Source organism: Artemia sp. Qi Xiang Cuo, chromosome 2, assembly GCF_049724085.1.
Source record: "Artemia sp. Qi Xiang Cuo chromosome 2, ASM4972408v1, whole genome shotgun sequence".
Lineage (NCBI taxonomy): Eukaryota > Metazoa > Arthropoda > Branchiopoda > Anostraca > Artemiidae > Artemia > Artemia sp. Qi Xiang Cuo.
This window is the reverse complement of record NC_142795.1, coordinates 11027185-11171363: the sequence shown is the minus strand read 5'-3', so window position 1 is coordinate 11171363 and position 144179 is coordinate 11027185. Positions and strand designations below refer to the sequence as shown.

The window sequence follows — 144179 nt, the reverse complement described above, 5'->3', positions numbered from 1 at the left end:
TTTGGGGAAAAGAGGGCGTGAAGGGGAGGGGAGCTTGGTGCACTCCGATTACATTTGAATCTTAAAAAGGGCACTATAAATTATTATTTCCAATTTTATGAACCCCTCTGAAGTTTAAACATCACCCTTTGCATATAAAGCACCTCTGGGGGGAAAATCATAAAAAAATATTGAAGGTATATAAGCTTTGTTCATTCATTTAGGTTTGCACCTGTTATCTTTATGTTTGTAAGATAGTTAATTTTAATTTCTGTTCGTTTGGGGTTTCGTTTATTCTTTAACAATAATTTCTGGTCTTTTTAAGTTTTAACTATAATAGGAATTAATTTCTGTTGGACTTGAGCTCATTACATCTCTTTAATTTTCTTAGAAAACTTCTTTTCATGCAAGGTTTTTTAAATTAATAATAATAATAAAATATTCAAGCCTTATGGCCTTTGCCCAAGGGCGGATCCAAGATTTTTTTTCGAGGGGGGGGGGGGTTACTAATTTTTGACTTTTTCGGGGCGGGGGTTACTAATTTTTGACTCAGTTTTCGACTAATTTTACTGATTTTTACCTAGGTTTTACTAATTTTTGACTTATTTTCGACTCGGTCAAAAATTTCGGGGGGGGGGGGGTTCAAACTGGGTAACCCCCCTGGATACGGCCTTGCCTTTGCCATAGACAATATATGACCTTTGTAGACAATAGACAATATAGACAATATGTGAATAAATCATACGTGATTTATTCACATAACAATGAATGGGTGAGAAAAAATAGCTTCAGTAAGGGTGGTTAGACCATTTCATTTGTTGACTCAGAGACATCAGGACTGTTTGGATTTGACCTTAATCGGATTTTGTCTGCCACAACAATTTTTTATCTATCGCAAAGCATGTATTTTAACCTTATTTTAAGTTTCGCAGTAATTTTAAGTATTTTAGAATTTTCAGTTTGAGAAGATTTCTGGGAGTAATTGGATAGCCAATTCGGTATCTAGTTCTAATTAGTGTATTTTGATGTTTCTTATCGTCCTCTCGAAATTTCTTGAAACTTTAAACTTTCTTCCCATACAAAACGTTACCTTATTAAAGTGTTTGAGGGGGGGAGGCAGCGTAGTTGGCATAAAGAAGAAAACTTTAGCGTAGACAGTAAGGGAGGGGGGAGGGCGGGGTTGGAGACTCATCCAGTGCTTAACTTCACTTATCCCCTCCGTTCCCGATTTAGGAGATTAGACAGACTCATCGGGCTGTAGAATTTTGGACCGCTTGAGTTCTGGAAGACGTTAAAATACTCAAAAATACTTTATATTTTTAATTATTACAGACTTACTTTCATAGATTGTGCAATGGTGAGCCCCCTGGCCCATGATTTGGGTGAGTCCCAACTCATAATATACAATTTTTATTAATTGTTCCGTGTTATGTGCATATATTATTCTATATATGTTATTTTGAGTTATACTTTTATCGGACGGGGCTGGCTGTGCAAAACCTTCCAGTTGATGACCCTGTTTTCACTGATCTTATTGCACAACTAAAAAACCAATAAAACATCGAAACCTTATTGCCTTTATGGCAATAAGGAAATCCTTTTATATGGAGGCAAAATCTACAAACAGAAAAAAATTCTTTTAGTATCTAGAAAAAATTATATAATCGTTGCAGTATATAGAGCTATCCTCCCATTTGTGCTGCAAATAGGAAGATATTAGGGGGTAGGATTTAATGCTAAGGGGTGGTGGGGTGGGACTGGATGTGCACAACAAAATGAGTTTTTAGAAAAAGACCCAATAAAACATTAAAGCCTTATGGTCTTTATGACCTTTGGTTTTCTTTTGTCTAAAACTTAGTAACAGAAAAAAAATCATTAAAAAACTAAAATAACTTTACAAAAGAGATAACCATTAACAAGCAGGATATAGAGCTATCCTCCCATTTGCGCTACAAATGGGAGGCTATTAGGGGGTCAGGTTTAGTTCTAAGGGGTGGGCGGATGGGGCTGGCTGTGCAAAACCTTCCAGTTGGTGGCCCTGTTTTCACTGATCTTATTGTACAACTAAAAAAACAATAAAACATCGAAAACTTATTGCCTCTATGGCAATAAGAAAATCCTTCTATATGGAAGCAAAATCTACAAACAGAAAAAATTCTTTTAGTATCCAGAAACAATTATATAATCGTTGCAGTATATAGAGCTATCCTCACATTTACGCTGCAAATGGGAGGATATTAGGGGGCCGAGTTTAATGCTAAGGGGTGGGCGGGAGGGGCTGGCTGTGCACAACCTTCTCGTTGGTGGCTCTGTTTTCACTAATCTTAGTGCACAACTAAAAAAACAATACAACATCGAAACCCTATTGCCTTTTATGACCTTTAGTTTTCTATTGTCTAAAACTTAGTAACATAAGAAAATTAATTTAAAAAACTAAAATAACTTTACACAAGAGATAACCATTCACAAACAGTATATAGAGATATCCTCCCATTTGCGCTGCAAATGCGAGGATATTAGGGGGTCGGAGTTAATACTAAAGGGTTTGTCATTTGAGTCCCCTCCAAAGTTTATGCCACCATCTCTCCCAGTTAAAACCCTATATGCCCCCGCAGCGTCAGTTAAAGCCCCTCCCCCAGGCTCTGGGGGGGGGTATGTTAACCCCAAAACTTTTGTTATCTGATCGTTGGACAACTTCAAACAAACTGGAAATCTCAAAATTTTGATCGGAGGCGTTTGGAAAAACTATTTGTGTGGGTGTGGGGGGGGGGAAGACGCCCTCCGACCATAAAAAAGAAACGAGAACTTTCAATTTTCAATCAAATGAGCCACTTCTGTAGTTTATACGACCTCTCCTTACATAAGAACCTTATATATCCTGGGACATAACCTAAAACACTGGCCCCCAGGCTCTGGGGGTTTGTGCCTACCTCGGAATTTTTAATATTTAATGTTTGAACTATTTTTAACAAAATGGCCATCTCAAATTTTTTATCGGATGGGTTTTGGGAAATGAGGACGTGGAGGGGGGGGGGCTAATTGCCCTTCATTCTCTTTTGACTCTATTAAAGTGAAAAAGAACTTTTAATTTTAAATCAAATTAGCCCTCTCTGAAGTTTATGCGAGCATCCCTTCTAGAAGAACCATCTATGCAACCAGAACATAACTTACAACGGGTGTCCCCGGGCCCTAGGGGATTATGTCGACCCAGAAGCTTTAATATCTGATGTTTGAACTATTTTTAACAAAATGGCAATCTCAAAATTTTTATTGGATGGGGTTGGGGAAAAAGGAGTGGAGGGTGAGAGGCTAGTTGCCTTCCGATCTCTTTTGACTCTGAAAAAGTGAACTGAAACTTTTAATTTCCAATCAAAGGAGCCCTCTCTGAAGTTTATACGCCTATACCTTTTATAAGAACCATATTTGTCCCCAGGGCATAACTTACAACGCTTGCCCCCGGGCCCTGGGGAGTTTTTTTGACACTAGAGTTTTGTTATCTAACCTTTTAACTATTTTTACTAAAATAGCTATCTCAAATTTTTTATTTGATGCATTTGGGGAAGAAAGGGCATGGAGGGGGCGGGGGCTAGTTGCCCTCCGATCTCTTTTGACTCTTAGAAAGTGAACTAGAACTTTGTTAGTTTTTGTTATCTAGCGATTTAACTATTTTTAACAAAATGGCTATCTCAAAATTTTTATTTGATGCATTTGGAGAAAAAGGACGTGGAGGGGGGGGGGGCTAGTTACCCTTCGATCTCTTATGACTCTTAATGAACTAGAACTTTCACTTTCCAAACAAATGAGCCCTCTCTCAAGTTTATACGAGCATCCCTTCCAATAGAACAATATATACCCCCAGGGTATTACTCAAAATGCCTGTCCCCGGACCATGGAGAGTTGTGTTGACACAGTAAATTTTTTATCTGACCCTTGAACTATTATTAATAAAATCTCAAAATTTTTATCCGATAGTTTGGAGGAAAAAGGACGTGGAAGGAACTAGCTACCCTCAGATCAATTTTGACTCTTGAAAAGTGAACTACAACTTTCATTTTCCAATCAAACGAGCCCTCTGTGAAGTTTATACGAGTATCCCTTCCATAACAACCATATAACCCCAAGGCATAACTTACAACGCCTGCTCTCAGGCCCTGTGGGGATGAGTCGATACCGGTGTTTTTTTTTAATCTGAGCTTTGAACAATTTCTAACAAAATTACTTACTTACTTAGACTTAGGTCCTCCTACACCTGGGGGCGCATAAGGCAGCAACAGTAGTTCGCCACGACGACCTGTCCTGAGCCTTCAACCATAGCTCCTCCAACGAGGACCTCGCCAGCTTCGGCTCCTTCATTAGTGACCTGCCAAGGGTCATTTTCGGTCTCCCTGATTTGCGGAGACCGGGGGTGTCCAACACCTTGCGTCGTGCGGCAGCCTTCCATCCCCCATTCGCACCATATGCCCCCAATACATCCATCGCCGCTTTCTAATGAGATCAAGGATGGGGGTATGATTTGTCATACGATAGATTTCATCATTTCGTATTCTTTCCGTCCAATGTATATTTAGGATAGACCTTAGCCAATTGTCGTCGAATACCTGGAATCATTGTTCTTGCTGAGGAGTGATGCTCCAAGTTTCGCAGCCATACGTAAGGACGGAGACCCCCTTGCTATTATAAATTTTAAGCTTCAACTTCCGGGAATATTTATTATTTCTCTAAATATTTCTAAGAAAATGTCCATCTAAAAATTTTTATCTGATGCATTTGGGGGAAAATGGGTGGGAGAGGAGGCTAGCTCCCCTCCGTTCATTTTTGACTTATAAAAAGTGAATTAGAGTTTTTAATCTCCAATCAAATGAATCCTCTTTGAAGTTTATACGAGCATCCCTTTCATAAGAACCATATACGCCCCCAGGACAATACTTACAATGCCTACTCCTCGGGCTCTTGGGGGTTCTGTTGACACCGGAGTTTTTGTTATCTAGTTTTTGAACAATTTTCAAAATATTGGCTATCTCAGATTTTGTAGTGGATGGGTTTGGGGAAAAAAAGGGCGTGGTGGTACTTGCCCTTAAATCTCCTGTCTCTTAAAAGTAAACTAGATCTTCCAATTTCCAATTAAATTAGCCCTCTTTGAAGTTTATACGAGCATTCCTTTCATAAGAACCATACATGCCTTTAGGACATAACTTAGAGTGCCTTTCCCCGGGTACTGGGGGGTTGTATTGACACCGGAGTTTTTTCTTATCCGACATTTGAATTAATTTTTTTTTAACAAAATGTATATCTCAAAATTTTCATCAGATGGGTTGGGAAAAAGAAAACGTGGGGGGGGGGGCTAGTTGTACTCGTATCCCTTTTGACTATTAAAAAGTCAACTCGGACTTTCAATTTCCAATCAAATGAGCCCTCTCTGAAGTTTATACGAGCATCCCTTTCATAAGAGCCATATATGTCCCAGGGCATAAATTACAACGCCTGTCCCTTGGCCCTGGGAGGGTTGTTGTTGACACCTGAATTTTGTTCTCTAACCTTTAAACAATTTTTAACTTAATGGCTATCTCATAAAGGAAGAAAAACGAGCTAAAATGGGGTTTTTAAAGGCCAAATATGAATAATGAAAAAACACAACAAAGTGAATTTTTTGAAAGGACAAAAGTCTTTCTTCTTTAGTGCGAAACTAAATAATGTATCCAAGAAAAGTGCCGAAGAAAAAAAACAACAAAAAACAAACGCGGAAAGTCAATGTGAAAAGAACCAAAAAACCAAAGAAAAAACCAAAAACTTAAAAGATGAATACAATCCAATAAAAGACAAAAATTAAAAGAATTAAAACCAAATACCTAACAACCATAAAAGCGAGTTATTCGCCAATATCCGCGATTTGCACAAAATCAAAAAAAATTATGAACTGCCATCGACGGATACTAGCGAACAACTGAGAAATAAAAGAAAAGAAAACAATTCATTCACTCAAAAACAAAACGAACCAGCAATTACATAAGTTGGAGAACTATGTTATCTGATTTCGGATTTTAATTATTGCATTTCTTGCAGACACCCTTTGGGACCTAAGGGTTTGTTCACGTGTTTGATTACGTGACTGGGAAAGTGGTTCAAGGTTTTTTTCAGGGATTACTAAAGTATCGGCTTCTCTTTTGAGAAAACCGAAATATGACTCGTTTATTCTTAAATCACCGGAATCTCTGTTTAAAGCTAGACCTATATGTTGGTATTTATAAATTTCAACAGCTTCTCTGTAGTGCTGGACAATACCTTTGTCATGCGAAATTAGGCTAGCTTGATTAAACAAAATAGTATGGTCTGGTTTTTCAAAAATGTTCTCTGCAAGGATCAGAATTTTCTGTTTTTTTCCGCTTTTTAAGTGTATTATTAATTAAACTAGAGTGCTGAGTTAATCTATCCGTGAGTCGCTGATCAGTTCTTCCGATATACCAAAGACCACACAAACAATGAATTCTGTAGACATCGGAGTTTTCGCCTATCGGTATAGGGTCTTTTCCTTGATAAATTTGGGACCTGATAGTTTTTCTGGGTCTATAATAAGTGTTAATGTTATTTTTTCTTAGATTTTTTGAAATGTGGGCTGAAACCCCTTTAACGTATGGGAGACCAAGATAAACTGAATTTTCCCTTTGATTTGTGTTTTCTCTGTAACTATATGATAATCTTTTAATGCGTTTTGCAATTACAGAATTTATTAAACTAATTGGATAACCATTCCCAAATAAAATATCTCTAAGGTGGTTGAGCTCTAAATCCAAGAAGCGTGTTGAACAAACTTTCAATGCTCTATCCACTAGAGAAGTGACAACTCCTCTTTTCACAGCAGGAGAATGATTAGAGGAATAATTTAAGTAACGGTCATTATGTGTGGGTTACCTATAGACACCAAACTCGAAGCATGTATCATTTCGGTGCACCAGAATATCTAAGAAAGGAAGACGCCTCTCTACCTCTGATTCCTGAGTAAATTTAAATTTTGGATCCAAGGAGTTGAGTAAGTGAAGAAAAGAACCCAAAGACTCGTCACCATGCCCCCACAAATAAAAAATATCGTCTTTAAAACGAACCCAAAATTCAGGTTTACAAAAACTTTGCAAAATAGCCCTTTCTTCAAGGTCTTCCATGAAGGTATCAGCCTGTATTGGAGAAAGAGGGGGCACCCATGGAAAGCCCGTATTTCCGTTTATAAAAAATGCCTCTATAATGGAAGTAAAAAGAAGCTCTATTACAAAGGGCTGTAAGTGAAAGATATGTCTGATTCGAAAAAGTCGACTTTTATAATATAAATGGGTTAGAATTAAGTTCATATCCCAAAATCATTTTAGTCTCTAGATGGTTACGATTCGTATGCATTGAATCTACATCAAAACTGACAAATTCTGTACATTGTTTAATCAAAACTTAATGCATATTGCAAATAAAATAAGCGAGATTTTTAATATAGGATTTTTGAGCCTGAATTAGTGGGCAAAATACAACTGATAGGAATTTCCCTATTTTTACTCTGGGAGAATTGAAAGAAAAAACAATGGGTCGAAGTGGATTACCGGGCTTATGAACTTTAGGAAGACCTTAACAGCGAGGGAACATGCACCAGCGTGGGTAAAACCTTTTGTACAAATGATCTGTAATTTCACCTTTTCCTTTTAGATAAGAAAGCTCTTTTCGGACTTACTTGACAAATTTTTCTGTGGGATCGGTAGCTAATTATTCATAAGTGTTTGAATCATTTAAAAACAACAAAAGTATTGCCTTTATCGGCTTTCGTAATAATCCTGGAATGATCTTTATGTAGTGCACGTAAGACCAAGTGTTCATTTTTACTACAAAAATTTTTTAATTTGGATTATTAACAGTAGGTGAATCCAACAAGGTTTCAACAAAATGTGCTCTAACCTCAGTAATCTCTCAAATCTCCGCACGAGAGTCCTGAAATGCCCACTCTCTGTTCGCGATAATTTCACTATAAGGTATTTTCGAAGGGGCTATCGAAAATTTCAATCCTTTCGACAGAACCTGATTTTGCTCTGTTGTAAGGGGCATGAAGCTGATATTTATCACAGCAGGACCAGGATACACTTTTGGGACAAAAGGTTTTTGCTCGAAAAAAAACCTTTGTCGCTGACAAAAGGTTGAAAACCCCATTTTTGCTCGTTTTTCTTTCTTTATGTTATGTCAGGCCAATGTGGTTTAAGATATTATCAATGGGTATTTCAAAATTTTTATTAGATGCATTCGGGGGAAAAAGGGCGTGGGGAGGGGCTAGTTTCCGATCAATCTTATCTCAATCTGAAAACCTGAGAATGAAATGTCAATGTCCAAAAACATTAGTCCTCACTGAAAATTTTTCGAGTATGCCGTCCAATGGCCCTATAAATGCCCTCAGTTCTTTGCTTACAATGTCTGCCCTCGGGCGCTGAGTTGACCTCGGAGTTTTCATTATATCATCTTTGAACTATTTTAAAAAAATGGCTATCTCAAAGTTCTTAAAAGATGCGTTTGAGAAAAAAGAACGTAGAAGGGGGGGGGGGGGCTACGTGCCCTCCAATCTCTTTTGACTCTTAAAAAGTGAACTAAAACTTTCAATTTCCAATCAAATGAGCCCCCTTTGAAGTATATACGAGCATCCCTTCCATAAGACCCATATATGCCCCCAGGGCATAAATTACAACGCCTGACCCCTGGGCTCGGGGGGGGGGGGGGTTGTGTCGACACCGGAATTTTTGTTATATGATCTTGAACTATTTTTAACAAAATAGCTACCAAAAAATTTTTATCGGATATATTTGGGAAAAAAGACGTGGGAGCGGGGGGCTGGTTACCCTCCGATCTCTTTTAACTCTAAAAAGTGACCTAGAACTTTCAATTTCCAATCAAATGAGCCCTCTCTGAAGTTTATACGAGCATTCCTTCCATAAGAACCATATATGCCCCTAGGGCTTAACTTATAACCCTTGCCCTGAAGACTGTGGGGGGAGTGTCCTGCTCAAAAATATAATTTCCAGAACTTACAGCAACATTGAACAAAATGGTTATCTCAAAATTTTGATCGGATGTCTTTGGAGAAATTGTTGTCATGGAAGGAGTGTTAGTTATCTCCTAATCACTTTTGACTTTTAAAAAGGACACTAGCCATTTGAATATCGAATAGAATGAGCCTTTTTTGAAGTTTCTACGACAACACTTTTTATAAAAACCTTAAATGCCCCCACTGCATAACTTACAACCCTTGCCCTGAGGGCTGTGTGGGGAGGGGGGTTGCCATCCACAAAGACCTAATTTCCAGAATGTTCAACTACGTTGAACAAAATAGCTATCCCAAAATTTTGATTGGATGTGTTTGGGGAAAAGGTGGGCGTGAGAGGGGGGGGGGTTAGGTGCCCTCCAATCCCTTTCGACTATTAAAAAGGACACTAGCCCTTTGAATTTCCAATTGAATGAGTCCTTTTCGAAGTTTCTACGACAACGCTTTCTATAATAACCTTATAAGCCCCCAGGGAATAACTTAAAACCCTTGCCCTGAGGACTGTGGGGGGAGTGTCCTCTTAAGAAACATAGTTTCCATCTAGCAAGCAACTACGTTGAACAAAAAGGCTGTCACTAAATTTTGAATGAATGTGTTTTGGGAAATGGTGGGCGTCGAAGGGGTGTTAGTTGCCTTCCAATCACTTTTGACCCTTAACAAGGGCACTAGAACTCTCAATTTCCAATCGAATGAGCCCCCTTTGAAGTTTATTCGGCGACCCCTTCCATATGAACTGTCTCTGGGAAAAAAATATTAAATGATAAAACATTGGAGCAGTATGGCCTTTACTATAGGCAACTCTATAGCGTTGCCTCTGATAAGGGCACTATCCTTCTCAATTCCCAATTGAATGAGTCCTTTTTGAAGTTTCTACGACAACGCTGGCAAAGACCTAATTTCCATAACTTTCAACTATGTTGAACAAAATGTCTATCACAAAATTTTGATTGGTTATGTTTTGGAAAATGGTGGGCGTGAGAGGGGCGTTAGTTGCCCTCCAATCACTTTGGACTATTAAAAAGGTTCGAACAGTGGAATGTTTTATTTTAGTTGTGCCTATAGCGTGTTTTATTTAAATTATATTAAAAAAAACATGCCCCTTATAGTTACTTCATATGGGAAAACTTGGGCTCTGGATCTTGGTCTATGTATATATATATATATATATATATATATATATATATATATATATATATATATATATATATATATATATATATATATATATATATATATATATATATATATATATATATATATATATATATATATATATATATATATATATATATATATATATATATATATATATATATATATATATATATATATATATATATATATATATATATATATATATATATATATATATATATATATATATATATATATATATATATATATATATATTGAACTTCAGTAAATATAATTGATAAAAATCAAGGAGAGGATTAGTGGCTACAATAGACAACTGGTACTAGTTTGCTACTAGTTTCTGGTACTGGTTGGCTACTAGTTTCTGACTTGCTTGTACAAATTACTAGTAATATTTTACTAATCTTAACGAAAAAAAGAAATTGCCAAAACCTCTAAAAAAAAAAGTACTAGGATCTTTACATCTTGGATGGTATGGAAAAGAGGTTTTTTTAAACCTCTTGAGATAGCCATAAATATATGGCTATCTCAGAATTTTTATTGGATGTGTTTTGGGAAATGGTGGGCGTGAGAGGGGGGGGTAATTGTCCTACAGTCACCTTCGACTATTAAAAAGGGCACTAGCCCTTTCAATTTCCAATCGTATGAGCCTTTTTTGAAATTTCTACGAGAATGGTTTCTGTGCAAAACTTATAAGTCCCCAGGGCATAACTTACAACCCTTGCACTAAGGGCTATGGGGGGATTTTCATCCTCAAAGATATAATTCCCGGACTTTTCAATTACGTTGAATAAAATAGGTATCTCAAAATTTTTATTAGATTTGTTTGGGGAAATGGTGGGCGTGGGAGGGGTGTTAGTTTTCCTAAAATCACTTTTGACTATTAAAAAGGGTACTAGCCCATTCAATTTCCAATTGAATGAGCCCTTTTCAAAGTTTCTAGGACAACCCTCTCTATAAAAGCCTTAGATGCCCCCAGGGCATAACTTACAACCCTCGCACTGAGGGGTGTGGGGGTTTATTATCCTCAAAGACATAATATCCAGAACTTTCAACTACGTTGAAAAAAATGGCTATCTCAAAATTTTGATTGGATGTGTTTGGGGAAATGGTAGGTGTATTTCAACTAGCCTATTAAAAAGGGCACTAGCCCTTTCAGTTTCGAATTGAATGAGATCTTTTTGAAGTTTCTATATGACAACCTTTTCTATAAAAAAAAACCTTATATGCCCTCAGGGCATAACTTACAACCAATGCCTTGAAGGCTGTGGGGGGGGGGGGAGGGCTGTCATTCTCAAAGACCAAATTTCCAGAACTTTCAAATACGTTGAACAAATGGCTATCTCAAAATTTTGATTGGATGTGTTTGGGGAAAAGGTGGGCTTGAGAGGGGGGTTAGTCACCCTCCAATCACTTTCGACTATTAAACAGGGCACTAGCCCTTTCAATTTCTAATCAAATGAGCCCTTTTTGACATTTCTACGAAAATACTTTCTATAAAAAACCTTATATGCCCCCAGGGCATAACTTACAACCCTTACCCTGAGTGGTCTGGGGGGTTTGTCATCCTCAAGGACATAATTTCCAGAACTTTCAACTACGTGAAAGAAAACACCTATCTCAAAATTTTCATTGGATGTGTTTTGGGAGATAGTGGGCGTGAGAGGGGGGTTAGTTGCTCTCCAATCACTTTCGACTGTTATAAAGGGCACTCGAAATTTCAATTTCCAATAGAATGAGCCCTTTTTTAAATTTCTACGGCAACGCTTTCTATAAGAACCATATATGCCCCCGGGGCATAACTTAGAACCTTTGCCCTGAGGGCTATGAGGGGGTGCTGTCATCCAAAAAGACCTAGTTTCCAGAACTTTCAACTACGTTGAACAAAATGGCTTTCTCAAAATTGTGATTGGATGTGTTTGGGGAAAAGGTGGGCGTGAGAGGGGGGTTAGTTTCCCTCCAATCACTTTCGACTATTAAAAAGGGCACTTGCCCTTTGAATTTCCAATCGAATGAGCCTTTTTTGAAGTTTCTACGACAACGCTTTCTATAAAACCCTTATATGCCCGCAGGGCATAACCTACAACCCTTGCCCTGAGGGCTGTAGGGGGAGTGTCATACTCAAAGCCATAATTTCCGGAAAATTCAGCTACGTTGAACAAAATGTCTATCTCAAAATTTTGATTCGATGTGATTTGGGAAATGGTGGGTGTGGGAGAGGGATTAGTTGTCCTCCAATCACTTTCAACTATTAAAAAGGCCACTAGCCCTTTGAATTTCCAATCAAATGAGCCCTTTTTGAAGTTTCTACGACAAAACTTTCTATAAAAACCTTATATGCCCCCAGGGCTTAACTTACAACCCTTGCCCTGAGGGGTTTGGGGGGTTTGTCATCCTCAAAGACATAATTTCTTGAATTTTTCACTACGTTGAACAAAATACCTATCTCAAAATTTTGATTGGACGTGCTTGGGGAAATGGTGGGCGTAAGAGGGGGGTTAGCTGCTCTCTAAACACTTTCGACTATTGAAAAGGTTACTAACCCTTTCAATTTCCAATCAAATGAGCTTTTGTTGATGTTTCTACGACAACGCTTTCTATAAAAAAACATTATATGCCCCCAGGGCATAACTTACAACCCTTGTCCTGAGGGCTCTGAAGGGGTTTTCATCCTCAGAGAGCTAATTTCCAAAACTTTCAGTTACGTTGAACAAAATCGATATTTCAAAATTTTCATTGCATGTATTTGGGGGAATGGTGGGCGTGAGAGGGGGGTTAGTTGCCCTCCAATTACTTTCAACTACTAAAAAGGGCACTAGCCCTTTGAATTTCCAGTCGAATGAACCCTTTTTTAAGTTTTTACGACAACACTTTCTATAAAAACCTTATATTCACCCAGGGCATAACTTACAACCCGTGCCCTGAACACTGTGGGGGGAGTGTCCTGCTCAAAAATATAATTTCTGGACTTAAAATTTTGACTGGATGTGTTTGGGAAAATGGTGGGCGTGAAAGGGGTGTTAGTTGCCCTCAAATCACTTTCGACTGTTAAAAAGGGCACTAACCATTTTAATTTCCAATCGAAAGAGCTATTTTTGAAGTTTCTACAACAACGCTTTCTACAAAAGCCTTATATGCCCCCATTGCATAACTTACTACCCTTGCCCTGAGGACTGTTGGGGGGGGGGGGTGTGTCACCCTCAAAGACCTTTTTTCCAGAGCTTTCAACACGTTGAACAAAATGGCTATCTCAAAATTTTGATTGGATGTGTTTGGGGAAAAGGTGGGCGTGAGAGGGGGGTTAGTTTCCCTCCAATCACTTTCGACTATTAAAAAGGGCAGTAGCCCTTTGAATTTCTAATTGAATGAGCCGTTTTTGAAGTTTCTACTACAACGCTCTCTATAAAACCCTTATATACCCCCAGGGCATAACCTACAACCCTTGCCGTGAGGCCTGTAGGGGGAGTGTCATCCATAAAGCTATAATTTCCGGAACTTCCAACCACGTTGAACAAAATGTGCATCTCAAAATTTTGATTGGATGTGTTTGGGGAAATGGTGGGTGTGGGAGAGAGGTTAGTTGTCCACTTTCAACTATTAAAAAGGCACTAGCCCTTTGAGTTTCCAATCAAATGAGCCTTTGTTGTAGTTTCTACGAAAACACTTTCTATAAAAACCTTATATGCCCCCAGGGCATAACTTACAACCCTCTGCCCTGAGGGGTTTGGGGGGTTTGTCATCCCTAAAGACATAATTTCTAGAATTTTCCACTACGTTGAACGAAATACCTATCTCAAAATTTTGATTGGACGTGCTTGGGGAAATGGTGGGCGTGAGAGGGGGGTTAGTTGCTCTCCAAACACTTTCGACTATTGAAAAGGTCACTAATCCATTCAATTTCCAATCAAATGAGCTTTTGTTGAAGTTTTTATGACAATACTTTCTATAAAAAACATTATATGCCCCAGGGCATAAATTACAACCCTTGCCCTGAGGGCTCTGAGGGGGGTTTTCATCCTCAAAGACCTAATTTCTAAAATTTTCAGCTACGTTGAACAAATTGGATGTTTCAAAATTTTGATTGCATGTGTTTGGGGGAATAGTGGGCGTAAGAGGGGGGTTAGTTGCCCTCCAATTACTTACAACTATAAAAATGGGCACTAGCCCTTTGAATTTCCAATCGAATAAGCCCCTTTTCAAGTTTTTACGACAACACTTCCTATAAAAACCTTATATTCCCCCAGGGCATAACTTACAACCCTGGCCCTGAAGACTGTGGGGGGGGGTGTCCTGCTCAAAGATATAATTTCCAGACCTTTCAACTGTGTTGAACAAAATGACCATCTCAAAATTTTGACTGGACGTGTTTGGGGAAATGGTGGGGGTGAAAGGGGTGTTAGTTGCCCTCCAGTCACTTTCGACTATTAAAAAGGGCACTAGCCATTTTAATTTCCAATCGAATGAGCTATTTTTGAAGTCTCTTCAACAACGCTTTCTAGAAAAAACCTTATATGCCCCCACGGCATAACTTAGTACCCTTGCCCTGAGGACTGTTGGGGGGGTGTCACCCTCAAAGACCTTTTTTCCAGAGCTTTCAACACGTTGAACAAAATGGCTATCTCAAAATTTTGTGTGGATGTGTTTAGGGAAAAGGTGGGCGTGAGAGGGGGTTAGTTTCCCTCCAAACACTTTCGAGTATTAAAAAGGTCACTAGCCTTTTGAATTTCCAATCGAATGAACTTTTTTTGAAGTTTCTACGACAACACTTTCTATAAAAGCCTGATATGCCCGCAGGGCATAACCTACAACCCTTGCCCTGAGGGCTGTAGGGGGATTGTCATCCTCAGAGCCATAATTTCTGGACCTTTCAACTACGTTGAACAAAATATCTATCTAAAAATTTTGATTGGATGTGTTTGGGGGAATGGTGGGTGTGGGAAAGGGGTTAGTTGCCCTCCAATCACTTTCAACTATTTAAAAGGCCACTAGCCCTTTGAGTTTCCATTCAAATGAGGCTTTTTTGAAGTTTCTACGAAAACACTTTCTATAAAAACATTATATGCCCCCAGGGCATAACTTACAACCCTTGCCCTGAGGGGTTTGGGGGTTTGTCATCCCCAAAGACATAATTTCTAGAATTTTAAACTACGTTGAACAAAATACCTATCTCAAAATTTTGATTGGACGTGTTTTGGGAAATGGTGGGTGTGAGACAACGCTTTCTATAAAAACATTACATGCCCTAGGGCATTACTTACAACCCTTGCCATGAGGGCCCTGAGGGGGTTTTCATCCTCAAAGACCTAATTTCCAAAACTTTCGGCTACGTTGAACAAATTGGATATTTCAAAATTTTGATTTCATGTGTTTGGGGGAATGGTGGGCATGAGAGGGGGGTTAGTTTCCCTCCAATTACTTTCAACTATTAAAAAGGGCACCAGCCCTTTGAATTTCCAATTGGATGAGCCCCTTTTCAAGTTTTTACGACAACGCTTTCTATAAAAACCTTATATGCCCCCAGGGCATAACTTACAAACCCTGCCCTGAAGACTGTGGGGGGGTGTCCTACTGAAAGATATATTTTCCGGACCTTTCAACTGCGTTGAACAAAATGACTATCTCAAAATTTTGACTGGATGTGTTTGGGGAAATGGTGGGCGTAAAAGGGGTGTTAGTTGCCCTCCAATCACTTTCGACTATTAAAAAGGGCACTAGCCATTTTAATTGCCAATCGAATGAGCTATTTTTGAAGTTTCTACAACAACGCTTTCTACAGAAACCTTATACGCTCCCATGGCATAACTTAGTACCCTTGCCCTGAGGACGGCGGGGGGGTGGGGGTTGGAGGGTTGTCATCCTCAATCCTCAAAGACTTTTTTTCCAGAACTTTCAACTACGTTGAACAAAATGGGTATCTCAAAATTTTGATTGAATGTATTTGGGAAAAAGGTAGGCGTGAGAAGAGGGTTAGTTGCCCTCCAATCACTTTCGACTTTTAAAAAGGGCACTAGCCCTTTGAATTTCCAATCGAATGTGCCTTTTTTGAAGTTTCTATGACAACACTTTCCATAAAACCCTTATATACCCCCAGGGAATAACTTACAACCCTTGCCCTAAGGGCTGTGGGGGACTGTTCTCCTTAAAAACATAATTTTTATTTAAAATCATCTACGATGAACAAAATGGCTATCTCAAAATTTTGATTGGTTGTGTTTTGGGAAATGGTGGGTGTGGAAGGGGTGTTAGCTGCCTTCCAATCACTTTCGACTATTAAAAAGGGCACTGGTCATTCCAATTTTCAATCGAACGAGCTCTTTTTGAATTTTCTACGACACCTCCTTCGATACGAAGTGCCCTGGTATGAAAAAAAATTCATTAAAAAAAGCATAAAGCATAGCATATAGTAAATATGTAACCTAGCCTAGCCTAACCTAGGTACCTTTTTTCCCCTAATCCCCGAAAAAAATAATTGTTTAAATATTGTAAACGCAATGAGAAACCACGCTTTGTGATCCATTTACCTATTGTAAATACCCGTTTGACTGGTTTCCTTTAGCATTTTCCTATACAGTATATAGCGTTGTGTACCAGATAATGCATAAGTACCCATACTGCTTCTATTCTACGTATTGTACCCTCTCCTGCTCCCCCCTCTTCCACCCCAAATCATTATTTTAGTACTACTTGTTCTGTAATTTCCACTTCTAAGCTTTTGAAACTTAAACCGGACAACTTTACTCGTAATTCCGAAATTAACATATTTGTTTTTTTACAATTTTATATACGAGCCTTATAATCAAAATATTATATTCTGTTGAGCCCCGTTTAATTTTCAAAAAAACTGAAACACAAGAACTTGTGAATCTCAACTAGGAGTAGTCAACCCCTCAATTAGCACATTAATTTATTGATTCTTTCTTTGGAAGTCCTGTACTTACTCTCTCTTCATCATCTTGATAAAATATTTTTGTGATAAAAAATTTACAAAAATAGAAAACAAATTAGATTTTAAACTGAGAATATTTTGTATTGTTTATGCTATATAACAAAAAAAAAATAAAAAATGCTATATTAAGTATTACAAAACAGTATAAACATAAAATCACCATTTCCAATCAGGAAAATCACCAAAAGGCAAATTGGGAGTGAAAACTTTACTGTACCAAATACGGATATTATCTGTTAAGTAATTTTTATAGCTAAGCGTTTTATTTAATATTGGTGCATTATAATACCTAGTCTTAGGTGAATTTATGCTTACTATTGGTATTTACATATTTATATGAATTTATGGATGTTATTGGTCTCTAGTAGTCACCAGAAAAAAGAAAACATTTTTCATACCAAACGATTTTAAAATCTCACATTCATACAGATTTTGTTCTCATAGCTAATTACAGTTTCTATTTAAAGTGTTCACTCCCAGAAATTGCAATTTTTTAGACTTCAAAGATAAAGAGGAAATTGGTTTAAAAAGCATTCCTTGACTAGAGTGGATTTTATGATTATTTTGCGCCAAAGCTCCAAAAAAGGGGTGGATTTCAGAAAAATGCTGCCTTAGGCATCAATTACGGTCCTAGTTTTTGGTATGTATTTTCCCTTGCTGCAGAGTAACGCTGATTCTGATGGTGTGATTTTCATTAAGATTCATTTACTTTTGGGGATTCTTTCCCGCTTTTTTTCCGAAAATCAGGCAAAGTTTCTCAGGCTTGTAGCCTTCGATGGGTAAAACAATGCATCTTATATATTTAGAATCAGCATAACAGGCCAATTCTTCTTATATTTCTATTTATATCAAAATTTCGTTTTTGGAATTTGATATCAAAATTCAAAAATTTTAGAGTTTCAGCTATTATTGAGCTGCAACCCTCCTTTTTTACAACTCGTTACCACAAACTGTTTTATTAAGAACAAACTGTTACAGTACAATTGAATGAATAATACAGGATAAGAAATGTTATTTTCTTCAGGGTTCCCTAGTCTGCACCTTTAACATAATGGAAAGGTAAAACTTCAACTCAATAGAGGGAAAAAGAATAGAAATTATGTTAAATAGGCTCTGTTAGTAGTTTTATCATCAACATTGAAAATTTAAAAAGTTCAGTTTTGCTTACATCTCCTATATACCAAACACAAGAGTAAAATGGGTGAATACACGGTAAAATTCTAGGTGGAAAGACTTTTGCTATCTTAGAAATAGTTAGGTTATGGGAATGAAACTTTCAGGGGTGCATCTTAACTTCGAAAAGAAAATCCTAAAATAACTTTAAATCCAATTCACGTCATTAGCGTTGTGTTTTAAAAACCTAAGTTTAAGGAAAGCAGACCAACGAAAATTATGGAAAAAATTCTATGCTATTTCTGAAGCCTTAGAAATAGTAAAACAGTTAAAATGGAAGCTAGAATGCACCTTCCTGGGGCATGATTTAGGGCTTGAATTCACTCCTGAAAATTTCACTCTCCTAGTGCAATTATTTTCCAAGATAGTCAAAAGCACCTCAGCTAGAACCATGCCTTATCTAGAGTTTAGCCCATCTCTGCTTATTATAGTTACTGATGACTAGAAATAAGTATATAGCCCCACCTACTTAGGCGTTCGGATGTGAATATAGGCTTAAATATAAACGATATAATATATTTTCTGGGCCTGCAACAAACTTCGTAGATCCAAAAAATCCAAACACTGCATGTCGTAGATCTTGCGATTGCCATCTATTACATTTTCTTCTGTATGATTATAGGTAGCACGACTTTTGGTCATCTCCCCTGACCGACTATTTTGATATCCAGTAAATTTGTCATCCACTGACAATTGAATCTATTTAATAGCATTTTTATGAGAATTTGCCTCATTGTTTTCAAAAGCTGTTACGTAAACATAGTAAAATCACCAAATTTAATAATAAAATCACCAAAATTAAGGTAAAATCACCAAAAAATCACCATATCACAAAAAAATCCCCAAACGAAAAAAAAAACACCAAATTTGGTGACGAATCAACAACGTTGGCAACCCTGGTTGCGACTTGCGAGACTAGGCCCAATTAGGGAATTTTAAGCATTCAAGTACTCTTAGGTGATAATATGATTAAATAATATTTCCAGGGCTTCCACTCTAGGGAGATTACCTTATTTTAGGGAGAAATCACTTCTTTTAGGGACACTTATTTTGAATCTAGGGACAAAAGAAAATGTGGGGTAAAGTAAGGATTTTTAGGGAAATCTGGGGTAAAGTGCGGATTTTAAGGGAAAATTTTATTTTTTCAAACAAAAGGCTGAAAAGTTCTCAAAGATTGCGTATGCTCGGTTTTTAAAATAGCGTATGTAGCAACACTGGCATACGGGGCTGTAATTTCTGAAATTTTAAGAAGCTGAACCCTAGAACATTATTTAGGTAGCCTAGTATCTATTTTATTTTTTATGCAATGGCTTTGAATGGTGTAAACTACCGACATAAGGGAATATTGGTTAGGCTATGCAGCAATTGTGGGCAAGGTTAATATTACCAGACTATTCAGGTAGCTAAGAAATAAACTTACCTCTATAGTCAGAATTGCATCCTGAATCAAAATTTAACATGCATTTGCGTAGGAAATGAACTTTACCCCCTCAACTTTAACATCACTAAAATGAATTTAGGGATGAATTGGCTGAGGGTCTTACTAACTGCATCAAACAAGTCATTGAAAAAAAAAACTCAATTCCCTAGCAAAATATTGTTGGATTTTTTACAAATACTACTAACGTCAGGTTTGGAGCCAATTGATCTGCTTCAACGCTAAAGAAAGCCATGGTGTCCCATATACTGAATGTGAAATGCTCATGCATCTTATTCACTTGCGTTCATCCTATGCATGCTTGTCACTTCCCAAGACAATAGAAGACATGGCGCGAGATATCTATGCCCACTTTTTCAGAAGCGCTTCCATGCGAGATAAGTATGCTGAATTTCAGGAGTTCTTTCAATCCAAAGCACTCTCATTTCTTGCACCAGGATAAACCCGTTGATTGTTCCTTCAGGTCTGCATAAAGAGGCTTATTGAACATTGGGTTGCTATCACTCAGTATTTCATAGAAACCGTGTTTGATGACCCAACTGCAACAAATGACCTTATCTTATCAACATAATATGACCTTATCAAGTTGACAAAGCCATACCTTGAATTCATGGACTACTCTCTTGGCCTCTCCAACGAATTCAACAAAGTTTTTCGATCTGAGCTTCCAGTTCTTCACTCCCTAAAGGCAAGTGTCAGCAAACTTCTGAATAATGTTGCGTCTAACTTCATGAAACTGGACTATATTCGCAGTGTTGCTTTGTTTACAGACCTGGATTCAAGTGAATCCAGGTGAATATCTGTTCAAGTGAATATCTGCCTTTAAACCAGACATATGTGGGAATAGCTGCAACCAATTCCATGCAAGGACTCGTAGATGCTCAAGGGCAAAATGATAATATTGATCTTTTTTACCAGTCTTGTTGAAAGTACTATATAGTCCTAACCAAGCATATCCAAGACCCTTCCAAGACGCTTTGGTTGAACCAAGGAATGCAAGAAGTTTGAAACCAAAATCTCTAGGGCCACTGTTTGTGAGATTTCCTGTTCCAAGGGAAAAGTGTTGCCTCAGAAAATGGACGTAGAATGGAGGTCGCAGGCAATGACTGATGTCACTGAGCTTCATTTGGGAGATGCTCAAGTTGAAGGCCTGTCAGTTGAGCAGTATTGGATAAAGAAATTTAGTCTGGAGACTCGCAGTGGCAAAATCAAGTATCCAGAATTGCGGAAGTGCATATCACTGATCTTATCCTTACCTTTTAGCAATGTACCAACTGAGCGTTTGTTTAGTCCCCTGAAATTAATCAAAACAGACATACGAAATAGTCTCAAGAATGTCACACTAGTCTGGTTGAAAAACGAAGATAAAACCTAATTAACTGTCAGCATACCAAAAGCTGTCACTGGCTTCAAGACGAAGGCAAACACCAAGTACGATGAAGAGCTGGAGATGACACTCAATTAAACTTTCTGATGTGTTCTACGTATTAAAAAAGATGTTATATTTATCATTATCTGAAGTAAAAATAACAATTTGATGCTGCGCTGTGCAGCATCAAATCATGTAATCATGTAGATTGTGCGGAAAAGTAAAGCAAAATATCCCTTATTTCTAGGGAGAAAAATAGGGAGAAATCACGTCTAAACATAGGGAATTTAAGGGAAATAGATATAAAAATAGGGAAAATTGAAATCGAAAAGTGAAGGGTTTTAGCAATTGTAAAATTGCTGAAGAAATGATACATTCGGTCAACCCGAAAGAACATTCACTATGTCTAATCGGGACACTTAGACAGTATCAATGGTGTGAGACTTAGCATAATTATGCGGAACTCAGCATAATTTGGAAACAAAAGCATCCAAGCTTACTCTAAGAAAATGTACAAGGAATTAAACATTGTATGTAAAAATAAAACGCACAGCAAAGATGTTTTTTTTTTTACTAAAGTAAATTTTTTAGAGTAGCAACAGTCTGACTTTTTATAGTTATGATCCTGAGTTATGTGTGAAAAGAAGCGTGCGCGTCATTTGAATTCAAAGGCATATGCTGAAGATGACCCATTTGAGATTTAAATTTAGGGATTTCATGCTGGTTTTGGTGAACAGTGAGACAGTATTGCTGTGCTACTTTTTATCGTTCTTTAATTAGGCAGCGCTATTGCGCTGCCTATGATTGTTTAATTGATGCTACATGGATTAAATGGTAAAATTAAAGAAAAAACAAGTTTTTATTTACTGAAAGTAAGCAGCAGCATTAAAGCTTAGAACGAACAGTAGTTATCTGTATATGAAGGGGCTGCCCCCTCCTCAATACCTGTGTGTCTGCGCTAAAGTTTGACTTTTTGCCCCAATTCCCTAAGAAAGATATATGAAACACAAAGGCCTTCTAATTAAAATCAGAACTTTTTTTTACAGTACTTAAAAAACTTTAGCGTAAAGAGAGGGGTAGAACGAAACGGCTCAATAGTAACTGAAACTCTAAAAACTGGAAATTTGATATCAATAAATACATCAAAAGAACTGACTTATTATGCTGATTCCAAATACTTAAGATTCATTAATCTTAGTGTTACCCATAAAAGGTTATGAGCCTGAGAAAATAAGCCTGCTTTTGGAAAATGGGGTGAAACACCATTCAGTCTTCAAAGTGAAAGCACCTGTTTTGGACTTACCAAATTTCAAAACTTACTTCGGATACTCATTATTTCACTGCCATAAACTTTAATTAATTCAGCAATTATAGAAGTTTCACAATAAGTGAAATAGTAAACTTCAACAGATTAGTGGAAGTGATAAACTCGCTGTGGGTGATAAAGAATTGATTAGTCTCTGTCGAAAGAAGTGCGCAAAAATGTGTGATTTATGGATATTTGGACAGTTATCCCACCCGAGAAACAGTAAACGTGCAAACAGGATTCGGAAATACACCACCCTTGCAAGTAGGTTTCTGTTTTTTGCTTATTTATTAGGCTACGAGATGAAGGAAGTTATTTTAGCATCGATTCAGGCATTATCCGAAAAGTTACGAGCGATGGATTCGAAGTTATATAGCTTACAAGAGGCTCAGCAAGCGAGGCAATACAACATTTGTCAAATGAATTAAGAGTTGAAATGACGGTAATAATATCGGAAATATCTGTAGTAAAACTAGAGTCCAAAACACAGAGAAACTAAGTACACTCCAGGACTCCCGTATACGAATTCTCGAGAAGGAAGAACTTAGTGATGTATGGGTTGCAGGAAAGCAAAGCCGATATTACTTTCAAAGAAAAGTTAGCGCAATATTTTGCAAGAAGGGTTCCCCAAAGTAATATCCAGCCTCACGATTTACAGGATGTTTTCAGATTGCCATAAAAATCCGGACCACGTCCTATACTTATTAGGTTTTCAAATGCGTATCAAAGAGACATTATTTTGCGCAGCGGTAGAGTTTTTGGACAGGAAAGAGTGTTTGTGACTCCCGATTATTCACCTTAAGAACGAGAGATTAGAAACAAATTAAAACCGATGCATCAAGAGGCACGCGCCAAGAACCTGAAACCTAAGTGGAAGGGAGTGAAGTTATTAGTTAATGAAACCACTTACGAGCATAATAGAAAAACTGGCACTGTACGATCATATAATCGACGTACCCAAGTTGAAGCCGCAAACAATACAGCGAAGGGAACGAGCTCCCAAACTTGCAAGGAAAGATCAAGCAGTCTCCGGTCTCAATCAGGAGATAAAAAAATAAGATCCTTGTCAATAGAGGCTGTTGTGTCAGAATCTGAATCAGCTTTTGGGAGCGAGAGCGAAGATAACGACTATCAGAACTTGAATAAATGAGATCTAAGCCTCAATAGTAGTGTAGAACAAGAGCCAAGTAAGGCAGAAGGAATGGAGAATGATAGAAAAAACAGTGAAAAATAGGAACTCGCGGGCCATGGGAAACAATTTGAACATTTATTGTTTGGTCATTGGAATAGTCAAGGTCTCACAAGTGTAAAGTATTAAACAAACAAACGATTTTGACGTGTTGGGTATTGTAGAGACGTGGAAAAGTGTAGAGGAAAGAGTGAATATTGAGGGATATGAAGAGTTTAAAGCATGCAGGAAAAAAAAAGCAGAAATAGTAGAACGTACGGGGGCCTATCTGTGTTCGTGAAAGAAAGAACGTTTGCTTCAGTTAAAAGGCTGTGTAGTAAATCTGAGAATGTTGTGTGGATTAGGCTTCGTTTAAAGTGCTCAGTAATGTATATTATGTTAGGTTTCATATATTTATCGCCTCAGTCTACCTCATATCCAAATGAAGATACTAGGAAACTTCTGTCTGAGGAAATGGCTGCTCTATGTTTGAACTACCCGCGCATGGGGTTTATATTGCTGGGGGATTATAGCGTGTACCACGGCCGATTTGTTAAAACAATGTGAAACTTGTGATGGGTTTAATTTTGCAGATCCTTCAATTCAAGAAGAAGAAAGTTTGGAGAATTTAAGGGGAAGGCGTACAAAGGACAAGAGAAGGAGAATGAACACTTGGGGAAGTAAGCTTTTACATTTTTGTGGGGAATATGGTTTGATTATGGTTAATGGGAGGGTAGGTAAGGATAAGGGGATAGGATAGTTTACATGTTTGTCGGGTAAGAACCCAAGTTAATTGATTATATTTTAGTTGATGGTTGTCTCTTGTCGTGCAGTGCGGATTTTGAGGTTCTGGAAATAGTTTGCTCCGACCGTTTGCTACTGCTGTTAGAGATCAGAGTGGAAGATCGTCGACGGAAAAATAAGACTCTAGAAAAGGTTTTGGAAAATAGTTTAGGCCTACTAGATTTAAGAAAAAATGTAAAAATAGAGAGAGTAGTAGATATTTATGATGAAGATTTATTTAAGGTTAATGTAGGAAAGGAAAATTTAGAGAAAGAAATGGAGAAGATTATTGAGTTAGTTGAAGTGGGAAAAGCAAGTGAAGCAGTATGTAATTTAGAAGAATCGCTGAGGCAGATATGCGAACTACGGAAAGAGAAGAAATCGACGAAAAAATTTTTGATTACGAGTGTGAGAGTCTTCAACTCATTGTACAAGAAAGCGTGAGGAAAATACGCTCATCCCAACCGCAAGGAATAGAGAATAATTTAAGAATTTACAGAGAGAATAGAAAGCGGTATAAGAAGATGGTAAGAGAGAAAAAACAGTGCAAAGCAGCTAAGAAAGAAAAAGAACTTATTAAACAATTCAGGGAAAAAGATACGGTAAAATTCTACTTTAGTTACTTTTGGCTATCTTGGAAAGGGGTTGGGTTAGGAAAATGAAACTTTCAGGGATGGATCTACATGCTAAGGTATGCCCTGGAAAGGTACTTTGAAGTACCTACCTCCACTCCTCCCCCCTCTATGTAATGGTAAATTACTGCACATTACTAGTTGTTTTAGCTCACATTTCCAATACATTTCAAATAGCTTAATCCTATAATGTTGAAAAATTTTGCTTTTCTTTTTACATCCACTATTTAAAATATGTAAAAAATGCTGGCACTTGTATAAAAAATTTTTTTAAGGGTGGAATAGTTAGCTGCACGGGGATTTGATACCAAGGGGAGGGGGGGTGTTAAGCAACCTGCTCGCAGTGCCCCTGCTTACACTAATCTAAGCTGACCATTTCGTTGCAACGTGTTGCACCGGAATCATACTCTAAAATCTGGTTGATAATTTGCCTGTCTAAAAAATTTGTCTGAGTTTTGTAAAAGGGGGAAACAACCCCTAAAAGTCAAAGATTTTAATAAAACTCATACCATCAAATTTGTGGTTCTTGGCGAATACCTGTCGGAAAATCCTCCCCGGAAAATACCTCCCCGTGGAAAATACCCCCCCCCCATGGGAAATACCCTCACGGAAAATCACCCCCCCCCCCCAAAAAAAAAAAATACCCCCGTGGAAAATAAGGCTTTTCAAATTTCAAATTATCAACCAGATTCTAGAGTATGAAGGGGGAATGGCATGAATAGTAAGGAGGATTTCAAAAACTTTGAATGACCTTTAAAGATCTGTGAGTTATAGCAATGGAACCTTGCAAAATAGATCTTCTGTTTAAATGAAGTAAAACAAAATTATTTCAGCTTCAAAACTTTGCTCAATCCTAAATTATAAGGTTCTAAATATATGCAAATAGATTTCATAAATTTTGGAAATAAAACATTGATATGGCTTTTTTTTTTATTCCAATATTCATGGCGCCAGGTACTTCAAAGTATCTGACATGCCGCTATTCATTTACCTCTTTCAATGGCCTCGAGGTTTTAAATGTCTATTGAACCTTCTTTTGAAGGTGTCAACAGAGGGATTTGCAGGGATAATATCCCCAGGAAGATCGTTCCAGATAGAAGTGCAACGCCGGATGAAGCTGTTCCTCAAGTACTCGGTTTTTGGCGTATCCTCCTTTAGATAATTGGACCGAGCTGTGCGCCTTCGTGTCTGCCTTGTCGGCTGGACAAAGGGGGGCACAATTCGAGAGAGCTCGTCTGAGGGAGGCGAATTCATGTACTTGTAGAAAACAGCTATCGACGCTACATCAAACCTTTCATTTAGAGGCTGGAGCAATTCTTGTGTAGAGCCCGCCCTATTTGCCCTATTCTGGATCTTCTGAAGTGGTGCCAACAGCGTTTTCGGAGCACCAGCAAATAGCGGGCATCCATATTCAGCTATGGGTCTGATGCAAGACTTGTTGAGTGGGATGATCGAGCTTGATGGAGGAAGGTTTTTGCAGCAAAGAGTGACTCCCAGCTTTCTTGCGCAGGAAGTTCTCACCCTATCAAGGTGGTTGTTCCAAGAGAGATCGGTGGAGAAATGAATCCCCAGTAGACGAAGCTCGTCGACCCACTTTATAGCTTCATTTTTAAAGATGAAACTGGGGTGTTCACGTGGCACCTTTAATCCGGTAATTAGAAGATCCTTTGTTTTCGATGCATTGAAGTTGATCATCTATGCATCAGACCACTTTTCAATTTTCAAAAAATCCATCTGCATGAAAAGGGAGGCTTGTGTTGGGTCTTCGTGTTTAGGGACGGCTGAGTGTGTCGTGGTATCGTCGGCAAAGTGATGCAGAGGGTTTGCGAGGTTGTCTCCCATGTCGTTTATGTAGATAAGGGAGAGCGTAGGTCCCAAGACACTGCCCTGGGGTATCCCTGCTTTCACTGGATATTCGTGGGAAATAAACCCGTCAAGAACAACCCGCAGTGAACGATCGGAAAGAAAGCTCTCAATCACTTTTAACAGACATCCACGAACACCATACACATAGAGTTTCTTTAGCAGGCCACGGTGCCATACTCTGTCAAAAGCTTTCGCAATGTCGAAGGATAGTAGCCTGATGTCGTATCCCATTGCCAGTAGTTCTATCTACTCTTGATACTGGGCCACTAGGCAGTCTAATGTTGAGCATTTCCGGTGGAATCCATATTGGCGATCGCCTAGAAGGTCATTTGATTCCAGGTACTGATGAAGTGTTTTATTGGAGACTCTCTTGTAGACTTTGCCAGCACAGGAGAGAAGGCTAATAGGCCTGTAGGAGCCCACGCTCGTTGGATCGCCTTCTGGCTTTAGAGTAGTTATAACATGGGCGGACTTCCATGCTCGTGGGAAGGTTCCGGAGCAAAAGCACAGCAGGTAAAGCAATGACAAGGGTCCAGCTAGTTCGGCACTGCAGGATTTGAGGACAACATTTCGTGTGTTGTCAGGACCCGTGGCTTTGGTCACATTCAGATGTTGCAGAATGCGAAGGATCTTGGGAGCAGAAAAATTCACGCGTTCCAGGACATTGTCGGTTTGGTCGGAGAATTTTGGCACTTCTCTACCGTCATCGTCTAGATTCGAGAATTCGGCAAAAGCCTTAGCAAGAGCTTCAGCCTTTGCCTGTGGATCTTGTACCACTGTCCCAGTTACTCTGGAGAGAAGGAATTGCGGTCCCCTTGGACGACGATAAAGCCTCCTTGACAATTTTCCAACAACTCTTTGCCGAAGCAAGTTGAAGTTTGGTGGCAAATTCCTCCTTATACTGAACCTGGGACTGCCCAATCACTCGAACTGCATCTTTGCGCGCATTTATGAATGCAATTCTGTCCTTTCCGCTCTTCGAAAGTAGCCATCGCTTGTGTGCCTTTTGCTTTGCTCGGATTGTCTTCTTACACTGGGCGTTGAACCAAGGTTTGTCCTTACTGGATACCTGGATCCGCTTTGAAGCGATATGCTTTTCGAAAGAGTCAACTGGCCCGCTGGTACTTATCTGCAGCTTTCTCTGGGCCTTCCAGGAGGAAGGCTTTCCAATGCTGAGAAAAAAGAGTGTTTCTCAAACCGTCCCAATCACCCCTTTTGCGTATCCAGATTGTTCGTTCATGCTTTACTGGAGGCGAAATGTGTACGTTTCCATGTGCAACGACGGCAACGTGGTCACTGGTGAAATCATGAGCGTCTACCTTAAAGGAATCAGGGTGATCTGTAAGGAATATGTCAAGACGAGACGGTCCGTTTGGGCCGTGATACGTGTCGAAATCTACAAGTTGTTCCAGCCCGTAAGAGAGAGATAGATAATACAAGTCCGACCCTTCCCTATCAGTATTTTTGCTGCGAAGCCACACGCTATGATGGACGTTGAAGTCTCCATGAAGGATACTTCATGGAGACTTCAACGTCCATCATAGTATGTGGCTTCGCAGCAAAAATACTGATAGGGAAGGGTCGGACTTGTATGATTTTCAGAACTAATGATTTTCAGAACTCAAATGATTTTCAGAACTAAAGCCAGAAAAAAAGAAACTGATAACTGAAAATTAAGGTAAAATGTTGTTTTGTCAAAATTTCAAAGGGTATTGGGTATTTCAAAAACATCTTCCCATGACATAACTTGTAACATTGATATGGCTGAAAATTCTGCTCAAATAACTGAAATTGCATTTTAAGAACTAAAGCCAGAGAAAAAGAAACTAATAACTGAAAGTTAAGGTAAAATCTTGTTTTGTCAAAATTTCAATGTGTAATAGGTATTACAAAAACATCTTCCCATGATATAAAATATCCTCTAAAGTTGATTTTGATGTTTTTAGCGCTCTATGTCTTAGCACTTTAGAAATATTTATAAAGGCTTCTAAAGTGAAATTTTGGAAAATTTTGAGTTTGGGGGGAGGGGGAATCATTGTAGAATTAATTTGGCCTCTAAAGTTGATTATGATGTTTTTAGCGCGCTATCTATTAGTGCTTTAGAAATATTTAAAAAAGCTTCTAAAGTAAAATTTTGGAAATTTTGAGTTTAGGGCAAAGGGGGATTTCAAAAACATCTTCCCATGACATAACTTGTCCTCCAAAGTCGATTCTGATGTTTGTAGCGCTCTATGTCTTAGTGCTTTAGAAATATTTAAAAATCTTCTAAAGTAGAATTTTGGAAATTTTTGAGTTTGGGGCAAAGGGGGATTTCAAAAACATCTTCCCATGACATAAATTGTCCTCTAAAGTCGATTCAGATGTTTGTAGCGCTTTATGTCTTAGCGCTTTAGAAATATTTGAAGAAGCTTCTAAAGTATAATTTTGGACAATTTTGAGTTCGGGGGGAAGGGGGATTTCAAAAACATCTTCCCATCACATAATTTGTCCTCTGAAGTCGATTCTGATATTTGTAGCGCTCTATCTATTAGTGCTTTGGAAATATTTAAAAGCTTGTAGAGTAGAATTTTAGAATATTTTGAGTTTGGGGGGAGGGGGGATTTCAAAAACCTCTTCCCGTGATATAACGCGTCCTCTGATGTCGATTCTGATGTTTTTAGCACTCTATCTATTAGTGCTTTAGAAATATTTAAAAAGCTTCTTAAGTAGAATTTTACACATTTTTGAGTTTTGGGGAGGGGGATTTCAAAAACATCTTCCCGTGACATAATTTGTCCTCTGAAGTCGATTCTGATATTTGTAGCGCTCTATCTATTAGTGGTTTAGAAATATTTAAAAAGCTTCTTAAGTAGAATTTTAGACATTTTTGAGTTTTGGGGAGGGGGGATTTCAAAACATCTTCCCATGACGTAACATGTCTTCTAAAGTCAATTTTGATGTTTGTAGCCCTCTATCAATTAGTGCTTTAGAAATATTTAAAAAGCTTCTAAAGTAGAATTTTAGAAAATTTTGAGTTTGGGGGATTTGAAAAACCTCTTCCCTTCATGAGCGCATAGACCTATAAAAATAAAAACATCTTCTCATAACATAATTTGTCCTCTAAAAACAATTTGGATTTTTTACTGGTCTATCTCTTGTCAAATCCTTTCCTTAATTAATGAATTTTAAATGGCTTATCAACACAGAGTTGTCTTCTGCCCCATGGCACCTGTATGCTACTGTTAAAGGGGCTATGATAAGCCAAGTTGTGACATCACAAACGGGTTCCATAACCAATGTCAGCTAGATAGTAAATAAGTTAAATGGATCGCTAAATGAAAATAGGATTTTGGAATATATTTTACTGAACAAGGTTAAAAGCTGAAGTTGTGTAAGGTAAGCAGTGATTTATAATTATGATAGTAATATAGGATGCAATGTGAGCTAAAACAACTAGTAATGTGCAGTAATTTACCATTATATAGAGGGATGGGGGAAGGAGTGAAGGTAGGTACTTCAAAGTACCTTCCCGGGACATACCTTAGCATGTAGATCCATCCCTGAAAGTTTCATTTTCCTAACCTAAAGTAGAATTTTACCAAAAGATACACATCAATTCTGGAAAGCTGTACATAGGTCGCTGAAGGGAGAGGCACACAAGACATGTTCTTTGGAACCTGAACAGTGGGAACAGCACCTCAGGACACAATCGGTAAACGGAAACCGAATGGAAGAAGATCTCCAAAACATTTTACTTGAAATTATACCTTTTGGACCCTTGACAGAAGGAGACACGAAATTGATAGCACCAATTTCGGAACAGGAGATATGGGAGGCTATGAAAGCAGCTAAAGAAAAAGCTACAAGTAGAGACGGAATTCCACTACGAGTATGGGAAAGGGCAAAAGAAGTATGCATACCAGTTTTAACTGTCGTTTTCAGCCACATATTTTTATTGTGCAGCTTGCCAATAGAATGGACAACACCTATAGCTGTACCATTATATAAAAAAGAAAACAACAAAGAATTCTCGAATTACCGACTGATCCAGATTTATCCCATAGTTAGCAATATTTTTTGTAAGATTAATATTTTTGTATTTTTTGCCACAAGAAATTAAGAAAATTTTAGATGAAGTAGGATATTCGTATTTTTGGAAAGAAAGTTAGGGATCAAATTTGGGTACAGTGGTTGATAAAGTAAAAGTAAGGTTACATGAGCAAGGAATACAGCAGTGGCAGGATCGGATGGAGGCCTCGGGATCTCTGAGTCTGTATAGTATGGTGAAGGACACGTGGGGGAAAAAAGTTTATTTGGAATTGGGGCTGAAAGGGCAAGAAATAAAAAGGATTTTGAATTTAAGGGGAGGGTCGATTAATATTGGGGACAGAGAGAGGAAATTTAGGGGTCATAGTGTTAACCCAGTCCCTTGTCCGATGTGTAGGGAAGGTGATGAGGATATTTTTCATTTTATAGGGAATTGTAAGGAATTGGCGGAGCTGAGAAACTGGTGTCTTTCATTGATATTGGCAGATAGAAGTTGTGTGGAAGGGATTGTAGGATTGCGAGTTAAAATGACTTTGAGGAAGTTGGCTAAGTATAGTGATGAAGGCCTGATACTTCGCGAAAGATGTATCTCTTTATAAATATTTTCGTGAAGATTCATATATAAGTTTTTTTTAATTTATTTGTGTTTTTTTGTTGGTTTTGTTGTGTTTATGTTCTGTTTTTTTTTTCTTTTTCCTATGGCCCGATGGCTTTTGTTTGGAAATACATACATACATACACCCCTTAAAAGTATAACAATCTTAATAAAAATCACATTGTTAGATTTAGCGTATCAGAGAAACTCACTGTAAAGGTTTCAAGCTCTTATCTGCAAAAATGTGGAATTTTGCATTTTTTTTTTTTAGAAGAAATGTCACGGATGGGTGTTAATTTATTTTTTCCCAGGGATGATTGTATTGAACTGATGGTATGAGAACGTCGGGAGAGAGCTCATTTGAACAGATATTAAAAGTTATAGTGCTTTTTTTATGTGACCAAAAAGATTGGATGCCAAATATCTTCCCTCTCATGCCACTTTTTCCCCAAAGTCTTCAGACCAAAATTTTGAGATTGTCATTTTGTTCAAAAGTTGAAAAATCCCAAAACTATGCCTTTGGAAATAACATGACCCCACCCCCAGCACCTGGGGGTAGGTATTTAAACTATGAAAGTTGCCTATTGTTTTCGTATAGTATTTCTTGTTGGGAAGCATACATACCATTTCCGAGGGGGGGGGGGATTTGTGCTTGGGTTGGGTTTCCATGGGGATGGTTTTCCGCGTGGTGGGAAATTTCGATGGTTAAATTTTCCAGGGGAAATTTTACACTAGGGGGATTTGACAGAATTCGTATACGAAATGCTTTTTATTTTGTCTTACTTTCTCTTTGTCTACTCAATTTTGCATTTGGAGATGTTCCGGGGTCATTGTCCAGGGGAAATTCTCACTGTGTTTGGATTTTCGAGAAATAATTTGCACTGAAAGGGGGGTTTCTGGAGTGAAGTCTTTTTCAAATGAAGGTATGCTAAAGAGATATTTTAGGCTGAATTTTCTGCAAGAAATTTTACAGGGGGGAGATTTTCAGCGAGGAGCCGAGGATGTAATTGTCCAGAAGGAATTTTAGAGAGGTGTATTTTACGTAAGAGGAACTTTTCAAAGAGAAGTTTCCTGTGACTGGAGGGAATTTTCCATGGAGGTGAGCCAGAATTGCCAGCATTAGTTGAAAAACAGTCAGAAAAATAAACCAAAAAAGTTCTTTTTACTAGCTGCATCTTTTTACTATCGTCTTACTAGCTGCATACTACTTCCAGTATTTTGCTAGTCTCGGCCTCAAGCAGCTCGGGGTTAAGTTTCCGTGCTACTGCATACCTATTCATACGGCAGCACAAAAACTAGGAGTAACATTTTGCAACGCCTTGCCGCTTGTCCACAGCTTGAGTGGATATGACACCACAAGCTTTCTGTATGGAATTGTAAAGGTCAACTGTTTTCAAGCTGCGAAATCTTCAGAACTTTGTTGGGGTCTTTAGGTGATCAAGTTCGAGCCCTTGCCGAGAAGCCATCATCTGCAAAAAGTAATGGTTTAGTCAACGTCTGTAAGCAGCTTGTGGTTACAGTGAATGACAGAAGTGCGACTAACTTCAATAGTCTGAATGATCTTCGAGCACTTTTGTACTCAAGATTGGAGGATTTGCGGCGTTTACCACAACTGATATCTCGTTTCTGCTTCATTTAAAAAGGTTCATTGTGTAGTCACTGATTTGGATCCTAAGCCACAAGCCCTGTATTAATTTACCTCAGGCTACAGATATAGGCTGAAGAATTGAAGATCATGAACTAAAGCCATACCAAGTTTCTGCGATACCGTATGGGCTAGCATCGTTTACTTATTGCAACAGTGACAAGACGAAGTGCAGCTTGCACTGCAAAGGCTCCAAAATAGGTTTTTGTGACAGCGCATGCAAGTGTGGAGCTGACCCCCAAAAATGCCTACTTTCCGAAGTGAATCAGAACAAGTCCGAAGACGAAGATGAAGAAGAAAAAGAGATTTGAGCCACCGTTTCATGTTCAGTTTTAAATATTAGATTTTTTGTTTATTTTGATATTAAACTGCTAATACAGTCGTCTAAACCTTACTTTCAGCTGATCATGAAATTTACCGTCTACTACATCAGTGGCCGTTGACCCAATCTAACCGATTGGATCATTGGCCCCTGCTATGCTGGTATTCAAAGAAAATAGTATCTTAAATCAGCCTTAGTCACCTCTGCACCACACGTTCACAGGGCTTCGCCACCTTGATGCTCGTATATGAGCCTACGTAAGCCAGGTTGTATCTACTGCTACAGAAAAAATAAATAGTTGCTCAAGAATTAAGATTTTTTAGAAAAGAGGCATATAGTTTGACTCGTAATGACAAGCAGAATTCAAATAAAGCATAAAAAATATATCACATTCACGCATGCGATCGCAGAACTAGGCATCTGTTTTTTTTTTTTTGTTTTTTTTTCCTGGTTTAAAATATTAGTTGTATAGAATGTAATTACATGATTTGATTAAAAAAAGATTGATCTATCTTTTGGTGAGATAACAATCATAGGTTGTCTTGAAAATATTTCGAGTAAAACATCCCTATTCAGAAATTTTTTTTTTTGGGGGGGGGGAGGGGGGATGGGATTCTCTTGTTCAAACGCTTGTATATTCATGCAGATTCAAGCCTCGACTTTGTTTTTATTAACAATGTGTAAACGACATTCTGATAGTTCGAATGATGTGCAGTTTGATTCGTTTTCATTTTTTATTTTTTTTACAGCTAAAAAAAATTAAAAAAAAAACTTGGTCATTGTAGGCTAATTTCTGAAAGCTATGACATTATTTAGAAAAAAAATAGTTGCTCGAGGATTAAGATATAAAAAAAAGAGGTACATGGTTTGACTCGTAAAAACGAGCAGAATTCAAATAAAGCATAAAAAAAATATACTTACGGAAGCAAAATTTCAGAAAAATCAAAAAACCTATGAAAAAGCTATTTAAAAACCTTGTTTTCAAAATTAAAAAAGAGTTTACAAAAAAATAAAGGTTGTAGAGAAAAACTAAAAGTACCAGGTTAAAGTACTTGTTCATAGGATTCAGAATATGTCAATTTTATAAAGTTTTCAGTTTATTTTACCGTGTAAATAAAATCAAGAGCGGTATGACGTCGTTATAGGCCAAATTTGACTAAATAGGCTAAAATGACCATGTTCTACACGCGTGCGAACTTGTGCACCCCAATATTCGCTATCAGCGCCCCCGATTACCCTAGAATACACCCTCAAACCAACTGCAGCGAATGTGAGCCACCCCTTGAAAGATAATGGTCCCTGGATCACTGACTAAATAGTTACCGAAACTCAAAAAAACGGAATTTTGATACCAATAGATATATCAAAAGAATTGGCTTACTGTGTTGATTTCAAATATATAAGTTTCATTAAGTTTAGTCTTGCCTATGAAAGGCTGTGAGCCTGAGAAAATTTGCCTGATTTTCAAAAAAAGGAAAAAACACCCTTTAAAAGTGGCAGAATCTTAATGAAAATCACACCATCAGATTTAGCGTATCAGAAAACCCTGCTGTAGAGGTTTCAAGCTCCTATATGCAAAAATGTGGATTTTCTTCCCAGGGGTGATCGTATCGACCCATTGGTCCTAGAACATCGTGAGAGGGCTCATTTGAACGGAAATTAAAAGTTCTAGCGCCACCTTTAAGCTACCGAAAAAGACTGAAGGGCGAATAGACGGGGGTCCTCCTCTATTTTTTTCCCAAAATTGTCGAATCAAAATTTTGAGATAGTCATTTTGTTGCTAATAGTTGAAAGGCCCAACAACTTTGCTTTTGGGTATATCATGACCCCCCCCCCTCACAGCCCCAGGGCAAAGGTCTTTAGGTTATACAATTTTCCCATTGTTTACGCATAGTATTTGTAATTGGGAAGTATGCATACATTTTCGGGTTGGGGAAGGGAGGGACGAATTTTCCAATATGGGTTTTTCCATGGGGGAATTTTCTGATGGGGTTTTTTCCATGGGGGAATTTTCCATGGGGAGGGAAGTTTTCAGGGGGTGAACTTGACGGGGGATATTAAACACAGGGGGAATTTGCCAGAATTCCTATACAAAATTCGTTTTATATGTTTTGCTTTCTCTTTTCGGTCTCAATTTTACGCGTGTAGTTGTTAAGGGTAATTGTCCGGCGTAAATTTTTACCGGGATCGAAATATCCAGAGGATATTTCCGTGGGGAGAAGGATTTCTCTGTGGAGGTAGGGCCAGATTTCCAGGCATTATTTACAAAACGGTCAGAAATTAAATAAAAAAAACAAGTTTTTTCGACTGGAAGCAAAGAGCAACAATAAAACTTAAAAAGGAAAGAAAGTATTACGTATATGAAGAGGGTTACCCCCCTCCTCAACACCTCGCTCTTTACGCTGAAGTTTGAATTTTGTCCCAATTCTTTAAGAACGACTCCTGAAACACAAGGGTCGTTTAACTACAACAATAAGAAGCTTTTTTAAAAGTACTTAAAAACTTTACCGTAAAGACCGAGGTGTTGAGGAGGGGGTGACCCCCTTCATGTACGTAATAATTTTTGTTCGTTTTAAGTTATAATGTTGCTTCTTTCTTTCAGGTGAAAAAGCTTGTTTTTTATTTAATAATTAACAAATACCCTTATTTTAATATATAGTTTTTAAAGATTCTAGTCTATACACAGATTAAAAATTTGTGTTACTGATGTTCGGAAAACAAAATCGGGTTTGATAACTGATCATTCCTTTGTGATAAATTTATGCCTTCATTTTCCAATTTAATAACAAAGTAAAAATATGGTTGTGTTTGACAATTGATTTCTCAAACACATCTGATAAGAACTTTGAGAGAGCCATTTTTTTCAAAATAGTTCAAAGATCATATTATGAAAACTCCGGGTTAACACAACCCCCCAGGGTCCGGAGGCATGCTTTGTAAGTAATTCTCTGGAGGCATATATAGTTCTTATGGAAGGGAAGCTCGCATAAACTTCAGAGAGGGTTAATATGATTGGAAATTGAAAAATCTCGTTCACTTTTTAAGAGTCAAAAGAAATCGGAGGGCAACTCCCCCTCCCCCTCTTCACGCCCTGTTTTCCTCGAATCCATCCGATAAGAACTTTGAGAGAGCCATTTTTTTTAAAATGGTTCAAAGATCATACAACGAAAATTCTGGGGTTAACACAGCCCTTCAGGGTCCGGGGTAGGCGTTGTAAGTTATTTCTGGGGGGGGGGGGATATATAGCTATTGTAAAAGGGATGCTCTTGTAAACTTCAGAGAGGGCTCATTTGATTGGAAATTAAAAGTTCTAGTTCAGTTATTAAGAGTCAAAAGAGACCAGAGGGCAACTATCTTCCCACGAACCCTTTCCCCCAAATGTATCCCATAAAAATTTTGAGATAAACATTTTATTATTATTATTATTATTTATTTATTACCTGTCAAAAAAGGTAAAAAAAAGACGGAGTATCACTAAAAAAGAAAAAACACAAGCAAAAAAAGAGAAAAAACACATAATCGAACAAATTACAAAGACGAGAAACAAAATATCAATTATACACTGCACTGCAGGTACGTAATATATTTTACTTTTTAAACTCCCAACCCAGGTACTGAACAAACATAAGCAATATGAGAATCGTTGCATCAAGCCTCAATTGGTAAACAATTAAACCAAATAATCATCAGTGAATTGAAAATATACATTATGTAATCATATCAACTAGTCTAGATATGACAAGAGACGGTAAAACAATAAAACGACACTTTCGTCCGCTGGTCTTGGATTCAGATCACTCTCCACAAATAATTCATTTACTCCGATATGCATGAATATCAGAAACAAGGAAACTTTTTACTTGAGACAATATGCTTAAAAAATGGATAATTAATAAACAATTGAATTGTTAGTAATATACGCAATGTATTATCAGAGAAAAATTGACACCATGATTGAGAATAACCAGCATCATATAATTTGTACTCTTACGAAAAAAGACTAAATCAAAATCCAATTTAAAATTCCAACAATTACAATGTTAACGCAATTACAGCTGACTTAATTAAATAAGCAGCCGACGATAAGATTATAAACTCACACTTCATAAATTTGAAGCAGGAAAGGCTTTCCCTATTTTTAATTAATTCTTTATTTATTTGTAACCCGTCTACAACAAAAGGAAAACACAGCCGGAGTATAAACAAAAGAAAAAAGAAAGGACGAGGCACTATGGCCAACAAAATTAAATGGACAGTGATTCACTGCCATAGCAAACGGTACCAAGGGTGGGAAGAAACTTTCTCGTTGTACCGTTTAATTTGTTAAATTATAGCTGGCGTCGGGTCCGCAATTAAAATTTTTTAGCAAGGTGCGAATTTCCTGTCCACGGTGGGAGCCACAACAAGAACTTCGCATACTTAAAAAACGCGGATCTCAGCTTTCTTTTCTCTGGCTCGGGAAAAATTCTCCAAAATGGGTTTAGATACAGGAAATGGAAAAGGATTCTGCATTAGGAAGTCGAGTCAGAATTAAACGGTTGAAACGGATTTTAGATGGAACTGCTCTATTGTAAACAAAAGCCAGGCGTTTACAGAGATGATCAATAATAAGGGCGCGGGTATTTTTGAGATCCTTTCTAATTTGTAAGCCAAGATAAATAATTTTCGGGAAAGGGGCTACAGACAGTTCTCCCAGCTTCACAGGCGAGAGCTCTTCTTGGTGCCAGTTGAACAGAAGAATCTCCGACTTCTGTGGGTTGAATTTAAGGCCAATGCGACTGTAATTTGATCATAGTGTGGAGAAGGTGGTCTCTGTACCTGCGACTATGCAGCTGGGGTCCAGAATGTCATCGGCGTAGGCTATCATTGTAACGTCTATGCAATGAGCTATGCATGTTATCTCGGCTGTGGCTCAATGATACAGTTGTTAAAGGCACAAGGAGATGCGACTGATCCTTGTCGAGCATCCTTTTTTACTGGGACAACAGGATTACCTCGGTAGGACAGCATCATGTCTGGCGTATATTCAGTGAGGGATCGACCATGGCCCGGAAGTAGGAGTTCATCCTGTAGGTGGTCATGCGTGTCTTTAATGGGTAGTAAAATGTCCTTTTGTACAACTTTGTTTTCTATTCCCAGAATGATTTGTTCAGGAACGAGTAAGTCATAGCCACGGCAGAAGTCACGTAAACTTACAACAATGGACTCCTTCGATTCATCAGCGTCAATCAAGACTGAAGCAAAATCAGAAATGGCTTGGCCGCAACCAAGACCCTTCTGTAACCCAAACTGGGAAGGGGGAGTCCAGCATTTTTCCTGTATTTCATCAATGACCAAAAATTCGAAGACTTTGCAAAGCATTGGTGCCACAGTGATCGATCTGAACGAAGCACATTCCAAAGTATTTTTTCCTTTCTTCGGGACTGGCCTAAGTGACCCAGTACTGAATGCCGACAGTACGAGTCCAATGGCGAAGATCATCTGAAAGAGAAGATTTAGGTGTCACATTAAAGTCGGGCTGCAATGGCTAAGGTGAGGGGCAGATACACGGTCAATGCCAGCTGACTTCTCCTTTTTCAACCGTTGGATCGTGGAAGCCACCTGTGATTGGGTAACTAGGAAATCTGTATTTGGAATTGATGAGAGGAGGGATGAAAGCTTTTCTTGAACAGAAATGTTAAGATCCTGTTTTGGGGCTGAAAACTCATCAAGGTACTAATTTATCCATGTTAAAGATGGGATACCTGACTCGGGGCTCTCTGACGATTTTGTTAAAAATAGTTCAAAGGTCAGATAAAAAAAAATATCTGGTGTCGATATAACCACCCTGGGCTTGGATACAGGCGTTGCAAGTTCTACCTTGGGGGCACATATAGCTTGAACAGAATGGATGCTGTTTCGTACTTCAGAGAGGGGTGATTCGAATTGAAATTGAAATTTCGGGTTCAATTTTTAAGAGTGAAAAGAGGTCGGATGGCCCCCAGCCCACCCCCATCCCACACGCTATTTTTTCCCAGACCCATGCGATACAAATTTTGAGATGGCTATTTTTTTTAAATACTTCAAAGGTCAGATAGCAAAAACTCCGGTGTCGACACAACCCCCCAGGGGTCGGTGGGCAGGCATTGTCAGCTATGTCCTGGGGCTCTATATGGTTCTTATGAAAGGGATGCTCGTAGAAACTTCAGAGAGAGCTCATTTGAATGAAAATTAAAAGTTCTAGTTCACTCTCTCAGATTAACAAAAATCGGAGGGCAACTAGCCATTCCCACCCTCCTCGCCCTTGAGTTTATCGGATACCCATCCGATAAAATTTGAGGTGACCATTTTGTTAAAAATAGTTCAAACATCAGATATTAGAGCTTCGGGGTCAACACCCCCCAGGCCCAGGGAGAGGTGTTGTAAGTTATACTCTGGGGGTATATATGGTTCTTATAGAAGGGATGCTCGTATAAACTTCAGAGAGGGCTTATTTGATTTAAAATAGTAAGTTCTAGTTCACAATTAAAGAGTCAAAAGAGATCGAAGAGCAATAAACCCCCCAAAGCCCTTTTTCCCTAAACAATCCGATAAAAATTTTGAGATAGCGATTTTGTTAAAAATAGTTAAAAATATCAGCTAATAAAAACTCAGAGATGGACACAAACTCATTTATTTACGTTAATATTGTTGCTTCGATACTAGTTTTGATACTTTGATGAACAGTTGATTTTGAAAAAAATAGTTGATATTTAAATAAGGTATTTTGAAAAACTTGAAACTTTTTGCAATCAAAAACGAACAAAAATTGATTTAAAAAAAAATCTCTCCGAAAAAGAAGTTTTTCAAAGAAAAGTAAAGGTCTTTTTAAACTTAAGATCATTAGATACAAATACCTGTTAAAATTCAAACTCAAAACGACCAGAAATTACTATTAAAGAATAAATTAAACCCAAAACGAACAGAAATTAAGTAAACAATCATCGCAAAAAAACATACAACAAGTAATAATATAAATGAATAAATAAATCTTAAGGTGAGTAATGCTTAAATTGAACATGCAAATCTAGCTTAAAACGAAAAAAATTATTTTGCTATTGAAGTATAAAAAAAACTCAAAACCAACAGAATCAAACAGTTCGTGGTACCGAACTGTATCAAACAGTTCGTGGTAACGAACTGTAATTAAGGAGCGACCCGGCTCAATGGTAACCGAAACTCTAAAATAAGAATTTTGATACCAATAGATACATCAAAAGAATCAAATTTTTTGCTGATTTCAAATATATAATTTTCATCAAGTTTAGTCTTACCCATCAAAAGTTACGAGCTCGAGAAAATTTGCCTTATTTTTGAAAAAAGGTGGAAAGACCCCCTAAAAGTTATAGAACCTTAATGAAAATCACACCATCATATTCAGCGTATCAGAGAACCCTACTGTAGAGGTTTCAAGCACCTATCTACAAAAATGTGGAACTTTGCAGTTTTTGCCAGAAGAAATATCACGGATGCGTGTTTATTTGTTTGTTGTTTTTTTTCCAGGGATGATCGTATCGACCCAGTGGTCCTCGAATGTCGTGAGAGGGCTCATTGGAACGCACCTTAAAAGTTCTAGTGCCCTTTTTAAGTGACCAAAAAAAATGGAGGGCAACTAGGTCCCCTCCCACGCTCATTTTTTTCCCAAAGTCACCCGATCAAAACTTTGAGATAGCCATTTTGTTCAGCATGGTCGAAAATATGATAAATATACCTTTTAGAATGACTTAATCCCTCGAAGTCTTCGGGGGGAGGGCTGAAAGTTATGAACTTTACCCAATGTTAACATATAGTATTGGTTATTGGGAAGTATACAGACGTTTTCAGGGGGGATTTTTTCTGGTAGGTGTCGGGGGGGGGGGGGTTATATGGGAGGATCTTTCCATGAAGGAAGTTTTCATGGGGGAAGCGACATTGCTATGAAGGGGGCGCCGGATTTCCCAGCATTATTAAAGAAAAAGATCAGAAATTGAATAATAAAAATTAACAAGTTTTTCAACTGAAAGCAAGGAGCAATATCAAAATTTAAAACGAACAGAAAATATTATGCATATGATTGGGTTCACCCCCTAGTCAATATCTCGCTCTTAAAGCTAAAGATTTTTTTAATGCTTTCATAAGAGCTATTTATTCTAATTAACGTCCTTTGTGATTAAGGGGTCATTTTTAAAGAATTGGAACAAAATTCGAACTTTAGCTTAAAGAGCCAGGTATTGACTAGGGGGCGAACACCCTAACATACGTAATAAAAATCTATGAATATAGAAGTTCTTTACGTAAGTTACGTATATTTATTACTAATAAAAACATTCGTAAATAAAATTAAACAAGTTTAGAGAAAGCCATTTAACCAAATAAAAGTAAAATTAATATGTAAATTTTGTTTTAATTATTCATGTACAATGAGCCAAAATCAAAACCTGCGTTAATTCAAAAACGTTCAAAAATTAAATAAAAAAAACCAATTTTTTTAACTGCAAGTAAGGAATGACGTTAAAACTTAAAACGAACAGAAATTATTCCGTATATGAAAGGGGCTTTCCTTCCTCAACGCCTCGCTCTTTACGCTAAAGTTTGACTTTCTCACAACTCTATTTTTTTTTTTAAATAAAAAACTTTAGCGTAAAGAGCGAGGCGTTGAGTAGGGGACAGCCCCCTCCATATACGGAATAATTTCTGTTCGTTTTAAGTTTTAACGTCGTTCCTTACTTTCAGTTAAAAAAACGTGTTTTTTTTATTTCATTAAATAAAGAATCAATGCAAACAAACATACCATAGATACTAATGTAAATGAATAAATAAATCTTAAAACGGTTGTAACTTAAATTAAATATGAAAATCAAGCTTGAAACGAAAAAAAAAACACTATAAACAAGGGTTTGGGTATTGCCTCCTTCTCTCACTGTAATAGTCTAAAACCTACTGCGTCATGGCGCTTTACTGAAAACTATATATGTCTTGAACAGTTTTGGAAAGTATAAACAAAATCAAATTGAATATTTAATGCTTAATGATATTGATTGTATAAAGAACCATCAGTTCAAGATTTTATTTCATTCTAATTTTATTTTCATTTTCAATGCTGTAAGAACTGGAAAAGAAAATATCTGTAATAAAATTGGTTTTCAGTGAAGCTCATTGATGCAGTAGGTCTTAAACTTTTACAGTGAGAGAAGGAGGCGATACCCAAACTCTTGTTTGTAGTGTTTTTGTTCGTATCAAACTTGATTTGCATATTCAATTTAAGTTTCATTCGTTTTAAGATTTATTTATTCATTCACATTAATATATATTGTATGTTTGTTTGCATTTATTTTTTATTTAATTTCTGTTAGTTTTGAGTTTCATTTATACTTCAATAGCAAAATATTTATTTTTGTTTTAAGCTTGATTTTCATATTCAAACTAAGTATTACTCGCTTTAAGATCTGTTTATTTATTTATGTTATTACTTATTGTATGTTTTTTGCTATGATTGTCGATTTAATTTCTGTTTGTTTTGGGTTTCATTTATTCTTTAATAGTAATTTTTGGTCATTTTGAGCTTGAATTTTAACCGGTTTTTGTATCTGCTGAGCTTAAGTTTAAAATGATCTTTACTTTTCTTTGAAAATCTCATTTTTCGGAGAGTTATTTTTAAGTAAATTTTTAATTTTTTAATTAAAAAAGTTATTTTTAATTAATTTCCTAAAAATAAGTAGAAGTGGAAACACTTGGAGTGGGTTTTCAAATGCGTAATGAAATTATTTAACTGATAAATTTGCTCTTCAAAAGCTATTTAGAAATGGTAATTATGATTCTGGTTATTCTTTTTTTTTTAAACTTGGCTATTCCAAAGGACTTCCCTTTAAATGTTGAAAGGTCGATGGAGAAATTTCAGGCAATTTCAACAAGAGTCAGGGAACGCAGTCTAATTCTTGCTCCTCACCAAATACAAAACTAAAATGATTAAACCAAAGATTATAAATAATAATTTTGCATGATTTGCATTCTAATATTCAATAAATATATTGACAATCATTTTCTACAGTTTTACGTTGCTCATGACCAAGTCATCCATAATCAACCTCTTTGATAAACCTAAATTTTGTTTCACTTTAGTGCTAGACGATCAGCAATGTATCCTATTCGTAACTTGGTCTAAGTAACCAAGGCCACATCTACCTTCGAGCTCTCTGGAAAAACACACAAGCTAGGCATTATAGAATCGTATTCATGTCTAAGTTTTCCTTTTTTTGGTATGGCCAGACAAGGTACCAAACTAGGGGTCAGCATGCCAATAAAAAAGGTAAAACTGCATTTTAAGTCGTTTGGGGGCTTTGTACAGGAAGAGATCTAAGAAATAAAACTCTTGAAGCACATTGAATGAGCTTTATAATTGAAGCAAGAGGTCAATGAAAATAAAAATGTTTGAACTAAATTTTGAATTCATAAGGAAATGGCAAAACTGTTTAAAGATTTAATTCTCTCCTCGCAAAGTAACAACACGAGTTGTTACTGGCTGCAGTTTCTGAGGGACGATTACTCTAAGCATAATTTCATTTTATTATTTTTCTAAATATAAATGACCTATTTATTTTTATATTTGGCAGTAATTTTAGTCTTGTCGTGCCTTATTTAAGCTGGTGTCCTGTTCTTAAATGTTTATTTTTGCTTCTTCTGTGACCCAAAAATGGAATTCAAGCCCGGTAGGACTTCTGGTATTTCATTCTTTTGCAATCTCAACTTAAAATCACACCAAAGAGAATTGACTAAGGAAGAGGAATTAAAAAGACTACAGAGGCAAACCTTGACAAAGGAATAAAGAAAATATTGCCTGAGTCTCACTTTGACAATTGTTTTTCGTTAGGCTAGCCTGAAATGCTTAGCCTTTAAAATTAATTTGTTTGATTGTTTTTCGTTTTTTTGCTCACATTGGGTTTACGCAGTGTAATTTCTAGTCGTTTTTATTATTAAATTGGGTAAGTTTTTAACTTTTGTAACTATCACAATTTTAAGTTGAATAGATGACGCACAGGTCTCACTTTCACAGAAAACACCGAATGCACACGAAGTCGTATATTTAACGTTAAGACCCAATTTTTATTATTGACAAATTAAAATAAGGATTGAAGGCACATATTTGGTATCAGTAAAAATCGAAATAGAAGAAAGAAGAGAAACGCTGAAATAAAAACAATCTGATATTAAATGGCAATTGAAGCAAAGTTTCAAGTGTATCAAAACATGAACATGACGTTTTGACGCATCTTTCCGTTTCTAGCAAAATAAGAAGACTCTTGAAAAAACTGCAGACTGAAGTTTTCTAGGTCAATTTGCATCCGTACCACAAGCAGGATTTCACAGTGATGATCTGACATTCGAAAGATATTTTAATTTGTCGTAAATACCATTTATTTTAGAAAGAAAAGTGAAATAAAGTAAAAACGGTACTGTTCTAAAATCTGGAAAATACGCGAGGATACGACTCGAGAAAAGCAGTGATCAGATAGCCTTTACCCCGTAATTACCTATCTGACGTTGTAAAAGCAAGGGTTTCTCACTCCAAGAACTATATTGAAACTTTAGTTTTTTGGGTTTTAGGGGGAAAAAATGTACCTAGGTTAGGTAAGGTTACGTATTTAATATATGCTTTGCTTTAACACCTGACGCTGATTAATACAAAAAAGTCAATCGACCAATCAAAGGTTTTTTATCCATTCAAGGGATTGATACAAAATACATGATATTAGATCAATAAAATTTAAGGTATGAAAAATTTCCAAGGTAAATTTTTTTTAACTTTTCCCAGATTCTTTCGAAGGTTTCCGAAAGAATTTTTCAGGTTTTTCGGAAAAACTTTCCAGATTTTTCTGAGGGTTTTCAGACGACCTTTCCAGAGGACAAATCATTGCCCTGGGGAAAAGATATTCAGTTTTTAACAGATCCTTATCTTTCAAACCAACATTTTTTGGGGACTTTTCGTCCGTCGTACCGACTAAGGCCCCATTCAGTTGGTAATCATCGATTCTCATGACTAGCTGTATATTGTCAAGTTGCTCATATATCACGGATCTTATGAATAAACGAAGCTACCATAAATGTTAGCAGTAGTTAAATAATCAAATACATTTTCGAAAAATCATGGCAGAATATGTCAATTTTCAGAAATAAAATTGTAATTCAGACATTCATGTATAAAAATAGATAATATTTATCAAACATAACACAGGTAGTTAAACTTCAAAGCATTAGTCAAATAGCGTTATCTGAATTGCAAAGTAGGTTGAACATTTTGTTCAAGAAAATATTGCTTAGGAGTTATGATATCTGATAAAGTTGGTGTATTCGTCGTATCAGCAATAAGTGCACCCACTGGCATTCCTTGTGGAGCTCCATATGACATGTTTGGCACTGGAGGTGCACCCACTGGTATTCCTTGTGGAACCCCATACGACGTTTTTGGCGCTGAATATCTAAAAAAAGAGTAAAACTTATAGACGACACCGAGTTAAATCCTACTTCTTGGAATCCTTAACTGGGCCATTTTTTTTAAGTTCAAGAATAAAGTAGAGAACCTTAGTAGCGTGTAACTTGTGCATGGGGCATCGTCAGCATCTTGTCTAGGGGGGGGGGTCTTAATTTATATAGCAGTTCACAAAATCTTACATTACCAGTAAGTTGTATCTTACCTTTTGAAATCTTTATTCATCAGTAATCACCAAAAATTTATAAATCATCAATTAGCTTCAACATTAACCTAACTTGGATTACTATACTCTTATTACCTTCATACAATACTATAATATGGTAAAACAAACTATCCTACTTCCAATCTCCAGAAAACATAAACACCATAAAAGTGATTTGACACAAATCACTTTACGGTTTCCGTATGTGATAACAGCCTCTTGTTCTAAGAATTCAATTCAAAAGTTTAAATTTGGTCAATATAAAATATCAAAATAGATGTATCTATAAATTGGACCGAAAATCAATATCGACTGTCGAAACGCAAATATCGATATCAGAAACGATATTTTGAAATTTCTGTTTATTTTCAACCTTTTTAACCATCTATTAGTGAAAGCTCAAATGAAAAATTCCAACATACAAAAGTTCTCGTTAATACATAGTGTAAATTTGAAGTTCTAGGTTGGCAGATGCCCCTCTGCCTCCTTTTCCAACCTCCATGAACATATATTTAAGGTTTTAGTAAAAATACAATTAAGTATTTTGCATTTTTCATGCCTTCAGGTTATCAATCTATGCTCTCTAAAGACTTGCTTTATCTTCCACTGTACTGACGGTAAAAATAACATACGAAACAAGCTCAAAATATAGTATAACAAGCATAAATTGTATGTTTCCCCTTTGCCTTATACAGCCAACAAAGTCTTAACTGAGAGGATATAGCAGATCGAGGGTATACGGACTGATCTTGAATGATACGGTAGGCTATAGTACAGAATAAAAATGAAAACAATTTAGAACCACCCTTCTCCCCCACAAAATGCTATATCAGGCCTGAGCTCCACAACTAGGCAGAAATTAGGAAACTACCTGTTATCCAAGGCCGTATCCAGGGAGGGGGGTTACCCGGTTTGAACCCTCCCCCCCCCCCGAAATTTTTGACCGAGTCGAAAATAAGTCGAAAATTAGTAAAACCTAGGTAAAGATCAGTATAATTAGTCAAAAACTGAGTCAAAAATTAATAAATCCCCCCCCCCCGAAAAAGTCAAAAATTAGTAACCCCCCCCGAAAAAAATCCTGGATCCGCCCTTGATGTTATCTCTAAGTGAAAATAGTTTATAAACAAGATCTTTGTTCTCACTAAATGTCAATGATTGGTATTGTACAGAGGGTATTGGTAAAAGAAGAAAAGAACTTCATTAGCTAGATGGTTCTTAGAAAGAACAAAACTCTACAAAGTATTCAGTAGATTCAGCTCAAAGAATGAATTGTATGTTTTCTCTTCTCCTAATTTAGCCTGTAAAATCTTAACAGAGAGCGGCAAAGTATTCCAAAGACTTATGTATATTGATTGGGTATAGAGCGGAGGAAATGAACGAAGAAAATCACTGACCTCTTTCCCTCAGTTATATTATAGCAGTTATATTATAATTACTTTAATTTAGGAGCAATTTTTTCGTTCTCACGAGACGTGCTGCAGCTCGTGACCCACAGAGGATATGAATAAGAGGTGAAAAGAACTCTATTTGCCCAAAACCCTTAGTTATCAGGAAACTATGAAATATTTGTTAGTTCAAATTATAAGCATAAATGACACATTTCTTCCCCTCAATGTGGATAGCAGCTAAATCATAATTGAAAAGGTACTACAGACTATATCTATTTACTTTATATTACATTATGTTGCATTTCAAATCTTGATTGAGAAGGCTCAGGGCGGAGCAAAAAAGGAACATAATCAGAAACTATCCTTATTTTTCTCTACACGACTTAAATTAGGTCTGAAATCTGGAAAATTATAACTAGGATAATAACTTTGGCTTCTGATTGCATTAAGTTGTGACCACCCCTTTATATATGCCCGAGTGACAAGAATTTAAACCGCCTGTTATGTTGGTCCTGAACAGCAAAGCCATAACTTGAACACAAGCTGGTAGCTATAATTGAGGTTGGTTGATTCACAACAACCTTGAAAAGATGTCCTGATGACAAGAGCCTTGTGACCCCACTCCCGTATGCCCCATTTTATTGTTGAAACTGTATGTGAAACTCAGAGGTATGATCACGTTCAGACTTCGAAAGGGCACAAGAAAGACGAGAGTTTTCACCTCCTAATAAATTTGATTCAGACCTGAAAACCTGTTCTTTTCGCTGGTGAATTTTGTTCCACTAAGGTGGTGGTCGACTAAAATGTTTGTAATCTATGTTTTGTATCTTTTAGGGGTGATCGCACATTAGACTACCCTAGGGAAGGGCGGGCGACATCTAATCTTCGAAAAATTACATTACTTTGTCCAAAGATGGTCAGCTTTGCGTATTTACCATTTCCCCAAAACCTTAAATAAGATGAGGGTCATTGAATTAAGGTTTAGATGGTGTTTCTTTCTATCTCCTCTTTGTGGATTATTAAAAACCTTAAATAAGATGAGGGTCATTGAATTAAGGTTTAGATGGTGTTTCTTTCTATCTCCTCTTTGTGGATGATTAAATACCTTAAATAAGATGAGGGTCATTGAATTAAGGTTTAGATGGTGTTTCTTTCTATCTCCTCTTTGTGGATGATTAAAAACATTAAATAAGATTATGGTAATTGAATAAAGGTTTAGATGGTGTTTCTTTCTATCTCCTCTTTGTGGATGATTAAAAACCTTAAATAAGATGAGGGTCATTGAATTAAGGTTTAGATGGTGTTTCTTTCTATCTCCTCTTTGTGGATGATTAAAAACCTTAAATAAGATGAGGGTCATTGAATTAAGGTTTAGATGGTGTTTCTTTCTATCTCCTCTTTGTGGATGATTAAATTAAATAATATTCGATGTATGTCTGGCTACATATATCATTGAGGTTTCAGTTTTTGATATTTTATGCTATATTTTTTAGATTAGATAGTGAAATACTCTGTACGGGTTTAATCATTGAATAAAATCATTCATTCATTCATATCATTGAGACTTTATACTGGTTAGGGAGTTCTCTTTTCATTTAGTTTTCTTAAAGAAAAATAACAAATTAACTAGCCATTGGGGATAAACTTATCTCTATGAAATATAATAAACTTACTTAAGAGGATTCCCTTTAGGTACACCGTATCCCTGTTTAGGCGCTGGTAGCCCTTGTGAAGAAATAAGCTGACTGCCCACTGGCGACGGTCTCTGGAAGCTTTCTGGTTGATCCCAGACGAAGCTACTGGCATGATGGTCAGCCATAAATCGATTAAATTGATCTAAAACCAAACTTCTAGCTTTTTCAGGTCCACGAAATGGCTTTGTATGATCTATGGTATTGTCATTGCGGAAGTAGCTAAAGTAGCTAATCTTTCCAACATCTACAATAAAATAAATATGAGTGAATTTATAAAAGAATTATAATTTCATTACTAGCACGAAACATTACATCATGCTCATTGAAACAACTACTGCATTCAAGCATCCCAGACTTACTTATCCAATAAGCCCAATTTTTTCCCTTAGCGTTTCACGTGAAGTAATTGACGTCACAGTTTAGGAAGATTACTAATTGAAATGGTCTAGGTTAGCTATCCGATAGGTTAAGTGGGTCCAGGTGTTTCCTGCACTTCCCTTCCCCCAGAAAATCTCACTTACGCAAAATCCCCTCGTAAAACCCCCCTGGAAAATTCCCTCCCCCAAGAATAATTCCCCCCGGATAATCTCCCCCATATTCCCCCTGGATAATTTTGGATGTTCAATAGAAGTGAAATTGAAAATTCTACTCTCCTGTTTAAGTCAGAGGCAATGCTATAGCGTTGCCGATAGAAAAGAGCCATAATGATTCAATGCAATACTTATTTATTTATTTTTTCCCAGACGCAATTCATATGAAAGGGGGTGGTCGTTTGAACGTCGAATAGTTCCTACAAGGGATTTTTAAATAGTTAAGAGATTTGTAAATAAGCCTTATTTACTGTGGAAATACGTGATTAATGTTGTTATTCACCTTGCCCTCAATTGCATTTCATTTAACAAGTTGCCGAATAAGTATTCGTTGTTATTTTTTACAGTTTGCATGATTCGAGGAAGTCAGTAATAAACCGATACGCAATAAATATGCCAAGATAGTTTTTTTTTTAGCCTATTTACTGTTTCAAACATTTTTAACACAATATAAATACAAATATTAAAACAATAACAACATTTCTAACTTGCTCATTAAACTGAAGGGACATGCTTAGATTTTAATTTTACTTTTATGAAGTTTGATGACTGTATTTTATCAAATAAATGTGCCACCACTTGAAATAACTGAAGAACAGCAAAAACTGTCTGGGGTAATGGTAACTACTACTTATCACTGTAATTAACATTAGCGTATGACTCGATCTTTGCTGAGAACACAAGATAATTGGCATAGATGAAATAGTTTCCCGAGTTTTGGATTAAATTTACTTATTTTGTTTAGAAAATTTGTGGTGTAATGAAAGATAAGATATATCGCAGCATTTAAATCCTGTAAACCCTGCGGAAAAACATCCTGTTTCTTCTACGACGTGCTTTCCAATGGTTTAATTTAATATTAGTTTAATAAGATAGTAAACCTAAAGTAGAGTCGTAAAAGAATATTTTTCCATATAGCATCAGTAGAATAAACATAAAGTTTCCTCTACAAATAAGTGTCCTTAAAATAATATTTGTGACTACGTTTATTTAATATTCTTCTTGGTTACACTTTTTCCGTGTCAATCCTTATTAAAATCAAATAAAAAAAACACATTTTACAACTGAAAGAAAGGGGCAACATTAAACTTACAACGAACAGAAATTATTATGTATGTGAGGGGGGTTCTCCCCCTAGTCAATATCTCGCTCTTTACGCTAAAGTTCGAATTTTGTTCGAATCACAAATCCCTGAATTACAAAGGCTATTTAATTAAACTAGATAGCTCTTTTGAAAGTACTAAAACAAAAATTAGCGCAAAAGGCGAGGTATTGACTAGGGGGCAAACCCCCTCATATTCGTAATAATTTCTGTTCGTTTTAAGTTTTAATGTTGCTCCTTACTTTCAGTTGAAAAAACTTGTTGTTTTATTTAATTTCCGATCGTTTTTTAAATAATGCTTGGAAATCCGGCGCCCCCTTCAAATAAATGTTCCTTCCTCCAATGAAATATCCTCCATGGAAAAATCATCCCACGTAAACCCCTCCTTCGACCCCCCCCCCACCCGAAAAAATCCCTCCTGAAAATGTGTGTATACTTCTCAATAATCACTACCATATTTAAATAAAGCGCAAAGTTCATAACTTGCAGCCCTTCCCCGGGAAACTGGGGGAATTAAGTCATCCTCAAAGACATATTCATAGAAGTGGTCTTTTCTGATACACTGAATCTGATGGTGTTATTTTCATTAATATAGCTTGACATTTTGGGGTTGTCCCCCTTTCAAAAATCATGCGAATTCCGTCAAGGTTGCAGCTTTTGATGGATAAAATTAGACTCGATGATTTTATATATTTGGAAACAGCATAAAAAGAAAATTCTTTGATGCATAAACTGTTATCAAAATTCTTTTTTTTAAGTTTAGGTTGCTATTGAGCCGACTAACTCCTTTTTTTACAGATCTTTACAATTAACTGTTGGAGTTTAGTTTTGTTCATATTAAGTTTATGTGGATATATTTGGAGAATATGTAAATGGACTTTTAATAGAAACTCTTTCACATTTGATCTGAGCTTGAATTTTCATTTATCTTTCGCATTTCTAATTTCAGAACGCTTGATTTATCGTTATTCTAACAATTTCAGATGATGATTGCAATTTTATTGTAGATTTTGACGGTAGATTAATGTGAAAAGATTTGTTTAGGCGACAGAGTTATGCTTAACTAGGAGTAGCTTAGCCACTTAGCATAGACAATTACGTACGAATTGTTTCGTTTTTTTTTTATTTCTTACTTTTTCATATTTTTTTTTATTTCTCACTTTATCGTAATCTTCGTTTAGCTAAAGTTTGTTGGAGCATCTTCATTTTACATCAAGCACATCCTATATAATAATAAGTGAGAAATAAAATAGAATAATAATGTTAACAAATATGATAATAATAAACATAACAATGATAATAGAAATTAATAATAGATATATATCACTGGTTTCTGTGAATCAAGAGCTTTTTATTATTTTTTTTAAGGCATCATTACCTCAAACCACACATGTAGACATTAGTTTATATGCTAACTGACATCCGAATATAGAATATTACCAATATAGACGGTAAGAAAAAAACAAATATAACGTACTAAAAAAATATTAGAAATGTTTTCTATACAAATTTTGTGTTGGTTGCTTTTTTCTAGTCTTAATAATTCAAGGAATTAATTGTCCAAAAAATTATTTGAATTAAAAGTAAGAACAGTACGACTCACGATCAAATCCACTGTCTCCACCGGTGGCTACCATATCCATAACGCTCTGTGGGAAAACATCGTTTTGGGCAAAATTATAATGGCTGTCTTTCTCTGAATGGTATTGAGCAACCTCTGGTGATATCACAGTGGTATTTTCTGTTGTCTCTGTTATGAATATTTCCTGAGAAAAAGAAGAACCATAAAACAAAACTTATCAACTTTCTCTCTTTCTCTGTATCGTATTGAGCATCAAACACTAGATGACAATGGTTATTTTGTTTTTCTTGACTCTAGTGTCAGTTAATCTTCTTAGTTCCCCATACAGGGCTTAATTTGCTATGGGGCAGGGAGAGGGGCAACTGCCCCTCCCAGAAATCAGTTTGCCCCCTCCCCCCTAGACCAGAGTTCCCCCCCCCCCCAGCTGAAATTTAGTTTCTTCTAAAATCTTGTCATAACTAAGATAAACCTGCATAATTCAAGCATCAACAGAAACAGATCGGTTTTTTAGTGCACATTTGCCTTTATAGTACTATAAGTTACCTTTATATAGTACTATAAAGTACCTTTATAGTACTTTTGAAGTGCTAAATAGTACCTTTATGGTAGCAAATGGCTTAAATTTTAGTGTTTACAGTCATTTTCACTTGACTTGGGAAAATTGGCTCCAACTTTGTCCCCCCCCCAGGATTTTGACGAAATTACGCCCCTGTCCTCATGCTCTTTTCTCTAAAGTATGTTTATATTTGTTCTTTTCTGGAAAGCTGGTCCGGCAATGAGGGAGCCTCCAACGCTAGGAAAAAACACAACAAATTAAGAAGACCAAATTCAGCTGTGTGATGTACATCTGATGGCCCTGGCTGAATGAAGATTCATTCTTGCTACTGCTTTTATTTTGAGCTCTGTAGTCTAAGCTAACAAAAAAAAGGGGAAAGCTGTATTAAGAAACTGTTATACTGCATACTTTACAAATGAGCTATTGAGACATCAACAGTATATTCAGAAGAGTCCTGATGAAGGTAAATTTGGATCTTCTTCCTGTCTCATGACTGTTGGAAAAGTAACTTCTGAAAAGAGTTAAATAAAAAAACAATTTTTTTCAACTGTAAGCAATGAGAAAAATAAAAACGTAAAACAAATAGAAATTATTACGCATATGAAGGGGCAAGGCCATACCCAGAGGGGGAGTTAGGGGGTTTGAACCCCCCCCCCCCGGAAGGTTTGATTGACTCGTAAAAACGCAACAAAAATGGATATAAATAAATTTTGTATGCGTTTTTTGAGTTTTTTTGTGTAACTCCCCTCCCCCCGAAAAAAAATCTTTGAGTAAAACCCCCTCCGAAAAAAATCCTGGGTACGGCTTTGTGAGGGGGGCTCCCCCTCCTCAATACCTTGCTCTTCATGCTAAAGTTAATTTGGAACTTTTAAAAAGGTTTTTTATTATTCTAATTAACAAATACTATACGTAAAAAATGGGCAAATTTTATAACTTAAAGACCTTTCCCCAAGGGCTGTGTGAAGCCAAGTTATCTCCAAAGGCCTAGTTATTAGACCTTTCCACTATGCTCAACAAAATGACTATCTCAAAATTTGATCTGTGACTTTGGGGAGAAAAGGGTATGAAGGTGAAATTTTCAGGAAATTTTTGGGGGAAGGTAAACTGAATCACAACACGCCTTTCATATGCAGGTTGTCCAAAGGGCATATCAGCAATATCTTAGGAACAATTTTGTGTGTCAAGCTAAAACTTAGATGGCTTGTTGTGGGGGATGTTGAACTAACCAAAAGACAATATTTGTATCATAATACTACTGTTTCTACTCGAACAACTACTACTACTGCTACTATTATTATTATTGTTGCTACTGCTACTACTGATACTAAAGGTAAGAGCAAAGGTAAGTAGCAGTAAACATAATTTATACCAGCTTCTTCTACTGCTTTCTTATAATTTGGAAAATGATCGATGTGAATATATTCTTGAGGTGAGGAATCTATTTCAAAAGTAGATTTTGACTGATCCAGATGGATGGTGAAACCCCACCTGGTGAGTTTGCCGGAGCACCATTTAGCATGTGAGGCTGAACAATTTTCCTTGGAAATGTAAAGTAAGGTAGCAAAAACTGACTGCTTGCATAAACAGTCCCGACCATGGTCACAAGGACAGCTCTCTCTGATGATTTTGCCTTGCACTATATCATCTTACCCCTCCCCCTAAACACTTTAGGAGGAATATGAACTGTGGTCACAGAGTTTTTGTCACAGTTGTATATGTCACTTGTATTAAAAGGAAGCTATTCTAGAACTGACTTTCGGTTTGAAGAGAACTGTTCAATGTTGACTCTGTTAAAGCTTGTTGCGTGACCTAAACTTATAGGTCCAGGCTTTCGTAGTAACAGTTGTGTATTTTAAGCTCGAAAACCTACCAGCCAGTCCATCCCTGTCTTTTTGGCATTGATCCAGTTTTGAGGGATTGTCTTGTTGTTTGCTATAGCAAAGCGGTTGATGCAGTCAAAGTCATATGCACTGGCGATTGTAGTTATATTTAGTTGGGGACGCAGTCGCAATCAGTCACATTCACAAATATTTGCAGTTGCAAGTACCCAAAAATTCAAACAATTAAAAACAGTCACAGCTTGAAAAAGTCACAATGGAATTAGTGCTAATTGTATAATCATTAGTTGTAGTAGCCCTCAAACGCTCAAATTAATGCTTTCAGCTGTTATTCAAATATTGTTGGTATGCCCTTTTGACAACCTACATGCATAGAGTACATGTTGATTTTGTTCAATAAAGTTGCAATATTCCTCGATAGTTTCGCCATAATGTCGATAGTTAAGCCATCCCATATAATATTGCAGATAGACCATTTCAACATCCATATTTAGTTATAAATCCCCTCAAGAGGTCTATAAGTTTCAACTTAATACCTTTATCTGTCCCTAAGATACCACAATATGCCCTTATGACAAACTTTGATGGACAAAGAGTCTTTTAATTTAGTTCAACATTCCCAATAACGTACTCTGAAAGTTCCAATGTACACCCCTGTTTTCCGAGGATATTGCACACACACCCTTTTGATAATCTGGATATGTATTGTACCTTTTGATCTAATTTTACTCCCCTCTAGTTTCCCTGAAAGTGGAAACTTAATACCTATTCTACTACTACTACTACTACTAACAACTCACCTCAAAACCAAGCCGCCTGAGGCCAACACAGCTACGCACGCTCCTCCTCCACTCCAATCTATTCAAAGCCTCCCTTTTTACACCCGCCCACGAAGTTCCCATTTCCTTTAAATCTTTCTTTATGACGTCCTCCCAACCCAGACGGAGGCGACCTGCTTTCCGTTTAGCCCTAGAGGGTTGGCCGAAAAGAACAATTTTCGGCAATCTGTCATCCTGCATCCGCACAACGTGACCTAACCACCTCAACCTTTCTTTCATTATAGACCTAGAGAGCGGTATTGAACCAAATTTTTTGTATAGCCTATTGTTTGAAATACGGTCAGTCAGCCGGGTACCCAGAACAATCCTTAAGCAATTTCTCTGGAAAACATCTAGCAAATCTTCATCCGCTTTTCGGAGCGTCCATGCTTCAGAGCCATATTTGACCACTGTCATCACTGTAGCTTCTAATATTCTAGTCTTGACTTATCTTCCTATTCTTCCAGACTTTTTTTTAACTGTGAAAAAACACCCTGAGCCTTCGCTATTCTACATTTAACATCTTCACTGCTCCCACCATCTTTACTAACAATACTACCAAGGTAAGTGAAGCTGCCCACCTGATCAATCTTTTCATTACCCAATGTCATCTTTTTATCTTCACTTATCCTTAGCATTAGTGACTTAGTCTTCCTAACATTAAATTTCAAACCAATACTAGCACCCTGAACTCGCAAAAACTCTAAAACTTCATTCATTTTGCTCACACTTTCATCTAGGATACTTAAATCATCAGCATAATCTAAGTCCAGGAGACTTTGTCCTCCTCATTTAATTCCGTAGTGTCCCATTGCCTTCCCTGTGCTCCTTAAAACAAAGTCCATCAAAATAGTCCATATCAAGGGGGACAGAAGAAAACCCAGTTTAACTCCTGCTTTAATACAAAACCAGCTGCTAAGCTCATTTCTTACCTTACCCGCAGCAGGGTTATTCTCGTACATAGCACTAATCACTTTAATGTATTTGTCTGGTATACCATACAAGGATAAAACCTTTACTAAAGCTCCTCTATCAACAGAATCGAACGCTTGCTTATAATGTATAAAACTGAGGACCAAAGGTGTTTGAAAACTCAGGCCCTTCTCAATTATTAGCCTAAGAGTGAAAATTTGGTCGACACATCCTCTACCTTTTCTAAAACCGCACTGCTCTTCTCTTAAAACTTTGTCTACGGCATCTCTCAGTCTAAAAAGTATCATATTACTAAGTAATTTGTTACCTACAAAGACTAGTCTAATTCCTCGATAGTTACCACACTCATTCTTATCAAGTGGCTTAATTAAGGTTTTCCTAAAATCGTTAGGTACTTCCCCTTTTTCAAAAATCATATTCATAATCTTCAATAACTTATTTTTAACCTCAGAGCCACTATATTTAAGAAACTCATTTACCACCCTATCAGCACCTGGAGCCTTATTATTCTTTATTCCTTTTAGTACTGTTGCTAATTCCTCCTCACAAAACAAATCTTCCTTCACATCCAAGGTATCACAAACTTTTTCATTTTCCTCTATATTTTTTCCTGCAACTCTATCTCGGTTAAGCAAGTTTTCAAAATGTTCGATCCATCTCGCTTTAGTTTTTTCCTTATCGCTAATTGCCACCCCATTCCTATCTTTAACTGGGACAAGTCCGGATTGACTACTACCTCTCAATTTGTTAACGTGCCAGTACATTATTTTACTATTATGCCGTCTAGCTGCATCTTCCAGATCCTCGGCAATTTTATCCATGGCCTCCACTTCACACCTCCTTAGTTCATATTTCAATGCTTTCTTCTGTTTCTTCTTACATATTCTGTTCCTGAGATACTGTATTTATGCTCCTTTGACAACCTGGTTGTACTTAAACCCTTTTGAAAAAAAAAATACCCTCGATTTTGTAGATGGGTTTCACATGGTACACGCTGGGAAATGTCCCAGTGTTTACCGTATTTTCCCGTCCCACTATATACCAGATGACACCCATATGCAAAATCAAGGGTTGTTTTTTCTTCTGAAGGTTTCGCCCCAAGATGACCACCTAACATGACCAGATGATGTCCCCTTCATTTGGTACCCCAAGCGCTAAATTTTACTGAACTAAAAAGAATAAACAAAGAAAATCCAAAGACAAAGTATTTTTTGGCGGTTATTTCCCAAACTTTGAGAAGGGTTTGCTCAAAAAAAAAATTGTAACATACCAAAACAATTGGTCTGAACTTGGTTGAAAACCAAACTAACTCTGCTAGACGAAGCTTACGAATTTTTTCGAGAATGCTATATGGCAGAATACTAGATGGTACCCCCTTTCACTTCGTTATGTATTGTTATGGGGAGTAATATGGTCTGTCAGGTGCATTGAGGCAAGGGTCTTATGGGCCACACCTATACGCCTCGAGGGCCGTATACGGCCCGCGGGCCGGGGGTTGCCGACCCATAGCTTATACAGTTACTTTAACTAATGACGCCAAGGGCATTAAGTTGAAAAACTTTTAGAGAACGTTTAGGGGGAGTTAAGATCAAACGAAAAAAACTACATGCATGCAGGTATTAAAAGAGCATATAAGCAATATCATAGGCAGCGCTGCATTATCATAGATAGTAATTTCATTGAAATTTTTAACGGGGCTAGTTCGATTGGAAATTAAAAGTTCTAGTGGCTTTTTAAGAGTCTAAAGTGACTGGAGAGTAATCAGTAATTGTGTTCAGCATAGCTGAACAGTTCATTAACTATGTCTCTAGGGTTATTCGGTAGGTTAACCCCCGCAGTTATGCAATTTGCCCATTATGTTTAAAACCCAAATGTTGCTTTAAAATTAAATCAAAACGCACAGTGTGTATGCTGGTTGCCAGTAAGACATATCAGCAATATCCCAAGAAAGAATGAGGGTTTTGAGTTCAAACTTTCGGGGCGACTTCTATTACTACTTCTACTCTTACATATTAATTGAATCGAAAGAGTGTAAGTGAATCCAGGCTGTTAAAGAGCATAGATAGAATTTTTTGGGAATGGTTGTAAATTTTATTTTTCAGGTCAACTAGAGGAGGTATAAACTAAATTAAACAATACTATTTGTTTCAAGATTTTCAAAAGGATGTATGTTGTCGAAAAATATTGAAAAAGTTTCTCTAGCAATCTATAAATTTTTACAGAAAAACTGAAAAGACTTAAAGTATTATTTTGTTTTGCCCTGAAAAAAACTATGTCACTATACAACAACAAAAATTAAAAAAATAACTTTTTCCAAAAAACGTTTTTCAAAGAAAAGTAAAGAACTCCATTAAACCGAAAATTAGATGAAATAAAATAAAATAATATACCAAGCGTAAAACAACCACAAATCAGCATCAATAAATAAATAAAGATACTTATGTGTTTTATAATACACACTCGAAAAGTGAAGTTTAGTGAATGCAAATGAAATAAAACAAAATAAGATGAAAATATGATACTCTGTTAACAAAATTGTGAAAACTGCTACAAAGAATTATGGATGGGGCGCCACCCAGAGCGTATTATATTAAATACGGAACCTAAACTAACCTAACCTAACCTGACCTAACCAAAATATCACCTAAATATTTAATTAAAATATAGCAACAATGTGTTTTCCAAGCGAGCCGAAGCTAATTGTCTGGTATTACCACCGTGAAAAGCGGGTAATATCTCATATTTTCGAAACAAGCTCTTGAGTGTGTATTATATAACACATAAGTACCTAAATGAAACTCAAAGCGAACACAAATTACAATAAATAAAAGATTCAAACTCAAAACGAGCAGAAATTGACATAAGTAGGACTCACAACCCCTATACCTTTGCAAGGCCAGTACATAATTTGTAATTTACTGACAAAAATACAAATGAATGTGCATTGTCAGTTTAATATGCATAGGCTGATATTTATTTCTGAAAGTCTTTATGATATTTTATTTATTAAAGTTAAAAAAGGGAAAACATTTAAAATTTTTTGCCAAGAATAAAAATATGGTGACATAAACACTTCATAGAGAGTGCGTGTATTGAAGATTTTTTTTTCATGGCTCCGGATACTTTACCCTAGAAGTGAAGGTAGTTGCCCCAAAAGCACGCGTTTCATGCATTTTAGTATATAAAAGAGCCGTTTTGAATTTTAGCACCACGACATGTTAACCACGCCGAGACTCCCAGCCAAAAACAGAAAAGATGAGGCTTAGAAACCCTACAATAACTTCCGAATTATAATAGGGCACTAGAATTTGCAATTTTCTTTCGAGTCTGCCACCTTCTGCAAGACCGTACCCAGGATTTTTTTCGGAGGGGGTTTCACTCAAAGAAAAAAATTCGGGTGGGGGGGGGTGGGTACATAAAAAAACTCAAAAACGCATACAAAATTTGTTTATATCCCTTTTTGTTACGTCTTTACGAGTCAGAAACACATTTCGGGAGGGAGATTCAAACCGGGTAGTTCCCTCCCCCCCTGGATACGGCCCTGATCTTCTGAAATTCTATACTCCTGTTTCAATACAATCCACCTTGTGATTGTATAGTCATACCGTACTGCGTTATACTCTTAGTGTTAACTTCAAAATATTGTGATATGTTTAATTCTCTCTTACATTTTATCAATTAAGTTCTTCACTTAGAGTCTGCCTTCATTTTTTCATTTGGGTAATAAAGGGAATTTCCTTGGGATCTTACAATCATTATTTATTTTTTTTTTAATCCCACCTCCTCTCCTCTCGGTGCCCTTCAAAAATTCTTTAAAATTATCTCATAATTTATCTAATGTCACCTACTCTTTTCTTAATAAAAAAAAACTTCTTCAAAAAATTCAATTTATTCAAATTTTATATAAAAATTGAGCATTCCAACATATGCCAGGGTATAAAAATAGAGGTATACTACATTTCAATTTTCTTATACCTTTTAGGTTCATCCGATATCTCAGGCTGCCCTTCCCCCTTAGGGTACCCCTTCTATCGTGACCTTAAATTACACTTTTTAAATCCATTTCGCCAACCTTTATTTCCCCCAATATATAATTCACTTTTATTCCCGTCCTCCAAAATAAGAATATAAAAAACAAAAATAAAAAATAAAAATAAATAAATGAAAAAAAAGTAAGAAAGAAATGAAATACTCCACCTTTAAAAATAAATACCAATAGGTAGAATCTTTCAGTATCTTCCTGCTTCATTTCCTTTACCCTTATTACTCATCTTTCATTTCCCCTTTGGCTGCTCAATCCTGATTTAAACATTATCATTACCTTACTTTCAATACTTCTCAAATCTCTTTAAAACTTTATCTTCATCCTACTTTTAATACTTCTTTCTTTATCAATTTTTTATTCCATTTTTAAATAACAAAATTTCAAATTCTAATTATGATTCATAACAAAACTTTTTCTTTTTTAACTCTCTTCTAAAAAAAAAAAAAAAAAAAAAAAAAAAAAAAAAAAAAAAAAAATTATTATGGATAAAATTTCTTGGTAAATTACCTACCCGTGAAATAGAAAATATGAAGTTATTATTTTCGTGTTTAGGAGCTTGGGCATAGAAAGGTTCTTGGGCATCAAACATTTAAAGATACAAGTTTTATCGAAATTGAATCACTTATGGGGATCTTCCCCTTTTCCAAAATTGTGCAGATTTACTAATGCTAATAACTTTTAAAGGGTAAAGAGTTTTAGACATTTAATTACCATAAAATTATAATTTTATGCATATTTTGTTTCCAGACTTTCGATTTTAAACTTTGGTCGCTATTGGCACGGGTTGCACTTTACTTATACTTCGTTTTTACTAACTATAGGAGAAAGAATGAAAAAGGAGAGAATATGAGAAATTTATATTCAGATACAACGTACCAAAAAATCACTCACAAGAGCTCTTAACTATGTGGTATAAGATTTCCGTTTGGTACGAATCATCCATAGAACTTGTTTAGCCTGGAAATGTATGTTGAGGAAAAATCAAATAGTTCGTGGTAACGAATCAAACAGTTTGTAATGCAAACTGTAAGTGTAAGCGACTCGGCTCAATAGTAACCGAAACTTTAAAAAACAAAATTTTGATAAGACCGACACATCAGAACTGAATTCATGCTGATTCCAAAATAATAAAATTCATTATTAAAAAAAATTAAGGAAATGAATTTTTATATTGATTCCAAATATATAACGTTCATTAAATCTAATGTTGCCCATCAAAAGTTACGGGACTGAGAAAAATTTCCCAATTTTCGAAAAAGGGGGTAAACCAGACCCAAAAAATCAAGCAACCTTAATGAAAATCCCAGATTCAACATGATTCAACATGTCCGAAAACACTAATTAGAGGTTTTAAGCTCCTATAGACAAGAATGTGGAATTTTGCATTTATTGCCAGATGAAAAATCACGGATGTGTGTTTATTTTAATTTATTTTCATTTGTTTTTCGTTTGGGAGAGGGCTCATTTGATCGGAAATCAAAAGTTATAGTGCCATATTTAAGTGACTAGAAAGATTGGAGAGCAGCTAGCCACCCCCCTCCCCATGCCGTTTTCTCCCAAAGAGATCCGGTCAAAATTTGGAAATTGTCATTTGATTCAACATAATTGAAAGACCCAATAACTCTAATTTTGGGTACGAAATGACGCAGGGGAAACTTTCCACGGGGATAATTTTCTCCGGGGAGGAAAGTCTCTGGGGAGATTTTCCCAGGAGAAATTTTACAACAAGGGGGGTGGGGGAGGGAAGATGATATCCTGGCATTATTTGAAAATGGTCAGGAATTAAATAAAAAAACAAGTTTTTTCAACTGAAAGTAAGGAGCAACATTGAAACTTTAGACGAACAGAAATTATTCAGTATTTGAGGGAGGGGGCTGTCTCTTCGTCAACCCTCACTATTTACACTGAAGTGTGACATTTTGTTTCAATCCTGTAAGAAAAAGACTGATGAAACACTAGGCCCGTTAAATTTGATTGAGAAGTATATTCAAAGAACTTTAAGCCTTCAGCATAAATAGAAAGGGTTGAGGAAGGGCCAGGCCCCGTAATAAACAGGGTAGTTTTTGTTCAGTTTAAATTTAAATGTTGCTCCTTACTTGTGGAGAAAACATTTCTTTCATTCAATTTTTAAAGGGCTTCAGTAATCAACAGTCTAATATTGACCAAGTGCTTATAAATTCAAATGCTCAAGAGTCAAAACATGGACCATTAATAACCAATAGAGATTGAGCAAAAGGCAAGATAAAACCGAGTCAAACGGTCCTTTCATATGACCTTATCTAAATATCGTAGCAACTACCAGAAGGCATACGCCATAAAATTGAACCCGACCCTTGCAGGTGAACCTTCAGCAGACTCGTTGATTACGGAGCTGAAATATAAAAAGGAGGAAAGCTAGTGGGAGCTACACCACGAACAGGGGAGCAGGGAAATGGAGAGAAAGAAGTAAGAGAGAAAAAAGAAATGGGAAGATACGAACTTGTGGTGGTAATAATGGTGCAGCGTTTTCCAGTAGGAATGGCTGAGCCTCTTCTTCTACTTCTTCTTCTCCAGTCTCGGGTGAGATCTCACGGATGTCTATGTCTTCCAATTGGCTTGGAGTGGTTTCAATAATTATAAATGGGGCAGTGGTCACACCTTCTGTTGGGATTTCGACTTTAAAAAGTGATAAAATCAGTTATTATAAGAAAATCTTTTACCAGTTATATATTTTTCCAAAAGTAAAACAATCTTTAAAACAGTAGCGCCTTGCCATACGTGATAGTTATAATACTCTTTTAAGCAAAACGGATGGCTCGTTGGGAAATCATCATTTAACTAAGCATGGCACATATTTTATTTCAGTTGGTACACATTTACAATTTTATACAGCTTCATGCCTTTTATACGGAGTGGTATTATATGAGGAGGTAAAACCACTTATGGTTATGATAGATAGACAAGAGGTGACCTCTGTCAATAGAAACTGAAACTCTAACAAAGGAAGGAATCAAAAGAGGAATCAAAAGAATCTGATTTTAATGCTGATTCGAAACTTACAAATTCGGTAAGCAAAAAGATGCTCATGATAGTTAAGTATAAATAAAATAGGGTAATTTCAGAAAGAGGGCCAAAACCCTCACAGTGAGAAGTGATTTTAATGAAAGTTCAATCTTCCTACCAAACATGCCCAAAAGCTATAGGACTGAGGTTTTTCTAGCCTATATACAGACAATTAATTTTTTTTTTGTATTTGTGCCGAGAAAGACAGTCTTGCATCCGTGCTAATTCGTATTTTTTCACCATGGATGATTGCTTTGAAGCAATAGCCGTAGGATATCCTAATCAGAAGTGGGAGCAATTGAAACGAAAGAAGTTTTAGTGATTTTTTAAGTGATTAATTTAAAAAAAAAATTCCACAAAAAATGTTTTTCAAAGAAAAGTAAAGAGCTATATTAACCCAAAAATAAGCAGAAATAAAGTCAAGTAATCTTCCATGGGTAAAACTACCACAAATCAATATAAATGAATAAATGGAACTAAAAAAAAAACAAAAACAGAAATTACAATAGATAGCAGATAGCAGAGTACAACTCAAAACAAGCAAAAATTAACACGAGTAGTGCCAATAACCCCAATACCTTCTCAGGACCAGAAAATAATTTGCCCTTTACAGAAAATAAACAAATGACTGTGGACTGTCAGTTTAATTTACATATACTGATAGTTTTTCCTTGAAATTTTTATAATTTTTATTTATTAAAGAAAAAAAGTAAAAACATTTAAAATGTATTTCGTTTTCAGTAAAGTGGAGTGAAAAGGGCATTAAAACTTCCGATTCCCAGTCCAATGAACCCTCTCCAAAGTTTATACGACCACCCTTTCCATAAAAACATTATATGCCCTCGGGGCATAACTTAAAACTCTTGCCTCGTGGGCTGGGGGGGGGGGGTACTATCCTCAGAGACATTATTTTCTGACCTTTCAACTACGCCAAACAAAATGTCTGTCTCTAAATTTTGATTGGAAGTGGTCGAGGAAATACTAAGCGGGGGAGGGGTACCCTCCAATCACATTTGACTATTAAAGAGGGCACTAGCCCTTTCAGTTTCCAATCGAATCAGCGGTTTTTAAAGTTTTTACGACAACAAAAGGCAATCTCAAAATTTCTATCAGATACATTTTGGGAAAATACGACACGTATTTGTGTGTGTGGGAGGAGTGTATCTGCCCTCTGATCACTTTAACTCTTAAAAATGGCACTAGAAATTCTGATTATCAATTGAATGAGCCCCCTCTGAATTTTAAGCGACCACCTTTTCTGTAAGAATCTTATATGCCCCCAGGGCATAACTTACAACCCCTCCACTGAAGGCCATGGGAGGGGGGTTTTCATCCTCAAGGACATAATTTCCAGGCCTTTCAATTGCGCTGACAAAAATCTTATCTCAAAATTTTAATTGAATGTGTTTAGGGGAACGATTGGCATGTGGGGGGGGGCTGGTTGCCCTCCAATCACTTTTGACTATTAAAAAGACACTAGAACATCTGACTACCAATCTAATGAGCCCTCTTCGAAGTCTATACGACCACCCTTTCTATAAAAACCTTATATGCCCCCCAGGGAATTACTTACAACCCTTGGCCCGAGGGCTGTCGGGGATGTGCCTTCCTCAAAGACATAGTTTCCAGAACTTTCAACTACGCTGAACAAAATTGCTAACTCAAAATTTTGATTAGATGTGTTTGGGGAAATGAATGGCTCAGGGAGGGCTGGTTGCCCTCCAATGACTTCCGACTAATAAAAAGGGCACTGCACCTCTCAATTTCCGATCGAATGAGCTCTTTTTGACGTTTCTACTACGACTCCTTCTATACGAAAGTAGAGTGGTAACTTATACTTTGCTGACTCTATGTTCCTTCCTGTGCTATTTGGGTGGATTATGTTCCTTCCTATGATATTCTGGGCAACACTCACGGATACAAGAATATACAGTGCAGTTTGACGTGGAAATTGAAAAAAGCGACCAATCCTTTTATATTATATACCTATAAAGTGAACAAACACGTTTTGAAAGTATAATTGAGACTGTATAACGCAACCAGACGGGTTTTTGAGGAACTTTCATCATAACGTGTTTTTTTTTAACCAAAAACTAGAAATTGTCAACCTTTTCAAAGAGAGTGAGTAGAACCTGTCAAAGAGTTTTATAACCTCTAGCTTAAAGGCATCTCATCGAGTTTGATTAAGAATGCAACATGTCTAGAATTGATGCCATATGCTGTTGAATCATTTACCAAAAAAATAACTATTTGCAAAAAAAAGGGTTTAGCATTTGCGAATTGGACTCTATGAACGATATTAATTAATGTTTGAATAATAGGAGCATGAATGATTCTAATTAGTGATTGGATCGTATGAAGATGGAGAAAAACGGTTAAACTGATTAGCAGTTAAGGTAACCCCGAAGAGCATGTTAACTCATTGCTTATTTATTATACATTTCGAACAATATCCACCTATTGAAATGGTTAACGATGATAAAATAGTCTTATGACTTGACCTAGCTTTACTTCTTCGATGTTTTCTGTATAATAAACAAGTGGTGTTTGAACAGTGTTGTCAATTTAAAATAGAGTTTAACGTTATAGTATACTAAAAAGTTGATACTAAGAGATATGTAGATGGCAAGAAAAGAATTTTAATAATGGATAGCTTTATTTCTTCGATGTGTTCTGTATAATACACGAGTGGCGTTTGAACAGTGTTGTCAGTTTAAAATAGAATCTAACGTTATAGTATACAAAAAAGTTGATACTAAGAGAGATGTAGATGGCAAGAAAAGAATTTTTAATAATGAAATCCAGAACAAACCTTAGAAATCCTTGCAAATCAAGTAGTAAGGTGTATGTGAGTACGAACCATCAAGGATCATAAGCACCAACGACCCTAACCACCAGAGACCTCAACCCCCCAAAGGTCCCCTATCCCCCAACTCGAAGGGTGCCCCCCGTCCCTCCAACTTTTTGGCCCCCTCCCGCATTTTTTTTGAAATTATTTTTTGAATTTTTTCTTACTTTTTTTAATTATTTTTTTTAACATTATATATTTTTTTCTACTTTTTTTTACATGTCTTCGAATGAGATGAAACATACTTAAAACGAAAAGAATCACATTTAATATTTTCCAAACTCAAAATGAGAATGGTATAGACATGTTAGTCATGACCTTTACTATTAGAAAAATAATGTTTGTAGTAGCACTTTTTTTATTGGACTAAAATTTATTTTTGGACTTCGAAATTATTCAACTTTTTTTTACGTATCTTAAAATCACATAAAATATACTTACGGCTCTAACAATTGTACTCTATGCTTGCTCAGAGACACGATGCGGCTTTCCCACTGGTACTTTATGGCGGGTTATCGACACTATCTAGTTTATTGCATGCATTAAATCATTATTTTTCTACGTGGTGGAACGATAAACACATAAGTCATATCTTTAAAAAAAGTGAAGATGGAGCATTTTAATAAAGTGTGTTCACATGGCAATGTTATTGTAGTATTGAATGCCGACAAGGAGAAGTATTTAAACTATGAAACAAGTACAAGTGGTAGCACTATTGGAAATCTATGCATGCATTGTCATGACAGTAAGGAATTAAATTTTTTTGGAGCACCGAAAATATTCAACTTTTATGTTGGTGGATATGCAAGATTGAGATCTCCAGATATGATTGCACTCAAAGAGAATGCCAACATAAAAATAATCGTCGATAATAGAAGACAACTCCTTGCTACTGTTGCTGGTAACACATTACCTGCTGATACATCGTATCGTCAAATTTCGGGTATTAGCATTCAACAGAAGATAAAAACAAGAAAGGCATACTCTTCTACAAATATCATAAACCATATCTTGTCTATGTGCCGAAACTGTTACATGTGTAAAAATAATGTGATAATAGACAGGGAAATTGCCAGAAAAATAAAAAGGACATTGGTAGAAAATATACCTATGGAATATAAAGATGAATCGATGAAAAACAAAGTACCAGCAAACGTTACTGCCATTGATCAAACAGTCAATGAGCCAAATAATACCAAAGACGAAAAGCATATTGAGCCTGTCGATGAAACACCAGTAAAAATTGTGTATGACACAAAATGGAATAATGGTTATAATACTGATTACGAACTAAGAGAAGACAATAACAACAATATCAAGAGAGAACATGGTGAACTATTTAATGGAACAGATTCAAAATGTCCAAAGTTGATCATTGATATTAATAATGTATCATAATATATTTTTGTATTAATATTCTACATAGCCTTATTTCATTAAAAATATATTATGCATTATATTGTTATGTGTTCATTATTTTTAGAGTAAGCTAGCATATAAAACGTTTAGAATGTCTACTAAAATATCGAAGATGTAAGAAAAGAAATTTACAGACATCTATAATCGGACACATGGGATAACATTGACAATATCTAGGTATCAGAATGAATAAATTCTTTATTAACATCAGTTTTTGGATATATCATTATGAAAAAATTGTAATAAGAAAAAGTGTCAGAGTGAATACATTATTTTTTAATTACATCTTTTGTCAGATACATCAAATATAATTGACAAGATCTACGTATCAGAGTGAATAAATGCTTTATCAGCATCCTTTTTCGGATATCTTGCATAAAATCCAAATATCAGAGTGATTAAACTCTATATCAACATCCCTTTCTCGGATACATGGGATAAAATTGACAAAATCTAAGTATCAGAGTGATTATTTTTTTTATCGACATCTTTTGTCAGATACAACAAATATAATTGACAAAATCTAAATATCAGATTTATTAAATTCTATAACAGCATCCTTTGTCGGATATGCTGGATAAAATTGACAAAAGCTAAGTGTCAGAGTGAATAAATTTTTTTATCAACATCTTTTGTCAAATACATCAAATATAATAGACAAAATCTAAGTATCAGAGTGATTTAATGCTTTATCAGCATCCTTTGTCGGATATCTCAGATAAAATCTAAGTATCGGAGTGATTAAATTATATATCAACATCCCTTTCTCGGATACATGGGATAAAATTGACAAAATCTAAGTAATAGAGTGAATAATTTTCTTATCAACATCTTTTATCAGTTACAACGAAAATAATTGACAAAATCTAAATATCAGATTGATTAAATTCAATATCAACATCCTTTGTCGGATTTGCTGGATAAAAATGACAAAATCTAAGTGTCAGAGTTAACACATTTTTTTTATCAACACCTTTTGTCAAATACATCAAATATAATTGACAAAATCTAAGTATCAGAGTGATTAAATGCTTTATCAATATCCTTTGTCGGATATCTCGAATAAAATCTAAGTATCAGAGTGATTAAATTCTATATCAACATCCCTTTCTCGGATACATGGGATAAAATTGACAAAATCTAAGTATCAGAGTGAAAATAAATTTTTTTATCAACATCTTTTATCAGTTACAACAAATAAAATTGACAAAATCTAAGTATCAAAGTGATTAAAATCTAAGTATCGGGGTGATTAAATTCTGTATCAACATCCCTTTCTCGGATACATGGGATAAAATTGACAAAATCTAAGTATCAGAGTGAATAAATGCTTTATCAACATCATTTGTCGGGTATATCGGATAAATTGACAAAATCTAAGTATCCGATTGATTAAATTCTATATCAACAGCCATTTCTCAAATTCATGGGATAAAATTGACAAAATCTAAGTGTCAGAGTGAATAATTTTTTTATCACCATTTTTTGTCAGATACAACGAATATAATTGAACAAATCTAAGTATCAGAGTGAATAAATTTTTCTATCAACATCTTTTGTCAGATACATCGGATAAAATTGACTAAATCTTCGCGGCGCGAAAAAAATAGCCGTGACTACCTCAGATGGTTTTGTGGTACAGTGAGTTCTTACTAGTAGTAGTATGTTCATGTTTTTTGCAAGCCATTCGTACTGTACCTTAAATGCATTCAGATATTTCTTTGATAAAAAACTTTTGTCCGATATATCTGACATATGATGTTTGATAAAGCATTTATTCAGTCTGATACTTAGATTTTGTCAATTTTATCCGATATATCTGACAGAGGATGTTGATAAAAAAAATTGATTCATTCTAACACTTAGATTTTGTCAATTATATTCGATGTATCTGACAAAAGATGTTGTTAAAAAAAATTATTCACTCTGACACTTAGATTTTGTCAATTTTATCCGACATGTCAATTTTAACTGACATATCCGACAAATGATGTTGATAATGCATTTATTCCCTCTGGCACTTATATTTTTTCACTTTTATCCGATACATTCGACAAGGGATTCTGATAAACCATTTATTCACTCTGACACGTAGATTTTGTCGATTATATTCGCGGTATCTGACACTAGATGTTGATATAAAAAAACTTATTCACTCTGACGCTTAGATTTTTTCAATTTTATCCCATGTATTTGAGAAAGGGTTGTTGATATAGAATTTAATCAATCCGATACTTAGATTTTGTCAATTTTATCCCATGTATCCCAGAAATGGATGTTGATATAGAATTTAATCAATCTGACACTTAGATTGTTTTAATTTTTTCCAATATACCTGACAATTTATGTTGATAATACAGTTAGAAGATGTTTATAAAGCATTTATTCCCTCTGATGCTTATATTGTGTAAATTTTCTCCCACTTATCTGAGAAAAAGACGTTGATATAAAATTCAATCACTTTGTAACTTAGATTTTATCCGAGATATCCAACAAAGGATGCTGATAAAGCATTTAATCACTCTGATATTTTGTCAATTTTATCCGACATATCAGACAAAGGATGTTGATAATGAATTTATTCACTCTGGTACTTAGATTTTGTAAATTTTATCCGTCATATCCGACAAATGATGTAGATAAAGCATTTATTCAATCTGATAATTAGATTTTGTTAATTTTATCCGATGTATCCGAGAGAAGATGTTGATAAAAAAATTCACTCTAACACCTAGATTTTGTAAATTTTATCCGACATATCCGACAAAGGATTTTGATAATGAATTTATTCACTCTGATAGTTAGATTTGTCAATTTTATCCGACGCAACAAACAAAGGATGATGATAAGGAATTTATTCATTCTAATACACAGATTTTGTGAATGTTATCTAATGTATCAGACAAATGGAAGTTGATAAAGAATTTATCCACTCTAATACATAGATTTTGACAATGTTATCCAACTTGTTCGAGAAAGGATGTTTATAAAGAATTTATTCAATCTCATACTTAGATTTAGTCAATTTTACCCGATTTATCTGAAAAAACATGCTGATAGAAAAATTTATTCAGTATGATACTTCGATTTTCTCAATTATATTTGTTGTATCTGACAATATATGTTGATAAAAAAATGATTCACTCTGATGCTTAGATTTTGTCAATTTTATTCCAAATATCTGAGAAATTTATGTAGATATTTAATTTAATCAATCGGATACTTAGATTTTGTCAGTTTTATCCGATATACCCGACAAATGATGTTGATAAAGCATTTATTCACTCTGATACTTAGATTTGGTCAATTTTATCCCATGTATCCGAGAATGGACTGTTGATATGGAATTTAATCACTCCGATACTTAGATTTTAATCACTATGATACTTAAATTTTGTCAATTTATTTGTAGTAACTGATAAAAGATGTTGATAAAAAAAATTATTCACTCTGACACTTAGATTTTGTCAATTTTATCCCATGTATCCGAGAAAAGGATGTTCATATAGAATTTAATAACTCTGATACTTAGATTTTATCCGAGATATCCGACAAAGGATGTTGATAATGCATTTATTCACTCTGATACTTAGATTTTGTCAATTATATTTGATGTATTTGACAAAAGATGTTGATGAAAAAAATTAATTCACTCTGACACTTAGCTTTTGTCAATTTTATCCAGCATATCCGACAAAGGATGCTGATATAGAATTTAATCAATCTGATATTTAGATTTTTTCAATTATATTCGTTGTATCTGACAAAAGATGTTGATAAAAAAAAATAATTCACTCTGATACTTAGATTTTTTCAATTTTATCCCATGTATCCAAGAAAGGGATGTTGATATAGAATTTAATCACTCTGATACTTATATTTTATCCGAGATATCCGACAAAGGATTCTGATAAAGTATTTAATCACTCTGATACTTAAATTTTGTCAATTATATTTGATGTATCTGACAAAAGAAGTTGATAAAAAAATTTATTTACTCTGAAACTTAGCTTTTGTTAATTTTATCCAGCATATCCGACAAAGGATGCTGATACAGAATTTAATCTATCTGATATTTAGATTTTGTCAATTATATTCGTTGTATCTGACAAAAGATGTTGATAAATAAAAATTATTCACTCTGATACATAGATTTTGTCAATTTTATCCGATGTATTCAAGAAACGGATGTTGATATAGAATTTAATCACTTTGATACTTTGATTTTATCGAGATATCCGACAAAGGATGTTGATAAAGAATTTAATCACTCCGATACTTGGATTTTGTCAATTATATTTGATGTATTAGACAAAATCTGTTGACAAACAAAAATACTCACTCAGACACTTAGATTTTGTCAATTTTATCCAGCATATCCGGCTAAGGATGCTGATATAGCGTTTATTCCCTCTGATACTTAGATTTTGTCAATTATATTCGTTGTATCTGACAAAAGATATTTATAAAAAAAATTATTAACTCTGACACTTAGCTTTTGTCAATTTTATCCCATGTATTCGAGAAATGGATGTTGATATAGAATTTAATCAATCTGACACTTAGCTTTTGTCAATTTTATCCAGCATATCCTACAAAGGATGCTGATATAGAATTTAATCAATCTCATATTTAGACTTTGTTAATTATATTCGTTGTATCTGACAAAAGATGTTGATAAAAAAAATTATTCACTCTGATACTTAGATTTTGTCAATTTTATCCCATGTATCCGAGAAAGGGGTGTTGATATACAATTTAATCCCTCTGATACTTAGATTTTATCCGAGATATAGCATGATATAGCATTTATTCACTCTGATACTTAGATTTTGTCAATTATATTCGTTGTATCTGACAAAAGATGTTGATAAAAAAAATTATTCACTCTGACACTTAGCTTTAGTCAATTTTATCCCATATCCCATGTATTCGAGAAATGGATGTTGATATAGAATTTAATCAATCTGATGTTTAGATTTTGTTAATTTTATCCGATATACCCGACAAATGATGTTGATAATGCATTTATTCACCCTGATACTTAGATTTTGTCAATTATATTTGATGTATTTGACAAAAGATGTTTATAAAAAAATTATTCGTTCTGACACTTATATTTTGTCAATTTTATCCAACATATCTGACAAAGGATGCTGATATAGCATTTGTTCACGCTGATACTTATATTTTGTCAATTATATTCGTTGTATCTGACAAAAGATGTTGATAAAAAAATTATTCACTCTGAAACTTAGCTTTTGTCAATTTTATCCCATGTATTCGAGAAATGGATGTTGATATAGAATTTAATCAATCTGATACTTAGATTTTATCAATTTTATCCGATATACTCTACAAATGATGTTGATAATGCATTTATTAACTCTGATACTTAGATTTTGTGAATTATATTTGATGTATCTGACAAAGGTGTTGATAAAAAAATTTATTCACTCTGACACTTAGATTTTGTCAATTTTATCCAACATATGCGACAAAAGATATTGATATAGCATTTATTAACGCTGATACTTAAATTTTGTCAACTATATTCGTTGTATGTGAGAAAAGATGTTAATAAAAAAATTTATTCACTCTGATGCTTAGCTTTTGTCAATTTTATCTCATGTATTCGAGAAATGGATGTTGATATAGAATTTAATCAATCTGATACTTCTATTTTGTCAATTTTATCTGATATACCCATCAGATGATATTGATAAAGCATTTATTCACTCTGATACTTAGAATTAGATAATTTTATCCCATGTATCCGAGAAAGGGATGTTGATGTGGAATTTAATCACTGTGATACTTAGAATTTAATCACTCTGATACTTAGATTTTGTCAATTTTATCCGACATATCCATTAAAGGATGTTGATAAAGTTTTTATTCACTATGATATTATCATTTTGCCAATTTTATTCGATGTATTTGACAAAGGATGTTGATGGAACCGAATTCAATCGATAAAGAATGTTAATAAGGAATTTGTTCAATTTTTTTCATAATTTCCTGAATTAAATTTCTGTATTGTTTTTCCAAGAAGTGAATTCAAGAAAGAGTTTGTTACTTACTTACTTACAATTTTTTCATAATGACATATCCAACAACGGATGTTAATAAAGAATTTATTCATTCTGATACCTAGTTTTTGTCAATGTTATCCCATCTGTCTGACAATAGGTGTATGCAAATTCCTTTTCTTACATCTCCGATGTTTTAATAGACATTCTAAATGTTTCATATGCTAGCTTACTCTAAAAAAATGAACACATAACAATGTAATGCATAATATATTTTTACTGAAATAGCGCTATGTAGAATATTAATACAAAAATATATTTTGTAACATTATTAATATCAATGATCAACTTTGGACATTTTGAATCCGTTCCATAAAATAGTTCACCATGTTCTCTCTTGATATTGTAGTTATTGTCTTCTCTTAGTTCGTAATCAGTAGAATAATCATTATTCCATTTTGAGTCATACACAATTTTTACTGGTGTGTCATCGACAGGCTCAATATGCTTTTCGTCTTTGGTGTTATTTGGTTCATTGACTGTTTGATCAATGGCAGTAACGTTTGCTGGTACTTTGTTTTTCAGCGATTCATCTTTATATTCCATAGTGATATTTTCTACCAATGCCCTTTTTATTTTTCTGTCAATTTCACTGTCTATTATCACATTATTTTTACACATCTAACAGTTTCGGCACGTAGACAAAATATGGTTTATGATATTAGTAGAAGAGTAGGCCTTTCTTTTTTTGATCTTCCGTTGAATGCTAATAAACGAAATCTGACGATAGGATGTATCAGTAGGTTATGTGTTACCTGCAACAGTAGCATAGAGTTGTCATCTATCATCAACGATTATTTTTATGTTGGCATTCTCTTTGAGTGCAATCATCTCTTGAGATCTCAATCTTGCATATCCACCAACACAAAACCTTGACACTGTAATACTTAACTTTTGTCGATTATATCCGCCGTAAACGACATATGATATTGAAAAAAAAAATTATTCACTCTGATACTTCAATTTTGTCAGTTTTATCAAAAGTATTCAAGGAAGGAGTGTTGGCATGTAGTGCAATCACTCTGATGCTTGGACTTTATCCGAAATAACCAAGAAAGGATGCTTTTAAAGCATTTAATCGCTCTGATACTTAGATTTTGTCAATTATATTTGATGTATTGGACAAAAGATGTTGATAAAAAAATTTATTCACTCTGACACTTAGCTTTTGTCAATTTTATCCAGCATATCCGACAAAGGATGTTGATATAGAATTTATTCACTCTGAAATTTAGATTTTTTTAATTATATTCATTGTATCTGATAAAAGATGTTGAAAAAAAATTATTCACTCTGATACTTAAATTTTGTCAATTTTATCCTATGTATCTGAGAAAGGGATGTTGATATATAATTTAATCACTCTGATACTTAGATTTTGTCAGTTTTATCCCATGTATCCGACAAAGGGATGTTGATATAGAATTTAATCAATCTGATATTTAGATTTTATCCGAGATATCCGAAAAAGGATGCTGATAAAGCATTTATTCACTCTGATACTTAGATTTTGTCAATTATATTTGATGTATTTGACAAAAGATGTTATTAAAAAAAATTTATTCACTCTGACACTTTTTCTTATTACAATTTTTTCATAATGACATATCCAACAACTGATGTTAATAATGAATTTATTCATTCTGATACCTAGATATTGTCAATGTTATCCCTTGTGTCTGACAATAGATGTATGTAAATTCCTTTTCTTACATCTCCGACTCCGATATTTTAATAGACATTCTAAACGTTTTATATGCTAGCTTACTCTAAAAATATTGAACACATAACAATATACTGCATAATATATTTTTAATGAAATAAGGCTATTTAGAGTATTAATAAAAAATATATTATGATACATTATTAATATCAATAATCAACTTTGGACATTTTGAATCTGTTCCATTAAATAGTTCACCATGTTCTCTCTTGATATTGTTGTTATTGTCTTCTCTTAGTTCGTAATCAGTATTATAACCATTATTCCATTTTGTGTCATACACAATTTTTACTGGTGTTTCATCGACAGGCTCAATATGCTTTTCGTCTTTGGTATTATTTGGCTCATTGACTGTTTGATTAATGGTAGTAACGTTTCCTGGTACTTTGTTTTTAATCGATTCATCTTTATATTCCTTAGTGATATTTTCTATCAATGCCCTTTTTATTTTTCTGTCAATTTCACTGTCTATTACCGCAATATTTTTACACATTTAACAGCTTCGGCACGTAGACAAGATATGGTTTATGATATTAGTAGAAGAGTAGTTCTTTCTTTTTTTGATCTTCCGTTGAATTTCTATTACCCGAAAGCTGACGATAGGATGTATAGGACTGTAGCAAGGAGTTGTCATCTATCATCAACGATTATTTTTATGCTGGCATTCTCTTTGAGTGCAATCATCTCTGGAGATCTCAATCTTGCAAACCCACCAACATAAGAGTTGAATTTTTTTGGTACTCCAAAGAAATTTAATTCCTTACTGTCATGACAATGCATGCATACATTTCCAATATTGCTACCACTTGTACTTGTTTCATAGTTTAAATACTTCTCCTTGTCGGCATTCAATGCTACAATAACATTGTCATGTGAACACACTTTATTAAAATGCTCCATCTTCACTTTTTTTAAAGATATGACTTATGTGTTTATCGTTCTACCGCGTAGAAAAATAATGATTTAATACATGCAATAAACTAGATAGTGTCGATAACCCGCCATAAAGTACCAGTGGGGAACCTGCATCGTGTCTCTGAGCAAGCATAGAGTGCAATTGTTAGAGCCGTAAGCATATTTTATGTCATTTTAAGATACATAGAAAAAGGATGAATAATTTCGAAGTCCAAAAATTTTTTTTAGTCCAATCAAAATAGTGCTACTACAAACATTATTTTTCTAATAGTAAAAGTCATGACTAACACGTCTATACCATTCTCATTTTGAGTTTGGAAAATATTAAATGTGATTTTTTTTTAAGTATTTCATCTCATTCGAAGATATGTAAAAAAACAGTTGAAAATAATATATCATGTTAAAAAAAAATAATAAAAAATTGTTTAAAAAAATTCAATTTTTTTTTAAATGGGGGGAGGGGGCCAAAAAGTTGAAGGGGAGGGGGGCGCCCTTCGAGTTTGGGGATAGGGGACATTTGGAGGGTTGAGGTGTCTGGTGGTTAGGGTAGCTGGTGCTTATGATCCTTGATGGTTCGTACTCACATACACCTTACTACTTGATTTGCAAGGATTTTTAAGGTTTGTTTTGAATTCCATCATTTAAATTATTTTCTTGTCATATACATCTCTATTAGTATCAACTTTTCAGTATAGTATAACGTTAGACTCTATTTTAAACTGACAACACTGATAAAACGCCACTTGTGCATTGTACGGAACACATCAAAGAAATAAAGCTATCAATTATTTAAATTCTTTTCTTGTCATCTACATCTCTCTTAGAATACTATTTGTGGTATATTATAAAGTTTAACTTTATTATAAACAAACAGAACTGTTCAAATACCTGTTCTGCATTATAACGAAAACATTAAGAAAATAAATATAAATCAACTAATAAGACCATTTATCGTTGTAAATCATTTACAGAAATTAATATTGTTCCAAACTTATAATAAATAAGCTATGAGTTAACATGCTCTTTGGGGTTACCTTAACTGCTAATCAGTTTAACCCTTTTTCTCCATTTTCATACGATCCAATCACTAAGTAGAATCATTCACGCTCATATTATTTAAAAATTAATTAATACCGTTCATAGAGTCCAATTCGCAAATGCTAAACCCTTTTTTTTGCAAATAGAGTTATTTTTTTTTGGTAAATGATTCAACAGCATATGGTATCAATTCTAGACATGTTGCATTCTTAATCAAACTCGATGAAATGCCTTTAAGCTAGAGGTTATCAAACTCTTTGACAGGTTCTACTCACTCTCTTTGAAAAGGTTGACAATTTCTAGTTTTCGGTAAAAAAAAAACAAAAAAAAAACATTATTATGAAAGTGTCTCAAAAACCAGTCTGGTTGCGTTATACAATCTCAATTATACTCTCAAAACGTGTTTGTTCACTTTATAGGTATATAATATAAAAGGTTTGGTCTCTTTTTGCAATGTCCACGTCAAACTGCACTGTATATTCTTGTATCCGTGAGTGTTGCCTAGAATAGCATAGGAAGGAACATAATCCACCCAAATAGCACAGGAAGGAACATAGAGTCAGTAAAGTATAAGTTAGCACTCTACTTACGAAGTCCCTGATCTAAAAAAAAGAAAAAAAAACATTGTGCCCACATCGCTCTTTACTTAGGCAGGGCTATTGCGCTGTCTATGACAAAAGAGATCACGCTAACTTATAGTCCCATTTTCTTTCATTTTAAAGTTTTTAATTCATCAAAATAACAATTATGGCTTAAGTTTCGTAGGTCATACTGCTGTACGGCAACACATTTGCCCCAACGCATATATTCAGTTTTATAAATTTTTCAACCTTTTGAGAGAGTTGTTTTAGCCCAATATTAAGAAGGGATGAAATCATCAGCCCCATTTCATTCTGAGGAACAAATTTGCGGTTTTAAAGAAAGTTGGTGTAACAAGGATGTTATTTTACGATAATTTGGTGAAAAAAAAATAGGTAACCGTGTGTGTGTTTTTTTATTCTTTTTTTTTGTCTTAACAAACCATAGCAGGTCATTTATGCTAAGGACATTACTAAAATATAGGGTAGTGGTAAGAAACATGAGATTTGGGGTGAAGGAAATTCCCTCCCCCAGTGTCCATGCATTAAATGAATTCTGCTCTAGTTGAGTATACGAAATACGTGGAATATTTATTATGTCAATTTTTGGAAATTTAGGATCCTAATTACATCTTTTAGCTTTATCTTAGAGTTATATCTTCCATCTCGTTGCTTTGCTAAGAATAATTCCTTTTGCTTCCAATTGAAAGGGCAAATAATACTGCAAACTTTACTGCAAGGCCCATTGAATATGAGAAGGGGTGAACAAATACCATCCTGAGATAAAGAACCGTAGATGGTCTTAATTAAATTCTAATTTGGCTTCATAATTTCCAAGATCCCCTAGGCTAAAGCATTGTTTCATAATTACATAATTTGGGCCTCGTGGATGCTCGAAAAACTATATTGAAAAATAAGATTTTCACCATCACTGTCAAGCATTAATAATGCAGCAGTCCAACTTTTAAGTGGAAAATTATTACCATGCCAGATTTCAATCTCACTTTTTAGTAGAGGCGTCCAAACATCTCGATCTTAGTTTGTTTTAAATAAAAGAATATTTTCAAATGAAAGTAAAGAGTCACACTGAATAATTAAAAGGAACATAAATTATTCTATATGTGAGGAAGGCTGACCCCTCCTCTGCCCCTACTCTTTACAATAGAATTTCATAGCGCTTTACTGGATTCATTTGTGACTGTAACAAATGTAGCTACTGGGTAATTGCAAGTGTATTATTTACCACTTGCCTTTTAAAACATTTGAACTGAAATTTTATTGCCTAAAGCAAATGTGTAGGCCTATCAGTAGGACACGGCCGTATCCAGGAGGATGGGGGTAGGGGTTTTGAACCCCCTCCCCTTGAAATGTTTGTCCAACTCGTAAAAACGTAACTAAAATGAATATAAATTTTTATGATTTTCTTAAGTTTTTTTGCGACCCCCCCCCCAAAAAAAAATCTTAGATAGGTTCTTGTAGAAGGATCTTCCATTCTTAAGGAACTGTGAAAAAAACTTTTATTCTATTTTAATTGCCCTCGTGTTTAGTAGTCTATCGTAAAGCATTGGAGGGAAAAAAGACGAGCGTTCGCTGAAAGAATGGGGGTAGAGAAGGAAGTGTTCCCCTCATACACAAATTCAAATCTGTTTGTCATAAGATTTGATGTAACCATTTACTTTAATTTGAGAAAAAAAAATCCTATTTCTGTTCGTTTTAATACCATACTCAGGGTTCTCAATATTAATCTAATTCATGTGAGGGCACTTCCATTGTAAGTTTTAAAACATAGGCTAGTACACTTTTTAGGCCTTATGCTTAATGACCCCCTCCACATAAGAGAATTCGTTAGTCAACAGAGTAATAGAAGGTACTTAACTATAAAAAGCGCTCCAGCCGTTATTTTTATTGAATAGTTGGTCTGCAATAACCGTCCATTTTTAATGGACTAGATATTTAATGGACTAGAACCGTCCATTTTTAATGGACCGTCCATTTTTAATGGACTTGATATTTAATGGACTAGAACCGTCCATTTTTAATGGACCGTCCATTTTTAATGGACTAGATATTTAATGGACTAGAACCGTCCATTTTTAATGGACTAGATATTTAATGGACTAGAACCGTCCATTTTTAATGGACCGTCCATTTTTAATGGACTAGATATTTAATGGACTAGAACCGTCCATTTTTAATGGACCGTCCATTTTTAATGGACTAGATATTTAATGGACTAGAACCGTCCATTTTTAATGGACCGTCCATTTTTAATGGACTAGATATGTGTTTAGACAAAAATGTTATACCATCCGCCAATCTGGCTATTGAGACTAATAGGCTTTATAAATACCCTTTTCATAAGCCTTAGATTTTCGCTTGATAGTATTTTGGGCCAAGATATATGTTTTGCAGGCCTTTTAAAAAACTTTTTGGTTACAAACTGTAAGTTAGGAGTGACTTGGCCCATTAAGTAAACAAAACTATAAAAAATGGAATTATGATAACAATTGATACATCAAAAGAATTGGCTTTAATGTTGATTAATTAAAAAAAGACTTTCCACAAAATAAGTTTTTCAAAGAAAAGCAAAGAACTCCATTAAACCAAAAATGAGAAAAAATAAAATCAAATAATCTACCAAGCGTGAAATTGTCACAAATCAGCATCGATAAATAAATGAAACCCAAAACGAACAGAAATTACTATAAATAACCGAGTCAAACTCAAAACGAGCAGAAATTAACATGAGTAGGGCTCAAAACCCCTATGCCTTCCCAAGGCCAGAACATAATTTGCACTTTACTGAAGAAAATATAAATCTTTATACTTTTATGACTTTAATAAATCATATAATATTAACATTTTGATTAATAAATATCAGTATATGTATGTTAAACTGACAATGCACATTCATTTGTTTTTTCACAGTGCATTGTAATTGTTTCACAGTGCATTTTGATTTAATCTTAAGGTAACATTTAGTTTTCAAACATAATCGGCAAAATGGGAGGGTGGGCGTGGGAGGGGGATTAGTTGCCTTCCAGTCACTTTCAACTATTAAAAAGCTCACTAGCCCTTTCTATTTTCAATCGAATGAGCCCTATCCCAAGTTTCTACGACAATTCCTTCGATCCGAAGTGCCCTGGTCTAAAAAAAAAAAAAAATAATAATAATAATAATACATTGTACCCACATCGCGCTTTACTATAAAAATGTGAAGCCTTCCAATCACTTTCGCCTATTAAAAAGGGCACTAACCCTTTCAATTTCCAATCGAATGAGTCCTTTTTGAGTTTCTAAATCAACGCTTTCTACAAACACCTTATATTCCCCCAGGGCATAAATTTCAACCCTTGCCCTGAGGGCTGTGAAGGGGTTGTCATCCTCAAAGACCTTATTTCCAAATTTTTCAACTACGTTAAACAAAATGGCTATCTAAAAATTTCGATTGGATGTGTTTGGGGAAATGGTGGGCGTGAGAGGGGCGTTAGTTGCTTTCAATCACTTTCAAATATTAAAAAAGCAAAAGCCCTATCAATTTCAAGTCGAATGAGCCCTTTTGAAGTTTCTACGACAACACTTTCTATAAAAAGCTTATACGGTCCCAGGGCATAGCTTACAACCCTTTCCCTGAGCGCTGGGGGGGGGGGTTGTCATCCTCAAAGACCTAATTTCCAGAACTCTAAACTACGTTGAACAAAATGGCTGTCTCAAAATTTTGATTGGATGTGTTTGGGGAAATGCTGGGCGTGAGAGGGGGTTTATTTGCCCTCTAATCCCTTTCGAATACTAAAAAGGGCACTAGTACTTTCAATTTCCAACTGAGTGAGCCCTTTTTGAAATTTCTACGACAGCGCTTTCTATAAAAACCTTTACCCCAAGGGCAAAACCTACATCCCATGCCCTGAGGGCTGTGGGGGAACTGTAATCGTCAAAGACATAATTTACGGACCTTTCAACTACGTTGAACGTAATGCCTATCTCAAAATTTTGATTGATTGAGTTTTGAAAAGTGGTGGGCGTCAGAAGGGGGCTAGTTGCCCCCCAATCACTTTCAACAATTAGAAATGGCACTAGCCTTTTCAATTTCCAATCGAATGAGCCCTTTTTGAAGTTTCTAAGACAACGCTTTCTATAACAAAAACCTTATATGCCCCCAGGGCATAACTTACAACCCTTGCCCTGAGGGCTGTGGGGGGAGTGTCATCATCAAAAACATAATTTCTGGACTTTTTAACTACTTTTAACAAAATGGCTATCTCGAAATTTTGATTGGATTTGTTTGGGGAAATGGTGGGTGTGAGAGGGGTGTTAGTTATCCTCCAATCACTGTCACTATTAAAAAAGGCACAAGTTCTTCTAATTTCCAATCGAATGAGCCCTTTTTGAAGTTTCTACAACATCGCTATCTATAAAAACCTTATATGCCCCCAGGGCATAACTTACAACCTTTTCCCTGAGGGCTCTGAGGAGGTTATCATCCTGAAAGACCTAATTTCTAAAACTTTTAACTACGTTGAACAAAATTGCTATCTAAAAATTTGATTGGATGTGTTCGGGGAAAAGGTCGACGTGAGAGGGGGGTTAGTTGGCCTCTAATCACTTTCGACTATTAAAAAGGGCTCTATCCCTTTGAATTTCCAATCGAATGAGCCCTTTTTCAAGTTTCTACGACAAAGCCTTCAGTAAAAACCTTATATGCCCCCAAGGCATAACTTACAACCCTTGCCCTGAATACTGTGGGGTGAGTGTCCAGCTCAAAGATAAAATTTCTGGGCCTTTCAACAGCATTGAACAAAATGACTATCTCAAAATTTTGACTGAATGTGTTTGGGGAAATGGTGGGCGTGGAAGGGGTGTTAGTTGCCCTCGGATCACTTGTTACTACTAAAAAGGCCACTAGTCATTTCAATTTCCAATCGAATGAGCCCTTTTTGAAGGTTCTACGACAACGCTTTCTATAAAAACCTTATATGCCCCCAGGGCATAACTTAGAAACCTTGCAGTGAGGGCTGTGAGGGGGGAGGGGTTTCATCCTCAAAGGTCTAGTTTCTAGAACTTTCAACTACGTGAACAAAATGGCTATCTCAAAATTTTGATTGGATGTCCTTGGGGAAAAGGCGGGCGTGAGAGGGGGGTTAGTGGCTCTCCAATCACTTTTGACTATTAAAAAAGGCACTAGTCCTTTGAATTTCCAATCGAATGAGCCTATTTTTGAAGTTTCTACGACAACACTTTATATAAGAATCTTATACGCCCTCAGGGCATAACTTACAACCCTTGCCCTGGGGCTGTGGGGGATTGTCCTCCTCAAAAAAATAATTTCTATCTGGAAATCGACTACGCTGAACAAAATGGCTATATCAAAATTATTGATTGGATGTGTTTGGGGAAATGTTGGGCGTGGAGGGGGTATTAGTTGCCTTCCAATCACTTTCGACTATTAAAAAGGGCACTAGCCAATTCAATTTCCAATCGAATGAGCCCTTTTCCAAGTTTTTACGACAACTCCTTCGATACGAAGTCCCCTGGTATGGAAAAATAAATAACAATTTGTACCAACATCGTTCTTTACTTAGGCAGCGTGATTGCGCTGCCTATGATTCTCAATATTTTATCATTTGTTGATCATTTAGTTTAACGTTGCCCAAAATACTTTTGAAAGATGCGGAACACCCCAAAATGTTAATTTATCTGAATGAAAATCACACTATCAAATTCAGCATATCAGAGAACCCTTCCGTAGATGTTTCAAGATCCTATTTACAAAAATTATTTTGAATTTTTTGCCAGAAGAAAAATCATGGATGCATGTTTTTTTTTCACCAGGGGTGACAGTGTCGAATCGACGGTCCTTCAAGATTAGGAAGGGCTCATTCAAACAACACTCAGAATTTCCATTGGTCTTTCTATGTGACCAAAAATATAGGAGGGCGAATTTCCCTCCTTCCACGCCCATTTTTTTCCACAGAGGTATCCTATAAAATTTTTTGAGATAGCCAATTTATTTAACATAGTTCAAAGGTCGCATAACTATACCTCTGGGAATGACATGACCCGCTTAGCTCCATGAAAAAGGATTGTATGATGTGTAATTTGTCCATCTTTACACATAATATTTGTTATTGGAAAATATACGGAAATGTTTTTAGGGTAGAGAGAATTTTTCGAAGGACGGATTCTCCATGAGGAGAAAAGTTTTCCGAGGGAATTTCCCAGGGTAAATTTTCCATGAGGGGATAGGGGATTATCTTGTATGATTTATAAAACGGTCAGAAATTAAATTCACTATGCCTGTATTTGGTGTTACGAAGCATCCCCTATATCCCTATTAAGTGTTACGAGACATCCGCTATCACTCAATACAAAAAATTCCGTCGTATGTCCATTATAATTGCGTTGAGAAAAGCTGTGGAATGACGTCATTATAGGAACAACTGCTTCAAATACACAAGGAGTTCTCTACTAAGGAGTTAATACCCATAAGTGCTTATAGTGCAAAAACACTTAGGTGGATCAGAGACATATAATTATAAGCCCCTTCCACCTCCTCCGAATACAAAACCTGAAGTACCTTTGCTCCATACCACCCCTTTTTCCCTATATATTCCCCAAGATATTCCCCAAGAATATCTGCTTATTTAAACTCCATCCACTAAGCCATTCGCGGGACATTGAAGATAATGCCATTTCGATAACATGGATGCACATAGTTCCTTTTGATTTATCATGGTCCAATATTCCAAATACAAATTTGAACTCTATTTGTTCTCCCCTCTAGTCCTCCCTGAAAGTTTCAAGTCAACTCCCCAAGCTGCTTTCAAGATGTTGCAGATATGCTTTGCAAACTCGGGATAGCTTATTCGGATTTATTAAGGCACGTGTGAAATTCCCAGAGTGTACTATTGGGAAGCTTAAGGAATCTTGGTTTAGCGAGCAACGAAAATCAAAGATAACAATCTGTTCTGCTAAAACCTATCTCTGCACGGCTCTAGATGCTCACCCCCGCTAACAGTATCCTCCCGGAAAATACCTCCCGAAAAATATCCCCCCGCTGAAAATACCCCACATAAAATACCCCCCACCCGCGGGAAACACCCTCGGAAAATACCAGCCGTGGAAAGACCCCCAGAAAATACCCCCCCCCGCAGAAAACAGGGTTCCCAAATTTGAGAATTTTATTTGAGTTGTGTTTTTTTTTCAGTTTAGTTGAGAAGTGCTAAGGAAAGTATACGGATACAATTCTTGCATTACAATTTGATCCCCGCTGAAAGAAAATTATTCCAAATTTTTTTTTCCCTGCTGGAAATTCCCCCAGAATCCCCCTCCCCCTCCACTCAGAAAACTTCCCCCGTGAAAAATGTCAAAAATGTCAATCCCAATAACAAATACTATCTGTAAGTAGTGGACAAATTCAAAAATTTAAAAAGGCACTTAAACTTCTACAATGGGGTTCACTAATCGTTTTGTAGTTAGGGATGGAGGGAGATACATCAAAGGTTGCATTTTAATACAAAAACATCTGTGTATATTTGTGCAATCAAATATATACTGAATTAGTTCTAAGGAGATACAGGGGGAGGGGGAGGTACAAATTGATGTATAATCCCCAGAGCCGTAACCAGGATTTTTGTTTGGAGGGGGGAGGGGTACAAAAGAAACTTTAAAAAATGCATCCCAAATGTAAAATTCATATATACTCCCTTATGATTTCTGGGAATATTTCGGGTCTATGTTGTTATTATGAAAGTAAAGAGCAACACTAAACCCCACAATGAGCAGAATCTACTCCGTATAGGAGGGACACTGCCCCTTCCTCATCCACACCTCCACCTCATGGTCGAAGAAACTTTGGAGTGTGCTCATTAGATAAGAAATTGAGAGTTCTAATTCTTTTTTAAAGTCCAAAGTGATTGGAGACCAACCAGCCGCGTGGGGGCGGTATTTTCCTGGGGGTATTTTCTAAGGGGGTATTTCCCACTTGGGGCATCTACTGCGGGGGGTTGGTATTTTCTGGGGGATATTTTCCGGGGAGGGGGCGTATTTTCCATGGGGTTATTTTTCGGGGGGGGGGGTGTTTGCCGTTTGAGAGGGTATTTTCCTGGGGGTATTTTCTAGAGGGTACTTTCAGGGGAAGGAGGGGGGGGGGTAAACACTGGCTACCCTCTGGGCAATTGGTAATAAATATAATTTACGGTTATTATGGTTGTTGAGACTGCGGTGGTGATATACCCTGGAAGCATACTCATTAGAACTGCAGATTGTTTTGAAAAATGGCTGTCTCAAAGGCTGTCTCAAAGGACTTCGTGGGTTCCCAGGGATAAAACAGGGAATCAGGGCTATTTACAAATATTTAAGGCAATTGCCCCCTGAACTGAGGGGGTGATGTCAACCCTGGCTGCCTATCTCTTAGACCTTTTAACGTTTTTGAACGAAGATACTGTCACAAAATTTTTTTCTGATGTCATTGCATTACGGGGAGCCGGGCAGCAGAATAGGGTACGGAAGGGATGGTGGTCGTGCTCCAATCAATTTTGGCCCTTAAATAAGCCATGGGTACCCTGGCTATCTGATTGAATGAGGCCCTTCCCATGTTCTCATAAGTGGTAAAAGTATTTCGACCCTTTTCTGGCTTTCGTGGGACTCTGTTTTGGGCTGAACCAATTTTTCCTCTTTTTTCCTTCCGCATTTAGATCCCTTTAGTCTTAGCCCAAAGACTTAAGAGTACATGTTTCAAACCAATCGGATAAGAAGTATTTTGGCCCTATTTCTGGCTCTATTTTTATTTCTGTGAAGGTAGGGGGGGATCCCCCAAAGGAATTTTATGTACATTAGGTATTTCTTGGCCCGGGAAGTGGTAGCTGTAAGTTTCAGACCAATATGCAAAACATAGTTTTTGGGCCCTTTCTGGGCCCTTTGACGCCTCACTAAAATATACGATTATTTTGACACAGACTATAATCTCTGAAACACTGTAGCCACAGTAAACCCAAAATCAAACATTCCCCTTTTTTCCACTACACTGCACACCTGTAAGCAATTGGCAAATTACTTAATTCCCCTCCCCCCTGGTGCCTTAGGGGCTGGTGGGGATCAGATTATCCCAAAGGCATACTTTTAAACCTTTCGACTATTCCAAACCTAATGGCTGTGTCAAAATTTTGGTAATATATTCTGTGGGTTATGGAGGGGGTAAGCAAGGAAGGGCAGAGAAGAGGGATTGGTGTCCCTTCAATCCCTTTCGACTCTTGAAAAGATCCATAAAGCTGTCAATTTCTAATTGAATAAGCTCTATTCCAAGTTTTTATGACCAACCCTTTGACACTAAGTAGTCAAAACTATTAAACAAGTAAATATATAACACACGGAAAACACTTGGATCTTTACTTAGGAGGTGCTATAGTGCTACCTGAAAATATGAAATTCCATATTTTGTAGATAGTAGATTTAGGGCTCTCATACATATTTCCTTCATTGTATAAATTTTTATCACGATCACACCCCTTTCTGGGGGTGTTGAACCACATTTTTTAAATTGTGTAATTTATCATTTTTTCATAGCATTTGATGAACAGCTTTTAAATGAATAGATGTTGCATATGCATAAATAATACATATTTGTATAGCACATAGTGGAATCGAGACTTTGTTTTTTAGAGTTTTGGTTTCAAGAGTCACTCTTTACCTACAGTTTCTTACTACAGTATTTGATGCAAGGCTTCCTGAAGTAAGAGGGAGGCGACCACTCCCCCCTCCAACTATGGATATTAGACTCCGGGTCTAATATACATATAATGTTACATCGATAATGATGATCATACCCGAAAAATGGATTTCTTCAAATATTTCTCAGAAGGTAAATGGGGTGGGGTTTTGAACACCAAAAGTAAATTTAGAGGCATTAGTTCCATGGTTGTCAATACGAGTTTTTCAAGAATTTTTTTTTTCACAGAGATGTACCCCATAGACACTGGGAGGGGTAAGGGGTAATTCTGTTCCTGGGAAACAAGAATAGATTATAAAATTTATAGAATATGAAAATGAAAAAATGTTCCCTTTTGCATCTCGGTTACCACTTGTGTTGTCTTAGCAAGGAGCCACGCCTCTCTCATTTATTATTTCTCCCCCCACCCCCCCCCCACCCCTGACTACCTTAGGGACATCATGACAGTAAAAACTTAAATAGGGAACGTATTCAGTCGGAAATTGAAGGTTCTAGTGCCCCAAATAAAAGCCAAAAGTGATTGAATAGCAACCAGCCCATAGGTTTTAGTAGAAAAGGCGGACATGTTTGGTCTTGGCTGTCCGATCAGCTTCAAGCCCATAGGAATTGTTCGCTAGGCCTAGATTTTCCGACTTTTTACAAGGGAATGCTACCGAAGGGACACGCATGGTTGTGTAAATCAAAAGACATTCTTTGTACTACTACTACTACCATTACTAACAAATCACCGCAGCTCCGAGCCGCCTGAGGCCAAAACAGCTAGGCACGCTCCTCCTCCATCCCAATCTATTCATAGCCTCCCTTTTTACACCGGCCCACGAAGTTCCCATTTCCTTTGAATCTTTCTTTACGACGTCCTCCCACCCCAGACGAGGATGACCTGCTTTCTGTTTAGCCCTAGACGGTTGGACGAAAAGAACAATCTTCGGCAATCTGTCATCTTGCATCCGCACAACGTCCCCTTGCCACCTGAACCTTTCTTCCATTATAGCCCTAGAGAGAGGTATTGAACCACATTTTTCGTATAGCCTATTTTTTTAAATACGGCCAGTCAGCCGGGTACCCAGAACAATCCTTAAGCAATTTCTCTGGAAAACATCTAGCAAAACTTCATCCGCTTTTCGTAGCGCTCATGTTTCAGAGCCATATTTGACCACTGTCATCACTGTAGCTTCCAATATTCTGATCTTGTCTTGCACACTTATTTTCCTATTCTTCCAAACGTTTTTTAACTGTTAAGAAACACACTGTGCCTTTGCTCTTCTACTTTGAATGTTTTAACAGCTACCACCATCTTTACTAATAATACTACCAAGGTAAGTGAAGCTACCCACCTGATCTATCTTTTCAATTTTAAATTCTTGGTCAACCTTCTTAAGACCGGAGGCGGGCGTGCCTTGTTTGCCTCTCATTACAGGCAATCTAACGGTCTTATGTCAATTTTTGAATTCTTGATCAGCATGCCTAAGACTCTTGGCAGGCATGCCTTTCCAAAAACTAACCTGACAAGTATGTGTCCAAAAAGAGAGTCATGCATACTCCTGTCATTTACCCCTGCCCCAGCCAGTTAAACATTTGCCTCTCAAGTACTGGGACTATCTGTCTTGGCTTTTCTCTGTCTACAATTACCCAGCGTGTTGATGCAACCAATGCAATCTATTGCAAAATACTTGATAACTTCAATTCAAAATCAACGGAACCCAACGTCACCTTTCATCCTCACTTATTCCTAGCCTTACTGACTTAGTCGTCTTGACATTAATTTCTAAAACTATTCTTGCACCCTGAACTCGTAAAACCTCTGAAAGCTCATTTATTTTGCTCACACTTTCATCTAGGATGCTTAAATCATCAGTATAATCTAAGTCCAGGAGACTTTTTCCTCTCCATTTGATTCCGTGGTCTCCCATTGCCTTTCCTGTGCTCCTTAAGACAAAGTCCATCAAAATAATCCATATAAAGGGGGATAGAACACAACCCTGTTTAACTCCTGATTTTTATAGAAAACCAGCTGCTAACCTCATTTCCTACCGTAACCGCAGCAGTGTTATTCTCGTACATAGCACTAATCACTTTAATGTATTTGTCTGGTATACCATACAAGGATATAACCTTTACTAAAGCTCTTTTATCAACAGAATCGAACGCTTGCTCATAATCTATAACACTGAGGACCAAAGGTGTTTGAAAACTCAGGCACTTTTCAATTACTAGCCTAAGAGTGAAAATTTGGTCGACACATTCTCTACCTTTTCTAAAACCGCACCCAAATTGCCAAAATAAGTTATATATAATATCTTGGGAATGGCTCATGGATCAAGTTAAAAAATGAAGGTAATATTCGAGGGGAGACTGGAGCCAGGTGGACCATGACTTCCTACTTTGAGGGAAGAGGAGGGGGTCTGAATGTTTTTTCTACAACCCTCCAGAAGGTTTGGACTATATCTACCCTTCTGGAACTGAAATATGTTCATAGTTAAGTAGCAGTGTAAATTGAAATACAATATGCGTACCCAGTTTATCAAAATAGCGTATCTGCAATGTCTCAGGAACTGCTTGGGTGCTTGTGTGTAAACTTTCTTATAATGTTGGAAAGAGAGAACGAAACTCCAAATATTGTCTTGGGGGCAGGGTTGGGTGGAGAAATGTCTTGTCTCTGATCTGTCTAAACATTTTTAACCATAAGCCCCTATGTGACTTCTATTCAGTCAATTATCTATTCAGCAAGTAGCAATATATTTCATAAGGTACTATGTGCAGCTACATTATCGAAATTGCATGTCTGCAATATCTCTGGATCCGCCTTGTGGGATGAAGTTGAAACTTTTAGGTAGTGCTGGGGGGGGGGGAGGAGGCAAGCGGAACTTTAGTTTTGAATCGAATGAGGGGCCAAAGGAGGGGTCTAATTTTTTTGTTTTCAGTTCACCTATAAGTTTTGTAACTGAACCCCCTGCCTGACAAGAATCTGTTCCAGAGAAGTAACGATACTAATCGAAAGACACTATGTCTACCTATGTTAGTAAAGTAGCTTATCTATAATAAGCTCAGGAGTGACTTCGGCAATCGATTTGAAACTTCCAGAGTTTTGTTTTTGCTAGGAGGCGAGTGGACATTCAATTTTTATTTATTTTAGGGGTGGAAGGTAACTAGAAAGGACATATACGTATCTAGAATTGTCCAAATAGCATGGGAGTAGCTACGTAATAGTTATACATTTGGTACAGTTTGCAATGCGAGATTTTTTTTTCATTTGACTCATTGTTACACCCTAAATTAAAGAATGCATCTCATATTTTCTAGAGCAGGGAAAAAGGTTTTAAGCTTTTCAGGATCTTCTCTCCATTGCCTCTTGTAATTATGTTGCGTCAACAAAGAATTACCTTTACATTTATCAACCATTTCGGGGGACCAATTTACATTTGAGAATTTACACGAAAAAAAAATTATTGTTAAAATATGTAGCTGAAAGCTTCATTTTGGCATAAATTGTAAAAAATCAAACAAGCTAAGGTTTGGGCTAGCGGTTAAAAATATTCCTCTGTGTCGATCAATATTCGTCCTAAAATACATCCTAAAATGTTAATTCACGTCTGTAAACACGACCAAGAGGAATCTACAGGAGGAGTTTCTCAATTTTTGGATTCCTATGAAAAAAAGAAAGAAAAGGTGTAAGATGCGTCCTGTAGTTTAGGACCCGCATATTTTCTGCTCACTGATTTTCAGTTGCCATCATAGCAGAGTGGCTAGCGCAGCAGACTTGAAATCCTGAGGACAATCCTGAATCCTGAGGTTCAAGGCTTGGTGGCACTGGTTATTTGGCTTGGTGCAAGAGTCTATAATGTGATTCTGTAAGCTCAGCCAGAATCAACCCAGTTCCAAATGGATACCTGGGAAAATCCGGGGGAGCGTTGGACGACTTCCTCCCAACCACGCATTGCACTCCCAACTGAAGGTAGAAAATCAGGAGATCAGTACCTGCATTATGCAGACCATTGGTCAGCATGCAAAAAAGTTTTTTAAATAAGTTTTTAACCACCAAATTGCAAATCTGGCTTACCATTAGAGAACTGGCATTCTAAACTTGGTGGTCAGCGGCATGGTCACAATGATGTTGAATGCCAAAGGTTCTCAACTCAGCTTATGATACCCTTCACAGATGAACGAGCCAATTTAACTATTAAACCAATTTGATAAACGTTATAGAATAAATGGACACCTTATCTGTGTGATAGAATATTAACTTTTAAGTAGTGGTGCTTAAACCCAAAAAGGAGAGTTTTAAGAGTCAACTCTTTCACTTGTGCCTTTCTTGTTTACTACTCACTGTTTGTTTACTTTGTACTGTTTACTGTGTCAAACTGTTTACAGAGTCAGTTGGTTCAGGATCATCCTTTCAAAACAGCTCATTTGCAGGGGAGATTTTAACTATATTTATATAATTCAGCGAACGCACATTTTGACTTCATTTTTGATTTTCTGCTCCCTACCTCCCTGTTAAAAAATGGGTTTTAACTCCATCATTTTATTTCTGTGAATTATTTTCTTAGCTAGAGTATTCTTTTAACATAGTTTAATAAGGAAAAAATTCATTTTAAATATTTTCACTTTTAACTTCAGAGTATTCCTTAAATGTATCTAAGGTATGTATTAAATATATATAATGTATTTAAATATAACTTCTGAATATTCCTTAACAGTGTTCAATAAATATACGTTAGTGAGGAAACAAAATTCATTTTAAATGTTTTTACTTTTTTTAAGCTATTTAAACGTCAGTAAGGGAACCGAAGATAACCATGTCTTTCTAACCCACTGTTGTATTTATTCTTTGTTTTTGCTGCAACGTAAAAACTTGATCTGGTAAGAAAAAATCCCAGCACTTCTTTACAAGTAAATATTGGTTTCTCACTGATCTGTCTATAGGTGGATTACTTTTAGTTTGCCAATGTAAAATATGTAAAATATGCAATTTTACATATTCCTTTTGATGAAATACAAAACAGCCAGTTGAAGAAACAAAACAGAGAATTTCAGCCAGTTGAAGAAACAAAACAGAGAATTTCAGCCAGTTGAAGAAACAAAACAGAGAATTTCAGCCAGTTGAAGAAACAAAGCGAAATCACAAAAACAGATATTTCGGCAAGGACCTCGTGCAAGCAAACGCAGAAGAAAATATAGCAAAAACTTTTGAAGTGAAACCTAACAAAATAGAAGACACTAAAAGAACAGTCAGAACAAATGAAAATATTTACGTAAGCTACTTAAAGTAAGGGGTCATGCGAGACAGCCATCATTTTATGGATTATCTTTGTCTAATAGAGATAAAATACGTGATTTGTTTAAAAAGCAGCTAATTACAGTGTATTGTGTCCCAGTTTTCTATCATAAGAGTTTTTATTTCTTAAACAAACAAATAAATTTTCAAATAGGGAGAATACCTAGTTTAAGGTGTTACATAGAAAATTTTCTTAAACAAATCGGAATTCAGAAAAATATCCAACATTTGTTGTTTATTTGGGGGGAGGAAGGGTTACAAGAAAATTTAGGTGTAGGAGCAGCAAAAATATTTTATTGGAGTTGGAGGGTGGCTTAAGGGCTTATTACTTGTATTTCTAAGACTAATTTATGAGTAAAAGAAATATGTCAAGGGGGGTCAAACCTCAACCCCCTTTTCGATAGGCCCCTGCAAGTATTAACATAATTTCTGAAGTACAGGAAATAATGCAAAGGGATGGTTTCATTTTTTGACCTTATTTTATTTGGTAGAACTTTTGCTTGTTTTGTTCCATTTATTTAATTAATATAAATTCTTTTCGTTTTTTCTGGACTAAAGAATTAAATCATTTGAGTTTTAATATATATTTCCACTACTGGATCAGACCCAGTGGCACCAATTCACAAAAATGTAAGGAGGGCAAAGATTTTTCTCGACTTTGTTTAATAAAAGTATAAAAAAGGTATTTAAAAATATAGAGCGGGGAATAATTTTTTTATTATTTTGCTGAAAATTCAAAAAGAATATATTTTTCAAAACACAGGGAGGTCCTCTATGCCTAATTTATATTTTGTTTATAATAGTTTTACTCACCCGTTGTTGTTTTTTCAGGTGTTACAAGGGGAAATTCTTGCTCTTGAGAAAAATCTCGTAGCTGGACATCTTCAAAAACAACCTTAAAAAAACTTATATTAGCATAAATTAAAGACAATGTTGGAATTGGGCAATGCGAATATAACCTTATATTAATGTTCAATATAAGACGAATAGATCTTGAATTCCTGAAGACTTCTCAAACTCTTTTTTTTACTGAGGCCATGCCTCAAGAAGGGACTAGATACATTTTTTGCCATTACTGTTTCTTCACCTATAATTTGACAAATAGTTGGACATATTTTTTAGTTGTTTCACCTGGCAGATACAAATTCTGTTATATCACGCGTGTTTTTTTGTCAGACCTGCCTCACCTCTATGCCTAACAATTGTACTTGAGAGGCCTAGCTATAGGTAAAAAAGAGAAACGGAAAAATTGGATGTCGTCCCACCTTCTGCATTTTGATGCAAGATCCACAAATTTTTACCTTTGTCAATTTGTGCGCTTTCCTCGAGAAGTTTTCAAATGGAAAAAAATTGTGCAAGCCCAGGTGCAATGCTGTGCTGAAATGTTAACGGTTCAAAACAGAATAGTCGTTTTTTCAAACAGAGGCCAAAAAAGAGCTCAAAGAACAGAACTGCATTTTTTTTTACCTAAAATTTCATTTCTAAAAATTTTAGCTGGAATTATCTTGAAAACTTTTTGAAATAATCAAGATATTTAAAACAAAATTTGGCTAATCAGTTTCATATGCATAGATAATTCACCCAGAGACGTGGTCGGGTCTAGACATATAAATAAGACTAGAATGCCCCTAGGAATTTATTTCAGACGGGAGGTATTTTGAGTTTATCTGTTAAAGACGATCACTGTATATGTGACAGGAATATCTAGATGTTTTATAACTGTTTTTACTGTCTAATAAAAGAATTTATCCCTATTGAAATTTCATTTCTTCTTCAGACGGGAGGGGGGTAAATTTTTAAAACGGGAAAAAAAGAAGCAGGCAATAAGAAAATTAATAGGGATTATTAAACAAGCTGCGCAAAAACCAAGAGATACCTGAAGTCTGGGATTAGGGTATTCCCTCTCTCACAAATAAGCCAAGTTAGAGGTATATACGTGGTTCTAAGTAGCCCTTTTATAATGGATCAAAACAACTAGTACATTGAAACATGGTAGATTTAATTTCAAAATTCATATGAAGCTCAGCAAATTGCAGAGAAAAAAAATATTAATTTCTAGCTAATTGTGTCCTCTAATTTATATGATACTTGTCTGGAAGTATATTAGAGTATTTATTATCTTTATTACTGCTCGCGGAGCAATCTTGTTAATTTACTCATATTTGTTATTACAGTATTTGTCCTTCAATTCTTCTTAAATGACAGGCAGAAGAATTAAACATAATATGTTAGCTTTCTCTTTGCCCTTTCACATTAATTGAAATTTTCACAATTCTGAAAGTTGTATCGAAATTTAGAAACAATTATTGCTGCTACTGTAAAATACTTCCTTACCTCCACAAAAAAATATATCCCCCTCCCTCTTCCCTGTAAATCGATGGGAAACAAGCTTGTGAATACTTATTTTGTGGCATATATTTGCTGTAAAAAAATAAGACAAACAATGATTGATTGGATCAAAGACGGCTAATGAGCAATCAAATACAATGTGGATCCATATACTTTAGGGGTTTGTTATGTTCATCTCCTAAAAGGCTGTTTTATCGTATCTGCTATGTCAGTATTTACACTTCAATTTTTCTGTAATGATAGGTAAAACAATTAAACATAAAATATTAGCTTTCTCTTTGCCCTTTCATATTAATTCAAATTTTCACAATTCTGAAAGATATTTCAAACTTTAAATACAATTACTGCTCTTACTGTAAATTACTTTCTAAGGTTCTCAAGATAAATTCCTTTCCTCTATAAATCAGTGGGATAATAAACTTGTCAGTACTTATTTTGTGTTATATATTTCACGTCAAAAAATTTAACAACAACGACTCATTGAAAGGGAGCTGGCTAATAAAATGTCAAATACAATGGAAATCGATACACTTTTGGGTTTGTTATTGGTCATCCCTTGTAAAACTATTTTCTCTTTTCTGTTTTTTCGGTATTTATCATTCATTTCTTCTGCATTGTCAGCAAAAAAACAATAAATATAAGCTTGCTCTTTGCCCTTTTATAGAAATTCAAATTTTCATAATGCTGAAATATGCGTCAAAACTCTGAAAATAATTATTGTCGTCGCTATACTTTCTTTAACCTTTGGAAGAAAATTCACAGTTATTTCTGTGAAAGGATTCGTCAACAAACTTGCTGACACCTATTTTATGTTTTAAGTTTTCTGTAAACCACAGTTTATAGAATTAGCAGTATGATCATACCCTATCTCACACATTATAAAAGCCCAGACCAAGGTACGAGTGCTCCAGAGAATGTTTTTGCAGATATAAACATAAGCGGCATTAGATCGTTTCACGGGTAGACAAGACAGATTTCTCTTGGACACGAAACAAGTGGAAACCTACTATTACGAGTAATGCACTTTGTAACCATTTTTCATTGATTGACGGAAAAAGAATAACCCGCTAATGTAGAAAGAAGTTGGGGGAGCTTTTTGTTCGTACTGAGAATGAAGACCCGAAATGATCTACGATAAACCTACTGGATAATTCTATAAACTGTGCTGTAAACTAACAAAAGACTAATGATTGATTGAAGGGAAAACAAACATACTATATGCTTCTAGGTAGTCTTAAGGGTTTATCTGAAACATCTCAGAAATAGCTAGGGATACTAAGTTGAAACTTTCAGGGAATGTTGAGGGGAAACCAAATTAAATCACAATACACTATTGGTTCCAAGTTCTCAAAAGGACATATCTGCAATATCTCAGAAGCTTTTAGGGGTATGAAGTTGAAACTTTCAGGGAACGATGGAGATGATGTTGATCATTGTTGTCAGAATGGTATATAAGCGCTAATTCAGGATCAGCTAAGGGTATTAAGCTGAAACTTTCAGAGAAAGTTGAGGGGTATATTGGACTAATCATACAACACAACACAACGTGCACCCAGACTGTCATAATGACTAATGATTCCATAATGTCGCAGGATTTTCTATAAGTATTTATTTGAAATTCTTAGAGAATGGTCTGGAGGGTGCAGAGAAAAATCATAGACCCTATGTGCATCAAGGGCGTAAACAAGGTGTCAAGGTAATGTCTCCGAATTTTGAAAAGGATATTCAACTAAATCAAAACATAATATTTTGCATTCAGGTTCTGAAAAGACCCCAACTGCAATATCTCAGGTAAGGCTGAGGGTATAAATTAACTGCCTAAGGGACTTAACTGAACCGGCTATGGAGTGTTGTTGGACGAGGAGATCAAGTAAATTCTAAATTTTGACTTCCTGGGTGATCAAGGGTAATCAAGTGATCATGTTGATCAATGACAAAAAAGTTTAATCGAAAAGAAATTATCACGTATATGAAAGGGGTTACCCTCCCCTCAAGTCCTCACTTTTTACGCTAAAGTTCCCTATAGAATCTAAAAATAAGCTTATTATTCCAATTAAACGGCCTTTGTGTTTCAGGGGTCGCTCTTAAGGAGTAGGGATTCAAACTTTAGCGCAAAGAGCAAGGTCTTGAGGAGAGGGAAATCTCGAATTTTTCAAAATTTTGATCGGTCAACTTTGAAAAAAAAGAGGTGTGGGAGAAGGGTTAGTTGTCCCCCCTTCCAATCTTTTTGATCACTTAAAAAGGGCACTAGAACTTTTAATTTTCGTTCAGATAAGTCCTTTTGCGATATTCTAGGACTCTTGGTTCGATGCGATCACCCCTGGGGATAAAAAAACAAATAAACACGCATCCGTATTCTTTCTTCTGGCAAAAAAAAAAAAATCCACATTTTTACAGACAGGAGCTTGAAACTTCTGCAATAAGGGTCTCAAATACGTTGAATATTATGGTGTAATTTTCATTCAGATTCCTTGACTCTTAAGAGGTGTTTGTCCTTTTTTTTCATAATCAGGCAAATTTTCTCAAGATCGTGGCTTTTGATGGGTAACACTAAACTTGATGAATCTTATATATTTTGAACCAGTATAATAAGCCTTTTTTTTTACCAAGTTCGTTATCACGAATTGTTTGATCTGATATAGTTTTAGGCCGAGAGGACATCAATTAAAGTTGCCGAACCAAAGGAACCTCATGTAGCGACAAATCAGGTTGTATTGATTATCGATGTACTAGTTAATTCCTTTTAAACAACAAACCACAATTTTTTAAGAGATGAACAAAACTGCATTTTTTTTTTTTGAACAAACAAGCAGGTAAAAAAAGATAACACAATATTATTCTTATAATGAAATCGTCTATCAATATTTCTCTATACTCAAGATTGTAGCATGATTGGGGTCAGAATGACTTCAGCCCCATAGATGCCTTAAAAATATGCTGATTTTTAATCCTTTTATCGAATAGTATCCAACGTATTTGTCCATTTACTATTCTATAATACAACTGTTACTAAATTATACATAAAAAACAAAAAAACAAAATATAAATTGAAAGTCAAATCTTAATTCTTAGTGAGAATAACGAAAATTTTTCTTATACAAATATTCCATTGATTAGCCAATAAAAAGGCAAAAGCGATTGAAACCCACCATAAATTAATCAAAACACTTTTATACAAAAGAATTTTTCAAATAAAAGTAAAGGGCTAAACTAAAAGAAATAGAAACAGAAATAAGTTTAAATAATAGTTCAAAATTATAGCTAACATAAATCACTGTCAATAACTACACGAAACATAAAACAAACAGAAATTACAATAAATAATCAATTCAAACCTATATAAAAGATCCAAGTCCACAAACAAAACTATGGCTCATGACCCCCAAACCTTTTATAGAAAAGAACGTCATTTACTTTTGCCGAAAATAAAACAAATTTAAACGTTTTTTCCTATACCAAACAGTTCGTGATAACGAACGGTAAGTAAGGAGCGACGCGGCTCAATAGTAACCAAAACTCTAAGAAATGGAATTTTAATGTCAGTAGATGTGTCAAAAAAATTTACTCATTATGCAGGCTCCAGATATATAAAATTCTTTAAGTTTAATGTTACCCATCAAAACCTACGAGCCATAGAAAATTTGCCGAATTTTTGAAAAAATGGGGAAACACTCCATAAAAGTCAAGGAATCTTAAACACGATGGTGAAAATCACAATATCAGATGAGCGTCTTTATTTTTTTTCAGGGGGATTATATCAAACCAAAAGTCCTAGAATATCGGTAAAGGACCCATTCGAACGGAGATTAAAAGTTCTAGTGCCCTTTTTAAGTGATAAAGAAGATTGGAGAGCAATTAGCCCCCCTGCCACCCCTGCTCAAATCCACCCAATCAGAATTTTAAGTTTGCCATTTTGTTCATTATAGTCGAAAAGCCCAGTAACTACGCCTTTGGAGATAACATGACCTCTCAGAGCCCCTGGGGAAAGGTCTGTAAGACATGGAATTTACTTATAATTCGTCCTTTACTATATTGCAGCTACCACTGCAACCACGATGTGGTTCTTTATTTGTCTTTGAAAAACTTCTTTTGTTGGAAAAGTTTCTTTCTAATTAATCCAATACAAGGTTCACTCACCGAACCGATAGTTCCAGAAAGACTTGCACAAAAGGCACTGCTCATAGAAAAACATGCATAGTGTATAGAAAATGTCAAAAAGAAAAAAAAAATATTTGATATTCGCAAGTACAGCTATCTTCACTAATCCTCCGTAGCTTTCTTTGCTTAGCACATTTTTGCAAGCCTTATTGAATTGCTACTGCTATCGATCCATTTCAATATGTTTTTATGAATTAATTATTATATGTTTAAATAAGAAAAGGCTTCAGGCATTTTTTTTTAATTCATTCTTTTCAAATAAATATAGGACAAAGAGAGGCAAAAAATGATTTAGAATTTGAGGAACAAGTAAATTTCAATATAATTATGATTAAAAGCCTAACTTGCTAACCCGTATTTACTTCTTTAGTTCACCTATTCGTAAAAAAATAAGCTTCACAATGAATAAAATAATAACCTGGTAAGTGAGGCCGTATCCAGGGATGTGGAGTTACTGGGTTTGACCCCCCTCTCAGAAGTTTTTGTCCGAATCATAAAAAAGTAACTAAACTACATAAGACATATTCGTGGTGCGTTTTTGAAGTTTTTGTTCCCCCCCCCCCTTCCGAACAAAATCCTGAATACGGCCTTGCTGGTAAGTATAGCGTTAAATTTTGCTGCATATAAAACATACTCAGATTAGCTCTCACACAAAACACATGCGGTTAGTAATAATTCCACACATACTACCTCAGTTATCTCTTCCTGTGGAAGAACAGAACTTATATCTATTGAATTCTCTTGGCGTCGTTGTTGGAGTCCTCGGATTGTCGTTTGATCATTTAGCTAGAAAGGTTGTTTTTAAGGAAAATTAGATTAAAGATTTGTGCTCTATTTATGGGACCCCCGTGGTTCACACCTTCAAACAACTGTATGCAATTCCAGAGTTTTAATAAATTCAAACCAACTTATGATTTGAGATTTCCCCTGGTCGTGTGAATTTAAAATTATGTTCTAATTTCTCAAAAACAATGGCTTTAGCTTTAAATATGAACGAAACTAGTTATTTCTATGTCTTTTGCATGTCTTGTTCCTAGTTTAAATTCTGCATTCTTTTGCATAATAGCGTTTAGTTCCGTTTTGCAAGATTTAAAGAGAGCAAAATTATGATCTTTCAGATTTTTTGCGGTAATTGTATTTCAACCTTGGATGTATTATTTGGGAATAGATGGTCAAATATTGCATATTTTTCTTGACTGGTTTCCCTTAAATATAAAATGTTTAAATTTACGCTTTATATTTTCTGAATTCACGCTCTAATTTCCCAAAAACGAAGGTTGTAGCCAGGATCGTATCCATGATTATTTTTTTGGTGGTAAGAGTGGGGGAGGGGGGGCAAAAGGATTTTTTTGGGGTGCATACAAAGCATGAAAAATTCGTTTATATTCATTTTGTTACATTTTTACGGGTCGGACAAACATTTCAGGGGGTGGGAGTTCAAGCCCCCAAACCCCCCGTGGATACCACCTTGGTTATGGTCTTATACATAAGTGGAAGCAGTTATTTCCATGTTTCTTAAATATGGAAACCAGTCAATCTTGACTGGTTTCTTGTTATTACAAGAAATAACAAGTTTGTAATAACAAGATTAACAAGATTACAATCTTGTTAACAAATAACAAGATTGTAATAACTTGTTATTACAATCTTGTTATTACAAGAAATAACAAGTTTGTAATAACAAGATTAACAAGATTACAACCTTGTTAACAAATAACAAGATTGTAATAACTTGTTATTACAATCTTGTTAAAGAAATAACAAGTTTGTAATAACAAGATTACAATCTTGTTAACAAATAACAAGATTGTAATAACTTGTTATTACAATCTTGTTATTACAAGAAATAACAAGTTTGTAATAACAAGATTAACAAAATTACAATCTTGTTAACAAATAACAAGATTGTAATAACTTGTTATTACAATCTTGTTATTACTTTCAGTTTCTGCATCCGTTTCCATAATGGTGTTTAGTTCAGTTTTACAAGTTTTAAAGAAAACGAAATTACTAAGAACATTTACGGGAACTTTATTTCGACCGTAAATATATTAAATTTATCTAGATAGTCAAATAGCGAGGGATTTTTGAAACTGTTGCTTCTTTATAAACAAATTATTAAAACAGAAGAAAAAAGGGGTACTTTAACCTACCAGGTTTAACCTCCTAACCTCTTAGTCTATATGTCAAGCTTCGATATCTCAAAAAAAAAATATTCTTTATGAAAAGAATTTCATCCTCGGCTTTTTTTTGGTTATGTCTCTTGGTCAGAAATTGCCGAAAAATTGAATTATATAGACTCAGCAGACAAATTGTCTTGTTCTTACCTCAAAATAATGAATATTCATCAAAAAATGTCTCTTCTGAATTTTTTTTCTATTTCAATAACCGGAGATAAATGTAAGCTGACTGATCCCTTAGGAGTAACCAATTAGAAAAAAGTTGGATGTAAAAATATATTTGAAAAAAAGATTCCCTGACATTTTTGTCTTTTATAAATATTCAGGAGTTTTCCCAAACCACTTAAAAACGTATAAGCGTATAAAAGTGATTATAAAGGTATAAAACGAAAAAGTCGAAAAACAAAAAATATGATTTTAGTGAAATTTCGAAAATATAAAACTAAGAGCCCCTATTTATTTTGGAAAAATAGGAATGGGCAAACATCCTGAAAACATTAAAATTTTAAAACACTTCTTCTACACCTTTACTCCCCATCGAAAAAACATACCAATTCTAGCCCACAAATCTGTTGGTAGAAAAAAAGCGAACTTCAATATTCTAGACACACACCTTCTTCTCAAAATCTAGGACCCAGTATTGATTCTAGCTTAAAACGTCAAAACTTATTAGGTAAAGCGTCAAAATGGCAATCGTCTTTCTAAATCGCAATACTTGAGGTCATAATCCTATATTGAAAAGCATTAGAGGTAAAGAAAATTAGGAAATCCCCCCAGAGCAAGCAAGGGACAAATACTCCTTCTCATGTTTGAACAAAGCACTGAAGCCGGTCTGTAAATAGAAAGTATGAAGCTCCATAGACCTTCAGTTGGATGGGGGCTTGGGTTTATCGTACTATTTATATTGTTTTCAGTGCTTGGCACTATAGTTCTATCAGCAAGACTCGGCGTCCTACACACGCGTTTTCAAGGCCTACCACCTCTAGCTCATTACGCGTTCATGGCTGCAAGTATTACAATACAAAACAGCCATGGAAAATGTAGTGTTCCCACCAGCCCAAGGGAGCCTAAGGGAGAGGGACTGGAGGGCGGAAATATCCTCCAGGGGACTCTTGTGCAAGAAAGAGGTTTCCTAGTTAATACAGAAAAACCTTATTTTTTTTTTAATGTAACAATCTGGTTTTCTCTTCTGATGGTTGAAAAATGTTGATCATTTTTTTTTCCTACCGTAAAGAAACGGTGGTAGTAGTAAATTTCTTGGCAAGAAATCATTTTGGAAAGCTTGGAGACTATTGTTTGGACATGTTCGGAGTTAGGACATGTGCTATAAATTGGAGAAATAAAAGAAAAACTATTGATTTATACATTTTACAAAACATTTAACTATGCATCTCTATTCAGAAACACTTAAGATTTCAAATTAATGTTCATATCTAAAACTTCTGAAAATCAATAAATGCTTACCTCAGTTGTTGGTTCTGCAACAGAAGCAGGTATAGTTGCGCCAGGTGTAAACTGTCTATTATCCACAGACGCTTGCGTAGATTTATAGTAAACCGCATGAACTGGAAACTTGGGCATGTAATAACTAGAAAATAAAATTAATAAATAAAAGACTTTTTTCAGATATGCAATATAAATAACCTTAATACCTTTGTGAATTAGTGTTTTAGAAACCAGTAAATTATCACATTCTATTACCAGCACCATTGCATAAAATACCGATCTTGCTGCATCTCAAACACCTAGAAAATGTAATGCAAACAATATTTTTGTAACTAATTTGACAAATCAGTTTCATAAAATAAAATTAGCTTAGTTTTATAAACATAAACTGAAAAACATGAAATATTAGGTATGTTTTCGATCGCTAAACTCGTTATTAATTCTTGGATAACTAATTAAATGATCTTTTAGAAATTTATAATCATTAAATAATCATAAAGCATTAGAGCTCTAAGAAAAGTAGACTGATCAAGCGATTGATCATTTGATTTAAGGACACACTAGACGGTCAATCGTTTTGATCAAAAGCTTCCATCAATCAATTGATTAAACCGTTATTGACCGTCTAGGAACCTGTTTGAAACTTGAATTAAGCTTTGATGGTGATTGATAGAAAGTTTGAATGACTCGATCGGTTCCTAGACGGTCAATCACGATTTAATCAATTGATTGACGGAAGCTTTTGATCAAAATGATTGACCGTCTAGGGTGTCCAGAGGTTCACTGTAGAGGTTTCAAGCTCATATTTACAAAAATGTGGAATTTTGCATTTTTTTTTGCCAGAAGAAAGATCACGGATGTGTGTTTATTTGTTTGTTTGTTGTTTTTATTCCCAGGGGTGATTGCATCGACCCAGCGGTCCTAGAATATCGTGGGAGGGCTCATTGGAACGGAAACTAAAAGTTCTAGTGCCCTTTTTAAGTGACCAAAAAAATGGAGGGCAACTAGGCCCCCTCCCATGCTAATTTTTTTCCCAAAGTCACCCGATCAAAATTTTGAGATTGCCATTTTGTTCATCGTGGTCGAAAATATGATTACTATGTCTTTTAGGATGACTTTCCGGTCCCCCAAATTCTCCGGGGGGAGGGCTGAAAGTTATGAACTTTACCCAATGTTAGCATATAGTATTGGTTATTGGGAAGTATATAGAAATTTTCAGGAGGGATTTTTTCCGGTAGTGGGGGGGGGGGGGGGTCGGGGGCAAGGGCGGATCCAAGATTTTTTTCGGGAGGGGGGTTACTAATTTTTTACTTTTTCGGGGGGGTTACTAATTTTTGACTCAGTTTTCGACTAATTATACCGATTTTTACCTAGGTTTTACTAATTTTCGACTTATTTTTGACTCGGTCAAAAATTTCGTGGGGGGGGGGTTCAAACCGGGTACCCCCCCACGATACGGCCTTGGTCGGGGGTTATGTTGGAGTATCTTTCCATGAAGGAAGTTTTCATGGGGGAAGGGACATTGCTATGAAAGGGGTGATGGATTTCCCAGCATTATTGAAAAAAAAGAGCAGAAATTAAATATAAAAAAACAAGTTTTTCAACTTAAAGTAAAGAGCAACATCGAAACATAAAAGAACATAAATTATTGCCAATATGGTTTGGTTCACCCCCTAGTCAATACCTCGCTCTTTAAGCCAAAGACTTTTTAGTACTTTCATAAGAGCTATTTATTCTAAATAACGGCCTTTGTGATTAAGCGGTCATTTTTAAAGAATTGGAACAAAATTTGAGCTTTAGCTTAGAGAGTGAGGTATTGAATAGGGGGCGAACCCCCTAATATACGTATTAAAAATTTATGAATATAGAAGTTCGTTACGTAAGTTAATTCGTAAGTTACGTATATTTATTACTAATAAAAACGTTCGTAAATAAAATTAAACAAGTTTCGAGAAAGCCATTTAATCAAATAAAAGTAAAATTAATATGCAATTTTTTTTTTAATTATTCATGTACGGTGAGCCAAAATCAAAACCTGCATTAATTCTAAAACATTCAAAAATTAAATTAGAAAAACAAGTTTTTTTGAACTGAGAGTAAGGAACGACGTTAAAACTTACAACGAACAGAAATTACTCCGTATATGAAAGGGGCTGTCTCCTCCTCAACGCCTCGCTCTTTACGCTAAAGTTTTTTATTGTTTAAAAAAAATACAGTTGTGAGAATAGAGTTAATGGGTAAGACTAAACTTGATGAAACTTATATTTTTGAAATCAGCATTAAAATCTGATTCTTTTGATGTATCTATTGGTATCAAAATTCTGTTTTTTAGAGTTTCGGTTACCATTGAGTCGGGTCGCTCCTTACTTACAGTTCATTACCACGAACTGTTTGATTAATCAAGAAGCTTTCTCGAAGCAACCATACAGTTTAGAGTGAATGAGTAAGGCGTGTAAAACATTCCTATTAAAACAAAAAGTGGCAATTATTACAGCGATATTTATCATAGTTGAATAATTAATTAATACGTTATTGTTATTTTAGAAATATTTAATAAATCAAGTTTGATTAAACTATGGCAAACAAAAACTGATTAATTATCTACTTGCTACGGTTAAACAGTTCGTGGTAACGAACGAACGTAATTTAAGGAGCGATTCAAATTAATAGTAACTAAAACAGTATAAAAAGAAGTTTTGATAGTAATCAACGCATCAAAAGAATCAACTTTTATGTTGATTTTGAATATTCGGAATTCATTAAGTTTAAATTTAGCAATCAAAATTTGCCGGTTTTCGTTTTAGAGAGGAAACAGCCCTAGGCAACTGATCTAGATGAAAATCACACAATCAAATTTAGAACACCGAAGAGCCTTATTTAAGTGGTTTCAAGTTTGTATGTTTAAGACTGTGGAATTTTACATTTTTCCAGAAGGAACATCAAGGACGCGTGTATAATTTTTTACTATCTCTCTCTTTTTCAGGGGTGATCCTATCTAGCCAATGGTCCTAAGAAATCAGAGGAGGGCTTACTTAGACTAAAATGAAAAGATCTATTGCCATATTAAGTAGCCGAAAAGACGTTATTACGGAAAATTGACGTTTTCTGCCATTTTGAGGCATCCCAGCCTAGGTAAATTTGGTTTAGGAAAAGAAAACATTAATAGATACAGACTTTTGTATTTTTGTATTTATAACAATCTAGTCATAACCAATGTGGTGTTTGGTTATAAAATGGCTCATAAGTTGACTTGGTATTCACATGACTGTAACAGAACAAACCTTATCGATTAAATTTCAGTAAACCAAAGACTGGCGGGATCAACACAGCAGACTAAGGTATATAGGAGTGCTCTTCTTGATGTTAAAAGTAAAGATCACCATCTAGTAGTGTCAAAGGTTAATTTAAAGCTGAAATATCGGAAAGGTAACTACCTCCGGAGAGTTTATGATGTTGGTAGACTCCAGGATGAGAATTTGACAGAAAATTTTCTGGAACAGTTGAATACCAAACTTGAGAGTTTGAAATTTGACAATGAGGAAGATGGTTGGAATAATTTTAGAAAAATAATTTGTGAAGTTGCTGAAGGTGTATTAGGGCAGAAAGCTAGGACTGCAGCTAGGAATATTTGTGAAAAAGTTTTATGTTTAAAAGAGAGGAGAAGAGATTTGCGAAGGAGTTATCTGAGGCATAGATCATATAAAAATAAGAGGAACTTAAAGGAAGCGGAGAAAATGTTAAAATATGAACTGAGAAAGTGTTAAGTGGAAGCCATGGAAAAAATTGCTGAGGATCTTGAAGATGCAGCTAGATGGCATAATAGTAAAATATTGTACTGGCACGCTAACAAATTGAGAGGGAGTAGTCAATCTGGGCTTGGCCCAGTTAAAGATAGGAATGGGGTCACAATTAGCGATAAGGAAAAAATTAAAGAGAGATGGGCCGAACATTTTGAGAATTTGCTTAACCGAGATAGAGTTGCAGGGAAAAATATAGAGCAAAATGAAAAAGTTTGTGATACCTTGGATGTGAAGGAAGATTTGTTTTGTGAGGAGGAATTAGCAACAGTACTAAAAGGATTAAAGAATAATAAAGCTCCTGGTGCAGATAGTGTGGTAAATGAGTTTCTCAAATACGGTGGCTCTGAGGTTAGAAACAAGTTTCTGAAGATTATTGGTATGACTTTTTGAAAAAGGGGAACTACCTAACGATTTTAGGAAAACATTAATTGAGCCACTTTATAAGAAAAGTGATAAGAGTGAGTGTTGTAACTATCGAGGAATTAGTCTGGTCTCTGTGGGTAGTAAATTACTTAGTAATATGATACTTTTTAGACTGAGAGATGCCGTAGACAAAGTTTTAAGAGAAGAGCAGAGCCGTTTTAGAAAAGGTAGAGGATGTGTCGACCAAATTCTTACCATTTTGTAAATAATTGCGAAATCCCTGACTTGTCAAATAACTTTGATCGTCAGTTATATATATTTTCAGTAAGCGTTCGATTCTGTTGATAGAAGAGTTTTAGTAAAGGTTTTATCCTTGTATGGTATACCAGACAAATACATTAAAGTGAATAGTGCTATGTACGAGAATAACACTGCTGCGGTTAAGGTAGGAAATGAGCTTAGCAGCTGGTTTTGTATTAAATCAGGAGTTAAGCAGGGTTGTGTTCTATCCCCCTTTGTATGGATTATTTTGATGGACTTTGTTTTAAGGAGCAGACGAAAGGCAATGGGAGACCACGGAATCAAATGGGGAGGAAAAAGTCTCCTGGACTTCGATTATGCTGATGATTTAAGTATCCTAGATGAAAGTGTGAGCAAAATGAATGAAGTTTTAGAGTTTTTCTGAGTTCAGGGTGCTAGAGTAGGTTTGAAAATTAATTCTAAGAAGACTTAAGTTACTAAGGCTTGGAATAAGTGAAGATGAAAAGGTGACGTTGGGTAATGAAAAGATTGATCAGGTGGGCAGCTTCACTTACCTTGGTAGTAGTACTAGTAAAGATGGTGAGAGCAGTGAAGATGTTAAATATAGAATAGCCAAGGCTCAGGGTGTTATTTCACAGTTAAAAAAAGTCTGGAAGAATAGGAAGATAAGTCTTCAAACCAAGATTAGAATATTAGAAGCTACAGTGATGACAGTGGTCAAATATGGCTCTGAAGCATGAACGCTCCGAAAAGTGGATGAAGATTTGCTAGATGTTTTCCAGAGAAATTGCTTAAGGATTGTTCTGGGTACCCGGCTGACGGACCGTATTTCAAACAATAGGCCATACGAAAAATGTGGTTCAATACCGCCCTCTAGGGCTATAATGAAAGAAAGGTTGAGGTGGCCAGGGCACGTTGTGCGGATGAAGGATGATAGATTTCCGAAGATTGTTATTTTCGGCCAAACATCTAGGGCTAAACGGAAAGCAGGTCGTCCTCGTCTGGGGTGGGAGGACATCATAAAGAAAGATTTAAAGGAAATGGGAACTCCGAGGGTGGGTGTAAAAAGCGAGGCTTTGAATAGATTGGGGTGAAGGATAAGCGTGCGCAGCTGTGTTGGCCTCAGGCGGCTTGGTGCTGCGGTGAGTTGTTAGTAGTAGTAGTAGTAGTATATACGATTTTATCCGAAAGAGGATCAAATTACTATCAATTGAAAATTTTCAGATAACTAATCAGTTTCCAGGTATCGAAAACTCAAATTATAAAAAAAGTGTCAAGTCATAATTCAAACGTAAAACCACTATCAATGAATAAAGTAACCCAAAACTAGCAGAAATTAAAATAAGTAATCAAATAAGACTTAAAACGAACAGCAATTACCACACACAGAATTACCTTCTATAAAGACCAGAATATCACCTGCGTTTTGCCGAAAACAATTTATATTTTGGGCTGCATGTTTTTATTGGTCATAACATCAGCAAAAAAGATAGAAAATTACCACAATAACTAAGATTACTGAAAACAACTAATAAATATATTGGAGTCACCACAATTGGAGTCAATTCAGCTGCAACACTTTAAGAGATTAATTGGTCTTCACGTAACGACCCACAATCAGGCTATAAAAGGTGACCTAGGTATATTTTCGCTGACAATGAGTAGATTAGCACAGATGATACGGTACTGGCTAAAGGTTTTTAGTCTGTCAGAAGATAGGTTAGCAAAAGCAGCTTATGTGGAGATGCTACGGTCGAAACGTAAAAGAGTGTGGCCGTATCAAATAAAAAATGTTTTAGATGGATTAGGATTATCATATATTTGGAATGAGGGGCTAGGTCCCTCAGATCAGGGTGAGTCGTTTTTGGCTATGATTGTAGAAAGAATAAAAGACCAGGAAGTCCAATTGTGGACCAAGGCAGTTAAAACATCTGAAACATTGAAGTTTTATTCCCATGTAAAAGAGATATTTGGATTTGATTATTATTTTAAACTAGGATTACCGGGGGAGACATTGAGGACTTGGTTTCGGATCCGAGCGAATTGCCTGCCACTAAAAAGTCTAAAAAGAGTGTTTAAAAAATAAAGGGTGATCCCAGATACACATGCAGATTACTCGTGCCCTAGATGTCACTTCGGTCTTTTGGATGTCGCCAATTTTCTTACCATAAGGCCGAAAATTTCTTTATTTAAAGACATGTATTTTGAGGTTGGCAACATGGGGTTCCCGGGGACCCTGAAAACGACTGTAAAAAGATCAATCAGGCAGTTATGTAATTATGTAAATGAAGCGCAGACATCAATGAGTGAAATTTGATATTTATGTTATTTTTCTTGTGGAGTGTGATTAAGAATACTGTTCTGTATGGCCTGTTTTTTTTTTTGGCTTATAATAAATTATTATTATTATTATTATATGATTGACTGTTAAATATATTAATGATAGAGATAATGTTTAAAATGTATTTTGTTTTCAGTAAAGGGTAAATGACGTTCTTGTCTTCAAGTCTTCTGGAATTTTTGTACGTTTCAGGTTTCAGTTGATTTCGTTCCTTGCATTAGTTATTAAAAAGAATGTTTGTAAAAATTTTTGGGGTTTTCACCTTAAGAATCAAGGTTTTGGCTTACTATTTATATATTGGACAAAATTTTGTGACACATATTATTAATAGTTGTACTATAGAATTTTTCATGCATGAGTGCGGGTCTACGACAAGTATTATTCAAGTAAATGGATTAAATATCTGCATAAGTTTTGGGCTTTTATAGGGCTGAAGCTATTCTGACCCCATCATGCTAAGACTTTGAGAATAGACGAATAGTAATCAACCATTCCCCTCAACATATCCTAAAGTTTCAACTTCATTCGTTTAGCTGTTCCTGAGATGTCATATATGCACCTTTTTTGACAGCCTTGGATGTATATTATTGCTTTCGATTTTAATTCAGCATCAACCTTAATATGCCTTAAAAGTTTCAACTCAGTTCTTTGAGCCGTTATCGAGATGTCGCTGATACACCCTTTTGACAACCCTGGATGTACATTTGATTTAGTTCAACGTCCCCAACAACATACTCTGAAAACCCATTCGTAATGCTCTTAGCTATTCCTGTTTCCACAGACGTTCTTTTGGCAATCTGGATACATGTAGTGTCGCTTGGTTTTGTTTTATATCCTCTTAGCTTTACCTGAAAGTCTAAACTGAATACCCTTTTGCGTTCTTGAGATATTTTATTGTGCTATTTTGACATACTAGGTGCATTTAAACTCTTATGGTTCAGTTCAATAGAGGTTGTGGTCATAAGTAGTCGCAATTGCAAGTAGTTGTAGTTGCAGTTACAAGCAGTTGTAGTCGCAGTCGTAAGTTTTTGCAGTCGCAGTCACAAGTAGTGCCACTTGAAAGCATTCGCAGTCAAAAGTAGTCTCAGTTGTATGTAGTTCCACTCGCAGTCACAATCAGTTACAGTCACAGTTGCAAGTAGTCGAAGTTGTAAATTGCAGCATTCATTGTCACATATTGTCGTAATCACAGGCGCAGTCAAAGTCACGAGCGGTCCTGCTTGCAAGTAGTGGCATTCCCAAGTAGCCAAATTCGCAGCCAAAATTAGTCGTAGTTGCATTCATAAGCAGTAGCAGTCATAAGTAGTCGCGGTCAAAGGTACTCCCAGTTTTTTCCCAATTCTGAACAAAAGGGTTTGGTGAATGAATGGTTAACTTCTGTACACTTAAAATATAGAGCCTGCTGGTGTCCCAGTTTTTATCCAGACAATATACCATAAAATAATTTTGTCGTCGTGTTTTTTGCCATAAATTTTTCTGTTATCTTAAAGATTATCACAGGACAACGTGTCTTCGTTTTTTTTGCCATCGGATAAACTGTCATTGTCTTTTCTTGTCGTTGTCAACTTTCATCGTTTTTTCCTGTCATCGGATAAACTGCCATCATTTATTCTTGTCATCAGAAATATTGTCATCGTTTTTATTTGCCACTGGACAAATGATCAGTGATTTTTATTATCATCAAAAAAGTAACACTGACCTGTCCCTTCAAGTAGCAGTCTAGCTGATAAAACGTTTTCATGGAATTCTACTGAGGCTTTGGCGAAGCAAAACCTAACTATTACTTGATATTCTATTACAAAAAATTCATTGTTTTTATCTATCATCAGACAAAAAATCATTGCCTTTACTATGCTCTTCGGATGACAGGTTTGCTAAAAAGTTATTTTCAGTAACCTTCTACCAACGTCTTGTGAAGCGTTTTTGCTGTAGCGCCCAATGCCAAGAAGGAAAAATCCAAAGTTCAGGCTCATACCATTCTTAAGGACATTTCTGCTGGGCTTTAGACTGACTTGACTCGCTTATAAGGTGTTTGGGCTGGAAAACATCAGGTCAAAGTCCAATGGCCCAGAGAAAGAAAGTGGAAGGAATCGTCGAAATCCGGAGGGCAGCCTCTACCCTTGAACAAGAATGATCAAGTCAGTATTCCTGTTCATGTGTTCATATATTCTAAATTTTTACTATTCAAATGACCGATTCCTTCATAACCGACGAGCAACTAGAACTTTTCTCTAGAAGAAAAACGCATGATTGTTTTTCAGAAAAACAGCTTTTTCTATATCGCTGAATCGTCAATTTTGGACGAATAGCCGGTCCATCTGTAGACAGCATAAGGTCTGAAACTTTATCCAATTTAGCAATAAGAAGTTTTTTTTTTTTGTATATCTTTTCTTTCTTCAACTTGTGCTGATCAGGATGGCTCCCGAACATAAGGGAGATAGGATCCAGTTTTAAATTACCATAAGACGACCTCGCAATTGTGTGGTCTCACGTATTGCCAAAATATTTATATTTCTCCCTTTGGATTAATAGTATAAAATACGTTTTTTCAGAAAGAGGTATTCTTATGGAAATTTTCCATAACGCACATATTATACGTTAAATAATGGTATTTGCATTGTCACGAGTGTTGAAGGTAAGAAAGGCTTGAATATTCATACAACATGACTGCTACGCGACTATAATTGTATCAATAAACTTGATACAGTCCTCTAATTGTTGCTAGATAGCAGGTGGGACCTTTCGATTTGTAAACCCTGAAGAATACTTTCTAATCAGTATATTTGCCCATAAATTCATATTTTGTCCAATAACAGTAAATAATTGTCATATTTCATCTCTGAGCCCTGGGACTTTAGCCACTGATTCTTAAACAAGAACGCTTAGTATGCAACTCAAGTCAGTCTAAAGACCTCAGGTGATTAAATCCTCAAAACATCTACAGCCGCAGCTTTGGAATTTGCCATTGGCGCTAGACCCTGAATAGAATATTTACGAAAACTCCTTACAAGCTAGCGTGCTGCAACGGGAGGAGGGGGTGTGCTATAACGTCACTAATGACCACCTCTTCAATGGCAAAAAAAGAATTATATTTTGTCTGATGACAGATGAAAGCAATGAAACTTTGTCCAATGACAAATAAAAACGATGTTACTTCTTTCGATGATTATAAAAATCAATGACCATTTGTCCAGTGGCGAAGAAAACGATGAAAATTTGTAAGATAACAAGAAAAATGGCATGTTATGCTATGACAAGCTAATATAATGAGAGTTAATCCGATGGCAGAAAAAAAAATAGCACGATGTCCTTGTCAAAGTCTTTTAATGACAGAAACATCATTGGCCAAAAAAACTGACCGAACTATTCTATGGAAAAATACTATAGATTTCTCCCAATTAAATGTTTCATGGACACGTCCCAACTTCTTTTTCACATTGAAAACAATATATTTTTTGAACAGAGTGCTTCAATTTTTCAAACATTGAGGAAAAGGGAAAAATAAATCGCTAAAATAATCAAAACGACCGGAAAGAACTAATGGAAATAGACTGAATATTCAACATATAATGATACCAACTCATGGAAATCGCAGCAATTCATGATTTTATTTATGTTTTTTTTAAATTTTTAACTGTGTTGTTTTTATTTTTCAATTTTTAAAGTATTTAAAAATGATCTATATTATATTTTGTTTTCAGCGAAGTGCAAATGACAAAATGCGCCTTGGAGATTTTTCGGTTAGGTGAAGGGAAAGGGGAATAGACAATATCCTGATTTAGTATAGATACGCCGATACGCTTGTGACAACTTGGATGTACCTAGTGTCTTTAATTTAGTACAACACTCCCCTACACATTCCCTGAAGTTTTCAACTTAATAACCTTAGGCAATTGTGAGATATTGTAGATAAACCCTTTTGACAACCTGAAGGCACTATGCCAGTTTGATCAAACATCCTTCAGGATGTTTATGCACCCAGAATCAACATCGTTCCCTTCTTTCCCAATGATAAATCCTGTATGTAAGCAGTTGGCATTTTGCATAATTTACAATTCTTTTCTCGGGGGCTGCGGGGGGAGGGGCCTAGCATCCCAGAGGCATAGTTATAAGACCTTTTAACTATTTTGAACAAATTTGCTATTTCACAGTTTTGATCAGTGTCGCATCAAAAAGTTGCATAAAAAAAACATGCTCTGAAAGTTTCAACTTAATGCCCTCGGCCGTTCCTAAGATAATGCTGGTACGCGCTTTTGACAGCCAGCACACATATAAAGAGTTTTTATTTTTTTGAACATTTCTCACAACATTTCCTGTAAGTAGTCACAAGTAAAAAAAAACGCAGTTGCATGTATTCGCAGTAACAGTCGCAAGTTGTTGCAGTCGCAAGTGGTCACAGTCGCAGCTAAAATTGTCGCAGTTACAGCCGCAGCAGTGGTAGTAGTAGCAGTAGTAGTAGTAGTATTAGTAGTAGTATTGGCCCTGAAACTTTCAAGTTAAAATCCTTAGCCGTTCCTATGATATTACTGTTTCTTCTTTTTAATAGATGGAATGTACACTTTTCACTTGGGGACTGTGGGGGCTTGGCATCCCCGGGGGCATAGTTATTACACATTTTTTTACTATTCTGAAAATGATGTTTTTTTCCAAAATTTTTATGAGTTTTGTAGAAAGGGTAAGGAGCAGGGGCTAGATTATCTCTGAATACTTTTGCTACCACAATAAAGTTATTCCTAGTGTACTGATCATCGGCTTAGCCTTCTTACTTCACAGTAATGCATAACGTCACCATATTCACGGCACCAAAATTAATAGCAGATATAACGGTATCCACTATTTGTTTCCACGATAAAATTTTGCAACAGAATCCTTCTTGATGGATAATACAGTGCAATCTATATGGAACTTCAGGTCCAGACTCTACAAGATTGCTGGTGACTCTTCCAACGACACCTTTATTATGACCGCTCATGTTTTTTCCGCCGTCCGTAGTGATGCTGATTAATCATATACATGGAAGTTTTCATCAATCCCTAGTATAAATATTAGGAATTGTGGTGTATCCACACGTCCGTACTTTCACCTATCGGAAGAGAGAAGTACGTAAAAGACTGCACTTTGTCCTTAAATTGTTAACAAAAGTTAGCACCCACGTCTTCGGTGGGGCGGGTGCAAGTCCTAGTAGAAAGATTAACGTTCTCAAAAATATTTTTCTGTTCCGGGTATACTTCCTTTGCAATAGCTAAGACACACTTTTTGACAACTGCGCTGTCAGTAAATGGGCGACCATGCTCTGTTAAAATTTCTGCCACTTTGTAGCTGGCACGTACAGCTGATTTGCTTCTGTCCGTCACATCTTGAAAGATTTTAAGCTGCTTTTTGCGTGACGATTTCAAGTTAATGATCTTGTTTTTTCCAGATTCACCTCCAAGACAGTCAAATTTAGTTTTGTACTCAGTATTGCAATGTCACTTGAAGTTATATTCCTTTACTACGTAAATACTCTTTTGACAGATTAAAGACAAGGGCTTTTCTTTAACTTCAATAAAAAAAAATATAAATTTGTCCATGCTTCATTAAAACTCCGTCTTTCATCAATGATCTTCCTTTTTTTAGAAGCCGTCTGGGATGTGCAAAAATAAGAAGTAATACCTAGTATATAGGCTTATGTGTATCTATTTGTTTTTACGAAACATACCAGCCAGTTTATTCCTGCCTCTTTTGGCATTGCACCAGTTCTGAGTGATTAATGATTGTCTGAAAAGTTTTGAGTGATTGTCTTGTTGTTTGCTATAGCGAAGTAATTGATGCAGTCAAAGTCCTATGCACTGGTAATTGTAGTTACAAGCAGTTGGGGTTTCAGTGGCAATCAGGCACAGTCGCAAGTATTTGCAGTTCCAAGTAGTCACAAATTCAAACAATTAAAAGCAGTCACGGCTTGAATAAGTCACAATAGCAGCAGTACTAATTGCATTAGTAGTAGCCCTCAGAGGTTCAATTTATTGCTTTCAGCTGTTCCTCAGGTATTGTTCATATGCCCTTTTGACAACCTGTATGCATAGAGTGCATTTTGATTTTGTTCAATATACAATGTAGCATCCCCAAATAGTTTCACCTTAATGCCCTTAGCAATCCCGGATATATTGCAGATAGGCCACTTCAACATCCATATTTAGTTAAAAATCCCCCTCAACAGGTCCTGAAACTTCAACTTAGTACCATTATCTGTTCCTAAGATGTTGTAATATGCCCTAATGACAAACATGGATTGACATAGTGTCTTTTGATTTAGTTCAACATCCCCAATAATAATATCTGAAAGTTCCAGCGTACCCCCTTTTTTCCTGGAATATTACACTAACACCCTTTTAATAATCTAGATATCTATTCTTCCTTTTGACTTAGTTTTACTCTCCCTCTAGTTTCCCTGAAAGTTGAAACTTAATACCCTATTCTGTTCCTATGTACCTATGCTCCCTTGACAACCTGGATGTACTTAAACCCTTTTGGTATAAATCACCTTTAGCAGAAAAAAATACCCTCGATTTTGTAGATTGATATAATCTGGTCCACACTGGAATATGTCCCTGAGTGTACCATTTTTTCCTGTCCCACTACCATTATACCAGATGACACCTATCTTCAAAATTAAGCGTTTTTTTCTTATGAATATTTTGCCACAAGATGGCAAAATATTGGCAACAAACACTAAACTTTATTGAACTAAGAAAGAAAAAACAAAGAAAATCTAAAGGCAAAATGTTTTTTGGGGGTATTTCCCAAACTTTGAGGTAGGTTTACTCAGAAAAAAATTGTAACATACCAACATAATTAGCCTGGAAACTCTGGATGGTTAAACATCAAACTAACTATGCTAGATTGTGTTTACGGATTTTTAAAGAAAACTAGATGGCAGAGTGCCAAACGGTGCCCCGTTTCACTCTGATGTGTATTGGTATGGTGCGTAATATGGTACGTCAGGTGTATTGCAGCAAAGATATTGCAGGCCACACCAAGACGCCTCACGTGGCGTCACGTGGCCACACCACCCCGTGGGCCGCGGGTTGCCGACCCATGGTATAATTTATTTAGATTTTGTTCGACATCTCTCAACATTCCTAAAAGTTTCACCTTAATACCCTAAGCCTTTTTGGAGACCCAGGATCAACCAAGACTTCTTTTCCTAATAACATATCTTAAATATAAACAATGGAAAACTTGTATAATGTACACCCCTTGCCCCAGGGATGGTATGGACTATCTCATCCCCGAAGTCATCATAGTTATTTGACATTTATATTATTTTGAACTAGATGGCTACCTCCAACATTTGAGTGGATGCTTTATGGGGTAGGGCAGTTAAAAAAGGTATGAGAGCCGGGGCTGATCCAGGATTTTTTTTTGGGGGGGGGGTGCAAAATAGGTTGATCCGATAAAAAGAATACAGGGGGGCGCAAAACAGGTTGATCCGATAAACTTGCGTTAAAAGCAAGTTTAATTAACGTAAACGTGGGTTAATTAAGTAAATTACACTACTTTAGACTACGCTAGGGGGCGCGCCCCCTGGATCCACCACTGTATGAAAGGGAGCTGGATGTCCTCTGACCACTTCTCAACATCCCTCCTCAACATGCCCTAAGAGTCTCGACTTAATATTCGCTGCTGTTCTTAAGATCTTGCAGATACGCCTTTTTTATATGCAGAGTGTCTTTTAATTTAATTCAAGATACCGCTAAATATTCCCTAAAATGTCACATTAAAACGCTTTGCCTTTTTGAATACACTCAGAACCAAACATTTCCCGGGGAAATGTTTGGATCTTAAACATTTCCTTAAAGTTTCATCTTAAGACTTTAAGCCTTTTAGAAGACCAAAGATCAAACATTCCCCCTTTTCCTTGTAAAAAAAACCCTCATATTTAAACAATGTGCAACTTGCATAGCTTACAGCCTGTGCCCCAGGTACTGAGGGGTATTTGTCAACCCCGTGGTCATAGTTAATTGAATTATTTCGAACAAATTTGCTTTCTAAGAATTTTTATTAGTGTTGAGAGAAGAAAGCGTATAAAAAGGGCAATGAGGACTGGTTGCCCTCCGATAACTCTTTCAACATCTCTCTCAAAATACCCTGAAAGTTTCAACTTAATACCCTTAGCCGTTCCTTAGATATTGCTGATACGCCGTTTTGAAAACAAGCAGGAATATAGTGTGTTCTGATTTTGTTCGATATCCCTCTCCACACTTCCTTAAAGTTTCAGCCTCTTTGGAAGCACAAGATCAAAATGCCCCCTTTTTCTAATAGGAAAAACCTCATATACAAACAATTGGCAACTTAATTAGCTTTCAGCCGTTGCCCTGGGTACGGGGGGGTATTGTCAACCCCAAAGCCATAGTTATTTGACTTTTGGACTATTTTGAATAAAATAGCTATCTGGAAAATTTTGAACAGATGTTTCCATAAAAAAAAAGAAGTCTGGCGGGCTGATTACCCTTCTATCTCTTTGGATTTTCAATTTCTAAACAAATAAGCCCCCTCCAAAGTTTATTTGACCACCCATTATATTATATTATTTATTTATTGCTAATTGTATAAACCCACACACGAGTTATTCTCACCGTGGGTCATTAATTTGATAGTTTTGTAAAATACTTTTTTTTATTGATTAATAAAGAACTTGAACTTGAACTTTCTCTAGGAAAAATAATAATAATGGTAACACATTGAACCTTCCGCCTTTTTACTATAGGTAACTGCCTTTGATAAATTCTCTCTTCCCTTGGTTTTGCTGACCAAGAACTAAGGCATATAGCTCATTCCAATTATTTGAAGGATGACAAGCCAAGAACATAGCAATTGAGTACCAGTTCTAGGTTTTTCCCCACCTTGAAAATACCCCCCCCCCCCAGAAAAAACGAAGAGATAGAAATTGATGTATAATCCCCAGGGCCGTAACCAGGATTTTTTTTAGGGGGGAGGGGGTATTTATTCCAGGTGGGGGTACAAAAGAAACTTTAAAAATTACATCAAAATATGAAATTGATGTCTATCCATTTAAGATTCAGGGAATATTCGTGGTCTACGCTGTTATAATGAAAGTAAGAGCAACATTAAACCTCAAAATGAGCTGCATTTATTCCGTATAGGAGGGGGACTACCCCTTCCTCATCCTCAACTCCACTTTATTGTCACAGAAACTTCGGAGGGTGCTTATTAGATTAGCAATTGAGAGTTCTAATTCTTTTCTTAGAATTCAAAACTGATTGGAGACCAACCAGCCACGGGGGGGGGTATTTTAAATGGGAGGATTTTCCTCAGGTGTGTATTTCCGGGGGGAGATATTTTCCGCAGGGCTCCCACGGAGAGGGGGGGGGGAGGGGTAAACGGAGGCCACCTTGAGTACCAGCTTCATTGGGCCTTGTAGTTTTGTGTGAAATGATCTTCCTGGTGCCGCCCTCTTTGTAAAACCTTTTGTTGATATACAAAAAAGGGGTGAAAAAGACGCTTAAAACTTCTAAGGGGATTTGATTAAAATAATTAGCATTGCCTGAAACTTATAAGTAGTACATTCTTATGACTACACTTCAAAAAGCTGTAAATATGTCATCTTACACTTTTTGTCTTTGAACAGTTTTAAACTTATACCATTTAGTTTTGACATAGCCAAATGAACATACACAAATAGCGTTTTTAGCGGGATTTTAACTATGAAGGGAAATTACTTCAAGTTTTAATTACGGTGTCGAAGATCTGTGTGAATACCCATGTCATAAACTTTTTGTTTCTCGATACCAGCCCTTGGTATTTATAAATGTCGTTATGAATTTACAAAAATGCTTCAAAACTAAATGATACAATAGAAAGTTAAATGACACCCTTTTGCATCATTATGAATTAAATAAAAGAAAAAACAGTTTTTTTTTTAGCTGAAAGTAAGGAACAAAATTAAAACTTCAAACGAAAAGAAATTATTACGTATATGAAGGGGATTGTCCCCTCCTCAACACCTCGCTCTTTACGCTATAGTTTTTAGTACTTTTAAAAAAGCTTCTTATTGTTCTAATTAAACGACTCTTGTGTTTCAGGAGTCGTTCTTAAAGAATTTGCACAAAATTCAAATTTTTGCGTAAAGAGACAGATGTTGAGGAGGGGGCATTCCCCTTCATATACGCAACAAGAAGTAAGTGTTGTTAAATAAAAAAAACAACAGTTTTTTCAACTAAAAGTAAGTAGCAAAATTAAAACTTAAAACAAACGGAAATTATTACGTATATGAGGGGGTTACTCCTCCACAACAGCTCGATCTTTACGCTAAAGTTTGAATTCTATCCCAATCCTTTAAGAAGGACTCCTGAAACACTATGTTCACTTACTTAGAACAACAAGAAGTTTTTTCTTTAAAAAGTACTTAAAAAACTTTAGCGTAAAGAGCGAGGTGTATTGGGAAAGTAACCCCCTCATATACGGAATAATTTCTGTTTGTTGTAAGTTTTAATGTTGCTCCTTACTTTCAGTTGGAAAAACTTGTTTTTTTTATTTATCAAAACTTCATTCTTATTACGTATATGAAGGGGAATGCCCCCTCCGCAACACATCGCTCTTTACGTTAAAGATTGAATTTTGTCTTTAAGAAAGACAAAATTCACTTCTTTAATACTTTAAGAACGACTCTTTAAGAAATCCAATTCTTTAAGAAATCCAATTCTTTAAGAACGACTCCTGAAACAAAAGAGTAGTTTAATTAGAACAATAGGGAGCTTTTTTAAAAGTACTAAAACACTTTAGCTTAAAGAGCGAGGTGTTAAGGAGGAAGCAATCTTCTTCATATAAGCAATAGTTTCTGTTCGTTTTAAATTTTAGCGTTGCTCCTTACTTTCAGTTGAAAAAACTTCATGGAAAATTCACTCCCCCATAAAAATTCCCCCATGGAAATATCCTCCCCCACAGCCTCCTTCTTCCTACCTCCCCCCACCAGAAAAATCCCCTTGAAAACGTCTGTATACTTCCCAACAACCAATACTATATGCAAATAATGGACAAAGCTCATAACTTAATTAGATTTTTCGACTATGCTTAACAAAACGGTATCTCAAAATTTTAATCGGGTGACCTAGGAAAAAATGAGCGCGAGAGGGAGCCTAGTCGCCCTCCAATTTTTTTGTTACTTAAAAAGGGCACTGGAACTTTCAATTTGCGTTAAAATGAGCCCTCTCTCGGTTTTCTAAGCCCAGTGGGTCGATACGATCCCCCCTGGGATACAATAAAAAAGACACGCATCTGGGATCTTTCTTCTGGCAAAACATACAAAAGTCCAGATTTTTGCAGATAGGAGCTTGAAATATCTACAGTAGGGTTCTCTGATACACTGAATCTAATGGTGTGATTGATTCCATGACTTTTAGGGGGTGTTACCCCCTTTCTTCGAAAATCATGTGAATTTTCTCTGGCTTGTAACCTTTGATAGGTATGACTAAACTTAATAAAACTTGTATATTTAAAATCAGCATAAAAATCCAATTCTTTTTACGTGGGTATTGATATCAAAATTCCGTTTGTTTCGAGTTTCGGTTACTATTGAGCCGGGTCAGTCCTTACTTACAGTTAGTTACCACGAACTGTTTGACCACCTGTGAACAGTAATTTTTTTAATGATGACAGACAAGAATCTTGATTGAAAAATGTACCATGTAATTAGGCTGAGGATGTCAGTAATTTAGAAAACCGCAACCTTAGTGACCATATCACTCATCTTGTCAAAAAAGATTTTTGCAATCTTCCGCTTGCATAAATATTTCATAAGACACAATATCTTATATGACTTAGAAAGTTAAAAACAGGAATTCCAACATAACATTTAGCATGTTGAATTGTGTTCTTTAACAAAGAAAAGAGGTTCAAACACCATATGTTGGGTATCCTCTGCCCTTTTTAATTACACTTCAACGTATGACGCTTCAACAGATTTCAAGAGGTAAATGACGAAGTGTTTTTTAAAATAGTTTGCAATCACTTATTTGTATCTTGTTTTCAACTTTCTCTAAATATAAATCCTAAACATGTTCATTTCGATTTGAAATTACCTCGTTTTAACTTAATATTTACATATGTTCAAGGTGAACATCGAATCGGAGATTATCAACCAATATCCCTCCTAGCCCTAATACAAACAATTAAATAAAAGTGCAAAATATTAACAACAGCTAAAAGACACCCTCTCCATGGTCTGTCCAAAAAGGAAAAAAAAGTCACTGTCCCATTCTTCCGTATTAAAGAGATTGCTTTATCTCTATTGGTTTATTTTTGTGAAATCAATTATTATATTTTCTTCCAATTGCATTATTCCTCAAGTTTAAATCAGAAAAGAAAGGAATATAACCACATATTTCCATCGGTTGTCGTATTTATCTGCTGTTAACATGCCAAATTTTTAATGAGTAAAAAGAATAAAAACTGATTGTTTTTTCTATGAAATTTCAAGTAAATAAAAAGAACAATCAATTTTTAAACCATCATTTTCTGCAAATGAACTCTTTTTCTCTGAGGTCTAAAACCACCATCATTGCTAATGTATGCTAACGTACGTATTTATACCAAAAAAGGGGACTGTGTTGTACTCTTTTTTTACTTAATGTATGGGTTTTTGACATAGGATGCAAATTAACCTTCATTTTAAGTCGTCATACGAGTCCACCTGTGGCTTACCTAAGTATGCTTGAAGAAAGGCTGATGAGATCTCTAAAACTTTTGAGAAAAACTACAATGTATATATATATATATATATATATATATATATATATATATATATATATATATATATATATATATATATATTAACCTCTACATCTGCTTTTTAATATCAAAGTGTGTACGAAGATCCTTATGATAAATTTAAGAGATTTAGATACGGTTAACGTCTTTAAATTCTTAAATTTATTTCCACACGCAAAGAACCTGATAAATTGTCAGGAAGACGAACGCCCATCTAATTCAATCCACCCTCAATTTGAATTTAGAATAAGCATATAGGTTATAATTCACTTACCTGTTCAAGCTGTCATGTCCTTGTGTATGACCCTGCGGCTGCTCTGGCTGAAGAGATATCGCTTGACCTTGTGACTGTATTACATCCTGTTGGAACGCCTGACCTTGTGGCAGTGGCTGGCTTTGTATATTTACAACTCTCTGTGTCTGTTGAGGGATAATAAATTGTTGTTGACCTTGAGAAGGGGTTTCGTAGTGCAAAGGAGTCTGCTGCCATTGTACCCTCTGAACTGCTCTGGCCTGAGGAACCAAAGGAACGGCTTGTAGACTTCCGGCAATCGTTACCAGAGCCTAAAAATACACATTTTCAAGCTTCGTTTAGACCATTTTTTTATATATGATTTTCATAATGATTTTCTTAATTTTTGTTTTCCTTCTGATGAGTTTTGTGTGTAGAAGATTTCAAGAAAAAGATTGTTTTTTATACAAAAAAAAAACGACAAAACAACAATAGCATGTATGAAACGGAGGATTTGTTTCTTCTAAAATGTGACCGAAAACATCTTTTTATATGAAAAACGACAAATTCTGCAGAAAAAATTGTGCTCAAACAAAATCCAAGCCTGGAACGTGATGACTGCAACAACCATAGGCTTAAAAAGCCCCACGCCTAACCTCAAGCTAATCTTGACTTCGCAACACCTACCCTTATTTCTTATCGATCTCGAAGTGCCTATCCTCACTTTAGTATTTTCTACACGTATATATCATCTCTCCTTTGGTTGTTCTAGAATTCAAGGACATGCTATATTTAGGATATTTAAGGACAGAAATATTCTAGGACAAGCCATGTCTTAATTCTAACATGCCTAAATCTGAGTTGAAGAGAATATCTGTGTGTAAGAATAGTCTGAGTAATATTCATTGTTATAGTTAGGGGTTATAATTAGTTGCTACAATTAGATTACCATTAAGCCTGCCTAGATGAATAATTGCATCTCCTAGCTTCAGAAATTCAGCTGTCATGTTTTAAAAGGTATTATGTGACACAACTTGGACACTTTCTGTTTATATCCCATCCCATCCCATAAACAAAGTAAGTTCTTCTTGATATTCTTTTTCTTAATATGTCTTCTAAGGTACTTAAATTTTTCATTGCATCAATCCATACTGTAAAATGTTTAGGTTTATGTCATAATCTACATACAATACTAAAAATTATGATATTTTGAAGCATAATCCTTGCCAAAAAATTGCGCAATCGAATAATTGCTAATAATTTTTGTAAGCGTCAACCCTGTTATGTTCAAATAATGAATATTTGGCAAACTGTAGCTTGAAGGATAATGTTCTTCAAAATCTTATGTCAAAAGAAAAGTAAAGTTCTTACAATTGAGATTACAAATGTGATCCCTGTCAAACAATTTATAACAAGGAACTGTAACTTAGGAGTGAATCCCAATATAGACCAAAACTTTGAAATCCTGGATTTTGATAACTATAAATATATAAAAAGAATTGGCTTTTTATCCTGATTTCAAATAAAAAATGATTTAGTCTAATTTTACCCATCATCAGTGACTAAAAAAAACAGAACAAAACGAGAATTCGCCAGCAAGAAGAGAATAAAACGAGAATAGAATCGGATCCAAAAGATTTATAAGTTTAATTGTAAATGGACAGAAGCAAAGAAAGAGACAGCAGCTTTTAAGAGACTTTCTGATGACGGAAAGTATGGAATTAGCTTTTATACAAGATAGTGATACTGATAATTTAAAAAGCGTAGAACACGAATACAAATACATAACAAACACCTGTAATGGTGGAAGTAGTGTAGCAGTGGTATATAAACCTCAGTTTGAGCCCGAAAATGTCAAAATTGACAAAGAGGGAAGATTTATCAGTTGCGTAATAAATGGAAGAACACATCTCAATTTTTATGCACCATCCAGATCCCAAAATAAGAAAAAGATAGAGCAATTTTTCTGGCAAAATATTGCAGCATTTATCCTCAAAAACACTGATCAATTGATATTACTTGAAGATTTTAACTGTGCAACAAGTAAGAATGATGTCATAGCCCGAAAAGAGAATATTTGCAAAGATAGAGCAATTTTTCTGGCAAAATATTGCAGCATTTATTTTCAAAAACACTGATGAATTGATATTACTTGAAGATTTTAACTGTGTAACAAGTAAGAATGATGTCATAGCCCGAAAAGAGAATATTTGCAAAAAATTGGTTGAGCTAATAAATGGATTGAAAATGGTAGATGTCTGGGAAGGACTTAAGAAGATAAATAGCTTTACAAGAATAAACTGGGTAGGAAAACATGGAGGTGGAGTAAGACTTTACAGAGTCTATACATCAAAAGTAATGATACAAAGTGTGGCAAACAGAGAACACAAGATAGTGTCTTTCACGAACCCCAACTAGTCTTTCACGGACCCCAACTAGTATTGTAAAATTAACGTAAAATAAAAACTCGGTAAGTAAAATTGGTAAAATAAGGTATTCCCTAGGAAACACGGGGTTAAATTGGTGTTTTAGAGTTGGCTTGTAGGTACAACACCATTTTCAGCAATTGGACAGTGCCTGATTTCGGACAACCATTTTGTAAAAAAAAAATAAATTAAAAAAATTACCATTATTTGGGAGTAAAATCATATTATTAACCTTTTCTGCATTTAAACCAAAGAAATGTTACCCTAAAAGCCTTGCATATTTAAATAACCGTACTCAGCCACATTCCGCATATCATATACATGTTATTTTTCATTTATTTATAAAAGTACCAAATGCAATTAAAAACGATACTTTTAACGCTTTGATGACTTTAACAGGATCTGCTGGCAAATGTAGTTCCTCTCCTTCAGTTTTAGATTCAGGTGACCATGCCTGTTCTGAAGCCCCCGCCCTCCTAAACAAAAGTCCTGGATACGGTCCTGAAGATTTATATATCAACTTCTACCTCCACCTTCCCATCGTCTCTTCCTTAGAGCTAATCCCGTATTTATCTGAAGATTCTTTCAAAACAACTGCTGAAACACATGGGCCGTTAAACTACAATAAGAATTTCTTTTAGACACTGTAGTCAGTTACAACTCATTTGGTAACAATTTATTGTCCGCAATATATTGTCCGCACTTTTATGAGAATTAGGTCAGTAGACGAGCTAAGTAAATTACTAGGCAGAGAATTCTTGCCCAACCTAATTGGTCTGTCATTTATTCTAGCTTGGTTTGTTGGTTTGTTTGATTCAGTCTGCTTTCGGCTTTTGCTCGGTTAGAGTTAATTCAAAAGATTAGTTTTCCTTCTTTTTTTGAGCACTGAAGACGACTGGACGTAAATCCATGACGAAATATCTACCTGTATCATTTTCGCTTCTTTTATGTCCGCTGGCTGACATTACCCTCATTTTTCTCGGCTATTTTGTTTGTTTGTCATATATCAATCCTGCTTGTAGCCCTTTCTGTCTTTAACAGTTCACAGAACTAATGCAATTTTATTTCAGCTAGTATTTCACCAATTTAAAATTATAATTACTAATACTATAATACACTTCATCGTTCTGATAACTAGAGACCTAAGTCAGACAGACCGCATTTTAAACTAGAAAACACAGTTATACACAAAATAAAGTCTAATAAATCTAATAAATCTAATAAAATAAAATTCAATCTTTTTACTGACAACCTCTTTGGGCTCTGAAAATTGCAAGGCGTCGTTAAATATGTCAGTTAACTATGTAAGATGCCGGTAAAATAGGTAATTTTCGTAAAATAAGTAAAATACCAATTTTACAGGGGTCCGTTAAATTACGGTAAAATACGTAAAATACCCAATTTTATTGAAATCGATGAACAAAAAAGATACCATGTTGCTATCCGAATACTAGAGACATACGATGAAGTCCAGAATTACGCAAGAGGTAAAGACAAAGTCGAAAGAATTATAAAAAACTGGCAACGAGTATCTGAAATTTCTTTATAGAATGGCTTATGAACTAAAAAGAGAGACAAATGGAGGAAAAAAAATCAAATAAGGAATATTTCGAGACTCTACTAGAGATGAGAGAAATAGAACAAAAGAATGCAGAAGCCCATAGGATAAGAGAAAAATGTGAGGATGAGATAAGGAATGAACAACTAACAACAAGACTTATTTGCAAAGAGAAAAAGCAAGCGAAAGAAACTAATCTTAAAATAATTACAAAGAAAAATGGGGAAACAACTGAGAAAATGGAAGATATCCTGGAAGAAGCGAAATCCTTATACAAGAATGTATTTACAAGAGATACAGAAGAAGAAAAAGAGAGAGTGGATGAATTCTTTCAGAAGATTGAATATAATCAAGAAGATTAGAGGGCAACTAGCCCCCCCCCACGCTCCTTTTTCCTCCAAAGTCATTCGGTCTAAATTTTGAGATATCCTTTTGATTTAGTATAGTTAAAAGATCCAGTAACTATTCCTTTGGAGATGATATGCCCCCCCCGTAGTCTCTGTAGAAAGGGATGCAAGCTACGCAAATTGTACATTGTAAACATATGGTTTTTGTTCTAATGGTATTTGTAATTTTTGGGGGGAGCGGAGTATTTTCTGCAGAAGGATATTCCAAAGGGAGAATTTTCCGCGTCGAGGAAAGTTGCAAGGAGGAATTTTACAAGGTAATTCTTTACAGGGGAGGGGGATGAGAAGGATTTTTCCTGGCATGATTTGAAAAATAGTCAGAAATAAAAAAAGTTTTTTCAAACTAAAACTAAAGAGTAACATCAAAACTTAATATGAGAAGAAATTATTTCGTATATTAGGGGTGCTGCACCTTAACCCTCGTTCTTTACGCTATTAAACAAAAAAAAAGCTGTTTTTAACTGAAAGTAAGGAGCAACATTAAAACTTAAAACGAACAGGAATTATTCCATATATGAAAGGGGCTGTCCCCTCCTCAACGCCTCGCTCTTTACGCTAAAGTTTTTAATTGTATTAAAAAATAGCATTGTGGGAAAGAGTCTAACTTTAGCGTAAAGAGCGAGGCGTTGAGGAGGGGACAGCCCCTTTCATATACGGAACAATTTCTGTTTGTTTTAAGTTTTAATGTTGCTCCTTACTTTCAGTTAAAAAACCTTGTTTTTTTTTAATTTAATTTTTGTATGTTTTTGAATTAATGCAGGTTCTGATTTTGAGTCACCGTACATGAATAATTAAAACAAAATTTGTATATTAATTTTACTTTTATTTGGTTAAATGGCTTTTTCGAAAGCTGTTTAATTTTATTTACGAACGTTTTTATTAGTAATAAATATCCGTAACTTACGAATCAACTTACGTAACGAACTTCTATATTCATATATTTTTAATACATATATTATGGGGTTTGCCCCCTAGTCAATACCGCACTCTTTGCGCTAAAGTTCAAATTTTGTTCCAGTTCTTTAAAAATGACCCCTTAATCACAAAGGCCGTTAATTAGAATAAATAGCTCTTATGAAAGGGCTAAAAAAATCTTTCGCTTAAAGAGCGAGATATTGACTAGGGGGTGAACCCAATCATATACGTAATAAGTTCTGTTCGTTTTAAGTTTTGATGTAGCTCCTTGCTTTCAGTTGAAAAACTTGTTTTTTTTGTATTTAATTTCTGATCGTTTTTTTTTAAATAATGCTGGGAAATCCGGCGCCCCCTTCATAGCAGTGTCCCTTCCCCCATGAAAAATTCCTCCATGGAAATATACTCCCAAATAACCCTCGACCTCCTACTACCAGAAAAAAATCCCGCCTGAAAACGTTGTATACTTCCCAATAACCAAAACTATATGTAAACATTGGGTAAAGTTAATAATTTTCAGCCTTCTCCCCGGGGACTTTGGGGGACTATGTCATCCTAAAAGACATATTTGTTATATTTTCGACCATGCTGAACAAAATGGTTATCTCAAAATTTTGATTGGGTGATTTTGGTAAGAAAAAATGAGCTTTGGAGGGGGCGTAGTTGCCCTCCATTTTTTGTCACTTAAGAAGAGCACTAGAACTTTTAATTTCCGTTCAAATGAGCCCTCTTAAAATATTCTAGGATCACTGGGTCGATACCATCACCCTTGGGAAACAAAAACAACAAAAAACAAATAAACACGCATCCGTGGTCTTTCTTCTGGCAAAAAATACAAAATTCCACATTTTCGCAGGTATAGGAGCTTGAAACCTCTATAGTAGGGTTCTCTGATACGTTGAATCAGACAGTGTGATTTTTTTAAAGGCTCTATAGCTTTTAGGGGGTGTTTCCCCCTTTTTTTGAAAATCAGGCAAATTTTCTCAGGCGCGTAACTTTTGATGGGTAAGACTAAACTTGATAAAACTTATATATTTGAAATCAGGATTAGAATCTGATTATTTTGATGTACCTATGGGTATGTACTTATTGGTCCACTTTTTAGAGTTTCGGTTACTATTGAGCCGGGTCGCTCCTTACTGACAGTTCGTTACCACGAAGTGTTTGAAAGTCTAACTTTTTGTCGCAATTCCTTAAGAAAAACTGCTCAAAACAAAGGCCGTGGAATTTGAATGAGATGTATTAAAAAAAAAAAAAAAAAAAAAAAAAAAAAAAAAAAAAAAAAAAAACTTTAAGACTTTAGCACAAAGAGCGATGATTGGGGAAGGAGCAGTCTCCTTTAAATACGGAATAATCTATGGTTGTCTTAAATTTCAATGTTGCTCCTCACTTTCAATTAAAAAACTTATTTTTTTTCATTTGATATAAAACAAAACTCTAAAATTGGTGCCTTTACCTAGAGTAAAGGGTTTCATATTGCATTTTAAACCCAAAATTCAAAGTGTTGTAGGCGAGACAAATACCTGAAGAGATATTTATATAATTAAACAGTGATTAGTATTGCAGAGAAAACGACCAAAACACAAGATCTGTCATTCCAGAAACGGGGTTCCTTTTTTGGGAGAGAACTTCCAACTTCAGCTGGCTGAACTTCCAACTTTATACTTCGTTCATTACAAAATTTCGACAAAAATGCATCTTCACAAAAAAACAGAAAAAAAAGAATGATTTTTCGGAGGTGATGATGGGTAACGAAAAGATCAATCAAGTGGGTAGTTGCACTTACTTAGGTAGTATGCCTATTGTTAGTAATTAATTAAAAAAAACAAAGTTTTCCGAAGGAAGTAAAGAGCGAAGTTGAAACTTAAAACGGACAAAAATTATTACTTCACAGCCTATTTAATATTGATTCTATATAAAGTGTCCTTAATTGGTTTGCTTCTACTGTACCAAAACTCCTATATTATTTTGTGTTTTCAGTAAAGCGCTAGTTTTGTATAATCACAAAAGCATAGGGAAACATTATTAGTTGGTTTATTTATGCTAGTTATAGTAATATATATTAAATAGGTTGTGAAGTAATAATTTTTGTCCGTTTTAAGTTTCAACTTAGCTCTTTGCTTCCCTCGGAAAAACTTTGTTTTTTTTAAATTAATCTTTGTTTGTTTTTGATTAAAATTTAATGAAGGAACAACGCTGCCATGATCTTTTTTATTTATACGGAATAATATATGCTCGTTTTAAGTTTTAATGTCACTTCTTAGTTTCAGTTGAAAATATTCACAAACATGACATATGATTCAAGTGAACATACCACTCGATGCCTATTTTTTAGGTTTCTTTCGAATATAATAATTGGTTTTGGTGCGAATTCAATTTTGAACCCTTATGAAGAGAAGCTGTAACCACTTTGCATCCTATGTACAATCCTACCTTTTTTACTGTTTTTTTTTTATATAAAAAGTTTTTCAATTTTTCTTTCCCTACTCAGCTTATCAAAAACTTGCATTTTCCCCTTAAATCAAAAAACAGTATATTTCCGCTATTCGTCGAAACAGTTGATGAATAGCAGAAAACACTCCCTAGAGAATGTGGAGAAAGTAGGTTACATTTAAACATTTAGCAATGAGCACTGAAAATACTTTCTAGAATATAATATTTCTTATGCCATATAAGAACACCGAATTTTCAACAATTCATCATTCATATTTTGAATTAGCTCATATCATATTCATAATCACTAAGTACATAAATTGAGGAAAAAATGAATTCCATGGATTCAACGAGTGATTTTCAACAAAAAATGGTAAGTCTATGTTATTATTTTCCTCAGGTTGTGAATGGAAAATATTTATATTGATAACTTGTTCTATTCAAATATTTGATCATACGAGGCAGCCACTCGTATGATCAAATTTACTCGTATAGCTCGTATTTACTAAGGCAGCCACTGATGCAATAAAGAATTGCTCCTTCTCTCTCTGAAGAAATTTCAAACAAAACATTGAATATAATAAGAAATCACTAATATTCTAATGAAGGGAGTCAGCAGGAGAAGCAGGGTTGCCACCCCTAGTGATTTGTCACTATTTCTACTGACTTTTTATGTTCCCTAGTGATTTTTTTATAGCTAGTGATTTATAGTGATTTTCGCTCTAAAACTAGTGATTTTCACCTAAATCTAGTGATTTTTCACGATAAAGCGCGTAGATTCATGATTCAATTGAATAAATCATACAAGAAGCTAACTGTTAAAATAAATGTTGGATGGCAATTCGTTTCCACAAGGCAGTTTTTTCCTAAATAGGTTTTTTGACTTTTGGTTCTGACCGTCTTAAACAGTTCATAGTGAATTCTTCCAACGGACTAATGAGACTTACTAGGGGGGCTGGGAGGGGAAGAATACGGTGAGGGTCCGTTGTATATCTCCGATTAAGGGTTTTGGATCATAGTTATTACAATGGTACCGTTTCATACTTCGAAGCTTTTCAACTTAAGAAGTGGCACAAAAGGTGCCATTTTTTGTGCTATTTGGCACTTGTGGATGGCAAAACTGATTAAAATCACGTAGATATGAGCAATAGCTTTCAAATCAACCATTAAACATATCTCTAAGAAGTTCTGGCAGTCCACTAGCCCCTAGCTTTTCCACTTAAGAGCATGGCACCAATAGTGCCATTTTTAGCGCCATTTGGCAGTTGCCGGTGGTGGAATTCATAAATAAAACGTAGATATGAGAAATATCTTTAATGTGAGCTATTAAACATCTGTCTACGATGTTTTTGAGCCCGCTAGCCCCACCCCTTGAGAAATGGCAGATAATGTGCCATTTTTGTGCCATATGGCACTTGCAGATGGCGGAATTTATAAAACGCACGTAGATGTGAGAAACAGCTTTCTAATGAGCCACTAAGCATCTATCTATGATGTTCTGGCAAACCGCTAGCCCTGGAAAAAAAAGGAGAGAAAAAAAAAGAACGGAGACAGATCAGATCTACCCATACAAAAAAGTGATTTCTCTGGTTTTTCAAGTTTGGGGACTGCAATTTCCCTGAATAAGGTTTTCGACTTTGCTGATTCCAATGGTACAACTTTTCTTTTTGATTCGACGCCATTTTTGAGGGTTTTCAGGTTTTGGTTCAAAAAACCATTTACAACATAATTTTAAAATGTGATTTGGTAGATGGATTGAGTTGAAACTCAGCTCTGGAATAATATATAAAATTTGTCGTCTTTCGTTGAAATGTTAAAACCACACGAGAGCAGAAAAAAAAGATGCCAGAAATTGTGTAAGGAACATAACCTTGAAGTGTTTGAAAGCCTAGCAGAGAATTATCCAGTTATTGATGGCAAGTATCCACACAATGGGAGATAGCACTTTCATAAATAGGTATAACTCATAAAGTTGTTTTACTTTGACTGGTTTACACGCCCGAGCTCTTGATTCAAATGGGAATTTATTAAATTTTAGGGTCAGGTTTTACGGGAATAAACCAAAGCAAAAAATATGCCACGAAAAATCATACCGGTTTCCTTCAAAAATCTATATTTGCATGTAAATTAAAAAGCCGGTTATTTTTAAATAGAACTTTTTTAAGGAAACAAAATCAGGATTGTTTTTTTTTGTGGTATTGCTCTGTAGATAAGTGAAAAACCTGTATGAGAGCTAAGTCATAATTTCTAAATCTTACACACTTTAAAAAAGATCAGACGAGCTTGCAGAGAGGTTGGATTTATCCTCTGCCCCGAAACTTCTAATAATTCCTCTAAAATCTTCCTTTCTTTAGGCGACTCGCCTAAATTCGAGCCTTTCTGAATCCATGGGCGCCAGCAGGGGGTGGGGTAGGGGGCATGCTCCCCCTGGAAATTTGGGACTACGAAGTAAATATGAGGATACCAAAGGAAAGAGAGCAGAAATGTGTGGTGCCCCATTTTTGGCTGCCTGCCAATAGGTTTTGACCCATAATAAGGAAAATATAAATTCTAATTTGTGACTGAGTAACCCCTTTCCAGTTTCCCACAAATATTTTATCTATATGAATTGGTTGAAGTAAAAAAAAAAAATGTAATTTTTCATGGTAATGAATGGTAAATAAATAACGATCCTTGTCAATAATTAAAGTATAAGAGCCTAGCTATTGTTGACATTAAATCAAAGAATCAGCTTTTCATGGTGATCCTAAATATGGATTTGTTTATTAGTAAAGGGTGCAATTATTAGTACAACTTAATAAGGGGCAAATTCGGTTAAAATATGCCGTTAACTTTTTCTTGCATTGCAAGAGTACCCATGAGCTGATATATGAAGCCACTATAATATGAAATGTTTCCCCTGAACGGAATGCTGGGAATTTCTGTATTTTCCCCCTGAAACGATACGTTGCTTGTGTTTTATTATTACTTACTTATAATTTTTTTTTACCAGGAGTGATTGTATTGATCTAGTTGTTATTTTGAAAAAGATTGAATTTTTTACAGTTATGAAGTATAAGGGTGTCAAATATATTGGCATTGAATTAAAAAATTTTATTTGATTTCCTTAATATTAGTTTTAATGTTTTACTTTGAACAAACTAATTTGAAAAAGCTTTACTTTTTATAAACACTGAGTCTAAAGGCATTAAATATTTTTGTGTTTGATAAACATGTTAATAAAAACTGATATTATTAAAACATATCCGTTCAATGCTTCGAAATTACTCAATAGAACTGAATGCTGGGAGCTTATATCTTAGTTTTCGTATATAGGCTTTTGTTTTGTGTATTTTTTCAATTACTTACTTTTTTCATTTTTATATTCCTTTTACTTTAATTGACGTATTTTTTTCATTGCCTTTAGAAAAATGTTTGTCTCTAAGCTTCATTACCCATCAAAACCCAAACAGAGATCATTGAAATATTGATAGTTTTTTTTTCTGCGTTACCAAAAGTAATGTTGTAATGTATTCATTAAACTTTACAGTTTCATGAAATGTAATTAAACAAATTGAAAAGATTATTTTTCCAATTGCAAATTTTCTTTAAAATTTGGACAAAAGCCAAAAAACAAAAAAAGCCTTACTTCACAGTAAAGATTAAAAATCTGCCTTATTTTCAAAAAAAGTGGGAAATATCCCCTAAAAATCATAAACTTTTAATGAAAATCACCCCATCAGATTCAGCATATCAGAGAACCCTACTATAGAAGTTTCAAGCTCCTATATGCAAAAAAGGTGGAATTTTGTATTTTTTCCCAGAAGAAAGATCACGAATCCATGTTTATTTGTGTTTTTGTTTTTGTTTTTTTTCCCAGGGGTGATCGTATCGACCCAGTGGTCCTAGAATATCATAAGACGGCTCATTTGAACGGAAATTAAAAGTTATAGTGCCCTTTTTAAGTGACCAAAAAACATGTAGGGCAACTAGGCCCTCTCCCACACTCACTTTTTCCCAAAAGTCACCCGATCAAGATTTGAGATAGCCATTTTGTTCAGCATGGTCGAAAAATACAATAACTATGTCTTTAAGGATGACTTAATACCCCTCAGTTCCCGGGGGAAGGTCTGAAAGTTATGAACTTTGCCCAATGTTTACATATATTATTGGTACTTGGGAAATATGCAAAAATTTTCAGTGGGGATTTTTTCTGGTATTTGTTGCAGGGTCGGGTGTTACGTGATAGGATCTTTCCATGGGGGAGGTTTTCATGGGGAAGGGAAATCGCTATGAAGGAGGCGCCGGATTTCCCAGCGTTATTAAAACAAGTTAAGAAATTAAATAATAAAAAGCAACAATTTTTTCAACTGAAAGTAAGGAGCAACATCAAAACTTTAAACGAACAGAAATTATTACGTCTATGATTGGGTACCGCGAACTATTTGATAGGACTCTCTTTTGATGAAAATTTTTTTGAACCTGTTCATTTTATTCAGTTGAATAGGACAATATAAAAGAGGGTCATTTTGACAGCTGGATAGTAAGTTTAAATTTTGTTTTTCTTTCGCTATTCTATATTTTCTTTTAAATGTCTGAATATGTAAGGGATTTAAATTCAAAGTGGAGAATTGTCCTGTTATGAAAGAGGCACATTTTATATGGCCGTTATAAAATCAAAACATGGTATCTATGCAGGCAGGATGATTTTTGAGTATCTCTATTCCTTGTGCAAACTGTTCAAAGGCGTAGGATATTCCATAAAGACAAGTACATCTCTTATAATCTAGGAAAGCAATAAATCTTTCTGTAATTTTTGTTTGACTTGCTTTTAAGATTAAATACATAATAATTGAATATTTTATTTATTAAATAAATTGATCCCTTTGCCAGGAATCGTTGTCTTTTAAAATTTATTGTATTTTGTTTCATTTTGAATGCAGTTTAATTGCTCCTTTTATTTGAGGGTTTTTTCCTAAAAGTATTCAAAAATGAACCTATTCCAACGGAAAAATATCCTACAATATATTCCCTGTCACCTAACCTCCACTGCTATTTTGGCGTGTTGCCCCCTGGAAAATTTTCTGCCGGCGTGCTTGTCTGAATTGATTCCCCAAGATAGAAACCTATATATTCCTGATTATGAGTGTAATTTGGAGGAATATTTTGAAGTTATTGTAGTTTTATTAAATATCAATATTAAAGGAATGGAAAACGAAATGAGAAAAATCTTTAAAATTTTTAAAAATAACGTTTGCTTCTTTTCCACCTTCTTCTTCGAATATTCGGTGACGCTAACGCAAAATCTTTAAGCAATTCCAGGTCCTGCGGTAGCTGGAATCGAACCCAGGGCTCCATATTCCCAAACAAAGATCAATCCACTGTATCAACACCAAATAAATAATATTTACGTAAGTTTTGATCATTCGTCAAGATGATTCATTGATAATAGCCTGTGGAGATGTAACTAAATAGTAGCCTAGGATTTGAGGTGAAGGGCCGAGGAGACAGCAGCGTCAATTTTCCTGGAAAATAGGGTGGGGTAAGACCCCCATTACTCGGAAAGTGCTTCATCTTTGAGTATCATCATTGAGATATATGTCTCATAATCATGGAAAACGAATTCCTAATCTTGGATAGGATGTATATAAATTTAGGTATTTTGTATTGACTAACAGTCAGGACTAGGCTAGTTGGGATTGGCTGACTACAATCTTCCAAAGTCTTGATTTCAGCTTTTAAAAGTTACCCTTACTATATAAACATAATAATTCTATTTTACAGCACTTCCCTTAGATTAAATTTGTTCAAGATTGAGTCTGGCTATGATTTAGATACTTTGTTTTGACAGTATTTTACGAAATTAGTCTGAAGCTTTAAAGTGTCAAAAATTAGGTTCCACTAGGGATCACTAGTGTATTTAAAATATTCAGTGTTGTACATGGCTAAAATACTCAAGCTAGTCGCATTCTTTTTAGAGAATTTAGACAAGTTCGATATTGAAAAAATCCAATTTCTAAGTGGTGTTATTGAGATTCTGCAGTGAATTAAGTGTTGAAGTGGCCCTTGGTCGTCCATCCATTGATATCTTACCCTAGCTAAAAATGTTAAGAAAAAAGAAATAAAAAGGAAAATTAGACTTTAAACCAAATGTAAAGAATTGCTTAAAAAATTAACCAAGCACAAACAAGCTCCCAAATCAAAATAAATAGCAACAAGCATGAATTATCCAAAATAAGAAGTAAGTTGTTAGTGCTGGGATGATCAACTACAGCAAGCAAAATTTTAACTGTGTAGGCCTACTTTTAATTTTGATGTTTCGGAATTAAGTCAAAAATAGAGATGATTGATTTTTTTTCTCTAAAACGCAGATGACACGTCATGATGGAGAGGAAGTGACTCAGGGGCTAATTTAAATTTGGACTCTCCTTCCTATTCGATGTAACTTCTGTTTGTTGAGTGTCAATCTCTTAGATAAGCCAATATGTGATCCTTTTGAGTGTTAATGTTCCTTTCTTTTTCTGAATGAAAATTTAGTTTTCCTTTGCTTATTTCTCTTAATCCAAGCTTGAAATAAGAAGCAGAGCTCGTATAAAATCTTTTACCTTATTAAGCTTGGCCCAAAGTGGACCAATCTATCATATTTTCTCGATTTTCACAAGATTTAGCTTGTTGCACTTGAGAGTCCGTTCTCCCTCGTACATTAGACCATGTTTGTAAATGCATGAATATTTTTTTTCCCTTTTCCTATTCCTATTTAATTCATTGAAATTTCGGTAAGGACTTATGGTAATCCCACTTTTTAAATGCTATTATACCAAATTCTCGATTATCTTCAGAATTAGGTGGTGTGGCAACTGCAGATAAGTATATTTTGCAGGTGATCCAAAATAAGTTGAAATAAGCCAGAATTCAGCACAATTTTTTTCTACAATTATTCAAATTAAATATTTACGTTATCATAATTGTTATTACACTAGTTTTCGTTTAAGGTTTTATTTTATTTGTTTACGTATCGCATTATCGGGTTATTGCAACTCATGAGGCCAAATAGCGTTTGATCTTGTTATCTCCCTTATATTTATAAAAAAATTAAATGGTAATTTTAATGGTGAAGTTTTCATTTTGATTCGACACCACTTTCGAGGGTTTTCCGGCTATCTTTCGAAATGGCCACAAATTTGTTTTCGCAATAAACTTTTACCATTAAGATTAATCGAAATTATAGTTACCACTCTTGAATCAGCTTTAAATGGCAATTTTTTCTTGTTTGACAGTTTTTTTCAAATTGTGCTTTTAAATTTTCTATTACTAGGGGTTGGACCATAATTTTGTTCCACGGAGGACCACGGATAATTTACAAAGCGAATAATCCGCCCGCGGATAATTTAAAGTTTACTGTATATAATATTTTTCTTCTAGTATTTTCTTTCACTGGTATGACCTAACAAACTAGTTTTACCTTCAGAAAAAGTACTTTGATCAACATCTTAGCAAGCACAGGAATAAAAATATACTGATCATATTGTCTTTTTTTGTGTTCTTATATGCTCATAGAGTGCACCATCTGGCATATAGGCGCTGTGACATTGAAGTTAGTAATAATCCAAGTCCCAGCTTATTAAAGAGGCTTTAAATCAAAGTATTTAAACACAATCACTGTCATTAAATAGTATGAAGGGTGCAGACAAATTGTTTAGGAGGACAATATTAGAATACAGCTTTTCTTTTCTTATAATGTTCGTTATTGCTATGGCCAGCATAAGTAACGGCCTTTGTTTAAGTCGACAAAATTAGAGCGTTTCAATTTATATATTTTATATTTGTATACTTTATATTATACTTTATATTTTATTAGTTTATATTTTATATTTTTTAACACGGATGTGTGAAGAAAAAAAAGTTACAAAAGCTCTGGCCCTTTATATAAAATTGGTTTAAAGTTAAATATTCAAATTGTTCTTCATCATGTTAAGATACAATTTTGAATTCTACCACCAACACTTTTACCAACTATTTTGGTATAGAATGCAAAAACTGTCATAAAAGTACCGTCAAATCACCAAATCCAATGTCATCAAAATAATCTGAGCTAGCGTTCTCTAATTCTTGAATTTTGATCGGTTTAAGATTGTATACCTGTTCTTTGCATACACCAAAAATTTTGGGCTCTTGTTTAAAAGCCCAAAATTTTGCGATTTTTCCGAAAAAATTTGATAATAGGTGCGTGATTATTTGTTTGTTTGTTTAATGGAAGCAACAACAGTAAAAATGTATAAAAACACATCTTTTTTAATATAGGATAATTAGAAAGGCTTTCATTTTGTTCCACTTAGACAAAGGACGTCACTTGTGCTCCACCATTTATGAGTTTGCTATAAGCGAAAGAAGTCTGTACAACCCAGTGTTCGATAATAAACATCACAAAATAAGCAACTTAAGTATTAATCTTTTCTCTCTCATTCCCCCAACAAAACAACACTAAAAAGCGCGAACGTAAAGCACTATTCTTTCTTTACCACTTCATTAACGCATTTATAACCTGAACGGTTACCTTTTTTAAACTCGTCTGAAAAAACCCAAGGACTAGAGGGTACCCACCCAGCTTTCCCTCCCCCCCCCTCCAAAAAAGAAGAAGAAATTTGCTTTTAAGGCGAGTAAGCTGCTGGTATTTTACAAGAGTGTGGGCAACATTCTCAGCTTAGTAATTCGCCCATTTGTTGTAAGCGTATTTTTTTATTTTAAACAATTATGAAATACGAAATCAAGTCTCTAATATCTTGGCCGATATATTTAATTAAAAATAATAATCCAAAGCATAAACCTCTTTAACATGGGCACAAAACTTCAACGTCTCTGATCTTCTTACTGCCTGGGTCTAAATCCGAATTTCTTAGCTTCCAAGAAATACATCCTTAGTTCTAAGTGATACATCCTTTTCTGACGGTCCTAGTCCCTCATTCTAAATAGAAGCTAGCCCAGTTACATCTAATATAGCTTTTATTTGAAACGTCCTCGATCTTTTCCGTTTCAACTATTCGACCGTATGTAATTAGAATACGAGTAAGTAGTTGGCGATGACCAGAGCTTATTTAGTTTTAATTTTTGGAAATTGTAATAAAGTCTGTTATGATATTTTATCCCATCATTTTTCTTCAAATATTTATCTTTTCTCAGCAATGACTTAGCAAAGTAGTTTTACTTTTAGAAAAGGTGCCTTGAGGAACATGTTAGAAAGCACAGGAATAACAATTACTAACTAAAAATTCAAAGCAGCCTATTTTCCAGTTCCCTGTTTTTAATTTTCATGGAAAGGGGACCAATGTTGGGATTTTTCTGGAAGGGTTGGATTAAAAACATAGAATTGAACTCGTAAATAGTGAAAGTCGATATTCCATCAATTAAAAGTGCAAACTAAAAATTATTTGAAGAGTGGCATCACCATATGTGCCATTAAATCAAATATTGAAAGAACCGGCATATAAATTTTTACTGGTAAAAGTATTTGAAATACGAAAGAATGGGAAAATCCAAAAAGTAATAGCATTGCATAAGACTTTTACAAGGTTATCTTGGATGAAACCGTTGCTTTTAAGGTGAAAGTTTTCAAAACAAGAAAACATACTAAGGCTTGGCATGCATAAGGGGTAAAATAGGGATAGTTACGCTACATGAAGCTACTGGTCCTGCCTTAAAGCCTGACACTGGTCACTGTGTCAAATCAGAATTCCCTCAGTAAGTGTAAGAAAAAGGCTTGGAGTGGATTTGCGTGGATTAACCGACTACCAAGACAGCCGCTTAAAACGGTGCCGTGACCTTTAATTTTTGAGACTAAACATTCCATTTTTATTGAGGTACATTTTTAGGGTCCCGCAAAGAAAATACACCATAACCCAATTTTTTCCTACATTTAAAACAATTCATAAGAAAAATAATATATAAGATTTTTAATGAAAGACAAAAATGGCTTTAAATTAAAAATTTATCAAAATACATTATATTATTTATTTAGTTTACACTAATTCTACTTACGTATTTTTTAACCTTCTATTTTTATTTAGGCTTATTTTTAGAGCCCTATGAATAAGTCAAAACTTCATTTTCTTTTTATATTTGAAGCCCAACTTATCCAAAACATCCCACTTTAAATTTTTTTATGAAAAGCCTGGAGATGGTTTCAAATTTTTTATTTATCAAAATAAAGAATATCATTAGTTTATTTATATGGATTCATTTAAAGATACATTTCTGTTTGTGGAAAAACGCTGTACATTTTATATTTTGAGGTACTATTCAACTTTTTTTACAGTTATAAACTGATGGTTTCAATCATGAAAAAAAGAACACTGATTCCTGACAAGGGGACTTGTCATCTAGTTTATTTAAAAAGTGCACATCTCAAGTAATTAATAATATACCTCCAATTTATTTTTCTGGGTCTTCTGATGTCTGGTGTCTAACGTACGCTGATGACCTTCTTGTTGTCAGAATGTTATCATCCTTTCTATGTCTATTAATTACGTTTTTGAATCATTTATTCGGAATGGTCTTTATCTACAGTTGAATTGCGACTGCCTTAAAGAGACCCTAGACGGTCAATCATTTTGATAAAAAGTTTCCGTCAATCGATTGATTCAAACATGATTGACCGTCTACGAACTTGTTTGACGCATGAGTCAAGCGCTAACGGTGATTGATAGAAAGTTTGAATGACTCAATCATTTTGATCGAAAGCAGTGTGTTAGATTAGCTTAAGTCAAGATTAAAGGGTTGATTGAAGGGTCGATTGAAGGTTAATTAAAGCACACGTCAATTGATTGACGAAAACTTTTGATCAAATTGATTGACCGTCTAGGGCCTTCTTTACTTTTTTGTATTTGGCATGCAAATCTCCCCTCTATTACATCTGGTTGAGCATCAATATTACAAAGAGTGAGAGAGGTGAGGAAGGGGAGTGCCACTAAAATATCGAAATAGTGTTAAGCTTTAATGTCGCTCTTGTTTGCAAATGAAAAGACTAGTAGAGATGCCTTATTGAGCCCCATGTGGCACCCCTGCTGCCACCTACAACTTTTTTTAACACCATATATTGGCACGAGAACCACGGGGTTTATGGTTTTTGTCAATGAGAATTTGAAAAACAGGAATTTTGTCACATTTATGTATGTTTTCTTGGATGGTTATGTGTGTTGGTCGATTTATTTGATGTTTTTAATGGATGTTTAATGGTTTTTTTCAGTGAGAATTTGAAAAAAAGGAACTTTGTCACATTTATGGATGTCAACAGCAATTCATGTCTGTTTTATGGTTTTCTCACTTGTTGTTAGATTTATTTGATGTTTTTCATGTCTGTTATGTGGATGATCCAGAAATAGTATTTGATGTTGTTGTTCAAGTCAAATGTTATGACATTCCAGGAAACAGTTAGATCACATGTTTCCTTCTCACCCAATCATCGTGTCGGATGCATCCCCCTTCTCAACTAATCAGAGACGTGCTTACATATGATTTTCCCCATTACATAACCATTCGCCATTGAGATTTCGTATATAACGGGCAAGCAACATGATTCAATTATCAGAAAGTATTTTGACACCGTGTAAGCAACTAAAATGGATATTATTGATGAACTTGAAGCCTTGGCAGCCACAATTAGCAATGTAAGTTCTGTTTTCATTTTTTATTTTCAAAATAAAATTGTTTTCCGTGGTCACCCTCTACCATATTCGGGTAAACCCCCCCCCGATACAAACGTCCCTATATGATGTTTATACGCGATAAAAAGTGTAAAATACACTCTGTTTTCGTTATGTAAACCCCATCCTTCCTTCCCCCTCTGTTTACGACCTTAATTCTGTTTTTGATAAATTCCGTATCTTATCTAAAAGCAACTGTCAACTTTCTGTCATTCCCTTAATATACTGTCCGATATGGCTTGACTTACAGATTTCTCGCAATGATTTAAATATCTGATAATTACTGACACCCCTTTAAAGTACATCCGGCTTTGATAAATATACAAGAATTTGGATAGCGGCTTAACCAAAGGGTTTCTCGGAGAAAGTTAGTTTCGCGTGAAAAGAGACATTATTGTTAATTAATCTTGTGTGCTTATAGGCATTGCGTAATTCTATGTGGTATGGAAGCAAGGAAATGAGTTATTTCAAAAATTAATGCCTAAAAATATTTTTAGGTCATTGGTGAACGGGGGGGGGGGTTGACTAGGCCTCAAGTCTAATACCTCCATTGTAAGTTGACAACAAACTGTGACTTCGCGCTAAAAGTAATGGGGCTTTATTTTAATAAAAATATCCATTGCTCTATTAGGTGAAACGTTAAGACAATTATGATAATACCGGTCGGTGGGGGAAGGTGTCTTTGCCAATGTCTTTTCTATGCGATCTTTTCCGTGGGGGTTATTTTCCTCGGGGTGTTTTTTTTTGTGGAGGTGTGATAAATATACAAACTAGGCCGGCTTTTGAACGGCTCAGTTAGTCTTAAGCCTCAGAGTCACAAGGAAGCGAGAACTTTCGATGGGGGGGGAGGGGATATTTGTACAGATGTTTTAGAAGGGTGTTTTGCCGTGGGGGTTTTGTGGAGGGGGCTGTTTTTTCGGGGGGTCTTTTAATTTAAAAAACTAGGCCGGCTTGTGAACGACTCAGTGAGTCGTAATTCTCAGATTCAAAATGATGCGATATCTTTCGGTGGGGGGGAGGGGATATTTATCCATTTCTTTTCTCAGGGTTATTTTCCGTGGGTGTTATTGTCCGTGGGATGTTTTTCTGTGGGTGTGACAAATATACAAACTAGGCCGGCTTTTGAACGGCTCAGTGAGTCGTAATGCTCAGATTCAAAAAAGGATACAATTAGTATGTTTAACGAAATTTTTTACGATGTGATTTCTTAGTGATAAATGTCTTTTACAGACAAAATTATAGTTAATAACTTTCTTTCTGTAAAAAAGGGGCAAATTATTTAGATACTAATTTTTTCTCTTCTTTTTAAGGCAAATTGTGAAGAATGCGTGCCCCCTTCTTCCAAGAAAGCGAGGGTTAATAATGCGGGCCATGCGAAGGCTACTGTCCGGCAATATGGTAGCTGGCCGAAGCCTCCAAAACAAGTGCAATCATCTGTTCAAGAATGTAACGCCGCCGGTCCGTCTACCTTCCATCATACGTTGCCTGGGCCTTCAAGAGCTGCCCCACTTATGCAAGGTCAGGAAGTG

The 144179-nt window shown here is 35.4% G+C and overlaps 1 protein-coding gene across 2 annotated transcripts; it reads right to left on the bottom strand.

Moving 5' to 3' along the window:
- Positions 1-45619: 45619 nt before the first annotated feature.
- Positions 45620-138459, bottom strand: LOC148954901 (uncharacterized). 2 transcript variants are annotated; one of them, XM_089099094.1, is made up of 9 exons: positions 138417-138459; positions 123282-123571; positions 103496-103619; positions 100542-100637; positions 94158-94239; positions 63170-63345; positions 52522-52684; positions 49206-49470; positions 45620-45928 (listed from the first exon to the last, which is right to left on the bottom strand). In XM_089099094.1, exons 1-9 carry the CDS (start codon positions 138441-138443, stop codon positions 45718-45720), a joined length of 1434 nt encoding a protein of 477 aa, XP_088955220.1. In that variant the 5' UTR covers positions 138444-138459; the 3' UTR covers positions 45620-45717. The 2 variants fall into 2 exon arrangements, with proteins under 2 accessions (XP_088955220.1, XP_088955224.1); XM_089099098.1 differs by lacking the exon at positions 138417-138459 and adding an exon at positions 136366-136395.
- Between the last annotated feature and the right edge of the window lie 5720 nt (positions 138460-144179).

Bases quoted from the DNA above. Each gene is read 5' to 3' on its own strand.
- LOC148954901 (XM_089099094.1), bottom strand. From the start codon at position 138,443: ATGTTGATCAAAGTACTTTTTCTGAAG. The intron at 123,572-138,416 runs GTAAAACTAGTT...GTGTATTTTTAG, and splicing joins TCAAAGTACTTTTTCTGAAG to GCTCTGGTAACGATTGCCGG. The intron at 49,471-52,521 runs GTGAGTCGTACT...ATTTTATTGTAG, and splicing joins TGGAGACAGTGGATTTGATC to ATGTTGGAAAGATTAGCTAC.